Source organism: Emydura macquarii, unplaced genomic scaffold (assembly GCF_026122565.2).
Source record: "Emydura macquarii macquarii isolate MOO-44397 ecotype Brisbane River unplaced genomic scaffold, CSIRO-AGI_Emac_v2 contig_6, whole genome shotgun sequence".
NCBI classification, from domain to species: Eukaryota; Metazoa; Chordata; order Testudines; family Chelidae; genus Emydura; species Emydura macquarii.
In genome coordinates this window covers 1,178,762-1,294,211 of record NW_027130143.1, presented here as the reverse complement: position 1 = coordinate 1,294,211, position 115,450 = coordinate 1,178,762, and the positions used below count along the sequence as shown (strand labels likewise).

Here is a 115,450-nt window from a genome sequence, read left to right as displayed (position 1 = left end):
ATTTAGAAAAGCTGGACATGCACAAATCCATGTGGCTGGATGCAATGCATCCGAGGGTGCTGAGGGTGTTGGCTGATGTGATTGCAGAGCCATTGGCCATTATCTCTGAAAACTCGTGGCAACTGTGGGAGGTCCTGGACAACTGGAAAAAGGCAAATATAGTGCCCATCTTTAAAAAAGGGAAGGAGGATCTGGGGAACTACAGACCGGTCAGCCACACCTCAATCTCTGGAAAAAACATGGAGCAGGTCCTCAAGAAGCACTTGAAGGAGAGGAAAGTGATTGGGAACAGTCAGCATGGATTCATCAAGGGCAAGCCATGCCTGACCAACCTGACTGCCTTCTATGATGAGATGACTGGCTCTGTGGATGTGGGGAAAGCGGTGGATGTGATATAGCTTGACTTTAGCAAAGCTTTTGTTACCATCTCCCACAGTATTCTTATCAGCAAATTACAGAAGTATGGGTTGGATGAATGGATTATAAAGTGGATAGAAAGCTGGCTAGATCATTGGGCTCAACAGGTAGTGATCAATGGTTCGATGTTTAGTTGGCAGCCAGTATCAAGCTGAGTGCCCCAGAGGATGGTCCTGGGCCGGTTTTGTTCAACATCTTCATTAATGATCTGGAAGATGGGATGGACAGCACCCTGAGCAAGTTTGAGGATGGCACTAAACTGGGGAGAGTGGTAGATACGCTGGAGGGTTGGGATAGGATACAGAGTGACCTAGACAAATTTAAGGATTGGAGGGGTGGGTGACCTAGACAAATTTGAGGATTGGGGTGGTGGGTAGCATGGCATGGTGGGGTCATCACAGCCTGAAATATTTTCAAAGGGGGTTCCAGCAAAAAAAGCTTGAAGACCCCTGACCTAGTCTGTTATCAGTGGTAGAAGAAGAAGACAGAACTAGGAGCAATGGTCTCAAGTTGCAGTGGGGGAGGTCTGGGCTGGATATTAGGAAAACCTTTTTTACTAGGAGGGTGGTGAAGCACTGGAATGGGTTAACTAAAGAGGTTGTGGAATCTCCATCCTTAGACTTTTTAAGGCCTGGCTTGACAAAGCCCTGGCTGGGATGATTTAGTTGGGGTTGGTCCCGCTGTGAGCATGAGATTGGACTAGATGACCTCCTGAGATCCCTTCCAACCCTAATCTTCTATGATTCTATGACTTGATTACATTCAGGATGAGCAAACAGAGGACCACCCCAACCAGTTGGTCCCTAGCATGTGGTGTGTCAAAAGTGCTAATTTCCCAAAATTAAGGAAAATGATAAAGCTGATTATAAAACTCCCCTGTCCTGGCCCCACCCCTTCCCCCTGCCCCTCTCCCACATGATGTGGGCCCAGCGCCCTGGCCAGGGCACAACCAAAAATTATACGACCCTGGTGCCTATGGCTCTATGCACTGATTGTCATTTATCCTTACGTTGTTGTCCTTCGGGATTGAAGATGATACTGACAACGGTTTTGTATCTTGTGAGTGTGGCCAAAAAGGCCAATGGATGAGTGGCAGTCCTTTCCGCACAGAATGCATACATAGATCAATATTGAGGAGGGAAGTAGTCTGTGCTCACTGAATTTGCTGCTGTTTACGACGCAGCCTTTGTACCTCAAGGTCCATATGGCGATTAATGTAGAACTGAGTAATCCCATTGTTGACTGCTGCTCATCAAAGCGATCTGTTGCTGATGACTCCCAGCAGTCGACATCGAAGTTGCATTACTTCAAGTTGTGCTTCAGTGTGAGCTTGAAGTGGGTTTTTTTGTGGCCACCTTGCATGTGGTTACCCACTTTCAGTTAACCCTACAGCAACTGCTTGGGCAGTCTGGTGTCACCTATCCTCAACACTATTATCCCAGCACAACTGTGGTGTGATGAGCAACGGGTCAATCCCTGCTCAGTGGCTATGTTCCAGAATCTCGTTATTGGCAGCTTTATCCTGCCATTTGATGTGCAGTCTGGCATGCACAGAGCAACTGGGCTCACAGCCCTAGGGTCGTGTCTTGGGGGGAAGCAACGTTAGGGCTCCCTGCATCCAGGGCACTTTCCCTACCTGGACTGCAGAGGGGGAGGGCAGAGAGCAGCAGCTCCTGGCGCTCACCTCGCAGCTCAGCCCAGGTGGGGAAGGTGACCTGGACACAGGAAGCCCTGGCGTTGCTCTTTGCTCCCCCCACCCACATAGCCGCCTTGGGGGACACAGAGGAAAGGGGTGTGTGAGCAGCATCTGTGCACCGCGGCCCCCTCCCCCATAATTCTCTGCCGGGAGGAAGCAGGAAGGCTGGCCAGGCTCGGGGCTCACTGCTCGTGACCCCCACATAACCACGTCACGACCCCCGGGTTTAGGAACCAATGAGACTTTTACCTCAGCGTTTGAAGCTTAGTCCCACGCCGCAGCGCGACGGACTTGTAATCTGTTATTGGGCGGATCGCGAATCCCTCTGGTGATTGGTGATTTCATGAGCTGTGTGGCTGTAACCCTAGCAACGCCTCGAACGCCTCATGCTGATTGGCAGGTGGCTACGTCCATCGCTCTGTGTGGGTCCTAGGGAGGCGGGAGGCGAGGCGAGGCGAGGCTAGCCGAGCCGGAAGTAGCCGCGGTGTGTTCCGGTGCTGATGTGGCTGGGGGTGGCGCTTGGAGTTGGCAGCCGAGGCGGGGCTCGGTGAACGCGGTGGGAACCGTGGTCCCGGCGCAGGTAATTGGGGGCTGGGCGGGCGGGGCTGTGACTAGAGAGTGCGACCCCCGGTCAGCCCCACACGGACGCTAGTGAGAGGAGCCTGCTGCGGCCCCCCGCATCCCGGCCGAGGGGGTGCTCCGGGCCTCCGCTACCGTCTCTTCCAAACAGAAGCCATTTCCCCAAGCCCTCTGGGTCGCTGCTGACATAATGACCGTTGTTCCCTTCCCTCCTCTCGTGCTCCGGGTCCCTGAGCGTCCGCGGGGAGCTGCTGCTGCTTCTCGCTTCAAGGGAGGGGAAAACCTGGAGGCGCGTAAAAAGTAGGTGGACAGGAGGAGCCGCGGGCTCACTGCTAGCTAGGAGAATGAGCAGGACAGGGACAGGGACAGGAACTGACCGGCTGCTGGGGGAAGGGAACTGAGCCGCAGGGAATGGTGTTTGGAAGGAGTCTGGCGTAGGCCATGGCAAGTGAACAGGAAAAGCGAAAGTAAGTGGTTTTGCTTTTATTGGGGAAAAAAGCTAATCTGAGCACCACTTCTAATCACACATTTTCCTACTGTCACTTGCCTGTAGATATAGACAATGTCTGTAGATGTTATACAATCATGACTGGGAAGGGAAGTGTTAAGTTAAAAGTAACATGTTAAATTCCGGTATGTGCTATGAAAAAGTCTGAGAACCTTTGACCTCAGTTTAGAGACAGCCTTTCCTAACAGCCAAATTGCATTTTGAAATTACTGTAATTCCAGTATAGTAGAATTTAATCTAAATAAACTCTCTCTCTGCCCTGTTGTTCAATTGCAGCCTGAAGTGGTCTGATTAGAAGCAATTCAGACAATTTAGTTCCAGAGAGAGAATGTTTTTCTGTCTCTTATGAGCCTTCACCATTTGCTGCACCCATACCAACCCCGGACATAGGGATCAGCTTTGCCCTTACCATTTCCAAGAATGTTAACAACCCCTCCAAAAAGTGCATGCTGCCTTCCTCTGATTTCCACTGGTCTAATGACAGAAATGTTGAACCCAGACAAAAGATGTGAGGTGATGCTGCTAAGAAGAGGAAAGTAGTTTGAAGAACTCTTCTCCTCAACAACCCAATCTGCTCTGCATATTGTTAAATCAATTGTTAGCCTGAAAATCCTCCTGGATTCCTATACAGTGTCCTATACAGTGACATTGGCACAAAATGCCCACTTCTGTGTGTGACTGGCAGAAGATAGATGCCGATGCTATCAGACTTAGACCTGGTCACAGTAATAGTTCCCTCATACTCCATATATATGTTCAGAAAGGGAGGAGAATTACATCTGCCTCTTGTCTTCAGGAAAAAGAGAAATATCATTGTCACTTAATTGTGGGTTACATCAGCAGTTACAGAGATGGGAAGATGTATATAATACAAACTTGGATGAGCGATGTATCAGTCTATTGTTACACTAAGACCATGCCCTGATAGGCAGTAGATTTGGGCTTTGCTGGAGCAGCAAAGGACATATATTTCAGAGTAGAGGGTCTCTACAGAAAACATCCTGTCACCAGCCCCAGATAGTCAGAGCAAGGCTCCATGAGCAAAACCAACCCAGATCAGTTGTCATAGGTGTGTATGAAGAAGAGGCATCTCTTGGGTAACCAGGGCCCAAATAATATAGAAATATATATATATTGGCATTCTATGGTTTTCTATAGACCAGGGGTAGCCAAACTTACTGACCGCCTGAGACTCTTCCCTTCCCACTGGGCAGAATCCTCTAGCCCCACCACCCTGCTGCAGGGCAGAATCTCCATGTTCCTCACCCCAGTCTGGTAGGTAGAGAATGGGAGGGGAGGGGCCACCCCATATAGACTGACATTAATCACAGAAATTGCCTAGTTGGCAGCTGGTAACAAAGTGGAGTGCCCCAGGGGTCGGTCCTGAGGCTGGTTTTGTTCAACATCTTCATTAATGATTTGGAGGATGGAGTGGATTGCATTCTCAGCAAGTTTGCAGGTGACATTAAGCTGGGGGAGTGGTAGGATATGCTGGAGGGTAGTGATAGGATACAGAGTGACCTAGGTATAGTGGAGGATTGGGCCAAAAGAAATCTGATGAGGTTCAACAAGGACAAGTGCAGAGTCCTGCACTTAGGACGGAAGAATCCCATGCACTGCTACAGCCTGGGGACTGACTGGCTAGGCAGCAGCTCTGCAGAAAAGGACCTGGGAGTTACAGTGGACAAGAAGTTGGATATGAGTTAACAGTGTGCCCTCATTGCCAAAGAGGCTAACGGCATATTGGGCTGCATTAATAGTAGCATTGTCAGCAGATCGGGGGAAGCGATTATTCCCCTCTGTTCGGCACTGGTGAGGCCTCATTTGGAGTACTGCATCCAGTTTTGGGCCCCCCACTACAAAAAGGATGTGGAGAAGTTGGAGAGAGTCCAGTGGAGGGCAACAAAAATGATTAGGGGGCTGGAGCACAAGACTTATGAGGAGAAGCTGAGGGAACTAGGCTTGTTTAGTCTGCAGAAGAGAAGAGTGAGGGGGGATTTGATACTACCTGAAAGGGGGTTTCAGAGAGGATGGAGCTAGGCTGTTCTCAGTAGCAGTAGATGACTGAACTAGGAGCAATGGTCTCAAGTTGCAGTGGGGAAGGTCTAGGATGGATAGTAGGAAAAACGTTTTCACTGGGTGGGTGGTGAAGTGCTGGAATGGGTTACCTAGGGAAGTGGTGGAATCTCCACCCTTAGAGGGTTTTAGGGTGCAACTTGACAAAGCCTGGCTGTGATGGTTTAATTGGGGTTGTTTCTGCTTTGAGTAGGGGGTTGGACTATATCATTGTTTCTCAATCTTTTTGATACCAGGGACTGGCTTCCTATACTGTGTCAGGGAGATCTCAGGAACCAGTACCAGTCCATGGACCAGTTGTTGAGAAACATTGGATCCTTTCCAGCCCTAATCTTCTATGATCCTGCCCTCATTTAAAAAGGTGCATCAAATGCAATGTCTGGGAGGGGGTGGGTGTATCTGAATTTCTTCCAGCTATCTGTTTATTAAGCAATGATAGTTAGTCACACAAAAGTAACTCAAAGAAAACTTACCCATCTCCTTAAGTTCTGAGTAACTTTCAATTTGAAAGTGTGTGAGTTCCTTTTCTGTCCATTCCCGCCTATTCAACAGATTAAATTAAAACACTGCACTCTATTCTACTCAAATACCAAAGGCATTCCATCACCTCAAGTATTTCCTTTCCTCTCAGATATGGTACCTAATGGGTTCCCCGCACCATCCTCCATGTTGCTCTCCAGTATCTCAGTTCTCTGCTCATTAAATCCTTTTAGAACTATAGACATTCTAAATGCAGGTTCATTCTATTTTTTTAAAAAGTTCTCATGAGATTTTTTTCTAGGTTTGTAGTTTCCAAGTAATCACAATCATGAAAAAGAATATCAATTTTCTCTGAAAGAGCTTTAATGGCAGATAGCTGCATTATCTGATAAAACTCATGTTTTGCCTAAAGCATTGCACTAGGAGCTCATGTTCAGCTGATTATTTATGAGGACCCCCAAATCTTTTTCAGAGTTACTGCTTCCAAGGGTAGAGTTCCTCATCCTATAAGTGTGGTCTACATTCCTTTTTCTTAAATGAATACATTTACTTTTGACTGCATTAAATTCATTGTTTGTTTGTACCCAGGTTACCAAGCAATCTGGACTGGTCTGTATCAGCAACCTATCCTCTTCATTATTTACCACTCCATCAATTTTTATGTCATCTGCAAATTTTATCAGTGATGATTTATGTTCTCTTCCACGTCACTGATCAAAACATTAAATAGCATAGGGCAGAGCTGTAGCTAAGCATTTTAGCGACTGGCACAAGCAAGCATATTTGCATGCCCTACCATTTTTTTGGTCACTTTTTCCGCCCCCAAGACTTTGTGCCCTGGACGGTTTCCCCACGTGCCCTGCCCCAGTTATAGCTCTGGCATAGCGCCAAGAACCCATCCTAACAGGACCCCACTAGAAACATACCCACTCATTAATGATTCTCTCTTTACATTTACGTTTAGAGACATGTCAGCCAGTTTGTAATCCATGTAATATGAGCCATGTTAATGTATGTAATGTATGTTTGTTTAATGTTTAGTTTCTTCGTAGAAGTATCATGCGGTATTGTGTCAGATATCTTACTGAAGTCTAAGTATATTATATCAACACTCTACCTTTATCAACCAAACTTGTAAGCTCTTAGGAAAAAAATCAAGTTTCACAGCATTTATTTTCCATAAGCCTGTGATGATTGGTGTTAATTATATGACCCTCCTTTAATTCTTTACTAATCGATTCTTATATTAGTGGTTCCATTATTTTGTCTGGGATCAATGTCTGGCTGACAGACCTGTAATCAGTTATCCAGGTCATCCTATTTACTACCCTCCTTAACTATTGGAGCAACTCTAGTTTTCTTCTGGTCTTCTGGAACTTCCCCAGTGTTCCAAGTTTTATTGAAAATCAAGATTAATGGTCGAGCAAGCGGCTTGGCCAGCTTTTTAAAAATTCTTGGATGCTAGTTATGTGGAACTGCTGATCTAAAAACGTCTAACTTTAGTAGCTGCTGTTTAACATCTTCCTGAGTTACTATTGGAATAGAAAGTGTGTCTTCATATGATATGATTACATATTTTCCCCCAAATACAGAGCAGAAATATATATTGAACACTTATGTCTTTTTTTGCATTATTATTGACAATGCTACCATTTTCATCTAGTAATGAACCAATACCATTGTTAGGATCATTAATAAAATGAATTGCTGCACTGAGTAGAATCTGCTGAGTGTTTGTCAGGAACAAACAATCCAGTGGAAGGAGTGTTAATTTGATGAACAATATTTGGAGTGAAGAGAAATGTTTGGTGAAGAACAAAGGATCACTATCAAGGAAGTTCATTTGCTCAAGGTGATTGTTCTCATTTGTTCAGTGTTACATAAAAAGTCACTCAAACACTAAAGATAAAATTTTCAGAAGCTCCCAGGTCCCATTGGATTCGGGGACCTAAGTAAAGTTTTCAAAAGTGCTTATGTTAAAGTCCTCCTGTCCAAGCCATATGCCTTTATCGCTGACTAAGAAGCTGGCAGTATTGACACCATAAGAATTTTTTTTAAATGTACTTTATCTTTTGTATATTTCAACCTTCTAAAAATGTCACCATAAGTATCCTTTTGTTGTTTTGAAAATATGGTCACTTTACTCAGTAGGTATTTCCAGAACTGCATGTCAGACCTTTTGAAACAGTAATAATGTGACAATAAGAAGACACCATGTGAGTTGGTCCTTTACTTCACCTCTAAATTAACAGAAGACTTTACATGATAGGAGTGTTTCCTTTTTGCAGTGGTCATCTGTTTCTGTGGCCCAGTTATCTACTTTTGGAAGTATGAATCTAAATTAATTGTTGACATAAATGTTGACATTGATTTGCTTATACCAGTGGAGAATTTGGCTCATGATTTTAATGGAAAAATTCTTCTATCATCCTAGCTACTGCCTCTTGGGGAGGTGAGGGAACCCTTCCCATTGCTGTAGTGAGTGTCTACACTGAAGCACTACAGTGGTGCAGCTGCAGCGCTGTCACTGTAACATTTTAATTGTAGATATAGCCTCAGTTTAGACACACATTGGTAGTTTAGTTAAATATTCATTCATACCGGTTAAGGCACTAGACTGGGGCTCTGGAAATCTAAATTCAGTTCCTGGCTCTGCTGCAGACTCCCTATGTGACTTTGGGCAAGGCACTTTATCCCGGTGTCTCAGTTCTTCATATGTAACATGGGAATAACAGGTGCTTCCTTTGTCCCACCATTTATCTATTTTTGCCTTTTTAGATTGCAAGCTATTTGGGGGCAATGACTGTCTTTTGCTATGTATTTGCATAGCACTTAGTGCCACAGGGCTCTGATCTTTTTTGGGACATCCAGGAACATGTTTTTTATTTGTTACTGAAAAAGATCAAGAGTAAGTGATCATTGTGAATATTATTGACTAATTTGTAAGTGTCACAGAAGTACTGAGATTTCAGGAAGAATTTAAATGCATTTTAAAAGTGAAATTGCAAGACTTGCCAAGACCTGAGTTTAGTCAAATGTCTTTGTTTGTAGTACTCAAATATATGCCCTGCTATAATGTTTCTACTGTTACAATAGATGCCACCATGGATGCCTAATGCAGCAGGTCTCAACCTTTTCCATATTGTAACCACCACTTTTCTAAATTGTAACCTCCCATTTAGCAGTATGGGAAGAGCAAGGGGTGTGACCCTATAATGCCTGTTTGCAACCCCTAGTCATGGCTTAGTGGCCAGGGCTCAATAGGTGACCTGTGGGCCAAATGTGGTCCACCAAGGCTTCCTGTGTGACCCATCAACTCGCCTTAAAAATGTTTATAATTAAACAGTGATGCAGTGCCTATCATTTGCCTATAAGTTCCTTAGTAAGTCACTTACTGGCAATGTTTAATTTGTAATGAAAGAGGTGCCAGGGCTCAGCCTTAGCAAGCCCTAGCACAAATTAAGCACTGGTTGGGTGGCCAAGAGCAGCGGATGCTGGCCAGGCACCCAGATCTGAAGCAGCACCTTCAGAGCTGGGTGGCTGGAGAGTGGCATCTGCTGGCTGGAAGACAGAGGTGGCAGGACTGTGAACTGCAAAGCCTAGAGGTGCTGGGACTCAGCCCCAGCACAAATTAAGCATTGTTTACTGGATCATAAGTTCTAGTGATAGCATTGGCTATGATTCAGCTAGAACATGGACCTTTTTTTCATTAGTAATGGAAATGAAGCCAAAAATGAATGAGAGTAGGAGTAAACACTGCAAAGTCAACAGCGAAAACTGAGCTTTTAACCCAAACTAGACAGAGGAATTTCTTTTTATTATGCCACCTCATTTAAATGCAAAACCTTTGTGTTTATTTAATATGGCAAACCACTGTATCGGTCTGTAAGGTCATCAATGTGAGGCTCCACTTTGAATCAAAGCACAGTAACTTTAACGCAGCCTATCTTTCTGACACTGTTGCAAGACATGACAAAATTGAAAATCTGAAGTCTTCATATCGCACTTAAAATGTCATTTCTCACAACATCAGCGACTGTACTGGAAAAAACAACAGCTACTTCCCTTTGGATCATGGGGGTTACTAGCTAAAAAGAAAAAGCCTCTCCTGGATGCCGAGCTTGTGAAGGAGTGCACGTAGGACATGCTGAAGGAGCTTTTTGCCAGAGATAAAAACAAAAACAACATGAACTGTGTGAAGCAAGTTCCCGTGTCTGATTCCACGGCAGTGTGCAGATTGAATGACATTTATAATTTATGAAGGTTGTTTGTCAGCACTGCTTTAAATAATTTAAATAATACCAATTTAAATAATACCAACTACATGTCTCTTTCAGTGGACGAAAAAAGCAATTTAAGTAACACCGCCTAGCTATTGCTGTTTGTTAGGTTTTATGATGGTGAAATTTTCAAGGAAGAATTTTTGTGCTTCATACCATTAGAAACCTACAGCACAGGAGAGATCATTTTTGAAAAAGTAAAAGGCTTTTTTGAAAAAAAATGGTTTAGGTCTGCAGAAAGTAAACTTGCTTGTTACAGATGGAGGTCCCTTCATGAAAGGAAAAGTGAAGGGCTTTGCTTCATGTTTGGCAGCAATACACTCTTCATTAAATATATTTCACTTTATCATTCATCAGACTATCCTGTGTGGTAAGCTGTCTGGGGAATTGAAAAAACAATGGGTATTGTGATGAGATTAGTGACATACATACGCTCAACTTCTAGCTTGCAACTTGGTCTTTTTTTTAAGCTCTCTCACAAGACATTTCCACCAAATAGAGTGTCCTGTTGCAGTACAATAACGTTTGTTGGTTAAGTGGGGGCACATATTAGAGGTGTTGTGTGCTTCAAAAAGAAATAATAGAATTTCTTTCAAACTACAAGACCAACAAGGCTTGCGAGTTCCTGGAATTTATGAATGATGTCCTCTCTCTGTCATGGGTAGCTTTTCTGGTGATATTATTGGTCACTTGAATTCCCTCAATTTGCTGCTGATTTGAAATCTTTCAGACAGACTTAACAGGAAAGGTGTTGCACTTTACCACATTGCATGCAGTTGCTACAGATGAAACTTCGATGAAAACAATGCAAGAATTCCTAAACAATCTGATCGAAAATTTCAAAATGCAATTTGAGAATTTTACAATTCCAAAATCTTTGCCTTTTGTTGTTTTTGATCTGTTTGTTGTCTCTGCTGATGAACCTTGTCCTTCTGAATCAAAGAACATTCTTCATTCAATCGATGAAGGTGTCTTTTATTAGAAATTGTAAGACTCCAGAGCTCAGGTATCTTGAAGGCAAAATTCAGAGAAGTGGGACTTTGTGATTTCTGGATTCATTATACTGACCAATTTCAGAATAGCCAGCATCTAGCCATCTATCTTTAATGATCTTCAGATCAACATACCTCTGTGAATTTGGGTTTTCTGCCATGAACATTATAAAAAACCAACACCACAATTGCCTGACAGATGAGAATTTGTGATGTTACCCTCTGCAATGTGGACGGGTATATCGCTGTGTCACACCAATCCCCCCACTCCTGGGGCTGTCTTGCACTTGCCCTGCTGGGTGAACCCCCACTCCTGGATCAGCCCATGCACATCACCCTGCAAACAAGCGGTCCCTGACCCAGTGAACGAGTGCTTCTGGGCGAGCCACTCATGGGATTATGGAATGGTGTAACAACCCCCCTCCCCCAGGTCAATATTCCCAGTCCCAGATGCAACTATAGGAACTGCCATTTTACAGAGTTCAGTGCTGCCCACTGGACTCTGCAAACTCATTGATTAGTCAATTTAACAAGGAAATTGATATGCAACAGTTCTGTCCGTCTAAATGAAGTCACTACACACACCCAGACCACAAACAAGTTTATTAAGTACAGAAATATTTTAAGTGATTATAAACCAGAATAACATGTCAGATCTGATCAGGAAGAAATAAAAGCAAATCACATTCTAAACTAAGCTTAACACTTTCAGTGGCCTTAGATGTCTTTCAGTGTCTCTTCAGTGGCCTTAAAGTCTTAGATGGTTCTTACTACAGGCTGGTGGGTCATCAGACCCCCCTCCCCCCATGGGAAGTCTTGATGTAGTCTTGTAGATGGATTGCAAGAGAGAGCTTGAGAAGCCAAAATATTTCCCATTTTAACATGTTCCTGCGTCCGTCTCTAGGACCTGTTCTCTCCTCCCCCAACTCCCGTTTGCCCCCACTTCAGGGGCAGATAACAGAAGTATCCAGGCATGGTTTTTTCCATGTCCTGAGTCGATGAGCATCCCCTTATCAGATAATTAGGCTAGTTCATTGTTCCTGTATGCAGGCCTCAGTGAGGTGTGAACTCTCACTCTGCTTTGTAAAAATACGAGAGTTCTGTAGCACTTTAAAGACTAACAAATTTAATTTCAGCAGGCATAAGCTTTTGTGAGCTTCAGCTCACTTCCTCAGATGCAGTTGGTAGAAATGATACAGCAAATAGGTAATATATATAGTAGGCAACATATACATATCCAAAGGCATAGATAACAATGGGGTAGGTGGATAAAAGCCAGGTACTTGAGGCCTAATTACAACAATTGAGTAGGAGGTGAGAATGGGTGTTCAGACCAAATGACTTCTTGTAATGAGAGCCATTCCAAATCCCTGTTTAAACCCAGTTTGAATGTGTCAAGTTTGCAGATAATTTCTAACTCAACCGTTTCTCTTTCAAGTCTGTTTTTGAAGTTTTTTTGGAGAAGTACAGCAACTTTCAGGTCAGCGGACCTGAATGCTACCTATTTGCTGTATCATTTCTACCATTATTTCTGCTGAAATTAAATTTGTTAGTCTTTAAAGTGCTACAGAATTCTCGTTGTTTTTGCTGTGTACAGACTAACACGGCTACCCCTCTGGAACTCTGCTTTGTGTTTGCCTGGATCTATTCAAGCCATGTGAGAGACACATTTGGAAATATTACATAGCAGAGCTTCATAACCACACATGTAACATTGCAAGAAGTATACTATCATAACAATAATGTTCAGCATGTCATGAGCATTTCAAAAACACCTTACATGACATACTTTGCATTAAACTATACACAGTTGCACTATAAGGGTGAACGTGAATGATACACAATCACACCATAAGGGTGTACATGGGGTACATCAGTGTTTCCTAACCCATGGCCCAGTCTTTCAGAGTGGCCTGTGGCTCCCCTCCCACTGGCTGCAGAAAGGAGCCTCTGCCTAAGTACCCAGGTGGAGCATGTTACTGGTGCAGGCTCCTTGATGCAGTCAAGAGGACGGGAGATCAGCACACCCCTCCCCTGGCTTGAGCAGAGAGCATGGCAAAGCGCTCCACCTGGGTCCCTAGGCACTGGGTCCCTGCTGGAGCCAGAGGGAGGGGAGCACTGATCTTCAATCCCCCTGGCTGCAGAAGGGAGCTGTTGCTTAGGGACCCAAGTGGAACACCCAGTTTCCCTGCTGGAGCCAGATGGAGGGGAGCACTGATCTTCAATCCCCCTGGCTGCAGAAGGGAGCTGTTGCTTAGGGACCCAAGTGGAACACCCAATTTCCCTGCTGCAGCCGGCTGGACGGGAGATCAGCACTCCCTTCCCCCAGTTCCAGCAGAGACCAAAGCGCTCTGCCTGGGTCCCTAGGTGCTGGGTTCCTGCTGGAGCCAGAGGGAGGAGAGCACTGATCTTCAATCCCTCTGGCTGCAGAAGGGAGTCACTGCCTAGGGACCCAGGTGGAGTGCACGGTTTCAGCACGGTTGCTGCAGCCGGGGGACGGGAGATCCTCCTTGCTGAACTTCTTCCCTCTGGCTTCAGTGGGTGGGGTGAGGGCGGCTGCTACTGGTGGCCCTTCAGGATTGTAAAAATGATATTTGTGGCCCTCGAGCCAAAAAGATTGGGAACCACTGGGGTACATTGTGTTACAGCGCCTTCACCAGTGCATGTGCCTTGGCCTGACCTCCTACAAACCACTCTTCACAAAGCTTGCCAGAGATCATAGATGTCCCTTCTCTCATTAGACAGTGCCACTAACACAGGTAATAATGTTGATGTATAGACTTTGTTAAGATAAAAACACTAATACTTTTGTTACAATTAAGGTCTTTATTTATTGGCAGTTGAAGTGTGTATGTTTTGGTTTTTTAAAATTTTGCCAGCCGTCTGTGCCAATAGCCCATCTCTAGTCATAATTGGCCTGTGAGTAGATCTAATTGGGTATCGATGGCCGAGGGCGCTGTAGGGGAGGCACTGCACTGTTCTAAGTGTCTTGTTTCTATGATAGCAGAGGGAAAGGCAGAACCCTGAATTTGGGTCTTGTCAGGTAAGTAGAGTAGAAATTAAATTGATTTTAAGTTCCTTTGGTGTAAAATGTACTACTTCTTCTACCAGCACAGTGCAGGCTGATTCTGATTGCATTCTCTTGTTACTACCATAATACGAATAGTGACGCTCCTGTAATTAGTGAATGACTTCAGACCTTACAGACACAAAACTGCAACCTTTCGGTCATGTGACCCTTAATGTGCAGAGTTAATGCTGGAACCAAAATTTTCTCTGGTAGTTATCACAGAGATCAAAGTACAAGGAAAATTGTTATGCTTCAGGGCAGCCTTAAGGACAGCTGAGATATGGGGGGGGGGGGGGGGGGGGGGGGGGGGGAATAACTGATTACAGCGAGTATACTCTTAATATAAAACACACTTAATGCATATAAACCTTCTTGCAAGTGGACTTCTGTGACAATGTGCTTCACCAACAGTTTTATTTTCTGTAATACTTCGTAAGAGAAACTGTCTTAGGACCTGCTTCCTTGCTGCAGGTTGCCTCCCTCTGCTACTTGGTTCCACAGCATTTCATTCTGTTAACCATCTGGTAGGCAGTCTAAGAACCCCTACCATACAGTGACAAAAGCCAGGAGATGTTCCAAAAATGCAGAAGAAATCAGGCCAAGTGTGCAGGAAAGAGAATGACTTCCTATGCCCAATGCAAATGAGTGTCTGACTAGAACAGTCCCAGAGTCTGCAAGGGATTGATTAATTTACTCTCCCTCTGGGCTGGATAAACTAATTTCCCTTTTTTCTTTCAGGGCTTTTGAGTGTTGATACCCAGCTACTGAATGAACCAATATATATATTGAAGGAGTCTAGGGACCTGCATATGGCCACCAGGTCTTCTGTGAGGACCTCCCTAATTCTGAACTAAGTAGAATTGAGCTGCATAGTGCATTGAAGAAGTGAGTATGTGGCATGCTTTAGGTGGCCCCTTCCCAGTTGATGGTCTTTTTTTTCCTGTGACCAAAGTATGATACACATGATGTTTTTTCCTATTCAAAGGCAGGTGGTTGCAAGGTATGGATATTAGATAGGCTTTAAGAATGATGCAGCACTGTCATTTCCCCACATTGAGAATTGGGATACTAAGCAGTTCCAATTGGAGGTGTCAGTGTAAAGATCAGAGCACTGAGGTAATGTGTTCTCAACAACCACAGTCACTAAATGTGTATGCTCTGTATTAGTACCAGATGGAGGTTTTTTCAGGGAATATGGTTTCATTCCTGTAGGTCACAAGCCTGGAAGTCATGAATGTGTGGATCACTGTAGCCAGTTTCTGGCAATTGGAGCTTGTTCTGCATTTTTATACTAGATTAAAGAGTTCTCTGCTATCAGAAATGTTCTCCCTGAGCAGATACTTACTCGAGGCTATACTCAAATCACCTCTTCACCTTCTTTTGGATAAACTAAAAAGACTGAAGCCTCTTTTACACTTAAAACTTAGGTCTACCTAGCTGTGTTGCTCAAGGCTGTGAAAAATATAACTGTAGACACACTTCAGTCAACAGAACAACTTTTCCATTGACCTCGCTAATGCCCTTTCAGGGGTGTAGATTTTCTACAGTGATGGAGAAACCTGTTGTGTTACAGTAGCAAGTATCTATACTATAGAGCTACAGTGGCACAGCTGCAGTGCTGCAGCTGTAGCACTTGTTGTATGGACATATCTTGTGCTTATTTAGTCTCTCCCTGTAAGTCAGGTTTTTCACATATTGAATCATTCTTGTAGCTTATTCTTTGTCACTTATACATTGGAAAGAATACTGTGACCAGTCCGTGCCTAGGGTAGCCACCTGAAAATGCCAAGGGCAGGGCAGGCTATAAAAGGAGAGCAGATTCACCCAGCACTGGTGGGTGACACTGAAGTCAGGCTTCCCCAACAGCCACAAACAGTGCTTCTGATTCACCACACTGATTATCAAGAAGCCAAAATAAAAACATACTCAGCCCCCTTTACTGCATTTCCATCTCTGGCTCCCAATCAGCCACTAGGTCCAGTAAAGAGACCAGTTATTTAAACTCTATGCTCTTTACCACAAAGGTTTCTCCTGACCCCAAAGGGTCAGCCACCGCACCAAATCAATATAAGTTTGGATCATACCCAAAATATCACGCTGCCAGCCAATCCTTTAGTAACTAATACTAAAGGTTTATTATAAAAAGAAAGACACAAACTATGAGAAATGCTTTAATCCTTAAACAATCAGATACATACAAATCATTTGAAAGTCTCTATATATCCGTTTTCTAGTAGAACTCTGGAGTTTGCAGGCTTGTATTAGTTCCTCTGGTATACATCCAGTACCTGGATGGGTCTCAGTCCTTTGTTTCACAGCTTCAGTTCAGTTGTAGATGAGTTGATCCAGAGGTAGGCTGGAGACTAAAGACAAAATGGATGTCGTGCAGCTGCCTTTTATGTCCTTTGGCCTTGGCCATGCTGCTTGTGGAATTTTACAGGAATAAGATGGAGTCCAGGGTCACATGAGTGACTGGTGACTCATCAGGTATATCCCTGGCATCTCTCCCCCTGGGCCCATTGTACCTGTGAATTTCCTTAATGGGCCATTAAACAGTCTAGTGCTGCAGCCATCCTGTCTAGGGTGTCGCCCAGACACAGCACGATATGAAATACAGATATATCAAACATAGCCATAACTTCCATTACACATATAACACACAAACATAAACATTATCATTTTACTTAGCACATTATAGCCTTTCTAACAGTACCTGACATGGCATATCTCATATGAATTATTATGATTTTGACATACTGATGTTAAATAATATAATAAATGCCCTCACCCCCCAATCCAGCCAGTGTGACACCCCTAACGCAAGATTGGTGTACAAGGGAATAATCAGAGCTCCTGAATACACCTCAAGGGCCCCCCTAATCCAGCCAGCATCACATATACCTCCCTACTTCTACTCTGTATTCCCCTATTTGTATAGCCAAGATCTGAATTACCCCCCTTAGCTAGAGTATAACTTATTTACTTCTTGGGTTTTACTTTGCCTTCTGCTTTGTCAGTACAGAAGAAATATTCCTTTTTGCATGGTACTGGAGATCAGCAGGGAGATGCACTTGCTTTCCCTTGCTGTTTTGCCTCTTACCTAAAGTTGTCTTTCTTTTTATGTTGCTGTAGGCCTGAGATGCTGAGCCGCTTATCAGGGTTAGCAAACACTGTTCTGCAGGAGCTGTCGGGGGATGGAAGTGATGCAGAAGTTGGATCCACTGCCACTGTGAGTACACTCTCTTGTGCCAGAGCTGTCAGTGTTGCAGCTCAAAACTGGTTCAGGCTGTCAGAGGCATTAGAATGCTGTGAGTAACTGTCTCCTGATTCTTGTCACCTTGCACCTCACCCAACCTGTGCCCCCACCTCTGCTACTTCCTCTGCATTTATGGCATCTTCCCCTTCAGTCAGTGCTGCTGCAACGCAGAATTATGTGGTCTCTTCAGGCTATGAGATTGGTTTGAGAAGTCGGAAAGGAGCTAGAGTTGAAGTGACCGTTTCTGAGAGGGTTTTCAGAGGAAGATTTCCGTAAGAGGAATGGGAATACTGAACCACATGGGGACCTGCTATCGTGTTGCACTCTGGTTCTAGTGCCAGTGGATGGCATAGGGAGCAGTGGTATCTCTGCTGTGTAAAGTCTTTCAAGTTTGCTGATGTCCTTTTACAGAAGAGATGTTCCTTTTAATATTCTTCAAGAGTATCTGGGACATTCCTCCTGATTTCAGCTGGTCAGGTCTAGTTGATTAGAAGTTTGAGAATCTGTAGTTAGCCTGGGGTGTAACACACAAAAGCAGAGTTGAAGGTCTCCATCTGGGTACTATGTTGTGGTCTTGGATTTAGTTTTAGCGAGTTACTTGTTCAGAGTGTCTGTTTGACATTCTCTAGGTGCCTGTGTCAGATCCAGGAATGGAGAGCAAGGAGGAGATGCCCAAGGATATACTGGAGCACCTGGCCCACACAGAGCAGCTGGCTGTCCAGCTGAAGGAGTTGGTCCGAGAGAAGGATGCCCAGCTCCAGCAAAAAGAAGTTGAACTCAAGGTATGATTCCCTCCACTAGGAGCTTGGGAGGAAGGCTGAGGGCATGTCTACACTGCAATTTGACACATGCATTTAGCCTGTGCTAGCTGACTTGGACTCGTGGGCCTTGGGCTAAGGGGTTGTTTAATTGCAGTGTGGATGTTCGGGCTCTGTCTGGAGCCTGGGCTCTGGGACATTCCCACATTGCAGGGTCCTAGAGCCCAGGCTCCAGCCCAACCCCGAATGTCTATAGCCCCTTAGCCTGAGTCCCGCCAGCCGGAGTCAGCTGGCACAGGCCAGCCAAGGGTGTCTAATTGCAGTGTAGACACAGCCTGAGATGCCGATGCTGCTGTTTTTTGTGGAATCCAGTCTCTGGTTTCTTTGGAAGTCTTCTTTCTAATGTGAAGACACTAAGTCTGTTTGACATTCCCTAACGATGCAGGATAGCAGCTTCAAGGTGATTTATTTTCCCAGTGGATGGTGCTATGGAACCTTGATTAGTCTTTGAATCTTTTCTTCCACAGGAAGAGCGGGAGGCTGCAGATGCTAAGTTGAAGAAGCTGAAGCTGCAGGCCAAAGTCAAGCTGGCAGCTCTGAATAAACGCATTGAGGAACTGACAGAGCAGGGATCAGTGTTGACTGCAAAGAGCCTGCCAGAGGAGCAGCTGCATCACAGCAAGGTGGGAAAGATGTGGCTGTAGGAAAAGCTTTAGCATGTACTGAAAATGTGGTGTTACCCTACGTCTCTTAGCACCCAGTGAGCTGCTAGGTTGCAGTATTCTTGCTTATGGAGAATAATTGAGTTCCTGATGTCTCCTCATATTCATGATCCTCTTTTTAAATGCCCTTTTTTCTCTCTGGATAACCCACCCCTTGATGCACATAGCCTGCTATTAGAAACACTCCAGCAGGAATATGGGTACCCTGTGAAGCCAGAGTCTGGCCTGCTTCCCTGTGGTGTGCATACCCTCAGAGTATTCAGCTGCGATCTCTGCAAGTCACTTCCCTGCCTGCTTCTCTTTGCCTGCCTTATTCTATGTGAAATAACATTTTCTTCAGGCTAACAAACTGTGTCTTTCGTCTGAGCTATAGGTTTCCACCAAATAGGGACAGAGGAGACAAAGTTGACAGAGATGTAAGAACAAGGTCTACATCAGTTTAAATTTATTGCCTTTCAATTTCATTGATTAGAAATACCTTTTTACTAGCACATAGTTAACTTAAGGAACTCACTGCCATGAGATTGAGGCCAAATGTTTAGGATTATAGACATTTATGTGTACAAGAATCATAAAAGATTATAGCTGGAAGGGACCTCAGGAGATCATCTAGTCCAATACCCTGCTCACAGCAGGACTAACCCCAACTAAACCATCCCAGCCAGGGCTTTGTCAAGCCGCACCTTAAAAACCTCTAAGGATGGAGATTCCACCACCTCCCTAGGTAACCCATTCCAATGCTTCACCACCCACCTGGTGAAAAAGTTTTTCCTAATATCCAACCTAGACCTCCCCCACTGCAACTTGAGACCATTGCTCCTAGTTCTGTCATCTACTACCACTGAGAACAACCTAGTTCCATCCTCCCTAGAACTCCCTTTTAGATGGTTAAAGGCTGCTAGCAAATCCCCCCTCGTTCTTCTCTTTTGCACACTAAACAAGCCTAGTCCCCTAAGTCTCACCTCATAAGTTGTGCTCCAGCCCCCTAGTCATTTTTGTTGCCTTTTGCTGAACTCTTTCCACCGGGTCATTGATCACTACCTGTTGAGCCCGATGATCTAGCCAGCTTTTGATCTATCTTACAGTCCATTCATCCATCCCATACTTCTTTAGCTTGCTGATAAGAATACTGTGGGAGATGGTATCAAAAACTTTTCTAAAGTCAAGGTATATCACATCCCCCACTTTCCACACATCCACAGAGACAGTCGTGTCATCATAGCAAGCAATCAGGTTGGTTAGACATGACTTGCCCTTGGGGAATCCATGCTGACTGTTCCTGATCATCTTCCTCTCTTCCAAGTGCCTCAAAATGGATTCCTTGAGGACCTGCTCCATGATTTTTCTGAGGATTGAAATAGAACTGACTGGTCTGTAGTTCCCTGGATCCTCCTCCTTCTCTTTTTTTGAAGATGGGCACTATATTTACCTTTTTCCAATCATCTGGGACTTCCCCCAGTTGCTACGAGTTTTCAAAGATAATGGCCAATGGCTCTGCAATCTGCAACTCCCTCAGCACCCTCGGATGCATTGCATCTGGCCCCATGACTTGTGCATGTCCAGCCTTTCTAAATAGTCCTGAACCTGTTCTTTCAGCACTGAGAGCTGCTTACCTCCTTCCCATTCTGTGCTGCCAGTGTAGTAGTCTGGGAGCTGACTTTGTCTGTGAAGACAGAAGGGAAAAAAAGCATTGAGTTCTTCAGCCTTTTCCACATCATCTGTCACTAGGTTGCCTCTCCCATTCTGTAAGGGGCCCACCCTTTCCCTGACCACCTTCTTGTTACTAATATACCTGGAGAAATCCTTCCTGTTTCCCTTCACGACCCTTGCTAGATGCAACTCCAATTGAGGTTTGGCCTTCCTGATTTCACTCCTGCATGTTCGAGCGGTATTTTTATACTCCTTGCTAGTAATCTGTCCAAGCTTCCACTTCTTGTAAGCTTCCTTTCGGTGTTTAAACTCACCGAAGATGTCTTTGTTAAGCCAAGCTGGTCGCTTGCCATATTTGCTATTCTTTCTGCACATAGGGATGTTGATATTGAACACTTCTGCCTTATTACTGATCATTCTACCATTTCCGTCTAATAATGGACCAATACCATTGTCAGGATTCTTTTTGTTCCTAAAGTATTTTAAAACCCTCTTTTATTGTCCTTAACTCTGCTGGACATAGATTTTTCCCCCTCTTTGATTCCTTTGGCTTCCATTATCAATTTTCTACAATTCTTAACTTCTGGTTTATATTCATTACTATTAACTTCCCCTTTCTTCCATTGGTTATATATTTTTTTGTAGTTGTCCTCATTTCTGTACTAAACCAACTCATTTTTTTTAACCAGTACAGCCTTCTTCCTTGATTGTGACTTTTTTGAGCATCTAGTAAGATGTACTTAAATTATTTTCAGTTACCATTCACATTTTTCTGATTTAAATTCTTTCTCTCAGCTGGTTTGGCTCATAATTGTTTTCTGCTCTTTGAGATTGGCCCTATTAAAGCACCAAGTGTATAAATATTACTGGTATGGACTTTATTCTACTTACACATTATAAATGTGATCAAATCATGATAATTTGTACCTAAGCTACCGTTAATTTTTAGTTCTGTGATAAGTTCTTCTTTATCTGTGAAGAAAAAGTTTAATAAAGAATCCCCCCATGTTGGCTGCAGCACTTCTTGAATTAGGAAATTGTCATCTATACATTTTAGAAATTCCAAGGCAGTTTTAATACTGGCAGCATGTGACCTCCAGCATGTGTCACTGAAACTGAATTCTCCCTTGATCACCCAGCTTTTTTTTTTTTTACACATTATGAGTAGGAGCACGAGGAGGCTGTCATCCTGTTTCCTAGTGTGATTTGGTGATCTGTAGCAGACACCAACAAATACCCCATCTTAAGATTTATCTGTTTAGGACATTGATCCACAAACATTCAAGATCACTTTCTTCTGAGTTATCAGTGACTCTCAGTCCTTCCTAAATAGGTTTTATACCCATTGATTTTTAACATTCCAGTCATGCAAATAACCCCGCCAAGTTTCAAGTAATACCAACAAGATTGAATTTATGCTCATAAATGTGCAATTCCAATTCCTTTGTTTGTTACTCCAGTGCTAGGAACCTGGTATAGGCAATTCAATAATTTCTTCTCTTCATATCTTCCTTGATTAAATTTGTTCTCAGCATCTTGATGTTGTACTAACTGAGTACTCATATCTTGCCTCATTTTACCATCCCTTTGTACTATTAGTTAACCCCCCTGTGACATTCCTGTTTTCAATCTGGACTGGTGTATTGCTGTGTCACCCCAATCCCTAACTTCTGGAGCCCATTTTACCCTGTCCCGCTGTGTGAATCCCCACTTCTGGATCAGCCTACACACAGCCTATGGCAAGCAAGCTGCTCTCAACTAAGTGAGTGAGTGCTTCTGGCCAGCCACTCTTGGGATCATGCACTGGTATGACTCCAGCCATCACCACTGATCCCAGATGCAACCCTAGGATCTGCCGTCTTAAAATGTTCAGTACTGCACACTGCAAGCTCATTGGTTCGTCAGTTTATCAAAGAAAATGATATGCACCAGCCTTGTCACTTCAAATGGAGTCTTAACACCTTAATCCACATGCACTGCTTTAGATAAAACAAACACATTTATTAAGTACAGAAAGATTTTAAGTGGTTATAAGTCAGAGGAAAGCAGGTCAGATTTGATCAAAAGTAAATAAAAGGCAAATCGCATTCTAAACTAAGCTTAACACTTTCAGCAACTTCACAGTCCTAGATGATTCTCACCACAGGCTGGCTGGTCTGTCTCCATCCTAGCTCTCTCCTGGGTCAGCATTTCAGTTGCTTGCTAGTGTTTGTAGATAGATGTGGAAGAGAGAGAGATTGCAAAATGTCTCCCCTTTTTAACGTGTTCCTTCGCACCCTTCTGGGGCCTCGCTTCCCTTTTCAGGGTCAGGTGACAAACAGCGTCCGTGCCTGGTTCCCTCTATGCTCTGAGTCACTGTGGTTCTTTGTGGATTCATTTGTCCATGTCTGGGCAGCCCTTTGTTCCTTGAGTGCTGAGCAGGTTGTGCTATACGAGTCCTAATGAGATGCGAACCACCCTTCAGTTCTGTAGAGTTTTGCCTAGATCTGTCTCAAGCCATGAGATACACAGTTGGGAATATTACATAGTGAAACTTCATAACCATACACATGACACTGCAATAAACATATTACTATAATAATGTTCAGAATGCCCTGAGCATTCCAAAAACATCTTACATGACATACTTTGCATTAAACAATACATAATTACACTATAAGGATGAACATAATTGATACACAATCACACCATAAAGGTGTACATGGGGATGCAGTGTGTCCCTCCTGACTATTCTGGCCAACTTGTCTGTTGACGTGGAAGCCATCCAAACTATACAGCCCCGCTCCCCCATAGAAGGTGGACCAATGTTCCACAAAACCAAAGCTCTATACCACTTATCTACCCAGTGGTTCACTTTCAGAGTTTTCTGCTTTCTGTCTTCCTTCGCTCATGGAACAGGAAGGATCTAAGAGAAGATCACTTGGACATTCTTCATCATGCTTCTGAGTTCCCTAGAGTCATCCGTTATGTGTGGGTTATAGAATCATAGAATATTAGAGTTGGAAGGGACCTCAGGAGGTCATCTAGTCCAACCCCCTGCTCAAAGCAGGACTAACTTCAGCTATATCATCCCAACCAGGGCTTTGTCAAGCCGCAGCTTAAAAACCTCTAAGGATGGAGATTCCACCACCTCCCTAGGTAACCCATTCCAGTGCTTCACCACCCTCCTAGTAAAAAACTTTTTCCTAATGTCCAACCTAGACCTCCCTCCCTGCAACTTGAGACCGTTGCTCCTTGTTCTGTCATCTGCCACCACCGAGAACAGCCTAGCCCCATCCTCCCTAGAACCCCCTTTCAGGTAGTTAAAGGCCGCTATCAAATCCCCCTCACTCTTCTCTTTTGCAGACTAAACAAGCCCAGTTCCCTCAGCCTCTCCTCATAAGTCCTGTGCTCCAGCCCCCTAATCATTTTTGTTGCCCTCCACTGGACTCTCTCCAACTTGTCCACATCCTTTTTGTATTGGGGGGCCCAAAACTGGACACAATATTCTAAATGCGGCCTCACCAATGCCGAATAGAGGGGAATAATCACTTCCCGTGACCTGCTAGCAATGCCCCTCCTAATGCAGCCCAATATGCCATTGGCCTTCTTGCCAACCAGGGCACACTGCTGACTCATATCCAGCTTTTTATCCACCGTTACCCCCAGGTCCTTTTCTGCAGAGCTGCTGCCCAGCTCGTCGGTCCCCAGTCTATAGCTGTGCATGGGATTCTTTCTTCCTAAGTGGAGGACTCTGCACTTTTCTTTGTTGAACCTCATTAGATTTCTTTTGGCCCAATCCTCCAGTTTGTTTAGGTCACTCTGTATCCTATCCCTACCTTGCAGGGTATCTACCACTCCCCCCAGCTTAGTGTCCTCCGCAAACTTGCTGAGGGTGCAATCTACCCCATCCTCCAGATCATTAATAAAGATGTTGAACAAAACCGGCCCCAGGACCGACCCCTGGGGAACTCCGCTTGTGACCGGTTGCCAGCTAGACATGGAGCCATTGATCACTACTCATTGAGCCCTATGCTCTAGCCAGTTCACTATCCATTTTATAGTCCTTTCATCCAACCCATACTTCTTTAACTTGCTGATAAGAATACTGTGAGAAACCGTATCAAAAGCTTTGCTAAAGTCAAGGTATATCACATCCACCGCCTTCCCTACATCCACAGAGCCACTCAGGTTGGTCAGGCATGACTTTCCCTTGGTGAATCCGTGTTGACTGTTCCTGATCACCTTCCTCTCTTCCAAGTGCCTTAAAATGGATTCCTTAAGGACCTGCTCCATGATCTTTCCAGGGATTGAGGTGAGGCTGACCGGTCTGTAGTTCCCCGGATCCTCTTTCCTCCCTTTCTTGAAGATGGGCACTATATTTGCTTTTTTCCAGTCCTCAGGGACCTCCCCTTGTTGCCATGAGCTTTCAAAGATAATAGCCAATGGCTCTGAAATCACCTCAGCCAACTCCCTCAGCACCCTCGGGTGCATTGCATCCGGCCCCATGGACTTGTGAATGTCCAATCCTTCTAAATAGTCTTGAACCTGTTCCTTCAGCACTGCGGGATGTTCGCCTCCTTCCCATTCTGTGCCACCCAGTACAGCAGTCTGGGAGCTGATCTTGTCTGTGAAGACAGAGGCAAAAAAGGCATTGAGTACCTCAGCTTTCTCCACATCCTCCGTCACTAGGTCGCCTCCCTCTTTCTGCAATGCAGTGTCATTCATGCTGCTATGAACCATCACTAGTAGATCTTTGCCTGTTGACTTCAGAAGCCTATCCAATCTTAGTGATATCTCGTGTCTTGGCTCCAGGAAAGCAGCATGCTATCCTGTTCGCCTGTCCTTTGTAGAATGCTCTTTTGAGTCTTCTGTGTATTGAATCGCCTATAAGGATCATCTGTCTTCCTTGGATAGTTGGAGATCTTTGTGGGCAAAGCTGATTTTCTTACAGGTTGAGCCAAGCTGCCATCCACGTGTGTGTCCTGTACATCTCTCCTTTCTCTTGGACCTGCTATTCAGATTTTTCAAGGGTAATGGAATGGCCACTCCAAAGAGCAGAGAAAAGTGGATAATTACTTGTGTGGTCATTAATGAATAACCATAGTTTTGCAGATCAGCCAGCCAGTTAAAAGGTAAGAAATTAGATAACTGAGACATAAGTATACAGTCAGGGGTCAGTAGGATGAGTGTGTAGGGACAAAATCAGGAAAGCCAAGGCAAAGAATGAGTTACAGCTTGCAAAGAATGTTAGAAACAACAAGAAGGGATTCTTTAAATATGTCAGACCAAAAAAAAAAAAAAAAAAAAAAAAAACACCAAGGACAGTGTAGGTCCGCAGCTCAATGGAGAAGGTGAGCTGGTAACGAAAGATGATAGGAAGGCAGAGCCGCTCAATAGCTACTTTGCTTCAGTCTTCTCACCAAAAATAACATTGGATTGGATGACTAGCAAAGTTACCACAGACAATAAAGGGGAAGGAATGCAGATTGGGATAAGTAAAGAAAATTTCAGAGATCTGACCGATATGAGTGAATTCAAATCAGCGGAGCTGGATGCAATGAACCTGAGAGTATTGAAGGAATTATTGAAGAAATCTCTGTGCCATGGGCAATAATAGAAATCTTGGCATCATTGTGGATAGTTCTCTGAAAACATCCACTCAGTGTGAAGAGGAAGTCAAAAAAATAACAGAATGTTGGGAATCATTAGAAAAGAGAGAGAGAAGAAGACAGAAAATATCATATTGCCTCTTTATAAATCCATAGTGCGCCCACATCTTGAATACTGAATGCAGATCTGGTTGCCCCATCTCTAAAAAGATATATTGGAATTGTAAAAGGTACAAAATTGGGCAACTACAATGATTAGGGGTTTGGAACATCTTCCATCTGAGGAGAGATTAATAAGTCTGGGACTTTTCAGCTTGGAAATGAGACGAATGGGGGATATGATAGAGGTCTATAAAATCATGACTGGTGTGGAGAAAGTAAATAAGGAAGTGTTATTTACTCCTTTTCATAACACAAGAACTAGGAGGTCACCAAATGAACGTAATAGGCAGTAGGTTTAAAACGAACAAAAGGAAGTATTTCTTCACACAACACACAGTCAACCTGTGAAACTGTTTGCCAGAGGATGTTGTGAAGGCCAAGACTATAATGATGTTCAAAAAAAGAGCTACACAGTTTTATGGAGGATAGGTCCATCAGGATGGACAGGGTTGCAAAATCCTGCTCTGAAGTGTCCTGAGCCCCTGTTTGCCAGAAGCTCGGAATGGTTGACAGGGGTTGGTTCACTTGATGATTACCTGTTCTGTTCATTCCCTTTAAAGCACCTGGCATTGGCCACTGTCGGAAGACAGGATACTTGGCCAGATGGATCATTGGTCTGACCCAGTATGGCTGTTCTTATTTTCTTATGTAATAGAGAGCATACTGATCAAATCTGCAGATGACATTAGCTAGAAACATAAAGGGTAACAAGAAAACATTCTACAAATACATGAGAAGCAAGAGAGAGACCAAGGACAGGGTAGGCCCATTAATCAATGTAAGGGGAGGGGAACAATAATAGAAATGTGGAAATGGCAGAAGTGCTAAGTGACTTTTTTGCTTCAGTTTTCACCAAAATGTTTAGTAGCAATTGGATATCTAACTTAATGAATGCCAGTGAAAATGAGGTAGGATCAGAGGCTAAAACAGGAAAAAAGAACAAGTTAAAAATTACTTAAACAAATTAGATGTCTTCAAGTAACCAGGGCCTGATGATATACGTTTTAGAATACTCAAGGAGTTAACTGAGGAGGTATCTGAGCCATAAGTGATTATCTTCAAAAAGTCATGGAAGACTGGAGAGATTCCAGAGGATTGAAAATGGGCAAATATAGTGCCAATCTATACAAAGGGAAATAAGGACAACCTGGGATATTACAGACCAGTCATCTTAACTTCAGTACCTGGGAAGATAATGGAGAAAATAATTTAAGAAATCAATTTGCAGACACTTAGAAGATTCTTCTTTTTTGTCATCCTTCCGTCTCGAAATACCATGTGTATGTGCCCCTGAGAGGTAGAAAATTTACTACTTCTTCAAGTGTTTGCTCTTGTCTATTCCCAAGTAGGTGTGTGTGCACCACATGCACTGGCGCCAGAAATTTTTCCCCTAGTGGTACCTGTAGGGCCAGCTCTAGGGCCCTCTGCAGTGGCGTGCATATGCGCCCATATATAGGGAATTGCCAGCCCTCCTCCCTCTCAGTTCCTTCTTACCTCCTGTGACGGTGCTGGAACATCTCTTGCTCTCGCAAGCCTTCCAAACCTAGTATTTTTGTTTTCCTTCTCTATACGTGTATATAGTTGCGTATTAGTATTAGTTTTTAGTTAGTTGTAAGATAGCAACCCAGGGACAGGGCATGCCCCGGTCTCCGGATTTTAAATCCTTTGTGTAGGAAGCCTATGCTGAAGAGCAACCCACACCAGAGTTGTCTGAAGTGTTTGGGGGAGACTCACATTTGTGAGACGTGTGTGACGTTGGCCTCCAGGGGAGCCCTGCTAAGATAGCTTAAACAGGGCAAATTGCAAAGAATGGGGCAGGCAAAGCCCTAAATAATGGTGATTTTTCTTCCATAAGATACACCAAGCCAGCAACAAACAGCTTCTGATGACCTCACTGGTCATTCAGTAGACAAAAACACAGTTTCCTTAAAGCTATCCAGCCCTTTGGCTAGCACCCAGAGAGCCAAGTCAAATAAGATGAGGATTACTGAAAATCCTTATCCATCATATGTAAAAAAGTTCTACCAATCCCAAAGGATTGGACACATTACCAAACAGGTCAATGAATAGTCCAGATCTTACCCAAATACATGCTTAAAGCCAATGCTTATTAACTAAACTAACATTTATTTTAAAAAAAGGGAAGAGTAATGATTTAAAAGGTCAGTATATATACATAGATGAAAATAAATCTATTCTGTCAGTTTCAAAGTAGAGATAACTGAGTTGCAAAGTTCTTAAATTGCCAAGTCTCTGAAATTACCCAAACAGTTTGGGGGTCATCAGTCCTTGTTTAGAGCTTCTTTGTTAGAAATCCAGTCCAGAGAAATAAAGACTAAATAGTGCATGTACCGAGTTGGTTCTGATTCTCCCATGAGAATTAGCAGGGTGATTGAGATCCCAGCACCAGCCTGCAATCTTGCGATCCAAACTTTCCCTGACAAGCTTGAACAGATTTGAGATGAGAAGGATCAGTCCACTAGATTCTTTTATAGATCCTTGTGGGCTGACCGATATCTTCTTGACAGCAGGTACCTCCTTGAACAATTAATAGTTGACTACTTGTGGTTTTCAAATATCATCTCATATGTTCTGTGCACAGGGTAACTAGTTACATTAGCACAAGGTAGTTGGTAATTGGCCATTTACAACCATTCACGGGTATTTACTACTTAAACTTCAAAGAGAAATAAGAACAATAGTGTTGTTACATTCAAGTTCCATCTAAATGTTCATGTTTCTTTCAAACTCTTAATTAATATAACAGTGATAGATAGGAAAGCAGTTTCTCTACATTACCCACCTCTAACAAGATATATGTCAGCAATATCAAATAACTACCAACAATGCTCTTGCATATCAAAGCTCTAGTCTGCTTGTAAGGAATGACCCTCACTACCATTGTATCTTCCTATCATATGTCTCTAAAGGTCAAATCTGGGCCATGCAATTTGTAAAGCTGCTTGGCTTTTTCGGACCTAGCATCATGTAAGATTTGCAAAAGCTTTCGCCTGCGGACTAAAAAGGACTGTGAAATTCGGCTGAAGGCTATTCTGATGGAATTGGCACTCAGATCGACATTTGGGTCATTTGAACTTGGCACAGAGCGCCACTCAGGCACCGTCTTCCTCATGGTACTGATCGACATCCCTGGTGCCAGAGAAGAGGCTGTAGAAGACACACACGAGCGGGGGCGTTTGCCTGTGAAAAAAAGAAGGGTGTGGGAGACCAGGTGAAACCCTTGTTGGGCTGCCAATCTACACAAATTCCAAGGGGCCTGCTAGTCCTTACAGAAAATCTAAGGACAAGAGCTGGTCCTGGGATATCTGATGCGCAGACTCTCTGTACCGGTTCCCGGTGCTGGAATGCCGGCATGCGCATTACAGTGCCAAGGGACAGTTGGAGTTGGCACCATCATGGTCTCTGGACAGTGGTTCCTTGTTCTTGGACACTGAGAAGATGGGTCCAGGAGATGGGGCAATCCTCAAACCTGGAAACCGGCTTCCCTGTGATGCCACAGATGGGGGAATGGCCTCAGGGACAGTGGCCCAGACTGGCAATACTGGAAACTGTGAGGGCCTCCCCCAGGAGTCCCGCAGGCCTACTCAGTGACAGGTACCTTGGTACCAAGATGCTCAGTGCCCCAGAGTATGGCACTGCACTTAGATGTGGAGTCAAACCAAAAAAGGTCACCCACCTCAAGCCCAGGCAGTAGCGGGTCCGTCCTCCTTGGTCGTGCTGGACGATTTCAGATCCCATCAGGAGCTGCTTAAAACAGTAGTGTCCAATCTGGGCCTCAAAATAGAAGAGCTCAATGAGCCTGCAGATGAGTTCTTTGGGATCCTGACGATGGCAGCTCCATCTAGGGTGGCCCTTTCAGTACATGAAGGGATGGTGAAACTTGCCAAAGCACTGTGGCAAACTCCAGCCTCCTCGCTCCCTACATCAAAGCGGGGGGAGAGGAAATACTATGTGCTGGCGAAGGGGTTTGAATATCTTTACACCCACCTCTCCCCAGGATTGTTGGTAGTCACAACTGCCAACGAGAGGGACAGGCAGGCCAAGTGGGTTCCATGCCAAATAATGAGGCCAAAAAACTGGACTTATTCAAATGCAAGATTTATTCTACTGCTAGCCTGCAACTGTGTGTGTCTAACCAGCAAGCATTGTTGGGTAGATACCATTTTAGTATCTGGCAGTCACTGGATAAATTTGCAGACTTCCTAACATAGACATCTGGGCAAGACTTTGAGGCCATCCTGGAGGAAGGGAGGACAGTAGGTTAGGGAATCCCTGCAAGCAGCCTCAGACGCTGCAGATTCTATGGCCAGGACCATGGGTTCTGCAGTGTCAATGAGAAGGGCATCAGGGCTGCAGTCGGTGGGCCTTTCATCGGAGGTCCAACAATCCATCCAGGACCTCCGCTTTGATAGCATGGTCCTGTTTGCAGAGCAGATGGACTCTAGGCTGCATGGGATGAAAGATTTGAGGGCGACTGTGTTCCCTTGGCCTGTACCCCCTGTCATTGGCCAGGAGACATTTCAGGCCCCAACAGGTGCAGAGATTTGGGGTGTAACCCCATGGAGAGCCCTACAGGAAAGGGAATAAGGGTTACAAGAGGCGCCAGGGCCACTCATCCACGACCCCCAGCCAGGCCTGAGTCGACATCACCAAGGTGGCAAACAGACCTTTTGAAGGTGCACCCAAGGGCGATTTATCAGTTATTACCCGGGATTCAACTTGCCTATTATTTTCTTCTCACCTAACTCCTTTCCTCTTGGCCTGGGCTACCATAAAGTCAGATCACTGGGTGCTCAATACAGTAGCTGCTGGATACACCCTTCAGTTTTCCTCGCTCCCACCCGCCTTCCCTGTTCCTCTTCAGGGACCTGTCTCATGAGCAACTTCTCATCCAGGAGGTACACGTCCACTTAAAAGTAGGTGCGGTGGAAGAGGTCCCTCAAGAACTAAAGGGAAGAGGTTTTTACTCCAGTTTTAGCCACCATTATTCCCTCACTGGATCTATGCAACTGGTACACCGCCCTCGATTTAAAAGATGCCTATTTTCAGATTTCTACCCAGGATGCAGGAGATTCCTGAGGTTCATGGTGGGAGCACACCATTATCAGTTCATGATGTTCCCCTTCGGTCTTTCAACCGCACCGCATGTGTTCATCAAATTCATGGCGGTGGTTGCGGCCCACCTCAGATGCAGAGGCGTCCAGGTCTTCCTTTACCTGGACAATTGGATCATCAGGGGCTGGTTAAAGATGCAAGTCCAGGACAGCATCTCAATTGTCTGATCCACCTGCCAAGCACTGGGCCTGCTAATAAACTAGCAGAAGTCAACACTCGTTCTAATTTAAAGGATAGAGTTCTTTGGAGCAGTTCGGGACTCTACCCAGGCCAGAACATTCCTACTGGAAGAAAGGTTCCTAACAATGATGGAGCTTATAGCCCAAATATCAGATCACCCTCTCACTAGGGTGAGGGTATGTCTCAACCTCCTAGGTCACATGTCAGCCTGTACTTAAGTGGTGCGGCATCCCATACTACACCTGACACCTCTTCAAATGTGGCTGGCGTCTGTGTATTCCCCGGCCAGGTATCACCTGGACTTGATATTCGTGGTCCTCCACGGATACTTACCTCCCTGTCATGGTGGACAAGACCACAGCAGGTGCTCACAGGGGTACCTTTTGAGGCCCTGCAACCAAAGTTATCGCTGGTTTTGAATGCCTTGGATCTAGGATGGGGAGCTTACCTTGGCTGCCTCAAGACCTAGGGCATCTGGATGACAGAAGAGCTAGCATTACATAGCAATGTCAGAGAGCTCAGGGCCAATCCCTGTGACCTGCTGTACTCCAAGTACACCCTTAGGGTGTGATTTGTGTATCATTCATGCTCACCCGTATAGTGTAACTGTGTATTGTTTAATGCAAAGCATGTCCTGTAAGGTGTTTTTGGAATGTTCATTACACATGGAACATTATTGTTATGATAGTATGCTTCTTGCAATGTCACATGCATAGTTATGAAGCTCTGCTATGTAATATTCCCAAATGTGTGTGTCTCATAGCTTGAATAGATCCAGGCAAACACAAAGCAGAGTGAGAGTTCATGCCTGGCTGAGGCTTGCATACAGGAACAATGGACTGGCCTGAGCATCTGATAAGATGATGTACATTTGCCTCACGTGGAGGAAGGCATGCCAGACATTGCCAGTCACCTAACCCCAGAGGGTGGCAGGGGAATCAGTTAAAATGAGAGGCATTTTGGTGTCTGGAGCTCTCTTGCAATTCACCTACAAGACAGCATCAAGACAAACTGTCCACAGGGGAGGAGGCTGGTTGGGGGCCTACTAACCAGTCTGTGGTAAGAACCAACTAAGAATTTAAGACTACTAGAAGTGTTAAGCTTAATTTAGAATGCAATTTGCTTTTATTTCTTCTTGATCAAATCTGATTTATATTATTTGGTTTATAATCACTTAAAATCTTTCTGTACTTAATAAACTTATTTCTTTGTTTTATCTAAAGCAGTGCTTGTGGTTTGGGTATATGTAGAGACTTCGTTTAAAGTGACTGAGCTGGTGCATATCAATTTCATTGATAAATTGACTAACCAATGATCTTGCAGAGTCCAGTGGGCAGCAGTGAACTCTGTAAGATAGCAGTTCCTAGGGCTGCATCTGGGACTGTGGATGTTGGCTGGGCATCACACCATTGCATAATCCCTTGAATGACTGGCCAGCAGCCCTCATTCACTAAGGTAAGAGCCACTTGCTTGCAGGAGGCTGTGAGTGAGCTGACCCAGGAGTGGGTAGTTCACACAGCGGGGCAAGTTCAAGATGGGCTCCAGGAGTGAGGGTTTGGGATGACACAGCGATATACCAGTCCAGATTGCAGAGGGGAACATCATACCCTATTCCTGCCCCAGGTGGTTCAGGTACTCATGGACAACACGGCCTCAATGTACTATATCAACAGGTGTGGGGGAGGCCCATTCCCCGGCCGTGTCAGGAGGCCTTACATCTATGGGACTTTGGTGTGAGTCACAATATTCACTTGGAAACGGTGTGTCTCCTGGGGGTCAGAAACATGTTAGCAGACAGCCTCAGCAGATCGTTTTGCACTCACCACAAGTGGTTCCTACACCCAGAAGTGACCAGTCATATCTTCCAGAGGTGGGGCAATCCCCAAGTGGATCTCTTTGCTACCGGGGAGAACAGGAAATGCAAGCTATTCTGCTCCTGACAGGGGCTTGATGGTAGCTCACTGACTGATGCCTTCCTTCTACCTTGGTTGGGAGATCTCATGTATGCCTTCCTACCAATACCACTGATCCACAAGGTCCTCATCAAGGTGAAAAGAGACTGTGTGTGGGTCATCCTGGTGGCCCCTGCAAGGCTGCGACAACATTGGTTTGAGATGTTGTTTGAACTATCAGTGACCTACCCATGGACACTCCCATCATGACCAGATCTTCTCTCCCAGGATCATGGTCATCGGCTTCACCCTGACCTGGCTTCCCTGCATCTGACTCTGCATGGATGCTCCATGGCTAAGCCAAAAAGAATGAAGCTGCTCAGCCCAAGTCCGGTAGATTCTACTAGAGAGTAGAAAACCAAAATGTCTTACCTGGTCAAGTGGAAACACTTTACCTGCTGGGCGGTGGATCATGGTACCCCTCCGATGGAGACTCCCGTTCAGATTGTTAGACTACTTGCTCTGTTTGAAGCATGAAGGGTTGGCCTTCTCATCAATCAAGGTGCACTTAGCATCCATATCAGTTTTGCACCCACCTGTTAAAGGTATAATGACCTTTTTGCATGAGACGACAGCCAGATTCCTCAAGGGCCTGGAAAGGCTCTTCCCACTAATACAAGACCCGACTCCCCAGTGGGATCTAAATCTGGTCCTCTCCAAACTCACTGGGCTTCCATTTGAGCCCTTGGCTTCATATTCCCTCATGCACCTGTCCTGGAAGGTGGCATTCATAGTGACTGTTGTGTCAGTGAGGTGGGTCTTGGAAATTAAGGCATTGACCTTGGAGCCTCTCTGTAATGATCTTCTATAACGGGTGGGGAACCTTTTTTCTGGCAAGGGCCTGATGGTGGTATGCGGAAGACGGCTGAGTGTCTGCCGCCGAATTCCCCCGCACCGCCGCCAAACCGTGCTGCCGCCGAATTCCCCCCCGCCGCCGAAAAGGGGCAAACGGCGGCAGGGTTTCGGCGGTGGGCACTGCCCCGCCGCCGCCGTGAATCCATGCCGCCGCCGAATTCCCCCTGCCGCCGCACTGCCGCCGAATCCTCCCCGCCGCATTGCCGCTGAATTCCCACCCGGCCCGTGGGCCGGACCAAATGATTTTGCGGGCCTTATACGGCCCGCGGGCCAGATGTTCCCCACCCCTGTTCTATAAGGACAAGGTTCAGTTACATCCGCATCTGGCATTCCTGCCGAAGGTGATTTCCCTCTTCCATGTTAACCAGGACATCTTTCTACCAGTCTTCTTTCCAACATCTTACAACTCCAGTGAAGAGAGACGTCTGCACATCTTGATGTCAGGAGAGCACTAGCTTTCTACATTGAGAGAACGAAACTTTTCCATCATTCTATGTAGCTTTTCATTGTGATCTCCGCACAGATGAAAGGGTTTCCAGTATCATCTCGGCGAATCTCAGCATGGATCACAGCCTGTATTCGAGCTCCAACATCCTGGACGGCCAACTCAACAAGGGCCCAGGTGACCTCAGCAGCGTTCCAGGCACATGTCCCTATACAGGATATCTGCAGAGCCACTACCTCGTCATCAGTTCATACCTTCGTGTCCCACTATGCCATAATGCAGCAAGCTCGGGACGACGCTGGCTTCGGCAGAGCAGTGCTACAAACGTCACATCCATGAACTCCTGTCTGCAACTGGGGATGCTGCTGGTGAGTCACCTAATTGGGAATGGACATGAGCAAGCACTTGAAGAAAGAACAATTACTTACATCGTAACTATTGTTCTTTGAGATGTTGCTCGTGTCCATTCCAAACCCACCCTCCTTCCCCTCAGTCAGAGTTCCAGCAAGAAGGAACTGGGAGGGACGAGGGCTGGCAGCACCCTATATATGGGTGCATACGCATGCCGCTGCAGAGGGCAATAGAGCTGGCCCTACAGCTACCACTAGGGGAAAAATTTTATCACCGATGCATGTAGCACACCAAACCCCTAATTGAGAATGGACATGAGCAACATGTCTTGAAGAACAACAATTACGAGGTAAGTAACCATTCTTTAGTTGGTTTTCTGTCAGCCATGGCTGTTGCTTGAAGAGACCCACTCGAGAGACCATATCTACCACATTTGTCACATTTAAAATTGGTGTTTCAACCCTTGGGGCTCTACCTTCTTCAAGCTCTTTTCTCCTCTGCTAAACTGGATAGCTTTCTCTCATAGCTTTGGAGACCTTTATTGAGCTCTTTTTTCCAAAGGCTGTGGTCTTGAGAGTGATCATCACAGTTACCCATACCCATATCCATGTCCATTTCTTTGAGGTCTTGTTTGTACACATCCTTGAAACACATTTTGAGCGCTCTTTAGATCTTTTCCCAGATGCCAATTTGCCATAAAGGATGTCCTTTGAGATGCACCCATCATTCATTCAGCACACATGCCCAAGCCAGCGAAGGCATCTCTGTTTAAGGAGTGTTTGCATGCTGGGTATCCTGGCCCGCTTGAGCACCTCAGTGTTGGTGACTCTATCCCTCCAGGAGATTCAAAAAATTCGACAAAGACAATGCATATAAAAGCTGTTGAGCCTTTTTTCCTGATGAGATTGTGATGTTCCCCTCTGCAATCTGGACTGGTATATTGCTGTCACCCCAATCCCCCCACTCTTGGGGCCCGTCTTGCACTTGCCCTGATATGTGAACCCCCGTCTCCTTGGTCAGCCCACACACAGCCACCTGCAAGCAAGTGGTCCCTGACTTAGTGAATGAGTGCTTCTGGCCAGCCACTCATGGGATTATGTGTGACCCCCACCCAGCCACTATCCCGTCTCAAATGCAATACTAGGAAGTGCCGCCTTGGTTTTAGATCTAAGTCTTGCATGATTGAACAGCTTTTCATGAGCTCTTGTGTACAAGTAGATTCCCTCAATTGAGGAACTGAAAGCTTGTTTCAGTAGCAAGGAGAAGAAGGTCCCAAACAAAGTTAGGGCAAGTACACAGCCTTGCTTGATCCTGCTATGAATCTGGAAAGCCTTGGAGATCGAGCTGTCATATTGGACTGTGCCATACGTGTTTTATATGGAAGGACTGAATCATGCTTAAGAGCCTGGGGGGACATCCAGTCTTTTCTAGAAACACAAATAATCCACTTCTACTGACAAGATCAAAAGCCTTTGTGAGATTGATAAAGGCTATATAAAGGGGCTTTTTTTGTTCTTTGCATTTCTCTTGTAGTTGTCTCAATGAGAAGATCATGTCGATAGTAGACCTTTTGTCTCTGAAGTTGCAATGTGATTCATGATAAATTTTGTCTGCCAGGATCTGACGTCTATTCAGGATAACTCATGCAAAGGCTTTTCTCATGATGCTAAGAAGGGAAATGCCACTGTAATTATTACAGTCGCTCTTATTGCCCTTGTTTTTATAGAGAGTGATGGTGATGGCATCTCTCATTTCTTGTAGTACTTTGCCTTCTTTCAATCACAGACAGAGCAACTCATAAAGGAGTTACAGTAGGATAGGTGATAAGGTGATAAGTAACAGTCCTCATGGATTTGTCAAGAACAAATCATGTCAAACCAACCTAATAGCTTTCTTTGTCAGGGTAACAAGCCTTATGACCTTCTCATAAACAAACTAAGGAAATACAACCTAGATCATAGAATCATAGTATATTAGAGTTGCAAGGGACCTCAGGAGATCATCTAGTCCAACTCCTTGCTCAGAGCAGGACTAATGTCAGCTAAATCATTCTAGCCAGGGCTTTGTCAAGCTACAGCTTAAAAATCTCTAAAGATGGTGATTCCACCACCTCCCTAACTTTTTCTAATGTCCAGCCTAGATATCCCCCACTGCAACCATTGCACCATTGCACCTTGTTCTGTCATCTACTGCCATTGAGAACAGCCTAGCTCCATCCTCCCAGGTAGTTAAAGGCTGCTATCAAATCCCCCTCATTCTTCTCTTTTGCAGATTAAACAAGCCTACTTCCCTCAGCCTCTCTTCATAAGTCTTGTGCTCCAGTCCCTTAATCACTTTTGTTGCCCTCCGCTGGACTCTCTCCAACTTCTCCACATCCTTTTTGTGGTGGAGGGCCAAAAACTGGACACAATACTACGAATGCAGCCTCCCCAATGCTGAATAGAGGGGAATAATCACTTCCCTCGATCTGCTGGCAATGCTTCTACTAATGCAGCCCAATATGCTATTAACCTTCTTGGCACCCAGGCCACACTGTTGACTCATATCCAGCGTCTTATCCAATGTAACCCCCAGATCCTTTTCTGCAGAACAACTGCCTAGCTCGTCGGTCCCCAGTCTGTAGCTGTGCATGGGATTCTTCCGTCCTAAGTGGACAACTCTGCACTTGTCCTTGTTGAACCTCATCAGACTTCTTTTGGGCCAATCCTCCAATTTATCCAGGTCCCCCTATATCCTATCTCTACCTTCCAGGATATCTACCACTCCCCCTTAGTGTCATCTGCAAACTTGCTGAGGGTGCAATCTACCCTATCCTCCAGATAATTAATGAAGATGGGTTACCAAGGGAGGTGGTGGAATCTCCATCTTTGGAGGTCTTTAAGCTGTGGCTTGACAAAACCCTTGGCTGGGATTATTTAGCTGAGGTTAGTCCTGCTTTGAGCAGAGGGTTGGACTAGATGACCACCTGTGGTCCCTTCCAACTCTATGATTCTATGTTGAACAAAACTGGCCCCAAGACCGACCCCTGAGTCACTCCGCTTGTGACCGGCTGCCTGCTAGACATGGAGCCAATGATCACTACCTGTTGAGCCCTATGCTCTAACCAGTTCTCTACCCATTTTATAGTCCATTCATCCAACCCATACTTCTTTAACTTGCTGATAAGAATACTGTGGGAGACCCTATCAAAAGCTTTGCTAAAGTCAAGATATATCACATCCACCGCTTTCCCCACATCCACAGAGCCAGTCACCTTCATAGAAGACAATCAGGTTGGTCAGGCATGACTTGCCCTTGGTGAATCCATGTTGACTGTTCCTGATCAGCTTCCTCTCTTCCAAGTGCCTTAAAATGGGTTCCTGGAGGACCTGCTCCATGATTTTTCCAGGGATTGAGGTGAGGCTGACTGGTCTGTAGTTCTCTGGATCTTCTTTCTTCCTTTCTTGAAAATGGGCACTATATTTGCCTTTTTCCAATCATCAGGGACCTCCCCCAGTTGCGACGAACTATCAAAGATAATAGCCAATACTCTGAAATCACATCAGCTAACTCCCTCAGCACCCTAGGATGCATTGCATCTGGCCCCATGTACTTGTGTATGTCCAGTCTTTCTAAATAGTCCTGGACCTGTTCCTTCAGCACTGAGGGATGTTCACCTCCTTCCCATTCTGTGCTGCCCAGTACAGTAGTCTGGGAGCTGACCTTATCTGTGAAGACAGAGGCAAAAAAGGCATTGAGTACCTCAGCTTTCTCCACATCCTCTGTCACTAGGTTGCCTCCCCCATTCTGTAAGGGGCCCACACTTTCCGTAGTCTTCCTCTTGTTGGTAACTTACTGTAGAAACCCTTCTTGTTCCCTTTCACATCCCTTGCTAGCTGCAATTCCAATTGTGCTTTGGCCTTCCTGATTTCATTCCTGCATGTTTGAGCAGTATTTTTATAATCCTCCCTAGTCATCTGGCCAAGCTTGTGCTTCTTGTAAGCTTCTTTTTTGCGTTTGAGCTCACCGAAGACATCTTTGTTAAGCCAAGCTGGACACCTACCATATTTGCTATTCTTTATGCATATCGGGATGGTTTGATCCTGCACCCTCAATAAGGTTTCTTTAAAATACAGCCAGTTCTCTTGGATTTCTTTCCCCCTCATATTAGCCTCCTAGGGGATCCTGCCCATGAGCTCCCTGAGGGAGTCAAAGTCTGCTTTTCTGAAGTCCATGGTTCATTTCCTGCTGTTCTCCTTTCTTCCTTTTGTCAGGATTCTGAATCGACCATTTCATGGTTACTGCTGCCTAGGTTGCCACCCACTTCTACTTCCCTATGAAATCTTCCCTGTTTGTGAGCAGCAGGTCAAGAGGAGCATGCCCCCTAGTTGGTTGCTCCAGCACTTGCACCATGGAGCTACAATAAGGTGGATGCATAACTGATAGGAAAATTGTTCCCAGCAGGGCTTAAAATCAGCCGAAGCCTACCGGAGCAGAGCTTTGATGAAATATTTTCAAACTGGGGACCCAGTGCCTGCAACGGGGCTGAAGCCTCAAACACCAGTGCCCGCTCCCACTGCAGGGCTCAAGCCCTGAGCTCTTAAAGGGGGGAGGGTGGAGTTCTGAGAAAAAACCTTAGAAAATTTAAGCCCTGGTTCCCACAGAGTAGTTATTAGTGGTTCACAGTCAAGTTTGAAGGGCATATCAATTGAGGTGCCACAGGGATCAGTTCTGGGTCCGATTCTGTTCAATATCTTCATCAATGATTTAGATAATGGCGTAGAGTACATTATAAAGTTTGTGGACAATACCAAGCTGACAGGGATTTCAAGCGCTTTGGAGCGTAGAGTTACAATTCAAAATTATCTAGACAAACTGGAGAAATGGTCTGAAGTAAATATAGTGACATTCAATAATGACCAATGCAAAGTACTCCACTTAGGAAGGAACAATCAGTTGCACACATACAAAATGGGAAAAGCCTAATCCTTCCTAGGCAATGTGGAAAGGGATCTGGGGGAGGGGGAAGGTCATAGTGGATCACATGCTAAATATGAGTCAATAGTGAAACGTTATCGCAAAAAAAGCAAACATCATTCTGGGATGTATTGTAAGCAAGACACAAGAAGTAGTTCTTATGCTGTACTCTGCACTGATTAGGCCTCAACTGGAGTTTTGTGGAGAAATTAGAGAAAGTCGAAAGAGGATCAACAAAAATTATTAAAGGTCTAGAAAACACAACCTATGAGGGAAGATTGAAAGAACTTGTACTCTTTAGTATGGTGGTCTGAGGGGTTATATACTTGAGTTTTCAAGTATATAAAAGGTTGTTACATGGAGGAGGGAGAAAAATTGTTCTTGTTAACGTCTGAGGATAGGACAAGATTCAATGGGCTTAAATTGCAGCAAGGGTGGTTTAGGTTGGACATTAGGGAAAAACTTCCTAACTGTCAAGGTAGTTTAGCACTGGAATAAATTGCTTAGGGAGGTTGCGGAATCTCCATCACTGGAAATTGTTTAGAATAGTTAGACACCTGTCAGCGATGGTCTAGATACTTGGTCCTGCCTTCAGTGCTTGGGACTGGACTTGAAGACCTCTCAAGGTCCCTTCCAGTCTTGCAATTCTATGACACAAAGCTAAACCAACACTTTGGAGAGCAGAGCTAAAATTCAGATGGATTTTGATAAATTGGAGAACTGGGCTATAGACAACAAAATATAATTCAACAAACACAAATGTAAGGTGTTACACTTAGGGAAGAAAAACCAAATCCAAAAATACAGAATGGGAGATAACTGACTTGGCAGCAGTACTGCTGAGAAGGATCTGGGAGTTCCGGTGGATCACAGCCTCAGTATGAGTCAACAGTGTGATGCTGTTGCAAAAAACACAAATTTAATTTTAGGTTGCATTAACAGAGACATAACATGCAAGTCATGGGAGGTGATAGTATTGCTCTAATCAATGCTGGTTAGGCCTCAGCTGGAGAACTATGTCCATTTTTGATCACCAATGTAGAGAAACTGGAAAGGATCCAGAGGTGAGTGACAAAGATGATCAATGGGATGGAATGGAAGCCATATGAGCAAAGGATGAAGGAACTGGGTATGTTTAGTTTGGAAAAAAGGAAATTAAGGGGTGGGGGCACATGATAGATGTCTTCAAATACTTGAAAGGCTGGCATAAAAAGATGGAGAAAATTGATCTCTTTTTTCCCACAGAGAGCAGGACAAGGGGCAATGGGTTTGAACTACGGCATAGCAGATTTAGATTAAATCTCAGGAAAGCCTTCCTGACTGTAAGAACAGAAGGATAAGTGAACAGACTGCCTCGGGAAGCTGTTGAAGCTTCTTTACTGGAGGTTTTCAAAAGGAGGCTAGATAGCTATCTGTCTCGGATGGTTTAGACACAGCAAATCCTGCATCTTGGTAAGGGGTTAGACTAGGTGACCCTCGTGGTCCCTTCTAACTCGGATTTTAATAACAGCACAGCATGCACCACTCTAATTGGCTGAGACTGTCTAATATAATTAATATCTTTCTGATTTCTCCTGTTCACCTGCAGCTTCAGAGTAATCAGAGGACTAATGAGGAGCAGAGAAAGGAGGCAGAAACACTCAAACAGAAACTCCAGGAGCAGGAGGAGATCGTCAGGAACCTGAGGGAGCAGCTGGCTGCAACTAGAGAGAGCCTGACAGATACTCAGGCCAAGCAAGCAGCCCAGGTATGGAGATGGGTTTCTAGCTATCAATATATTTACTGTCTGCTGGTAACAATCTGTGACTTTTTAGTGAAAAGGGAGTAAGAAATGGCAAGGTAAAGTGAGAGGACTATTGTTCCAACTAGGGGAGTGAGCACTGCGATGTTATGTTAGATTTTTTTATGTAGTACCTTTCAATACCAATATTTACAATATTAACTAGACTTGCAGACTTTTGATTTTGATGGCTAAAATGATGGGTTGCGACATTCAGCACAAGTCCAACAACAGAAACTATGTTTATGTAATTGCCTGGAAATTGTAGCTTTCCAGATTCTGGATATATGTAAAATGTAATTTGCACTTTTTGCACTTCCAGAATCTGAAATGTCAGTAAATATGTAGGTGTAAGTGAAATAAATTTTCTGAGTTGACATGACTATCACAGAGACTTGCATTGCTAAGGACATTTTGGCTTCTGGTTCAAATCCATTCTCACACATAACACACCAGAGAAAGGAGGATGAAAAACTCTGGATAGTCTGTGCACCTGTCACCGCCAGAATGGGTTTCAGTTCTTTGTACTGTCCTTGGAATGTCTACCTTGTTTCTCAGCACAAGAAATGTCACTTGGCTAACTATGTACTATGGCTTACAGCTGTGCTCCCTGCATGAGGTGATTCGTGAGAAGGATGCTCTCCTAGAAGAACAGGTTCACCAGCACCAAGCTGAACTGCACCAGGTAGCGGCCCGATCAGATCTGGAAGCCGAGATGCAGCAGGTGTGTTTGATGGATTTTGACAGTCCCCTGCTTTTCATAGAACATGAAAGGGGAAAATTACATGAGTTCAATGGGCGTTGCCACCCAGGGATGTCTGCAGACAAACACAGGATTTCTGAGGGAGTTGAGAGAAAGGATGGTTCAGTGGTTAGGATGCTATCCTGAAACTTGGGAGACCTGGGTTCAGTTCCCTGCTCTGCCACAGTCTTCCTGTGTGACTATGGAGTAGATCACTAGTGTCTCTGTGCCTCAGTTCCCTGTCTGTAGAAATAGGGAAATACTATTATTCCCATCTCACAGGGGTGTTGGCAGGATAAATACACAGACAATTATGAGGTGCTCAGATACTGAAGTAGTCGGAGCCATATTAGTACCTAAGATACACAGGAGAATCCCATCCCATCCATACCCCAATTCTGTGTAACAGCCCTCTTGTGCTTTGGGATGCTACTGTCCTCTCAGCTTCTGATGTAGATGATGCAGCACTGTGTGTGTCTCACATAGAACCTGAGGACACTACAGAGAAAGCTGGAGGAACAGGAAGTGGCCCTGCTAGGACGAACTCAGGTGGTGGAACTGCTGCAGCAAGAGTTACATGGTGCAGAAGAACAGAACAAGGTACCTCCTCACTCTCTCAGCGTACTACAGCCATGCTCTGTTCTCTTGTGTTCCTTTACCGTTAACAGGTGCAATTGTCTTGCCAAAAGCCTAGCAGCTGTCATAGCTCCTAATACAGGGGCTATGTGCCTGGCATGAGAGAAGCTGGGAATTCCTTGAGCTCAGAGTTCAAAGCTGCCAGTGCCTGGAGAGTGTGCATTTTGTCTTTGGCACTGCACTGGGGGTGTGGCAACTCTTAGTGCCTTAATTAGCAGTCTTTTCTGACCTGATCATGGTGGTGCAGCTCTGTAACTGAGTTGAACCCTGTTACCTCAGGTATTGGGCCACCTAGCTCATTTTTATGCTTGCTGTAGAATCCTCAAAATGTCCAGTTGCAGGCAAAAGCATCCTTTACTCTAACATTGTCTGTGGGTTGTCTCTCCTCCAGTGTCACCAACTCACTAAGACTTTATACTCCGAGGTCCCAGTATTTTGTGCAATACCAATTCTTGTTATGAATATGCTGGAGTTTTATGACTTTTTAAAAAAATAGTTTTTAGGAACTCTGCAGGATTTGGCCACTTCTAGCTTCCGCTGCTGGCCTTGGGAAGCTTACAGGAGCCCTAGTAGTGGGCTAGAGTCTGACCTTATTCACCTTAAAGCTTTGGGAGAATAGAAGGAAACTGACTTATAGGTGAGCTGCCTAAAACTCAAGCATGTAAGTGCCTACTTGACTCAGTAATGAGCCATTTTCTTTCTACTTAAAGTTTTAAGAAAGCGAATAGGATCATTGCCAACCTATTCTAGTGACTCTTGCAACTAGAGTGTGAATGGCGTTTAAACAGCATAGGATTTGCAGTCTCTTTATTGTGTAGTTTAGGGAACAAAATTAAAATAACCCAAAAAGAAAAAATTGCTTTTTGTGCCATTATGCTTCTCTTTTAAAGAGGCCTTAAAGGGTTATTTTTTGTATAGTTTTTACATTAGAAATTCAGTTCTCCTTTATCATGTTTTTTCCTGAAGCACTGGTAGGATAACGACATTGCAGGCAAGTGAAACTTCATGGAGAGAGAGAGAGAGAGAGAGAGTGATTTGTTTGCCTCCACCAGTTCTCAGTCCCCATCCTTCCATTCGTCCAAGTAATTCTAGGCTTAAAGTGTGTGGAATACTCTAGCTCCCCCTGGGGAAGAATTGTTCACAAGAATTGCAGGGGGGCCTGAGCTCTCTGAGCAGTACATTGGCCCTGCTGTCTGAGGGTAGGTTGTGCCTCCCCGTGTTTCCCCTAGTGGCAGCCCCATACCTATGAAATGCCTACCTCTTACTCCAAAGGAATTGGCATTTGTGATACAAAGGTCATTGGAATGCCCGTCATGCTAGTCCGGTGCTTGGAAGTCAGGGCAAGCAACAAATGCCTTGGATCTTTGTTTTTTGGGGAGTTTCCATCTGGTTTTTTGCTATGGCTGGGGATTAATTGCACGTATATCTTTAGAGAACAGCAATTCTAAGCAAGCAGTTATCTAACCTTTCTATTTAAACAGGTTATATGTTCTGTGCTGGGGTATCCTAAAAGGAGAATGTGTTGGATGTTAATTCCACCTTACAGTTTCTCCTTTTCTTCACTTGAGTTCAGAGTTCTGATGTCTCCCAGCAGAGTTTTGATTTTCCCTTAGGAGTCACAAGACAGTGTTTCTTTCTGCAGAGGTTTAGAATCCCCACCACGTAGTGTTCCTTTCCTCTCTCTTCTTGTCACTTGGCTAGTTTGAAATTGCTTCTTGCTTCAGTTGTGTACTTACTATGGACCTATTTTTGCCCAGTACCTTAGGGTCTGAATCAGGAATCAATTTGTTTTCCCTTTTGGTTGAGTCCCTCCCCATCTCCTTTCCTAGACTCTTTTGGAGCAGTGTCAGAGGATGGAGGCAGAGCTGAGCTCCTTAAAGAACTTGTTGGATGCAGAGAGAGAGGCGTCTCGAAGCCTCATGGAGAATATGGAGCTGGAATTGGCTGAGAGGAAGCTGTCCTTCCATCGCTTACAGGAGGAGGTTCAATATCTCTCGGAGCAGTTGGAACAGGCAGGAAGAACTCGGGCTGAACTGGAATCTGAGTGTAGAGTTCAGGAGCAGAAATACAAGCTGGAAGTAGAAGAGCAAAAGCTGCAAGTTGCTTACTTGCAGATGGCTGAGCAAGAGCTGCGATCTAGCCATGATGCCCTCATAGCTCAGAATGATCAGCTGCTGCGGGATATTGATCAGCTGCTGGTGCAATCTACCGAAAACTCTTCTACTATACAACACCTGCAAGGTCAGCATGTGTAGCAATTGGGTCTAATCAGCACCTCAGAAACCTCTCTGTCTGGTTCCAATTTGGCTCTTTTTTCATGGCAATTCTCTAACAAAGAGGAAGTAATATCTTAGATGACAAGAGGTCATGGGAATCCTGAGTCTCATTACAGCCTTTCAGAGCTGTAGTTCTTTTTAAACCTTACTGATGTTTGCATAAAAATTTGGTAAAAATTATTTAAAGGGTATCCTAAATTTAGCAATCCCCCCTTTCTCTGAAAATATTTAACTGACTGTTGTTGCAACTGACAATTAAGGCTATTATAACAAATATCAGAGAAAAAAAATCTCTCTCTCCTTTCCAGAGTTTTTATTTTGTGTACTCAGTTTTATTGTTTTTCTCGAACAATCAGTTTCTCTCTTTTGAAATCTGGGAAAATGTAATGCTAAAACAACAAACATTGGCAGTGAAACTGAGGAAGAAGGATAATGCTTAAAACTACTTTTGATTCATTTTTTTAAATTGACTAGATTTCACACTGATGGCATCCCAAGAAAAACCTGTTATACAATGAGAGACTAGAGAAGCTCAATCGGTGTAGGTTATCCAAGAAGAAGTTAAGAGGTGACATGAGCATGGTACCTACATTAGAAGAAGACTGATAGTGGAGGGTTTTTAAATCTATATAGAAGGGCAGAACAAGATCCCATGGCTGTAAATTGAAGCTAGGCAAATTCAGACTAGAAATAAATAACATATTTTAATAGTGAAATTAATGAACAGCTGGTACAGTTTACCTAGGAATGTGCATCATTTGAAGTAATTTTAAATCCAGATTAGATATCTTTTAGAAATAGATATGCTTTAATCCAACTGGCAATCATGGGCTTGATGCAGGAATTGCTTGATGAAAAAATATGGTTTTGTTATGCAGGAGTTCAGACTAGATGATCATAATGGTCACTTCTGTCCACGGCAATGAACGTGTGAAATATCTAGGTAGATAGTACAGGCTTATTCTTGTAGCTCCTCTGCAATCTTCCTTGACAATATGTCTAAATCCTCTAAAGAGAAATGTTCCATCTCCTTGTCTGTTCAGTCCTAGGCCTCTCTGTTGAGATGGCGTTCTCTGACCCTTTGGTTGGCAAACTATTGTGGTATTTTCTGTGAAGTGCTCTCATATCTAGATTAATTTATTTCACATAAAACCATCAGGTGACGTGGACTTCCTGTAGCTATCGTTTGGGGCCACAGTAGAATCATAGAATATTAGGGTTCGAAGGGGCCTCAGGAGGTCATCTAGTGCAACTCCCTGCTCAAAGCAAGACCAACCCCAACTAAAACATCTCATCCAGGGCTTTGTCAAGCTGAGATATCTAAGGATGGAGATTCCACCACCTCCCTAAGTAATCCATTCCAATGCTTCACTACCCTCCTAGTGAAAAAGGTTTTCCTAATATCCAACCTAGACCTCCCCCCCTACAACCTGAAACCATTGGTCTCGTTCTATCATCTCCCACTACTAAAAACAGCCTAACTTCAAGTAGTTGAAGGCTGCTATCAAATCCCGTCCCCGTCATTCTTCTCTTCTGCAGACTAAACAAACCTAGTTCCCTCAGCGTCTCCTCATGAGTTATGTGCTCCAGCCCCCTAAAAATTTTTGTTGCCCTCCGCTGGACTCTCTCCGATTTGTCCACATCCTTCCTGTATTGGGGGGCCCAAAACTGGACACAATACTCTAAATGTGGCCTCACCAATGCCAAATAGAGGGGAGTCATCACTTTCCTCACTCTGCTGGCAATGCTCATACTAATGCAGCCCGATATGCTGTTAGCCTTCTTGGCAATAAGTGTATGCTGTTGACTCATATCCAGCATCTTGTCCACTGTAACCCCTAGGTCCTTTTCGGCAGGACTGCTACCTAGCCAGTCAGTCCCCAGTCTGTAGCAGTGCATGGGATTCTACTGTCCTAAGTGCAGGACGCTGCACTTGTCCTTGTTGAACCTCATCAGATTTCTTTTGGCCTAATCCTCCAGTTTGTCTAGAAGCAGTGACTGTGAGGTGAAAGGTTCCATATTTCAATGTGCATACATCTAAGGTAGATCTATTCAGATACAGAAGCAGAGATGTGTGTACTTATGCTTAACTTTTTCTTTTAGATGAGCTCACACACAAATCACCTGAGGAGTTCATCCATCGCCAGACTGAGCTAAAATTACTAAAGTCTGAGCCAGTGATGCAGGGGTCTCAATCGCAGGAGCAAGAACAATCTCTAAAGGTAATTGTATCTTAAAATGCTCTCAAATCCTAAGAATCAAAAAGAGTGCAATATACAGAAACACTTTCTCTTGACCAAATTGGTTGAGGAGGTTAATAATAGGTCTCTTTTGAGATCTTCTCCAGTCTGGGCAGACGTTTTATGAAACTGTCTGCAAAGAGAATTAACTCTTATAGGTCAATTGGGGGAATTTAGAAGTTGCGCTTTCAACAAATCTGTTAGCAACTGAAATAACAAGGCCTAATACCTGTGGGAAAACTGTTGGTAACTTTCTGTCTTTCTGCTCTCCAGCCAGTCTCTGAGCAGGATGAAATACCTCCGCAGAAAAATGTGGTGGAGCAGGAGGATGAGACGGGGACTTTACTCCTACCCAGTGCAGCCTTGGAGGGGCTGAAGGCTGAAAATGGTATAATTACACTTCCTTTTGCCTGTTTTCAGCTAATAAACACACCCATGATTACTAGATTTATCAGCACTCCCTGCTGAGGGTTTCAGAACTGCTTTCTAATCCTTTCCAGAAATTAAAATTGGAATTTAATTCTGAGTGGCAGAGGAACAATTTAAATCCCAGTCTGTGAACAAAGAGTGAAAAAAATTCCCAAACTAGTGGGCCAGCCAGCTGGAATGATTAAAGCACAGGCCTGTGCATTGTAGGCCTGCCTATGTGGTTTTATCTTTGTGATTGCAAGTAGTGATTGGAGAAGGCCAGTCATGGGTAAGGAAAAGTTAAAAAAAAAAATACTGGAATAAACTAGGTAATGGCTCCCAGATGGAGAGGAGATTTTCACAGATGTCACTGGAGGAGTGCAGAGCACATACCCATCTGGAGGAATCAGATGGATCTTGCTTTAAGCTAAATGAATATCTGAGAGTGAGAGCAACATTTAATTTAAGGGGTACGTATATCCAACCAACATTTTCTACCATATATTCTGTTGTAGGATGTAGGAAAATTCCTGATGTAGGCCAAGGCTGTAGATCTGGCATTCCTCTGGTGAGGGTACAGTTGGCAATGGAGTAGTAATTGGTGGAGGGGCTGCGGTTGTGATCGGGCATGTTTCCTCCCATATTTGTAAGTGATATATGCATTTTTGGATATTTGGAGATATGATCCAAGTTCCAGTATATGTACCCTTATCTTTTAACTGAATGTTTTTTATATAGATGGAGGTGCTCCATCTAGCCTCTAAATTAATAAAGGTAACTCTATTTAGCCACCCTTCATATGTTTTAACAACTCCTCTGATATAACTGATTACTGTTTAACTTCCTTTAAACCAATCAATCCAAACCTCCGTTTTTTCTTTAGGGTATGAATGAATGTTACATTGAAGGGCCAAATTTTCTCCTACTAGTGTCGTTATGTGGTATTCCATTATTTGTTGTGTGGTAGACAAAACTCGAGGTTTGTCCAGCACATGTTCTTGTTCCCAAACTGCTCTAGTCTTTTTCCTAACCAGTGTCTCATTCTTGTGTATGCTACTGGAATTGATGCTAGAAGAAACAGCAAGAACAACAACTTGATCACAGTTGTTAATCTCCTTCACTTTCCAACAGTATGCATTTTCCCCCTCTGTGTTTTTGGTTAGTGTCAATGTCTTTTCAATCTTTTGCTGGTTCTTATCAACTTTCTCCACAATGACGTGTTCAGCCTGGCTTTTTCCTGCAATAGTTCATCTCCATGTCATCTTTATAAGAAATGGTGCAACTCTGATGGTATGTCCTGTTTGTTGCCGTCCTTCTGTTTGGCATACCAGTTTTATGACATTTCCATCCAGATGACTTTGCCTTCCTGCAGACAGGGTATTAGAGGGGGTTCGTTGGAAGTCTCTGTCCAAAGATTCCTTACCACAAGGTATGTCTGGTTCAAATTCTTGGTGTCTGACAACCTGATCGCCTCGTGGGTCAAAACTGCTGCAAGCAATAGTCCTCGTATCCAGATCAAATTCATAACCTGGGTTCATCACCTGTAAAACCAAAATACAAACAATCGCTTCTCCCTTTTATGTTTTTTGGTTTTTTTTTTAAATCCTTAGAATATAGTGATACTTTTCTGTTTTTATTCCTGTCTGCGTCTTTTTCCACCCTTTGCCTCTTCCTGCTTATAGTCTCCGTCCAGTATAGCCAAAATCATTGCATCAGTTAAGGGTCAGGTAATCCGAAATTGGGGGAATCAGCAAGTGGGGAAACACTAGGCTTTTAAATGTATCCATCCGATTCTTGGCCCAGTAACCCAGACTGGTTCCGTCCCTGCTTCCTCCAGTTTCCATACCGAAGTATTTTTATCATTCCACCAAATGGTGATTTTACTTCCTACTCCCCACTCAAATTGTCCCTGTGCGCCTAACTGTCTGACCAATTAACGCTTGCAGATTTCAAACCTTTGTGCCCAAGCCACGTGGATCAATGTCAGGGGTGCGGATGTAGTACAGATATCTAGAATCAACGAACCTCCATCCTTTAATTGGAATGTGAGCAACGAGGTCATTGTATTAATATATTTTTTTTTACATATATATCCTTAAGTTGCAATTCTGTAAGAAAAATCACAAAACCCGTACCATTTAGCCTTCGTATTGCTTCAGTTGCATGGCATGTTTCCACTGAGATTGATCTTTCATTTCTACCAAATATAGTGAGGGTCCCAATTTGCCTGTGATAGGACAGAGGGTAATGGTAAAAATCAAACAGCAAACAAAGAGAAAATTTCCTAAACAGGAATGGCATGGCCCCTGGCCAATTTGCCACTGTGTAGGGTCACTAGCCTCACCAAAGGCCTGATCCATTTTTTTTTGTTCTACAGCCTGTTGTGCTGCGGCAGCCCCTTGGCCTGTTCCTAGCCAATACTTAAGACCATTCATCCAAGTGGTCGTTGCCAGTTCTTGTATGGTTTCCCATTCTGGAGGATACATTAGATTTTCCCAACCAGGCATTGGTCTCCCAAACAGTATTTCATAAGAACTGAATTTTGTCATGCAATTTGGGCGACTCCGGATTCTCATAAGTACCCATGGGAGTATCACATCCCAATTTGTTCCCAATTCATTACACACTTTAGATAACTCAACTTTCAGAGATTTATTCATTCTGTCTACTTGTCCCCCGCTTGAGGGTAGTAGGGGATGTGTAATGGCAATGGAATTCCTGCCCAAGTTCCCATTTCTTCATGCATCTTTCCAATAAAGGCGGGTCCGTTATCAGAATCTATACTATGTAGCAGACCCCATCTCGGGAATATTTCAGTCACAAATGTTTTTGCAGCGATGCGACTGTCCTCCCTTCTGGTGGGGAATGCCTGCACCCATTTGCTAAACCTATCCACAATTACAAACAGAAATAGATTATTTTTGGACGTGATTGGTAGCGGTCCTACAAAATCTACCTGTAATCATTGGAACGGTCCCTTTAAACTCTCATGCATTAGTTCACCCCTTCTCTTTCTTTGAGCAGGGTCCTGTCTGGCACAGGTTAAGCATTGATGGATATGAATATCCAGATCCTCTCTCATTCCGGACTACCAACCTATCTTTTTAAGCCTTTCTAGTGCTTCTTCTAATTTTGGGGTGTCCCCCCACAGCAGAGCCATGTATCCACCCTAAAAGGAGATGTTTTATCTGTTGTGGTATTGCTAAGACCCATTCTTTATCTGGTTTAGCTACAATTAAACCCTTTTCCTTTTTGAGAGAGACCCCTTGCCAAGTTTAAGGGCATTCTACAATTCATTGCTGAATTAACTCATCTTTTCCCTGTATCTCCTGTAACATTTGCAATTTTTCTTTTTTAGCTTGTTCTTGTTTCATTTGTGCCCGGGTAATTACTGCCACGGGCAGAGTCTCCCACAGTGTACCACTCATTGCTGCCTCCCTTGCCAGTCTCTTGGTTTGTGCATTTCCCCATTACAATGGTTCTTGCTTTCTGTGCACCTTTATTTTAACCATTTTGATTCTTTTAAATTTTGTTGCCAATTCCTCCATTTGTTGCCAAAGAACTTTGTGTTTTGATATCAGATTCATCTGTACCCACAAAATGGATGGTGACCCCCCATGGTAAATAAATAGTAGTCCCTTTATAAACATAATCTGAATCAGTACCAATGACAATTTCAGATTGTTCATTTTCCATTCTTTTCAACACTCCTGTAACTGCTGATACCTCTGCTGCTCGGGTTTCCTCCCTTTCCTAATTTGTACTGGAAAGAATCAATGATCTGCATATCCCTGGTGAGACATATTTCTGTAAATCCTGTGACTCATGTACCTTCATCATAATAGGAACTTCCATCTACAAACCAAATTGTTTTTCCAATTACCTGTTCTATCTGGGTTGCCTTAAAAATGGGGGTGCGCTTTTGAGTCTGTTTGGGGTTCACAGCTGTGCTCCTGACTCGTTAAGGTCAGTCCCCATTAAGATATTTCTGGTTCTTTCAGGGTAACCAATTGAACATTCTCTGTCATGAGAGTGAAGACCCATTGAATAGCTTTGTCTACCCTCACATTGCCTTTAGATAAATTCTTTTGACTTAGTAATTTTCCTAGGGCATGGTGGCTTTTAACAATCACCTTACTTGCCCTGATAATCGCTTGTGCTTTTTGCAGGGTCCAGTAAGCAGCAAGAGCTGTTTGTTCACACGCGCCTAGCTTGCTTTCTGGAGCTGTCAGAGCACAGCTGTAATATGCCCCACTCCAGTGTCTTGTGTGATCATGCTCACAATACAGAAATTTTTAACATTAGGGTACAGCACAAAGGGGAATTCATTATTAGGGGCAGCTAGGGTAGGAGACTCCATTAACCCCTTTTTAAACTTTCCCAAGCATTTGTCGCTTCCTCAGTCCAGGTCCAGTGGGGTCTTTTAAGTAGCTCATACAAAGGTCCTGCTTTTTCTGCATAGCCTACCATAAGATCTCTGCAAAACTTGGTAAGTCCCAGAAAAGATTGCAAAGATTTAATGTCTGCTGGCATGGGTAAATTAGTAATGCATTTAATTCTCTCGGCATCTACTGATCGTCCTCCCGCACTGAGCCTAATTCCAAGATACTGCACCTCTCTCTCGGTTTGATCTGGGATTTAGAGGGGTTAAGTTTCAAGCTGTATGCTTGGCAGCAGAACAGCAATTGCTTAACTAGTTTCTCATGCTCCTCCTCAGTTTCACTGACAATCAAAATATCATCCACATAGTGCAGTATCTTCCCTGTTTGTAACAGCCCTTCCTTTTCTAGCATTTCTTGCACTTCAGTGTGGAATATCGTGGATGAATCACAATATCCCATAGGTAAAACAGTCCAGCAATACTGCATCCCTTGGAACACAAAAGCTGTTCCATACTGAGATTCTGAACTTAATGGCAAGCTCCAAAAGCCATTTGCAATATCAAATACAGAGAATCATTTCATTTCTGGAGACACCACTTCCAATAACTTTGGATAAACAGCTACCACAGGGGCTCCTCATTTAGCTGTTTTATTTAACCCTCTGTAGTCAATAGTTAATCTTCATGTTCTGTCTGGCTTTTTTACTGGCCAAATTGGTGCCACGTTAGGCGTTGAATACCTTCAGATTAATTGTCGTTTTTCCAGTTCTTCTATCACTTGCTTAAGTGATTCTTTAGCTTCCTGCAGTATCGAGTACTGTTTAATGTAAGGGGGAATTTCTCCCTCCAACTTAACTTCCATTTTTACTTTTCCAGCATTCAGGGAATCTCTAACCCATACATTTTGCAGTTCTGGCCACCAGCTCTCCCAGCCTACGGGTGCCGATGGTGGATCCTTTGGTTTTATTGATTTGACAATTTGTGTGTCTAACCCCATAGGGACAAGGCTAATATTCTCTCTCCCTTTTGCTACAGTGCGGGTTTGTCAAATACACGTTTGGGAAGTCTATAATTATTCCAAATTGACCAATTATATTTGCTCCAATTAAATTTTCATTTTCTTTAATTGCACATTTTTCCTGAATTGGATGTGCTGCAAAGTGAAGGGGTACTATTTTAACCTCATAATTTTGAGATTTTTCCCAAGATTCCCTGTACGCATGTTGATTCTAAGACTGGATATTCTTGGTACATTTCTTTTACTATGGTAATACCTGCCCCTGTATCTAATAAAAAGTTTACAAGCCTGTCCTCAACTCGGATGTTTAAGTGGAGGCATCCCCAGATGTCTAAAGTCATGGATTGCTGAAAAATACATTTTGAGTCTTGGGGTGGGCTGCCCTATGCCCTGTATTCTATGTCCGTGGGCTCATTTAATCCAGAAACAAACGCTACCGGTGTTTCCTGCTTCTTTTCCTTCTTTCTCTGACTGTTCTCATGACTAATTTTCATACCTGTAGCTGTGCCTGCAGTTTGTCAATCTTATCTCTTAGCTCTCTGTTCTCCTGCACTAATTGTCCTGCGGGTTTCTATTCTCCTTCTCTCATTTCTCTATTTTTATCTACTCCATGACCTCGACCGCAGGGAGAATATCCTGGTCCTTCTGTCTTCCACTGTCCTAACTGAGTTCGTAGTTCACTTACTGGGGTTCCCTCATACTGTCTAACGGTTGTTTCCATTTTTCCTAACAATTCAGGCATGGGCATTTGTGCACCCTCATCTGCACACCACGCTTTCATCCATTCTGCTACTCCTGCTGGTAGTGCCTGTAAAATTATCTCTTTTAAGCTTGCCTGTTCTAATGTGTCTTCAGTTAACTCATAATAAACCCGTATTCTTTCTGTTAGCTGCACAGGGGCTTCTCCTGGCCATCTGGCGATTGCCCGAAGTGTTGCCATTTGGGAGGGCAATTTAAAATGCTTCTGTACCACTCGTTTAATCATCTGTTCAATGTCATCATCAAATCCCACTGCGTGAGTTTAAGGAACCCAGAAGAGTTTTAAATAGCAGTGGTTCCTCCTTTTAAATGTATTCCTATAGCTTGTACTAGCTGAAAACATTTATTTAACCATCCCATAAAATCATTAACATTCTCTGTTGGCGGGGATCCAATGGCTCCCACCAAGGCACTTAAATTTTCATTGCCCCGGTACGTGGTGGTAATCCACTTGGTCTGGGTCGACCCTCTACTATATCCTGTCCTCTGGTAGCTATTATATCTTGAGGTCCCATACTCACTCTTCTTCCTCTACCAAAATTTCCAGTTACCCAGCCTCTGAGTTGAGCTACCGCCCCCTCTAATTTGATAGTAGACTGCTGTACCAGTCTGTACAGTCTTTGAAGCAGAGTCGGTTTTGATACCAGATGTTCTTCTTTATTTGGGTCCTCCCTGTCAGGGCTGGCAAAGTCACCTATCTCTCCAGCTCTAAGAGGAATGGATGTAGGCTTTGGTGTAGATGTCACCAGAACCTGGCTTTCAGCGTAAGGTGGTGGTTGTGGTGCAGTGGCCCCTGCATACGGTTCCCTTGGTGGCAACTGGTCTGGGTCATTCCATATTTCTCCATCCCGGTCGTCCCAGGTTGCTTCCTTTAATTTTGCTAAGACCACTTTTTTCCATGTCTGTCCCCACATGCCCGGTGCTATAAAAGTACCCAAATTCTGCTGTTGTCCTCCAAGATTTATTATGGGTAACGGTACTTCATTTTGTAAATTTTTACAGCTGTTTCTAGATGTTGATTTTCCTGTTTTAATTGCTCAAGCATATCATGTATTTGAACTACTTGTTGCCCTGCCAGCAGAGCCTGGTTTTTCCAATGTTCGGTCACCTGAGTTATCTGTTCTAACTCTTTCATTGTATTTGTTGCTAGCTCTGATACCTTAATAGCATGCTGCCTTAACCATCTAAGCTCCATCACCATAATTTGGAGTACTGTACACTTTTTTACTCTTATTATTATCTTTCAGAGCAACACTCTCTGCCATTGCTCTACATAGTCCCGTCCAGGTTTCCCCACTCTGTTTCTTAAACTCATATGGACCATCTTTACTTGCTACCCAGTGTGTCCAAAATTAATCAGATTCCTTGGGTATTTGAAGGGAGGGTAAAAGGGGATTACCTAGCTCATGGTTTTCTGTCATGTTAGATCGCGATTCCTTCCAGAGGACAGCTCATTTACTTACCAGATCAGCGGTTGGGGTCACCAGTGTTGTCAGTTGTTAGTTGTCAGTGTAGGCTGCGTGAGTGTGTCCCCCGTGTAGGTGCTGTCCCAGCTCTGTGTAGGTAACCGAGACAGCACTCACGATCGAATGAATCGACATGACCACGGATTTGCTGAGCAACAAAGGCACCTGGGCCAGGTTTATTGCAGTTGAAGCACAATGAGAAGCGACGTATAGTAGTCTACCAGTACACTTCAAATATGAGTGCTCCATTACAATGGACTCGGCACAACTTAACAATGGGACTTTCCGTTATCCCCTAGGCCAGACAACATCATTCCCTCTGACATCTCCATCTTTAGAGGTTTTTAAGCTGCGGCTTGACAAAGCCCGGCTGGGATGATTTAGCTGAGGTTAGTCCTGCTTTGAGCAGGGGATTGGATTAGATGACCTCCTGGGGTCCCTTCCAACTGTAATATCCTATGATTCTATCCTCTTTTATACACTGTTACAGACAGTTTCGTTCTGCTCCTTTGACGTAGGTAGTTGCCACCCTCTTGATGTAGTCTGATATCACCCCTCACCTTGCATTGGATGGTTCAGGCAAAGCTACTCTATTTGTCATATTATAAGACATTTCTATCAATCCAAGTGTCATTTCAGAGGGTCAGATGGCCCTTGTTATCTCTTTGGTGTTAGGCTGTCTTGGTACCTTCTGCATCTGCTATATATTTTTAATAATGTTTTGGAAATGTGTGTTTTTAGTATCAGCTCTTTGCGCCAGTTTCTGTGAGATCGTAAGTTTGCAGCCTGACTCCTGTTAACATGGCTTTTTTCACTTTAGGCCTTATGCCTTAGCCTGTTCTGTTAAGTTTCAGGCCTCATGCTCTCACTTTCAACAGTAACAATTTTGATAATGTGGTAGTGCAGCTTTGAAGAGATGGGTGGCCTATGGCTTTCGGTGGGTGGGTTGGAGATGATCCTGGGAATATAGGTGTACATTTTAGGAAGAAATGGTGAGATGAAACAATAGATTGTATGGGAAAGGGCTTGTTACATCTTCCAGAGGCTGGTTCCTTCGGCTCCCCATCACTATGCAGTTTGTGGGGTACTCTTCTCTTGATATTCTGCTGTAGAAGTAATACCACTATTTCTGCCCTTCTATCCTTGCAGTATCCATGAACACCTACCTCTACCCTTCTCTTTGGGTTCAGATTATCTGCTCACAATCTCCTCAATTTCTGAGATTCCTGTCAGTGGTTTGTCAGGATATATGAGGTATCATTTTCAAAACTACTAAAATTTCATTTTCAAAAGTCACTTCTTAGCATGTGTGCAATTTGCCTCAGGTGGCACATGACCAGGATTCATCACCAAATTTGGTCTGCTTGTTGTGTCATTAGCTTCCCTGGCTTGGGCCAGGTACTGATGAGGAGTGCGACGTGAAGGCTAATCCATGCCCTCTGAAAGTCACTTGGGGCTTGTCCTCTACACAATGGATTAGTGCGCCCCAGCTGGGGTGTAAATTCCAGGGCACACCAGCATTTTGTGCACTCACTGTCCATTATTTACCCCTTCACATTACACAAGAACCATCGGTCACCCAATGAAATGAATAGTCAGCAGGTTTAAAACAAACATAAGGAAGTATTTGTTCACACAGTGCACAGTCAACCTGTGAAACTTGTTGCCAGGGGATGATGTGAAGGCCAAAAGTATAATTGGTTTAAAAGAAGAACTAGATAAATTCATAGAGGATGGGTCCATCAGTGGTTATTAGCCAAGATTGTCAGAAATGCAACCCCATGCTCTGGATGTCCCTAAACCTCTGCCAGAAGCTGGGAATGGACAACAGGATTTGATCGCTCAATAAATTGCCCTGTTCATTCCCTCTGAAACATCTGGAATGAGCCATTGTTGGAAGAAAGGATACTGGACTAGATGGACCATTGATCTGATTCCTGTATGGCCATTCTTATGTACTTGTGACCCTGAGGGCCCAGCTAAAAGTTTGATAGTACCTAAAAGTTCCTTTGTGTGCATTTATGAAGTCAGCGTTTCCAGGATTATGTCAGTGCAACTAAGAAACTTTTAGTGTAGGCAGCATGGTCCACATGGGCAGTTAGTGCATGACAGTCATGTGCACTAGAATTTACATCAAGCTGGAGTGTACTAATGACTGTGTAGCCAAACTCTTAGGCACTTTGAAAAATTTTACACTGATCTTAATTTAAATCAGCATGACAATGCATTGTGCCTGTTAGTTGTCTGTCCCTCTAGTGTCCGCATTGATACCATCAGTTATTCCTGTGATTCTCACATCCAAAACAATCACCAGATGTCTCTGTGCTTTTGACCCATACATAGGCTGTCATGTTCACCTTTCTCTCCCCACTCCTTGAGAAGACAAAGCCGTTTTCTGAGCACCAGTTGGTGATTTCTCCAGAAAAAACATACAAAACCCAGTTCATCTCAAAGTAAAACAATGTCTGGGTTGAGAACCAAGAGATGTAGATGCTAAAATGCCAAAGATTATGAAATGTCTGTTCATCTTCACTATGTAGACAAGTTACAAAATATGTAGCATTTTCTTGATCCGTTAGGTGGCAAAAAGGGTTTGGCTGTCCCTGTGAGAGTTCAGTGTGAGATGAATCCAGTGAAAATAAGTCATCAGTATGAAAAGTAGTCCAGTTGGTATAATATAAAGTTGTCTCAAATCACAAGAGCGTTCATCAGGGATTTCTCAAAATGCATGTTAGCTGTTGTTTAATCAAATATTTGTCCTTTGTTGTCAACTCTAAATGTAACAGACAAACAAAAAACAAATGAACAACCACTATCCCACTACATTCATGCAATATAAAGTTGTACGTTTGGAGCCAGGAAGTACAGAAATTAAAGTTCCCACAACAGAGTTTACCTGGTCCTATGGCTGGTTCTTTATCATATATATTTTATACCATAATAGAAAAACAGAAAAATAGGCTCATTTTTTGCAATGTGCCGAAGTTAGTGTTGCTGGAGGAAGAAAAAGCCTTGCATAAATTGTATCTTAACTGGCCTTTTATATTGCGAAAAGGCTGAGGCAACATCTTTAATAGAATATACTAAAATGAAAAACTACAGGACAGCAGCATGGAAATGAACAAATTACATGTCTAGCTCCTTTTATTCAGGCACAGCTCTAGGAAAATGTACTAGAGGATTCACTCTTAAAAATCAGTCACAATAAAAACTGGACAATAACTTCTGTTTCTGTTTAGGTTTTTGTAATGTGTCCATCACCATAGTATCTAGGTACCAGTTTACAGACGGTCACTGAGCCAAATGGAGGCTACTTTCTTCTAACATTCTCACTTTTAGATTAAGGCCCTTGCATTTTGAACCCTATTCCTATTTATTCTAATAAATTATTTAATTTAATAACCCTTCTAATAGTTTTTCATTTCACTTTATCAAAATGAAACGTGAAGAGTTCTGTTAGGATGATTGTGTTGTCTTTTTTTCCTCACAGCAAACATTATTAAAGCCTACAGCTCTACTGACTGCCCCTTACTTTCCCTCTCCAGGGCAATAATAGTTTTGTTATGAAAGGTGCCCAAAGTAGTGCTCTGTCCTGTTGACATGTCTCTGCCAGGGTAATCCTAACCTTTCTCTGAAGAGTGCTTGAACTAATGTTCTGTCCTGGGGTGACTCCATATCTCCTCCCCCACTTGCATATTGTGGACAGTCATGGACCCTGATCTCTGGAGAGTATGAGAGTGCTTCCCTCACTCAGGGAGAAGAGTATTTTCCCTGAAGGCTAATGACCACTTGTTTATGAACATTTCAGAGACCCTGTGCTCTCAACATACTCTCCTGGAGGCTCAGCATGATGGGATGAGAACGGAAGATTCAAAGCAGGTAATGACCAAGCAGCCAGACTGAACACAATCTAAAATAGGTTGAGGACATGCCCTTAAACTGCTTCCCATAAGCTGTTGAGGCTTCTTCTAACAATCCTCTTTGCTAGGTTATTATTAGGTGGATTAATGTGGAAAGACAGAAAAGGTCTCTAAATACAGCTTGTACTTGGCTGGAAAGTAAACCCCACCCTGTTTACTAGTTCTGTGGGATTTTTGAGACCCCTTCATCCACTGTCAAACCTCCCCAGTCCACACAACTGCTCTCTGTTCTGTCTTCCCCACATGTCCATTCTGCAGTGTCCTATGTCCCGTTGATATCCAGTTGATCTAAATCCTAGGGAGCAGAATTCTAAAGGTTTAAATTTGTGTTACAGAAGGAAAAGCAGTGATCCTTTATCAAGCAGGAGCAGGGAATTATTAGAATATTTTTGTCCCTGTCCTTTAGAGCTTGGAGTCTTTCCAAAGCACCATCCTCCATTCCAGTTAGCAGGGGCTGCAGTGATGATGGTGTAATTTCACCACTCCCCTCCGCCCCCGCCACCATCACCACCCAGCACACATCTCTGAGTGACTTGTGGCATGGGGGTCACAGTCTCTCAGCTATGAGGTTATTACTATCGTTTGTGTTTTAGAAGATAACTGTTCACATTTTGCCACTGTATAACCCTTTATTAGTCATTGATTTAAAAGCAAGGGGGAGAGTGTCCCATTTAGGGATGTACCAAAGCCACTTTATTGGGTTCTTATTACTACTTATAGTCACCTGGCAAGAATCTACACATTACATTGTGACTAGCCCTTAAAACTCTCAATATCAAATTTAAATTTTAAATAGCGTTCTGTTCTAATCGTTAAGCCCAACTGAGCTGTGTAATGTGAATCCTGTTTGACTTACACCAATTGTCATGCCATCTGAAATGGCTTACAGCTGTGAGTGCCAATTTCAGGTCAGACTGTCAAAAAATAGGGCAGATACCCAAACTGATGTTATAGTCTATAATTAGATTTCACTATTCCAGTAACAAATGTGCAGTCCTGGATCACTATATTAATTTTACCATGGAGTCACAAATAATCTTATTAGGCTCTCCAGTCTACCTTGCCACCCAGACAAACTGGACTTTGTGTAATTGTCCTTTATACCAAATATCACATTACATTAGGTTACTCCCAACCCCAAGGAGTCAGTCACTTACACCTGGTCAATGGATACTCTCGATCTCACACCAAAAACATTGGTAGCTGATTTCTTTAGTAAACTAACTAAAGGTTTATTAGCTAAGAAAAGAAATGAGTTATTAAGAAGTTAAAGCAGGTACAATTAATGGTCTCAAGTTGCAGTGGGGGAGGTCTAGGTTGGATATTAGAAAAACTTTTTCACTAGGAGAGTGGTGAAGCACTGGAATGGGTTACCTAGGGAGGTGGTGGAATATCCAACCTTAGAGGTTTTTAAGGTGTGGCTTGACAAAGCCCTGGCTGGGATGGTTTAGTTGGGGTTGGTCCTGCTTTGAGCAGGGGGCTGAATTAGATGAACTCCTGAGATCCCTTCCAGCGCTAATCTTCTATGATTAACAGGTGAGTCAAAGTTTGTAAATCCAAAATGATAGCAGAGATGTGGTGATCTGCTAGTTTTCCAAAAGTTCCTCAGGGTTGCTCAGGGTAATTCTGGGGATCACTGTCTGCTTGTTCAATACTCCACCCTGTTAGAATCCAAAACAGCTCAGAGATACAGGATCAATCCCTTGATCCATTCTTATAGCTGCTTTCTGTGGAAAGCAATCTGGCAAGTGTTTTCATCACAACATGGGCTCTTCTATGTTGATTAAATGCAAACAGAGTCTGTAAACTTCCATTGTCGAATACAACAACCCATGCTTTGAAGTTAGCAATCTTTTACATTTCCAACACTCCAATCTCGTGCAATGGATAAATGTAATCTAAACACAATGTGATGACCAGAAACAATTCTTCCTTAGATTTCATGAAGTGTACACATCCAGTAAATTTACATCTTAACACTAACATGCACTTCAATCTAAGATTATTTAATTATCAGGTATACATAATGTAATACAATAGTCAATGACAGGTTACAGGTAAGTGAAGATGACAACGTTTAACTTTTCTTTGATATTCACCCACAAATGAATTAGTCTATCTCTTTGATCTGAGATGTCCTGTCAGCATCACAGGGTGCTCTGCCTGCTGGGAAGGGCCGTCATCTGGTGTGCTCAAGGAAGATGGAAGACTAGGAAGTTGGAGTTGCTCTTTTTGGAGAGGAGAAGGAGGAATTTGGGGGGGGGGGTCATGTATAGGGTGAGAGTGGGGAGAGGGTTAGAATGTTGATATTTCTTGGTGCCCTAAGGGTTAACCTGATAGATCACTAAGATCTGCACTCAGGCTTTTATCTAGTATCTTATACAATATCTTTTATCTCTGTTAGGCAGCAGGTGTAGGTCTGAAAGTAGCAGGACTCAAAGTGGTCAGATTGTGTGCCAGGCAGGTAAGACAGCTGAGTCCAAGGATGATGGCTACAGCTCTCAACCAACCAACCAATTTTTGTTTTCCAATAGACAGACAGCACTGGAACTGATTCCAAATTATGGGACTTGCTGACTCAAGAGGGATCATCCTTCTCTGGATACTGCTCACATGGGCCTGGTGGTAAGGTCACAGAATCAGAGATGTTAGGGAGACCGCACAGCTGGGGAGAGTCTGAGGCTTCAAGGAAGGATCTGAAGTGATTCAGAGAGAGGGACTTTGAGGTCAGGTTCTGAAGCAATACAAAAAGAGAGGAAGGGTCTGATACTATATATGGGGAGGCAGAGAGAGTAAACCTGAAGTGGCACAGTGGGGGGGGGGGGGGGGAATTGTCTCTTAGATAGGAAGGAAAGAGAAGGGTTGATAGGGTCAGAGACTGATGTAGAATACAAGGGAGGTGGGAGGATAGGACACTGGGCTGGAAGTCAGGAGATATTCATTCTGTTCCTTGCTATGTCACTAATCTGCTGTGTGACTGTGGGCAAGTCACTTCCCCTCTCTGTGCCTCTGTTTCCCCTCCTTTGTCCATCTTGTCTAGTTTTATTTGTATCTAAGAATCTATGTCAAAAATGTTACTTAGGTTGCAAAGTCAAGCTCTTGAAATTTAGGAAATCCCAGATTTAAATTTTCCTTAAATCTGTTCAGTTGTGTGTCCTGCACTGAATGAAGCAGGTGTCCTGTGGAAAAAATACCATATGATCGTGTAATTAAAGACTGTATCATAATGCATATGCACAAGGGGGAAGAATTAAAGTGTATGGGAAACCATAAATCTGGCATTGCCTAACATTTGAGAGCGTGACTTGCAACCTCAGTGTTCTTTAAACATAATTTTTTGTTTTTAATTTCCTAGGCTTTTTTAAAGCAAAAGGTCAAAACAAATTTTATGTGCTACTGTAACAACCCTAGCCACCTGCTTACCTTCCCATCACATATCATTCAGTGGAGTCTGAACCCTGAACGTTCAGCACTGCAGGTCAGACTGCTACCGCTTGAACTTCAGGACTGTTAGCTGGCAGCAAGAGAAGGCTGTTATTCCAGAGTGGGGATTGATTTGCTGGATCCTGGTGGGGGAGTCCAGCCTTGTTCCCCTTCTCTTCAATCTTTCTCCAACTCACTCCATCCACATGAGTGAAGGAAGCTCTTGCACCATGTGGTGCCCCAATCGAGGGGATAGGCTGCTGGGTCTGGGGTGAGGGGAGTCTCCCTAGGGCACCACTGTGTCTCTCTTTTCTCTCCTTACTTCCTGAAGATTTGGGGAAGCTCCAGCCTCATGTGTCTGGATCTCTTTCCTTCTGCTCACTGGCTTGCTGTGGATCTGGGCTTGCTGCTGGTGACACATGTATTTTGTCATTAGGTCATTCAGCAACACTAGGGAATAATGAACCACAATCTCCTCAGCCATCTGAAGACACCATGGCTCTAACCCAGGTATGACCATAGGTTCCATCACAAAGTTAGACAAGTCCCTGGTCTAGATAATGTCCAGTCTAGTCTGAAAAGGCTCAAAGAATAGAGCTTCCATGATCACATGACCTGATTGTGCTATTACGGTGCTGAGCAAGGCACTGTGTATTTAGCTCTCTTTAATCATTCCTTGTTAATCAGTCCCTTCCTCCAGCCTGACAGAGTGGCACAGCCATTGCCACACCAGAGCAGTAAAGTTATGGGAATTTAAAGCATAAATGCGAGGGGGGGGGAGGACAAGTGACCTCCTTCACCCTTTGCCCATTGCCCCTCTATGTCCAGAAGAGAGTGAGACCACAAGAAATGAATTAGATGAATAAGCGCAAACACCTTGGGCCAGGTGTCCTATCTAGCTCTCTGATCCTGGCATCAGAAACAGAATAAGGTACAGGCCTCTTGTTTTGAGTCCTGTAAAACAGGGTTTTGGTCCTTTGAGCCTGTCTGGTTTACAGCCCAGCAACAGAAGTGGCAGAGCCTAAAATGATTATGGATTTGATGGTATGGGTGAACAAGACCTCCCTCCCACAGGAGTCTGGTTACATCTCTGGTCTGAAGTTCCTGTAATGCTGAGCTTACCCTTCTTCCCACATCCAATCCCAATGTGGCAATTCCTTGATGCCTGCACTGAAGATGTGAGACTGGATGTTGTCACCTTTTCCCTGGACTGGCAGGGAAAGAATTAACCCTTCTAGCCTTGGAATGGCAGCATCTGCTTGTAATCCTTGTTAAAGATAACTAGGAAGGGTCATGCAACTGGTCAAATGATCAAGGCAGGAAATAAAAAGTCAGTTCTGTCACGTACTAGGGATAAACCAAAAACCAGGAAAGACCTGGTGTAGGTCTCTCTGCAGAAACTTGGTCTGAAGTGGGACCAGGAGAGCTCCCTACCCAGATGGAACTGGGACAGGAGCCCAGGAAAGTACTGGTGGAAGGAGGCGTAGTGGAAGACCTGGAAGAGGCACAGGTAGAGAACGATACTTCAGAGTCTCTCTTTTACAGGGATCTAGAGAAACCAAGGGCATCTGAGAACTAGCAGGTGAGTCTGTGACAGGGAGCTGAAAGCTGGTCCCTGAAGCTCTGACACGGATAATTGGGAAGGATATAATAGCACCTGAAAAGGACTGCTGTAAGGGTCTTCAAATACCTTTGTTCCAATAAACAGCCCAAGAAAGGGGAACTTTAGCTACAACATGTGCAGTGTGTACACTTTATGGTACCCGCAGAGTGGGAAAATGAGGCACAGGAATCCAGATTCAGGGTCAGAGTAAGTCAATCTTCACAGGGTTCAAGAGAATTGTGGTTTATTTGAGACTAATTCTTTTTTCTCATTCTAGACCAGTATAGATGAAATCTCCAGAAGCAGCAGTAGACAGTCTGCTGAGGAAAGTGGTCCAGCTGGCATTCTGGAATATCTTGCTGCAGAGAAACATAAAGAGTTGTCAGTCTTGCTGCTTGAATTGAAGGAAGCTCAAGAGGAGATAGCATTTCTGAAGGGGCAGTTGCTGAACCCAGAAAGCCAAATACCTGCAATGAACTGGGCAGAGGAAGAAACAAACCTTATGGAAAGAAGATTCCAGCCAAGATTCCTCCAGGGAGAAGGACAAAAGACCTCACCTATCCAGAGTGAATTGAGCAGCTGCTTGCTGACAGTGGAGAAAATGCAGAAAACCACTGGACTTCAGGAAGAGATAAGCAGCCTCCCAGCAGTACCCCTGGAGCACATCACCCACAGTGGAGGGGGAATGGAGGCAGTGCAAGAGCTTAGAGTACAGCTCTCTGCAGCAGCTCCAGAGCTTGGCCTTTCTCAGCCTCAGGAGCTGACAAGGTTGCAAATACAAATTATGGAGCTGCAAACAAGCATGCAGAAATCAGATGACTTGTATAAGAAAGACTTAGGAGAGAAAGGGGCAGAAATAAATAGGCTAACCCACCTGGTCGAGGAATGCAGAAAAAATGCAGAGAACTCTAACAGTGCATTGCATGCTTTGAGTGAAGAGAGAGATCAGCTCCTGTCTCAGATAAAGGAGCTATGTACCATTACAGAACTAAAGGAGCAAGTGAGGCAGCTTGAGGGAAATCTAATGGATTCAGAAAAGCAGAGGCTATCTGACTATGAAAGCAGAGCTATACAGCACAGTCTACTGAAAGAACAAATCCAGAGCCTGAAAAATGAATCTAAATCCAAAGAGATAAAAATTGAAGCTTTGCAAAAGGACCTGGATGAGGCACAGCTTCAGCTTTCTGAACAGGATGCTCTAGCAAAAAGCCTGAGAAGCGAGCTCCAGAAGACGGAGTGTGAAGTGCTTGATCTGCAAGAACATCTGAGGAAGAGCACAGTCCAGACAGAGGAGCTTACCCAAAGCATTGCCTCGAAGGAGCTTGACACAGCGAGGCTAGGACAGCTTCTTGCTGAACGGACTAGGGATATTGAGAACCTCCAGGAAGCTTTACTGGAAAGGGATCAGCAGATGACAGAAATCAGCATTACCATGTCTGATAAAATGGTCCAGCTGAATGAAGAGAAATTTTCTCTGAGGAGTGAGCTAAAGAGCCTTAAAGAGCAGATGAGTCTATTATTGAAAACTGAGCAGATAAGAGACCAGCCTATGGGACAAGCAGGGGAAGCGGAAGACTTGTGTCCGAAATGCGAGAGGTCTGAGCAGCAGAGTGAGATGGCAGCAATGTGTAAGGAGAAAGAGGAGCTAGGAAGTGAACTGGAGCTTCTGAAAAAAGAAAATGAGCAAGTGAAGCGGAAGCTGCAGGCAGCTCTCATCAACAGGAAGGAACTTCTGAAGAAGGTCAACAAACTAGAGAATGAGCTGGTGCAAGTGAGAGGGAGGCCTGGGGCAGAAGCTCAAGAAGCTGAAGTGGAAGAAGCTACAGTAAGTAGACTAAATGCAGAGGAAGACATGAATCCTGAAAGCCAAACCAGGGAGATGTCTCTGATGCAGTTGCTTTCTGAAAGGGAATCTGAGCTACAGAGTATCCGGAAGGATTTGCTGGAGAAGGAAGCAGTTGAAGTGCAGTTGCAAGCTCTGATTGAGGAGATGAAGGAAAGTTTGCAGGATAAGTCTAACCTCATTGATTCAAAGAAGGCTGAAATCATGAAAAGCCAATCAGCCATCCAGAAACTTCCTACAGCCAATAAAAGCTTAGAATGTTCTGATCCAGCTGCTTCTAAAGAGGATGAGGTGAGCAGTGAAGCTGCTGCAGTGTTTGAAGAACACCATAGGTCTGCCCTGAACGAGAGAATCTCAGCCCTGGAACAAGAAAGGGAGCAACTCCAAAAGAAGCTCCAGGAGGCACTGACTTCCCGCAAGGACACTATAAAGAAGGCTCAAGAAAAAGATCGACACCACAGAGAACAGCTGAAACAGCAGAAAGATGATTACAATCTCCTACAAGAGCAGTTTGGTAAGCAAATCAAAGAGAAGGAAAGCATCCAAGATCAGCTCAGGCAACTCCAAGCACAGAGAGAGTGTACAGAGAGCTATTCTCTGCCAGGCATCCATTTCCAAAGGTCAGCTGAATCTGTACTCGATGTAACACAGCAGCCTGCAGGAAATGTACAGCATTCTGACTGGAGCCAAGACTGGATTGAGTCTTCGTTTATAGAACTAGAAAATACTGAGACAAATAACCTCTTACACGTGACTGATGTTTCTATGGAAGAGTTTAAGTCAGAGCTCAAGAATCTGCAGACCACGAAAGATGAACTGGAATTCAAAGTCAGTCATTTGGAAAGTGATCTTGCTTGCAAATCAGAAACAGTCATTCAGCTACAAGAGCACGTAGCACAATTGCTCTCAGAGGTGGACGGTTTGAAGAGCTCCTGTCATGAGGCGGAAGCCAGTGCAGCAAGTCTTCAGGCAGAACTGGAAAAAAGTCAAGCAGAGATTTCCAGACAGGACAATCTGAAGGCACTTAAACAAGAAGTAGAAGAGCTAAAAAATCTCATGAGCAAAAAGGATGAAGAAACCGAACTTTTAAACTTGCAGCTAAGGGAGAAAAGCAAAGCGCTTACTAATGTAGAGAGAGAGTTCCTGGAAAAAGAAGACTTGATCAAGACTCTGCACAGTCAACTGGAAACACAAACTAGTATGCATGAGGAACGCAGCAAACAGCTGAAAGCTGAGCCTCTTGAAGTCCAGCAGAGACCAGATGAGGGGGCTGAAGAAGCCAAATATAAGAACCAAATGCAGAGAAAGCTGCAGGCTGCACTCATCTCTAGAAAAGAGGCACTTAAAGAGAGCAAGACTCTAAAAGAGGAGCTGGCTACTGCCAAAATGACTATAGAAAATCTCTCTCTCAGGTTGGCAGATATGGAGAGCCAGATTTGTGATAGGGATAGGCAAAAAGATGCATTATCAGAAAAGTTAGTACGTGTCACAGAAGAAAGAGAGAAACTCATTGCAGAAATTGACAAAACTTTAATGGAAAATCAGAACCTTGATAGCTCTTGTGAAAGCCTGAAGCTGGCTCTAGAAGGAATCACTCAAGAGAAAGAGAAGCTAGAGAAGGAGATTGAATCCTTGAAATGTTCGCAGGCTGCTGAGAGTTCTGAGTGGCAAGGGAAATATACGGAGCTGCAGAAAGAATACGAAACCCTCTTGCAATCCTATGAAAATGTAAGTAATGAGGCTGAGCGAATTCATCGTGTTCTGGAAACTATCAGACAGGAAAAGCAAGACATTTTCAACAAGTTGAAAAGTGCTGAGGCTAAGAAAAGAGAAGTAGATAAGCAGCTGCAGGAGGCTGAGCAGGAGATGGAGGGAATGAAAGAAAAAATGAGGAAGTTTGCAAAATCCAAGCAACAAAAGATCCTGGAACTGGAGGAGGAAAATGAACGGCTGAGAGCAGAGGTGCACCCTACAGATGGTGACCTAAACCAGGATGGAGATAAGACTTTCTTAACAAACACTAATCTTAGGGAGGCACTAGAGAACTCTAGGAGGGATTGCCAATCTCTTTCCATTCAACTTGAGGCGTTAATGGCTGAAAAGGGTTCTCTTAATCAAGAAGTTCAAATCTTAAAGCACCAATTACAGTGCACAGAATCCAAGCTGGAGGAAAACGTAGATGCAGCAGCCAAGCATGGTGTCCAAAGAACTATAGTGGAAGAAGCAAATCAAGCTATTCCCACAGCAGCATTACCTTTAGAACATACTGACAATCAAGTGGATTTAGGCACCTGCACAGAGTCTCCAGAGTCCATTAGAGCAGGCATTATAACTGAGGCAGAAGAGAAATTAAATGAAGGTAGCAGCTCACATGATGAAATTAATACTTACTTACAGCAAATAGCTCAGCTCACAGAGCGAATCACAGAACTGGAGGAGAACAGAATGGATGCAGAAGAACAAATAGGCAGCATCTGCAGAAATGTTGAAACTTTAGGAGAAGAGAAGAAGGCCTTAGAGAGCCAAGTGGCAGCAAAAGTCCATGAATGGAATACCCTTCAGGAAACAGTAGCCAAGATGGAACTAACGAACAGTCAAATCGAGGAACAGCTTGTCAGAATGACAAAGCTGAAGGAAACGCTGGAGGCAGAGAAGGATGACTTGGAGGAAAGGCTCATGAATCAGCTAGCAGAACTTAACGGAAGTATTGGAAACTATCAACAAGACATGACTGACCTCCAAACCAAAAATGACCAACTGAAATCTGAGCTCCAGAGCTTGCAGAGAATGATAAATGAGCTGGAGGAGGAGAAGCGGCAGCTGGTGAGAGAGAGAACAGAGGCGGAGGCAGAGGCACAGAAGGAATATGCAGAAAAACTAAAATGTGCTCGGAAGGGAGATGGCAGCAGAACTCATGCAAAGGAGCTTCAGGAGCTGCTGAAACAGAAACAGCAGGAGGTGAAGCAGTTGCAGAAGGACTGTATTAGAAGCCAGGAGAAGATCAGTAGTCTAGAGAGAACTGTTAAAGCTCTGGAGTTTGTTCAAAGTGAGTCTCAAAAGGAACTGGCAGCAGCCAAAGATAACTTAGCCAAAGCATGTGAAGACACCAAGAAAGCACAAGAAGAGCTGGCTTCCTGCAGAATATTACTGGATGATACTCAGAGCGAAACAGCAAGGGTTCTAGCAGAGAGTCTCAAAGTGAAAGAGGAGCTGCAGGCAAACAAAGAGCATGTTAAAATTCAAATGAAGAGAAAGGATGAAGATTTTGAGAGAAGACTGGAACAAGAAAAAGGCAAGCACTCAAAGGAGATAAATAACATGGAGGAAAAGTTGGCATCTTTGCAGAGAGAGAGAGATTATATGGAAGGGACTGTGAGAGACATCCAAGACTCCTTGCACAGAAGGGACCAAGAAACTAAGCAGCTACAAGGCAGCCTGAACAAAACCCTGGCACAGCTTGCAGCATTCACACGGAGCATGACTTCCCTCCAGGATGACAGGGATCGAGTGATAGATGAGTCCAAAAAGTGGGAGAAGAAGTTCATTGAGGCTATTCAAAAGAAGGAAGAGGAGATCCATGATAGGGAGGAGACCTGCACTGTTCTAAAGGATCAGATGAGGCAGATGTCTATGCATATAGAGGAGCTGCAGATTCACGTGTCCAGGTAAAGAGAAGATGAAGGTGGGTGGGGGTTATTTTGGTGTTTCCTCCCATCTCTCATTTCTCAGTTATCAGCAGGTACTCCTTTTTAAACCAGAATGTAATTTATATTCATCTTACCAGACAGTAGTCATATGGAAGCATCTGTAGTCTTTCTCTACTAATATGAAACTTAAAATTAGTTCTACAATATAAAATTATTATATTTAGAGGTTACTAAGGTAGCAAGTGAATGATGCCTTCAATGGGGGACACAACAATTCCAATTTGATCCAAAATTTAGGGGTTTTTTTGGTGAGGGGATTGCAGAATCAAAGGCCAATAGAAATGTACCATGATGTAAAAAATTCCAATAGAAAATTGTTTAGAAACAAATGAACCTTCCCCTGTAGCATTTGCAACCCAAACACTGTAGCAGGGAGAACTTGAAAGAGAAATGCACAACAAACAAAATGACTGTATCTTAAATGACATTCCATTGGCTAAGATGAGAAGCAGAAAGTAAAAACACCTGGTCTAAAATGAGAAGAGTACGCGAGAGTTTTAATGGTCTGCATTTTAATAATTTATCGTTTGTTAGTAACATAGATAAAGTTTTATTTTATTGGACAGGATTTTTAAATTGACAGTGTTCTCTTTACAGGCAATAGCACAACTAGGTGAATACAAACTTTTTAAATTTTAGATGGGAATAAGCAAATCAGGTGGATTTTTCTAGCTCATTTTGAAAGGTAAAATGAATTCTAAAACTTTGTTAAATGATCGTAATTAATATTAGAGTGAAACAAGCCTGGGCTTTAGAGGTCAGATAACCTGAAGACATGAGCCCAAATATTGTGTGCTCATGTTAGAAAATATTGATAATTTATAAAGGAATACAATTGTTGATTTCCCCTTCTGTATTGTCAATCCCAAATTCACCAGCAGACATGTTCACATTTTGGTATTCCCAACATTAGTATTGACAAGGAACTAGGGTGCAGGAGTTAGAACCTGAGTGTCTGTAAGAGACCAGGAAAAAATTGAGCATGAAAACAAAAACAGTTGGCAGGGAGAGAAGAAAATAAAAGACCACTTTATTCTTGGCAGCTGATCACTGACAGGGCTCAGTGTTGCTGTTCTGTGGCTGAAGTAGAGACTGGCCAGGTGTGCAAGTGACAAAGAACATCTAAAACAGTTATGTCTAAGCATCACCTAGATGCTAAGGCGATAATATCTACATTTAGTGACTAGTCATTGACAAAAAAGTTTGTTAACCCAGAGTTAAGCTTGCCCGGAGGTACTTGTGCTTTTCCAGAACACTGAGTTTAGCAAAACTTGAAAGCTTTGAAAACCAGGAAATAAAGAGTTAAAGTACATGCCAACAGTACCTTAATTCTGCTCTCCTGAAGCTGGCAATAGCCACTGGGAATTACCTGCATGCACTCCAGCTGCATTTACTGTGTTAGGTGTAGCTGTACAGAATGATGGAGGCATTAGTTGGAACACCTTGGTAGAGGTATGTCACGGATCCCCAGGATCTGTGCTATGCCCCAGTTTTTCAGCAGTCCTTGGGAGGTACCCTTTCAGTTTGCCAGACCCCCAAGGGGTCCTGGTCTTCCACAAGGGTAGGCCAAATGGTATGAATGACTCTGAGAATGAGCCTCCGACTCGAGCACTTCTGTTTCACCCCATGAGCTCTGGTGAGTGAGTTAAAACTGAACTGGATTTCTGTTCAGAGACTTTTCCTCTTTTTTTAGGGATCAGTGCATCTCAGCAAGTATTTACAGTGCACTAGGCAGCCTTTCAAACCAGAGTAGGGTTTATTAGTCAACTGGAACATGGTATCAGGAATTCCTTAGGTTAGCAGGGAGAAGCAAAGGTTAAGACATAGTCCATACCAGGTCAATGCCGGGGCTCCCTTGAAGCAAGCTGCTGTAGAAAGGAAACCAATATGGTGCCTGTCTCCATTTTAGGATTTATCTACAATTAATCTGCTACAGCGGCACAGCTGCACAATTGTAGCACTTTAAGTGTGGACACTACCTATGAGGACTGGAGGGATTCTCCTGTCATCATAGTAAATCATCTCCCTTCAACCTAGCTGCCGCCCCTCAGAAAGCGTTCTTCCATCAACCTAGTACTGTCTACATGGGGACTTAGGTTAGCTTAACTATGTTGCGCGGGGTGTGGATTTTTCTCACCCCTCAACGCCAAAGCTGGGTTGACTTAACTTTTTAGTGTAAACCAGGTCTCAGACCCAGTCTACACTGGGAAATTAAATTGGCATGAAAAATCACCCCTGAGAGATGTAGCTATGCTGACCTAACCCCGCCACATACAGTGCTGGGTCAACAGAAGAATTCTTCCATCCACCTAGCTACTGCCTCCTCAGGAGGTAGATTACCTATGCCAAGGGGAACCCCTCCCGTCAACATTTTTAAGTGTACACACATGCCCTAAGTGCATAGCAATACCAAGCACAAAGGAAACTGAGGCACATAATGGAATCATAAAAATATTACCAAAATTCCTACATTAATCATAAGGTATGATTGTGATATGAGGAGATCTGGGGATTAGTTTGAAGAGCATCACAGAGCAGTGATTGTAATATGAGGCAATCTGGGTCTCAGCCTCCCCTCCCATGTGTGTGATTAAAGAAAAGAACTGCATGTATACCTTGAGGGGTCCAGCATGCATTATTTCAGCACTGAGTTGTGTAGGTTGTGTCAGTAATAGGTGCTGTGTACCTTAACCTTTCATTTCCTGGATTTTAGATGTTTTAATTTGCATTACCTTTGGAGTCTCCACCCCTGGATCTTAGCTCACATGATTAATAGACTCCATGTCTAGAAAAGGACCATTGTGATCATCTAGTTTGACTTGTATTACACAGGCCATAGAACTTCCCCAACATAATTCCTAGAACATATTATTATTAGTAGTATTATTATTCCTAGAAAAACATCCAATCCTGATTTAAAAATTGTCGGTGATGGAGAATCCATCACACGGGGGTGAAGGAGAGGGGCTCAGACACCTGCAAATAGACTTGGCCCCTCAGATCCCAGCTCACACGGAGGAGCAGGGAGAGGGACTCGGATCCTTGCAGAGGAGTATGGCTCCTCCAGATCTCGCAAAAGGGGAGAATTTGGGATTGACAGTGTCTCCTCTCCAAACCCTCAACATCCACTGCCACCCACTACCATGTCATCCCTCACATAGTACAACCCCTCCTGTCCGCTCCCCTCCCACATCACCCATTTCCATTTATCCCCCTCCTCATAATATCCCTGTTCCTCGCTGCAGACTCAAACCACTATTCCCACCTGCTCCTCCACCCATAATCACCTATCTCCTAGTAAGTATTTGCATATGGGGAAATTCTAGAATATTGGAAGAAAGCTGAAGTTGTGCCAATGTTTAAGAAGGGTGAACGGATGACTTGGGTAATTATAGGCCTGTCAGTCTGGCATGTATCTTGGGCAAGATAATGGAGCAGCTGTTATGGGACTTGATTAATAAAGACTTAAAGGAGGGCAATATAATTAGTGGAGATCAAAATGGGTTTATGAAAAATAGATTCTGTGAAAGTAACTTGATATCTTTTTGTTTATGAGATTACAAGCTTTGTTGATGCAATATGCTTAGGAGATATGACATGGTACTGCACGATGTTTAAAAAACTGGAAAGATATAAAATCAACATAGCACACATTAAATGGATGACATGATGGGTAACTAATCGGTCTCAATAAGTAATTGTAAGGAAGGCATCATCATTGAACGGATATGTTTCTAGTGGGGTCCTGCAGTGAATGGTTCTTGGCCCTATGCTATATATCCATGACCTAGAAGAAAACATAATTAATTACGCAGTTAAAATTTACCACTTATTTCCCATCTGAATTTGTCTAGCTTCAACTTCCAGCCTTTGGATCATGTTACACCTTTCTCTGCTAGATTGAAGAGCCCATTATTAAATATTTGTTACCCAGGTAGATACTGACAGACTGTGATCAAGTCACCCCTTCACCTTCTCTTTGTTAAACTAAGTAGAGGGAGCTCTTTGAGCCTGTCACTACAAGGCACGTAATCCCTTCATCATTCTCATGGCTCCTCTCTGAATCCTCTCCAATTTATGATAGCTCTGAGATGTATGAACTGCTCCATTCATGTCAGTGGCTGTTACATGCCCACCCCCTCCCCCCATTTCACAGCCAGAGGGCCTGCGATACATGTCAAATATGCCTGTTCTCAGCTCCACTCCTAGTCTCAGCAGTGTTTTTGGTGCATGTTTTCAGTGTGCCTGTTCTCTGCTCCCTTGCCAGAGGTGCAGGGTTTCCCCAGATCCTGGCTCACATGACAAGAAGAGGGGCTCAGAGCCTCTCCTAGAGGGACAAAATTCCCTCCCTCCTCCTCCTCCCTCCCCTCCCCCCCCCCCCCCCGGCCACCTCAAGATCCTGGTGCATGCACACACAGCAGGGGAGAATATGGAGCTGACAGGCATCCCATCTTTATTCTTCCTCTGCACTCCTGTCACTCACCCCCATGTCTCCCTCCCCAGTGTCTCTCCCCAACCCTCTCCCTTTCCCATCTATCCTCTCCCATTTGTGGGTGATAGGGGAGAGGGATGCTTCCATGAGGTGCACCAGATTACATCATGTATTCCTATGAGAGACACCGGATTTCAAGGAAATCCAAATAATTGTGTAGATTTTAGAGCAGTTAGTCCAACTTTAAACAGAAAGCTGGTCTAAACCTTAACCCTAGAGATCTTGCAGTCCACTATAAGGGATACAAATTTTGATATTGGGAGACTATTAGACACAAATCTATAAAGTATACTGTCTGTTTTTCAGGTTGGAACACAACAAACAAGATTGGGAATCTGAGTCCCAGAGGGCAATTCAGCAGCATCAAAAGATGTCTGACATGCTGCAAGAGGAAAACAAAGGGCTTGTGTCTCAGTTAGAAGAATATCAGAGACTATATAGAAATTCTCAGAATGAACTACAGAAGCTGGATGCAGAAATCAAGTGCCTTAGAGATCAGCTTGCTGATTTGCATAATTCTTTCACTAAGGGTGAGGCAGCAAGAGAAGAAATGGAGAGCATAGTCAGGCAACAAGAGGCCAGTATCCAGAACTGTAAATTCAACTGTGAGCAGCTTGAAGCTGACCTGCAGGCCTCCAAGGACCTGACAAATATGTTGCACGAAGAAATTGGTGCCAAAGATCAGAAGATTCTCAGTCTACTGTCTGCCAAGGAGGAGGCGGTCATGACTGTTGTGTCTGAGTTACAACAGCAACACAGTGAAGAGGTTAAAAAGATGGAGGACAGGCTGGACAAGAAGGAAGAAGAGAAAGTGACCTTGGAAAATGAGAGACAAAAAGCACTGGACAACCTTAATCATCTCATGGAAACGATTAAGATAACCAGAGAAGAAAGTAAGCAGCAGAAGGCACAGCTGGCTTCCTTCACAAAATGCATGAATTCTCTGCAGGATGACAGAGATCGCGTGCTGAGAGACTATAAACAGCTGGAAGAACGTCACCTTGTTGTAATCCTGGAAAAAGACCAGTTGATTCAAGAGGCTGCTGCTGAGAACAATGAGCTCAAAGAGGAGATTCGATGCTTCCATAGTCGGATGGATGACCTCAACTCTGAAAATGCCAAACTTGATGCAGAGCTGGTGCGGTATAGGGAGGACCTGAACCAGGTGATTTCAATAAAGGACTCCCAGCAAAAGCAACTCCTCAAAACACAGATTCAGCGAATCCAAGTGCTGGAAAAGGAAAAGGCTATCATCGAAGGGCACCTGAAGGAATCTGAGCATGCTGTGGAAGATCTCAGGCAGTGTGTGGAAGCCCTGAAAGAGGACAAACGAAACATGTCCAAAGAGATTGAGAACATGACAGCCTCTTTCTCTCAAAGTCAGAGCGAGATGACAGCATTACGTGAAGGAAGTCCCATCATGGAGCTTGAGACACAATTAAAAGGCCGCAAGGAGGAGGTGCAAGAGCTGAGCAATAAGCTTTCTCTCACCCAGAAGAGGGTAGCAGAACTTGAGGAGGAACTGGTCCATGTCCAAAGGAGTGCAGCCAACAAGGTGGGAGAGGCAGAGGGCAAATTTAAGAATGAACTAAAGCACCTACATCATGATGCAGGGGTAATGCGAAATGAAACGGAAACAGCAGAAGAGAGGGTAGCAGAGCTGGCAAGAGACCTGATGGAAATGGAACAGAAACTTCTTACGGTCACAGAGGAAAACAAAGATCTGAGAGCCCAAATTCAGTCTTTTGGGAAGTCCATGAGCTCTCTCCAGGATAGCTGGGACCAAACCAACGAAGAGCTTCAGGTGCTGGGAAAGAAATACTCTGCAGACTTAGAGGAGCAGCAGTGTCTAGTACTGAGCCTTCGGAAGGACATGGCTCAATTACAGGAAGAGCAGAGCTCCACTGCCAGAGAGAGAGAGAGACTGATGTCTGAATTGACTGCCCTGAAGAACACTGTTGATGAAAAAGGCCTGTTATCTCAGCTTGAGGAACTTAACCGGCAGCTCAGAGTCAAAGATGAAGACCTTCTCCACTTGTCTTTGGAACTAGAAGAGTCCTCCAGCCAGGTAAAGTCCTTCTCTAGGGCCATGGCAAGCCTGCAGGATGAGAGAGACCGTCTGTTGAGTGAATTGGACAAAACTCATAAGGTGGAGGAAGTGAAGCAGCAGACAACAATGAAAACTTCCACCAGCTCTGCTGAACTGCAGAGCCTGAAAAAGGCACTGTCCTCCCTACAAGATGACAGAGAGAGACTGGTAAGTTCTCATTTTCCCTCTTCATTATCTTTTATGCCTCTAGGAAAGCTGGTGGTAAAATTCTTAATGTTTCAGTAGGGCCTCTCTTTAAACTCTTCCTTAAAACCCATGAGATCTAGACCTGATATTTGAAATGTAAAAACATACAGCAGCTTTTTATATACACAGTCCCAATGGTTGTGACTCCATTGTTAACTTTAAGATAATTTCCATAATAGGCCTGATTTTCAAACATAGACTTGTAAAAATTAGAGGTGGGAAAATCCTGTCAACTTTCCCAGCCCATATCCTGTGGGACCAGTTCAGCACATATTAGTCTTTGATCCAGTCTAATTTTGGAAGTTCCAAGTAATGCCCCTTTCTTCTTCGAGTGCTTGCTGATGTCTATTCCAATGTAGGTGTCTGCTCAGCCTGAGCATCATCGCTAAAAAGTTCTTCCCTCAGCGGTATCCTTTGGGCCAGCTCTGGTGCCCCCTGGAGTCGTGCTGTCATAGCGATGGTAAAAAAGGCCCTGCTGACTCACCACGCCTTCAGTTTCTTCTTACCCATGACAGTTGCTGGAACTTCAGATCGTCCTTGCGTTTTCCTGCAAGCACATCTCTTGGTGGACTTTGTTTCTATTATTGTACATAATTATTTGTAGTGGTTAAACTTCAGTTATTTAATTACTAAGTTAACTAGTTAGCAGACCCCGCTTAGCAGGGTTAGCCCTTCCTTGGCACCAGGGCATGCCTCAGTTCCCAGAGTTTAAACCATGTGCGTTGTGCCCTAAGCCGATGCCTGTTGGTGACCCCCATTCCAGCTGGCTCCAGTGTCTGGGGGTGACACATGTGCAAGAGCATTGCAGGATCTGCAAAGGGTTCAGGCCCCATACTAAGGAGGAGAGGGACACCAGACTCAAATTCCTCCTCATGGAGGCAGCATTACATAGAATCATACAATCGTAGAGTTGGAAGGGACCTCAGGAGGTCATCCAGTCCAACCCGCTGCTCAAAGCAGGACTAACCTCAGCTAAATCATCCCAGCCAGAACTTTGTCAAGCTGCAGCTTTAAAACCTCTAAGGATGGAGATTCCACCACCTCCCTAGGTAACCCATTCCAGTGCTTCACCGCCCTCCTAGTGAAAAACTTTTTCCTAATATCCCTTCTTGGAGCCAAACCATGCAGACTCAGCACTGAATACTTCGGCTTCAGTGAGAAGTGCCCAGGCCACTGCTACTTGATGGCCAAGATGAGCCAGGGTATTCTGCTGTTGGCCTAACCACTAGCACAATGGCAGATGTCAGTACAGTGGCCGTTTCGGAAACCCTGGCCTTTTCTGCCAGTTCAGGGGCCACAGTCCAAGAGGGCCTACTTAGATGTATCGGAGCCTAGTGCTCTCCCACCACCTCCCTTAGAACAGGGACCAGGTCTCGGTACTGCGGCTGGTGCCAAATTTCAAGACCTGCCACCGTGAGACTCATCCGGTGCATAGGTTGAGAAACAATGCCTTTTGCCTGTGCAGGCAGCTTCTTCCTCCTCTCCCAGTGAGGTGGTGGTAGCTCAAGAGCTCCTCAAGAGGGTAGCTCAAATCCTGGGGATCCAGGTGGAGGAGATCTCAGAATCCTCCCAAGCCCTGGTGGACATTCTAGCAGCATCAGGCCTATCATGAATAGCTTTGCCCTTGAATGAGGCCATTTTGGACCTCATCAAAGCCTTATGGCAGACCCCTGCGTCCCTGCAACCAACAGCAGAGGATGGAGAAAAAGTACTTTGTTCCATCCAAGGGTATGAATTCCTCTACACCCGTCCTCCACCAGGTTTGTTGGTGGTTTCAGCGGCCAATGAGTGGGAGCAGTAAAGACAACAAGAGCCAACTCCCAAGTCCAAAGATGCCAAAAAAATAGACCTTTTTGGCAGGAAAGTCTACTTAACTGGTGGCCTCCTGCTCAGGATCGTGAAACAGCAAGCACTCCTGAGCCCTTACGATTTTAATTCCTGGAACGCAATGGCAAAATTTAAGGAACTATTATAGTAGAAAGTGAGAACCTAAGACACAAAGCCTAGTATGATGGGCCTGAGGCCTGAGCCAAGGCAGTAGCTAAGCTCTGTTATTATGAAGCAAAGATAGTAGAAATCACAAGAACAGAGCTGGTATTGCAGAAATACAGTTTCCTAAAGAAATGCTAGGCACAGCACATGCAAACACATGCCAGAGCATCTTGATACCAGGAATGATACAAGCTCATTCCTCAAAGATAACAAGGGCATACTTGCCCCCGCCAAGGTCAAGATAACAACATAATAGAGATGTTTTGATCAAACCCTTCTGTACAAAGTAAAGGATAGTATTTTGCCATGTCAGAAAGGCAATATGAAACTTGTTTGTATCAGTGTATAAATGAAGATCTCAAAGAGAGTGTATTTGGTTGGCTGAGTAAGAAATGGAAATCTCGCTGTTTACTGAGCCAGTCCATTGTCATGGGCATACATGTATTAAGTGTACTTGTAGTATGTACAGGGCACTTTTTACAATGCTTTGTCGGCAATAAACCTGGCCTGGTGCGTCCGTTACTAAAACGGATCTCTGGTCTTATTGGGTAATCCAGTCGTGGTTTGCTGTATCAACTATTTGTACAGAGTTGGGACAGCACACGCACACTAAAAAAAACACACGCAGCCAACATCTAACAACATTGGTGACCCTGACTGCTGATCTGGTGAGTAAACAAGCTGTCCTCTATAAAAATGGCGATCTAACATGGCAAAAAACCACAAGCTAAAAAACTCACTTGTCTCCTCCCTGCAAATCTCCAGAAAATTTAATAAGGTATGACATTGCTGGGTTGCCAGCAAATAACTTCATATAAATACATAGCACTGTGTAACACGCTGTAATAATGCCCATCTCAGTATTTTAAAAACACTCAGCCTACTACTACTAATAATACCAGGTAGTAACTATAATTGCCCTAATAAAAGTATGTTGCTATCTGCAGTACCAAAGTAAAAGGGCGAAACTACAACACCAAATTAAAAAGGAATTGTAATGCTTAAATACAAGGTGGTGTCACATGTACACACACATACTACACATATATACACCATATCCCTATTATCTACCTATATATCTATATAACTATTGCCACAGGAATCCAGGGGTCAATTCTCGGCCCTAGTTAAGGAGGGAAAATTGGTGGCAAGGGCGTCCGTGCAGCCTTGGACACAGTGGATTCTGCAGCCCAATCCATGGCTTCGGCTGTGGATTTAAGGAGAAGCTTGTGGCTTCAGTCCTTGGGGTTACCCTATGAGGTGCAGCAGACATTGCAGGACCTTCCCTTTGAGGGCACATTTGATCATTAGAATGTAAAATAGAGGATTCAGTGTATCCTTAACTAAATCCATAATACAGCCTAGTACAGCACAGATGTCTCAGTACGACTTTTAACTTACCACAGTGCCTTTCTTGACAGTCTCCCAAAGTATTTTGGAGACTAATACAAGGGTTCCAAAACCTTCATCCATGTTTTGTCAATTTTGCTGCTAGGTTTTGTATACGCATCCTTGAAATTTTGCATCTGCCTGTGTACCTCCTTCTTGGATAGTCTTAGATATATGGTGATGGATGTGGTATGTATACCTGAATAGAGTAGAATAGAATTAGACAGAAGTTATCACAAGAGCCTTTAAAGCTTCTGTTCCTTAGTTTTGCTTCCAGATCTTTATAGCACGAGGATACAAAGAGTTCTCTAAAAGAGCTGGTGTCTCTGCCTATTGGACACTGATCCAGATGCCTTCCCTCACACTTATCGTATGTCTGGGATGAGAATCCTGTGAATATATAAATGAATACTCTAGACTAGGGTTCTCAACTTTCTCATAATGTGAGCCACATCTTCAAAGATTGTCTCTCATGAACCCGCTCCTATTCCCATTCACATAACATCCCTATAGCAATAACAGCAAGTAACAGTAGAAAAACACTTAAATGTATTTTAGCAGAAAACAAGGAAGAGTCAGTATCGTTATACATCTTTATATATAATATACACACTTGTGAAGTTGTAGCCAGTAATATAGATACTTGGTGCTTTTAAAGAGCCAGTTTCACAAAGCTGAAAACAATTATGTGCCAAATCAGCTGGGATGAATAATTTAAACAGAAAAATTTGATTATAGGAATTGTTTAAGAGCACTTCACTAGATACACAAAAAGCTACAATTGAGAAAGAAGGCCACACTGGTTAAAAGACCAGACTGACTTAGAAGGGAGGTGGAGGCAGCTATAAAAAACTGACACACACACACACACACACACACACACACACACACACACACACACACACACACACACACACACACACACACACACACACACACACACACACACACACACACACACACACACACACACACACGTAAGAAAGGGAAAGTTGAAGCTAGAAATTGTAAAAAGTTGATGAAGAAAGTGTATAGTATTGGGGCCTACCTTATAGTGCTCTATCTGTCTGGACCCAGACTTGTACCACCTGAGCCCTGGGGAAATTCTGCCTAGAGCCCTCACAGAACCCAGGGAAGGATGTTTTCAGCCAGATTAATTGCTTATACGTTTTATTTCAAGTCGTCTTAACGAAAATAGGAGTGAAGCTTCACAGCCTCTCTTCAGAGTCTGCACATGTTAAGTCCCTTTCCCCAAGTCTGTCCCTCACCCCACGAGTTCATCAACCCAGCAATTCTTGGTTCTTACCTCAGAGCAGTTTTGATAACAGCACTTTCCCCAGTCTCCCTTCTGTCCATTGGTTTCTAGGAGCCGCTCCTCCCAGCAGTTGCTCCAGGCACTGGCAGGTATTGCAGCCCCCTTTCATTTCATGCTCCTCCTTTTATGAGGATCAGCCAATTAAGTTTGCAGGTCTTTCCCCAGGTACAGTGGGTGAGGCTAATTAGCTAGCCAGCCAGCCACCCAGCTGCAGACCTCTGACCCCAGAGAAATGGTATCCCTTATACCTTCACAGGAAGCAAAAGAACACAAGAGATCTATTGCTAGTGGACTTTAGGATGGTAAGAAGGATTTTTTTTTTTAAAGTTTATTAAGAACAAAAAGAATCCTAACAGTGATATTGGTCCATTACTGGATGGAAATGATAGAATTGTCAGTAATAATGCAGAAAAAACACAAGCATCCAATAAATATTTCTATTCTGTATTTGGGGAAAAAAGGAGATGTAGTTCTGTCTTATGATGATAGTGATGAAACACTTACCATTCCACTAATATGGTGTGGGTCTACTGCTCGGTGGAGAAGGTGAGCTGATTAATGGAAGATGATAGGAAGGCAGAGCTGTTCAGTGCAAACTTTGCTTCAAGTCTTCTCACAAAAAATAACATCTGACCAGACAACTAGCGAAGTTATCATAGACAATAAAGGGGAAGGGATGCCGATTGGGATAAGTAAAGAACACATCAGAGATCTTCTGACCAATTTGAATGAATTCAAATCAGCGGGGCAGGATGCTATTCACCTAAGGGTACTGAAGGAACTAGCTGAAGAAATCTCTGAGCCACTGGCAATAATATTTACAAACTCATGGATGACAGGAGAGGTCCCAGAAGACTGGAGAAGGGCTAACATAGTGCCCATCTTTAAAAGAGGGGGAAAAGGAGCTGGGGAACTCTAGACCAGTCAACCTGATCTCAATACCTGGGAAGCTACTAGAGCAATGTATTAAACATTCTATACAGAATGGGGGGAAACTGACTTAGCAGCAGAACTGCTGAGAAGGATTTAGGAGTTCTGGTGGATCACAACATGATTCATCAATGCAACATTGATGCAAAAAAAGTAAATGCAATTTTAGGTTGCATTAATAGAGGCATAGTGTGCAAGTCATAGGAGATGGTAGCATTACTCTACTTGGCGCTAGTTAGGCCTCAGCTGGAGTACTGTGTCCACTTTTGATCACCAATGTATAGAAAAGATGTAGGAAAACTGGAAAGGATCCAGAGGTGAGCAACAAAGATGATAAAAGAAATGGAATGCAAGCCATATGAGTAAAGGCCGAAGGAACTGGATATGTTTAGTTTGGAAAAGTGGTGATTAATGGGGGATGTGATAGTGATCTTCAAATACTTGAAAGGCTGCCATAAAAAAGATGGATAAAAGTTGTTCTCTTTTTCCCACAGAGGGCAGGACAAGAGGCAATGGGTTCAAACTACAGCATAGAAGATTTAGATTCAATTTCAGGAATAACTTCCTCACTAAGAATAGTAGGAGAATGGCACAGACTGCCTAGGGAGGTTGTGGAAGCTCTTTCACTCGAGGTTTTCAAAAGGAGGCTAGTTAGCCATTTGTCTGGATGATTTAAACCCAACAAATCCTGCATCCTGGCAGGGGGTTAGGCAAGATGACCCTATATTTTTTTCTTTCTAACCCTATGATTCTATTAATATCTCAGGAGGATGTTAAACAGCGGCTTCTAAAGTGAGACATTTTTAAATCAGCAGTCCAGATAACTTGTATCCAGGAGTTGTAATAGAGCTAGCCGAGGATCTCACTGAACCACTAATGTTAATATTCACTGCCTCTTGGAACGGTGGGGAAGTTCCAGAAGATTGGAGGAAAGCTAATGTTGTGCCAATGTTTAACGCAGGTAGATGGGATGACCTGGGTCATTATAGGCCTGTCAACTGTATATCGATCCTTTTAAAAAAAAAAAACAAAAAAAACTATTAATACAGGACTCAATTAGTAAAGAATTGATGGAGGGTAATATAACTAATGCAAATCAACATGGGTTTATGAAAAATAAAGCCTGTCAAATTAACCTGGTATCTTTTTGGTTACATGTTTGGTTGATAAAAGTAATAGTGTTTAATAGACCTTTGTAAGGAATTTGGCTTGGTACTGTGTGACATTTTGTTTCAAAAACTAGAACGATATAAAATGAACCTGTCATACATTAAATGGATTAAACGCTAGCTAACTGATAGCTCTTGAAATGTAACTGTAAACGGGAACAAATCACTGAATGGGTGCTTTTCTGGTGGGGTCCCACAGAAATCAGTTTTTGGCTCTGTACCGTTTAACATTTTTTATCAGTGACCTGGAAGAAAACAAAATAATTAACAATGAAGTTTGCAGATAACATAAAGATTGGGGGAGTGGTAACTAATGAAGAGGACAAGTCATTGATTCAGAGTGATCCGGATTTGTTGCGAAGCTGGATGCAAGCAAACAATATGCATTTTAATACTACAAAATGTAATGTGTATATCTAGGAACAAAGAATGTAGGCCACAAGAACAGGATGGGGGATTTCATCCTGGGATGCAGTGACTCTGAAAAAGACTTGGGGGTTGTGGTAGATAATCAGCTGAACACGAGCTCCCGGTGCAACTCGGTACCAAAAGGACTTATTATAGAAATGTAGCGCAGGAAAGGACTTCAAGAGGTCATAGAGTCCATTCCCTTGCACTCAGGCAGGACTAAGTATACCTTGGCCATCCCTGACAGATTTGTCTAACCTGTTCTTAAAAAACTCCGATGATAGGATTCCACAGCTTCCCTAGGTAACCTGTTTCAGTGCTTACCTATCCTTGTATTTAGAAAGTATTTCCTAATGTCTAACATACTGCCCCCTTCACTGTCAAGATAACACTATAATAAATAGAGATATTTTGATCAAACCATTCTGTACAAAGTAAAGGGTGGTATCTTGCTACATTAAAGGGTGGCAACTACACATGTCAGAAAAGCAATATGAAACTTGTTTGTATCAGTGTATAAAAGACAGTCTCAAAGGGAGTATCTTTATCTGACCAAGTGAGGAACGGAAAGTCCTGCCATTTACTGAGGCAGTCCATTGTCACAAGCATACATATATTAAGTGTACTTGTAGTACATATAGGGCGCTTTTTACCGTGCTTCATTGGCAATAAACCTGTTTAGTTACTGAAACAGCTCTCTGGTCTTATTGGGTAATCAAATCATGATTTGCTATATTGACTGTCTGCGCAGAGCTTGGACAGCCTACACAGTGGGAGAACACACACACAGCCAACAACTGACAACAGAAATAAGGTGTAATTTTTTAATGTTGAGGGTATTTAACTATTGGAATAACTTACTAAGGGTTGTGTTGGATTCTTTGTCTCTCACAATTTTTAAATCAAGATTGGATGTTTTTTTAAAATATGGGCTCTATTCAAACAGGAATTAATTAAGGGAAGTTCTCTGTTGTGTTGTATAGGAGGCCAGGCTAAATTATCACAGTGGTCTCTTCTGGCTTTAGAATTTGTGAATGTTGGTTTATAACTAACCAGCAACCTTTGGGTTGCCAGCAAGTGTTGGCCACAGGTGGGCCAGGAAAAAAGTTTGGGACTCACTGCTTTGATCTTATGCTGGAAGGCCAGTTCACCAGCCCTGTTGCTGCTGTTTTGAGTAGCTTTTAGCAGGACTTGTCTAAGAAGTGATAACTAACTCCATATCCCTGCCTGCCTGCTGGATGTGACCACCTTCTCCAGATGTTATAGTGAAGAGCACCTTAGTAATTCTTGTAAATAATTAAAATAAACCTTGCCTGCCTGTTCAGCAGCAGTCACAGGATTTGTCATTCTACTGTTTTCCTTTGAGTACAGTTGACAGAACTGAAGAATCTGCAGCAGCAATACCTGCAAATTGGCATGGAAACAGCTGAGATCTCTCACTTAAAGGCTCAATTGCAGGAGTATCAGCAAAAGGTTGATAAACAGCATTGTCTCCAAGAACAACTGAGGCAGGAGAGCATTTCCTGCCAACAGGAGCTCCACCAGCTCAGGTGAGAACAATCCTTCTGCATACTGGTCCATGGGGGCAAATCATCTCCTTTATGCCAGATATGGGGGATTCCATTGGGAATAGAGCAGATGGCTGGAGGATGAGATCAGGTGGCTACACCAGGAGGTATTGGTTATATGAAACTGCCATTCTGGAATAAGCCAGTGGCCCTTCTAATTTCGTTTCTTGCCTCCTGCGGTGGTTAGTATTACATGTTGGAGAGGAATGTATAACTGCCCTCATCCAATATTACACCTAATTTGTGCAGTACTGGAACATGGGAGCAAATTTCTCCCTACCCCCACCAGGTGACCAGCTTCCTCTCTGGGGCATGATAGCCCCTTAGATTGTTAACCTAATTTGTGTTATTGCAGAAGCCATTCTTATTCATATGAATGTCTAATTCTTTATTTTGTTAGTCTGATACCCAACTCATGCTGCTGTCACCCTTAAGAAATGCAGTCCATAAATATTAATACAGCAGTCTGTCCTGCCCCACAGAGCTAAAATTAACAAGCCAGAGAGAAGACTAAATGATTTACCTCTCATCCCTGCCTTGCAGACTGACACAAGTCATTATTATGACACTCTAGTCCAAACTATCTGAAGACTAAGGAAAATATATTCTCCAGGGGTACTGTAAGTGTGATGCAATAAACATGCTGCATCCCCCCAAGCCAACTACAAAATAGCTTTCTGAACCCTGCTCTGTTTAAGTTAACTGTGTGAGTTAGATATCTCTGTCTCTTGAGTGGCAGTGTCTTGTTGCAAAGAAACTCTCTCCTGGCACAGGGTTAACTGTTGGGAGTAATAAGACTGTTCCCCGACTCAGGCCTGTGCTGGGCTTCCTGAGTATTGCAGGTGACTACCCAGGACATAATGTAGGAACTGCCCTTATAATCTCTACGATGTGTTGCTTTACAGACAGGAGAAGGCCACATGGGAGATGCAGGACAAGAGGGCAAAAGAGCAGTACCTGATGGCCTTGGCGGACAAAGACCAGCAGCTAAGCCACTTGCAAAGGATTGTGCGAGATTGTGTGAATTTACCCCTGACCAAGTCACAGGTCATAGAGGAGCAATACCAAAGGCAGGTAAGCAAGGATGGAGTTCACTTGATGTTATAGAGGAATGGGAGGCTTGAAATTCAGTCAGGGAGGAGCCAGAATGGGAGGAGGCACAGCATCTGAGAGTGGGTGTGTCAGATACGTTACAAAGTGGAAAGCGCAAGTTTTTCTTTGAGTGTCTTCTGTATGTTTCCATTCATGGGATGCACCAACAATATAGTGGGGATAGGTGAAAACCTCTAGAAAGTCGTGCTTCTTGGAGCTTCCTTGCATCCCCTTTCTCCTCCCCTGCGGCTCTGAATGCTCAGTTAGAATAGAAAAGGGGCCAGGGTGGGCCGTATGTATCATTTACTTACAATTGCAATAGCGACCAGATATGGAACCTCACTCGGGTCGTTTGACCTGGGTTTTTGGAACTTTGTTCCCAGGGCTTTTTTATTCTTAAAGTCTTTTGTTTGTTTCGTCAGTTCTAGTTCATTTACTCAAAATTCTGATTTCTAGGTGCGTTTTGGAGCCTGTGTGGCTCTTTGTGCTCTGGCGTCAGTCCTTGGATCTGCTATAGCGGATCAGACCTCCAAGAGACTGGGGGATCAAAGGTTACACCTCTTGTCCCCATGGAAGGGCACTTGCCTGCTGCATGTGCAGGATCTTTACATCATGGGCTAGGAAAGTGCTCCAAAACTAGCTGCAGGCAATGTTCCTGCAAGAGGGTCGTGCAGCCAAAAAGCCCAGAACAGACTCTCTGAGCATGGAGCATTCCAGGAGACTTGCTTCAGGCACTGGTCCCCTGCAGGAAAGGCAAAAGGACCAGACTTGATTCATAAAGCAGTGGCCTCCTTAGCTGGAGCTGAGCCTAAGGATCCATCTGGCTCAGTTCCAAAGAAGCCAGATCCAGGAAAGAAAAGGGTGTCCAGCAACTCTTGGTGGAACCAAACCCAAGCTACTGGCTCTGAAAGGATCTCCAATCCTCAGATCAAATCAAAAGCAAATCAAGCAAAGGAGTCAGCTTTCAAAGATGGAGCCCAGTCCTTTGAAAATTAGAATAAGGGATTCACATATCCCAGACCTGTTTGGAACTGAGGCCTCTGGCCCTGATTACTAAGAGCCCAAAAAGGCTCTGGAAAAAACTGTGGCTACCAGAGGTCCTTTGGATCTGCATCCCTGTGACCCAGGGATCTCTTGATGCCAACTAACAGAAGGCATATGCGGAGCATAGGAGTTTACAGGGATCCCCCCGTTGCTGATGTTTACATAATAGTTAGCCAAAGGGTAGCATGTAAGATCTCTATTAAGAGCCTGTAACCTGCTGGTCATCATAATCATTGCAGAATGTACATAAGGATATTATTTTAAAAGTTATGTATCTATACTAAAACCTCTGTTCTTAAGGTGTATAAGTTAAGACAGGTCATTAGAAGGTGATTAAACAGGTTCTGTTCAGGCAAGAAGGGTAGGAGACCCTTATCTCCCTGGCTGACCATTGTGTATGAGTCTATTTGCACATGGAGCCACCAGCTAATCAAGATTGCGAAGTCAACAGGAGATCACAAAATCTACGGGAAGGAATGAAGAGCAGGAGGGTGTTCCATTTATGACTAAGATCAAAGAATTAGTGTGGTATATCAGAAGAATGCAAGAAAACACACAATATACTTTCACCTAGGGGACTGGCATGCAGCATACTTGTCTTATGAATAGAGGTTCATGGCCTACCTAGCTGTTAAATGCTGTGAGAAAGACATTGGATAAGCTAACCTTTATGAGACAGGAAAAGTGTTTTCGTGATAACTGGGCCTACAAATTACACTAATTGTGAACTCAATTCTCTTGCATTGCGGGAAGGCTGGAACCCCAGTGTCTTGCAGCAAAGGTGAGTCTGGCACCATGAAGCGAAGGAAGTTCCTGGCTGCCGCATATGTCTCATACAGTGAGCTCAACTGTATGTTAAAGTTCATAAAATATCATATAATCTGTGTTAACAAATGTTGATAGGAAAAGGCACAAAAAGGAGACTGAAAAACTGAATTAGTCTAAACAAAAAGGCCTGCTGCTATAACTCAAGGACTGTGTTAAGATCATGCTTGGTAAACAAAAACCTAATGTGGGTCCGGAAATCAGTGAACCAAAATTGATGTGTTGGAAATTAGGCCTAGTTGATGAACAAAATAACAAGAGAATAGGCTATTGTACCCATTACTTCCTTTTTGGATCCTTAAAGAAATTAGAGAAGAACAAATAGAGGCTATTAGAGTGAGTTTTGCTGTTTTCTGGGACTCCAGACTTTCTTCATCCTAATCCTAAAGGATATCCTGACCAGATTGGGTCAACCAGAACCTCATTCCAACTGTTTAATGTTGGACAGTGACTGGGTTATGTCAACACCTTTTAGCCCATATATTCCATCTAAATTAATACAACAGTGTCTTGTTAATTAAGTCTAAGCTCTAAAAGACATTATGATTTTGTTTCCAGTATTCCTACCTACTTGCTATTACTTCAAGCTCTGTTCTTGGTAAATACTTATACTTTTTTTTTACTGTAAACAAATCTAAGTACTGTAAACTAAGTGGAGCGGTGATCCTGAGGTGTATCTGGTAAATTGAGCTGTATTATTTCTTTGGGAATAGTGTATCTGTGAATACTGAGAGTGTCCAGTGGACCTGGGGCTGGGCACTGCAGGTGGACACTTGGCGGCTCGGGGTTTGGAGTGCGCCTATTGCTAACCTGCAGAAAGACAGCAAAGCCTGCATAGGCTGAGAGGGGAATGCTTGCATTGCCCATGGCTGGTTGAGTCATAGATTCTAAGGCATGTATGAACCATTATGACCGTCTAGTCTGATCTCCTGTATAGCGCACAGGCCAGAGATCATCACCAAAATAATTCCTAAAGTGTATCTTTTAGAAAAACATCCAATCTTGATAGAAAAACTGTCGGTGATGGAGAATCCATGACAATCTGTGGTAAACTGTTCCAATGGTTAATACCAGTCTGAATTTGCTTCAACTTACAGCCATTGGATCATGTTATACATTTCTCTGCTAGGCTGAAAAGCCCATTATTAAATATTTGTTCCCCATGTAAGTACTTATAGACTGTAATCAAGTCACCTCTTCATCTTCTCTTTGCTAAGCTAAATAGATTGAGCTCCTTGAGTCTATCAGTATAAAGCATGTTTTCTAATACTTTTATCATTCTTGTGGCAATTCTCTGAACCCTCTCTAATTCATAAACATCCTTCTTGAACTATGAACATCAGAGCTGGACATATTCTAGCAGTGGACACACCCGTGCCAAATACAGAAGTAAAATATCCTCTCTCCATCTACATGAGATTCCATAAGAATGGCCATACTGGGTCAGACCAATGGTCCATCTAGCCCAGTATTCTGTCTTCCGACAGTGGCCAATGCCCGTTGCTTCAGAGGAAATGAACAGAACAGGAAATCAAGTGATCCATACCGTCACCCATTCTCAGCTTCTGACAAACAGCAATCCCTGCCCATCTGGCTAATAGCCAGTGATGGACCTATCCTCCATGAACTTATCTAGTTCTTTTTCAAACCCCATTATAGTCTTCACCTTCACACCATCCTCTGGCAGGAGTTACACAGGTTGACTGTGCATTGTGTGAAGAAATACTTCCTTTTGTTCATTTTAAACTTGCTCACTGTTAAGTTCATTTGGTGATCCCCTAGTTGTTATGTTATGACAAGGAGTAAATAACTTTCCTTATTTACTTTCTCCACATCAATTATCATTTTATAGGTCTCTGTCATTATTCCCCTTAGTTGTCTCTTTTCCAAGCTGAAATACTCAGTTTTATTAATCTCTCCTCACATGAAAGCTGTTTTCTGTCTTATCTATCCCTTTCCTAATGATTCCCAACATTGTTAGCTTTTTTGACTAATACTGCATGTTGAGTGGATGTTTTCAGAGAACTATCCACAATGACTCCAAGATTACTTTCTTGAGTGATAACTAATTTAAACCCCATCATTTTATATATATAGTTGGGATTATGTTTTCATATGTGCATTACTTTGAATTTATCAACATTGAATTTCATCTGCCATTTTGTTGCCCAGTCACCCAGTTTTGTGAGATCCCTTTCTAACTCTTCGCAGTCTGCTTTGGACTTAACTATCTTGAGTAGCTTTGTATCATCTGCAAATTTTGCCACCTCACTGTTTACCCCTTTTTCCAGATCATTTATGACTATGTTGAACAGTACTGGTCCCAGTAGAGATCCCTGGGGGACACCACTATTTACCTCTCTCCATTCTGAGAACTAATAATTTATTCCTCCCCTTCATTTCCTATCTTTTAACCAGTTACTGATCCAGGAGAGGACCTTCACTCTTATCTCATGACAACTTATTTTGCTTAAGAACCTTTCATGAGGGACATTGTGCTTTCTGAAAATCTAAGCACCCTATATCCACTGGATCACCCTTGTCCATATGCTTGTTGACCCTCTCAAAGAATTCTAGTAGATTGGTGAGGCATGATTTCCCTTTACAAAAATCATGTTGACTGTCCCCCAACAAATCATATTCATCCATGTGTCTGATAATTCTGTTCTTTACTATAATTTCAGCCAATTTGCCTGGTACTGAAGTTAGGCTTACTGGCCTATAATTGGCCAGTATTGCCTCTGGAGTCTTTTTTTAAAAATTGGCTTCACATTAGCTAGCCTCCAGTCATGTGGTACAGAAACTGGTTTAAATGATAGGTTACATACCACACTTAATAGTTCTGAATTTCACATTTGATTTCCTTCATAACTCTTCGGGGAATACCATCTGGTCCTGGTGACTTATTACTTTTTAATGTATCAGTTTGTTCCAAAACAGTCTCTAATGCCACCTCAGTCTGGGACAGTTCCTCAGATTTGTCACTTAAAAAGAATGGCTCCGGTTTGGGAATCTTCCTCACAGCCTCAGCCATGAAGACTGAAGCAAAGAATTAATTTAGTTTCTCCACAATAACCTTCTCTTCCTTCAGTGCTCCTTTAGCATCTCGATCATCAAGGGCCTCACTGATTGTTTAGCAGGCTTCCTGATTGTGATGTACTTAAAAAAAATTTTACTATTCCTTGTTGAGTCTATGACTAGCTGTTCTTCAAATTCTGTTTTGGCCTTCCTAATGCTATTTTTACACTTGACTTTCCAGAGTTTATGCGCCTTTCTATTTTCCTCAATAGGATGTAACTTCCACTTTTTAGAGGATGCCTTTTTGCCACTAACTGCTTCTTTTAGTTTGTTTTTAGCTACGGCTGCACTTTTTTGGTCCTCTTATTATGTTTTTTTTTTAATTTGGGGTAAATATTTAAATTGAGCCTCTATTATGGTGTCTTTAAAAAGTTTCCATGCAGCTTGCAGAAATTTCACTTTTGGCACTCTACCTTTTATTCTTCTTCGAGAAGAATTGTCCCTGTGGGTGCTCCACTCTAGGTGTCAGCATGTCTCTGCATCCTTGATCGGAGATTTTTACAGCAGTAGTCATCTGGGCTGCATGTGCACAGCTCCCACTTCACAGCGCTGTTGGTATCTTTGTGCATGCGCTACCCGACCCCCTCAGTTCCTTCTCAACCGTCTTCGGTCCGAGACAGAGCCCTCAGCAGTTCCTGACTTAATTTGTCCTACGATGTATAACTTTTAGAGAGAGTTTAGTTTAGTTACTAATTACCTTAGTCTAGTCAATAGTTAACCCTATCTATCTTCCCAATTAAAAAAGAAAAAGTTTTTTTACATTTCTTTCCCCTCCTCACCTACTCCCCATTTTTTAAGAGAAAATAGTTTACTGGTAACCAAAGAAATTACACCATACCTGGTTCACCAGGCTTTAAAAGGTGTATGTTATGCAGAGATGCCATCCCAGCGTCGGATGGTCACTCTCTCAATGTGTCTGCTGCCTGAGCAAAGGGCACGTACCTCAGAAATGTGTGCATTGTGTCGTAGGCTCAGGGCCCTCTTAAATAAAGACTTGAGTGCATAGTTCTTTGAGGCAGTTTATTATGAGCAGCTCGGAGAAGTGTCGGTCACCCTAAGGCTCCCGAGGACTTCTGCCTTACAGACTCACATCACTAAGTTTTATACAGTATTCAGACAAAGAGAACAAAGAAAAAGATGACGTATTGCAGTACATTTCCATTAGCTCAACCTTTTCTACACTAAGATATACTAAGAAATTCCTCCATATTGCTAATTGAACAAGGCCTCTGATTACCATAACAACTATCTTTTGAAGCTAGCTAGCAATGTCCCGTTATCTACTGACAGCTGCAAAACCTGCAACATCTGCAAAATATACCTGTTTCAAGGCTGAGAAAGCTACAAAAAATCCAAGATGGAGTTTTTAGCATACAAGATGGAGTCTTAAAAGCTTAATACAAAATAGAATATATAACTAGGTATAAAAGTGGAATACAAAAAATAAAGTATATAAAACTGTTCCTTCCACAATTGTAAGAATCTTAAAGCCAGAGCCACAAAAGATAAGTTTCAATCATAGATCCCTATCTTGATAGAAAAGTCTCTGAGACCCTCCTCTGACCCGAGGCCAGAGAACCGCTCTTCAGAAAAATCAGAAAAAATTCAAGAAAAAGAGCCTTAACCTCACTAAGGAGGGAGACAGCAAAGAAGAGTATCTGCCCATGAGGGTAACAACATCCCCAAGACTCAATACCTATGAGGCGCCAGGTTCCTCAGGTACCACTTGGGCCGTGGCATCGAAGGACTAACAATGTCCCGTTTGGAGTTAAGAGGTAAAAACAAGCCGACCTCCTCCAACATGGCACCAACAAAGGTCAAAGATCACTGGCCCAATGGTCAAGTGTCACAACCTCAGTGCCAACAGAGGCCACAGCGCCGACTACAGCACAGTCCTTGCCAGCATCAATGATGATCATGGCACCAAAAAATGTCTTGGCACTGATTATGGCACCAAAAACAATGCCAGCGTTGACAACTGACAAGGTGCCAACAGTGGTACTGAAGCTGAATATGGCAGTGACCCAAATCACGGCACCAACATCAGCACCATCTCAAAAGAGGAAAGGAGAAACAGCGCCATTGTCAGTAGACTAAGACAGCATTATCATCTCCACAGTCACCGGTGCCCAAGATGGACTATTCCCCAGTGCAATTTGCACATGAAGAGGCACTTTCCCCAATACCATTTTTGAGTGGAGAGGACAGCGAGGCAAAGGAAGCTGAATTTTCATCCCAGCATTCCTCCCCTTCCAGACCAATTTCAGGCTCCGAGATATACACCTCGTAAGGGAAGCAAGACATATCCATGGTATGGTCTACCGTGGTGCAGACCACCCCTGCCTTATCCCATGCAATGCCACAACTCGGAACGTGATCAAACTACTCGAGAGCTTATATTAGACCACTCAGCCTCCATAAACACAGACCTAGATCCTCTACACACTCTTTCCATCTGTGTCTGAACTGACTCCTGAAACTGTGCAGGAGATGGAGGAAAGCCTTGACCAAAAAACATCATCTCCTCATCCTCACCAGATGAGGCAATAATTCCTCCTCCACCCACAGCTGCCGACGACTTCAAACATTTCCACAAACTATTTAAAAGAGTGGCGGAAAACCTGGAAATCCCTCTCGAGGAGGTCACGGAATCCTTCCATAAACTGCTAAGGATCCTCCGTTCTATAGTTTCATCGAAGACTGTGTTACCCATGAACGACACACTTATGGAGCCAGCTAACAACATCTGGCAAACACCGGCTACCATCCCACCCACCTGTAAAAGGATGGATAGAAAATATTGTGTCCCCGCCAAAGGGATGGAATTTTTATGTACTTATCGCCCCCCACACCCCGAACTCCCTTCACTGATGCTGCAAACCAGAGGGGCAAACAAACCAATGCCTCACAATAAAGACTGGAAAAGATTAGACTTACTAGGCAGAAAAGTATACTCATCGTCAATGCTACAATTAAGAGTAGCCAACTATGCAGCTTTATTGTCCAACTATGACCATACTGTATATGACAAAATTTTGGAATTTATTAATGACATCTCGAATAACAAAAGGGAACAATTTAGATCATAAATGAGGTCCAGTTCATTGCAAGAACGGCTCTATAGGCTTCCATAAATGTAACCGATTCTTTGGCCAGAATGACAGCCACAGCGATTCATGCACAGAGCATCGTGGCTCCAGTCTGCTGGCCTGCCTAGAGCACTACATGCAAAAATAGAAGATTTTCCATTTGACAAAGTTAAGCTTTTTGCAGAAAAAAGTGACAAAGTAATTCACAAGATGAAGGAGTCATGAGCGACCTCTGCAAGAGTGCGTAGATGTTCTCAGACAATGAGGCTGAGTCCCTTTCATTGAGGTGGGATTGGCACCCTAGTAGACATCAGAGGCTGGAGGTGGCTCACCCCCTTGCGATGTCATGGGCTTCTCGGGCAGGTGCCCTCGCAGTGGCCGTTCTGGACTCCATGGATGTTCCACCAGGCCCAAGGGTCCCAGCTGGGCAGGTCACACTCCCTCATCTCATCAGAAGGACTGGCCAAGAGACCATCTCACTTGTCTGCAAGCATTCTGCACGGCACGAGGAGTGTTCCGTTGCCGGCACCATGTGGGATTTTCCCTGTGATCCTGGCTCTGAGGAGGAAGAGGTGGCACTGCGTGACCCTTCTGGTGCCGTTTGACAGGATATGATAAGTTTTAGGGTATGCCACCAGTTTACCTTTGAAAACTCGTGGCGATTGGGGGAGGTCCCGGATGATTGGAAAGAGGCAAATCTAGTGCCCATCTTCAAAAAAGGGAAGGAGGAGGATCCAGGGAAGTACAGACTGCTCAGCCTCACCTCAGTCCACAGAAAAATCATGGAGCAGGCCCTCAAGGAATCTATTTTGAGGTACTTGGAAAAGAGCAGGATAATCAGGAACAGTCGTCATGGATTCACCAAGGGCAAGTCATGATTGGCCAACCTGACTGCCTTCTGTGATGAGATAACTTGATGTGACATACCTTGACTTTAGCAAAGCTTTTGATAGTCTCCCACAGTATTCTTATCAGCAAGTTAAAGGAGTATGGGTTGGATGAATAGACTGTGGCAAACTGCTGGCTCTGCTCCAGTGGGTCTCGTGCTTTTTCTTTTGTAGTGGTCAGGGCACCACCTGTTACCCTGTCCACAAGTGTGGGGTCCCTCCAATAAGGTCCTGGGGGGGAGGGAGGGGGAAGAGACCCGGGCCCACCCTCTACTCTGTGTCCCAGCCCAGGGGCCCTATGAATAGCAGCTGTGTGTTGCTAACAGTGTCCAAGTCTGCAGTTCTTTCCCCTGGGCTACTTCCTTCTCTGCCCCTTCAGCTCCTTGTTCCCTGTCCCCTCTCTGCCTGGGCAGAGCCTCTTCTCTTAGGCCTCAGTGCCTGAGGAGTGTCTCCACTCTGCTTGTGCTAGTCTTCTCCCTCCTGGTCCCAGTAACTTTCTCAGGGTTCTTCTCTGCTACTGCACAGCGCTTCTCCGACTCTGCCTCCAGGTTGCTCTCTGCCTGTCTGGAGCAGGGGTTTTTATCAGGCTCCTGGGCCTTGATTGGCCTCAGCTGCTCCTAATTGCCCTGTAATAACCCCGGCTTAGTCCACAGGGAACAGGACCCTGAGCATTCTAGGGCTTATATACCTCCCTTCTACCACTCTCTGGCTGCCCTCTGACCTTGATTTATCACAACTATAAGATGGATAGATAGCTGACCAGATCATCAGGCTCAACGGGTAGTGATCAATGACTCGATGTCTAGTTGCAGCCGTTAAGTGGAGTGCCCCACAGGTTGGTGTTGGGGCTGGTTTTCAACATCTTCATTTATGATCGGGAGGATGGAGTGGATTGCATCCTCAGCAAATTTGCAGATGTCATTAAGTTGCGGGGGAGTAGTAGATACCCTGGAGAATAGGGATAGGATAGAGAGTGACAAATTGCAGAATCCTGCACGTAGGATGGAAGAATCCCATGCACTGCTACAGACTAGGGACCGACTGGTTAGGCAGCAGTTCTGCAGAAAAGGACCTGGGATTTACAGTGGATAAGAAGCTGGATATGAATCAACAGTGTGCCTTTATTGCCAAGAAGGCTAATAACATACTTCATTAGTAGGAGTATTGTCAGCAAATCAAGGAAAATGATCATTTCCCTCTATTTGGCACTGATGAGGCCACATTTGGAGTACTGTGTCCGGGTATGGGTCCATCACTACAGAAAGAATGTGGACAAATTGGATAGAGTCCAGCAGAGGATAACAAAAATGATTAGGGGGCTGGAGTACATGACTTATGAGGAGATGCTGAGCGAACTAGGCTTGTTTAGTCTGCAGAAGAGAAGAATGAGGGGGGATTTGATAGTAGCCTTTAACTACTGATTGGTGACTGGCTCTGTGGATGTAGGGAAGGCGGTGGATGTGATATACCTTGACTTTAGCAAAGCTTTTGATACTGTCTCTCACATTATTCTTATCAGCAAGTTAAAGAAGTATGGGTTGGTTGAATGGACTGTAAAATGGATAGAGAACTGGCTAGAACATAGGGCTTAACGAGTAGTGATCAGTGGCTCCATGTCTAGCTGGCAACCGGTCACAAGCGGAGTGCCCCAGGGGTCGGTCCTGGGGCCAGTTTTGTTCAACATCTTCATTAATGATCTGGAGGATGGGGTAGATTGCACCCTCAGCAAGTTTGCGGATGACACTAAGCTGGGGGGAGTGGTAGATACCCTGGAAGGTAGGGATAGGATACAGAAGGACCTAAACAAACTGGAGGATTGGGCCAAAAGAAATCTGATGAGGTTCAACAAGGACAAGTGCAGAGTCCTCCACTTAGGAAGGAAGAATCCCATGCACAGCTATGGACTGGGGACCGACAAGCTAGGCAGCAGTTCTGCAGAAAAGGACCTGGGGGTAACAGTGGATAAAAAGCTGGATATGAGTCATCAGTGTGCCCTGGTTGCCAAGAAGGCTAATAGCATGTTGGGCTGCATTAGGAGGGGCATTGCCAGCAGGACGCGGGAAGTGATTATTCCCCTCTATTCGGCATTGGTGAGGCGGCATTTAGAATATTGTGTCCAGTTTTGGGCCCCCCACTACAAAAAGGATATGGACAAGTTGGAGAGAGTCCAGCGGAGGGCAACAGAAATGATTAGGGGGCTGAAGCACAGGACTTATGAGCAGAGGCTAAGGGAACTGGGCTTGTTTAGTCTTCAAAAGAGAAGAATGAGGGGGGATTTGATAGCAGCCTTTAACTACCTGAAAGGGGGTTCCAGGGAGGATGGAGCTAGGCTGTTCTCGGTGGTGGCAGATGACAGAACTAGGAGCAGTGATCTTAAGTTGCAATGGGGGAGGTCTAGGTTGGATATTAAGAAAAACCTTTTCAGTGGGAGGGTGGTGAAGCACTGGAATGAATTACGTAGGAAGGTGCTGGAATCTCCATCCTTAGAGGTTTTTAAGGTGCGGCTTGACAGAGTCCTGGCTGGGATGATTTAGTTGGGATTGGTCCTGCTTTGAGAAGGGGATTGGACTAGATGACTTCCTGAGTTCCCTTCTATCCCTAATATTCTATGACTTGGAGTAGTGAGAATTATCCCCATTTAGCAGATGGGGACATTAGGGCAGAGGTCTGGCTTGACCAAGGTCACAGATGATGTCCGTGCCAAACTCGAATGAGAGCTCAGGAATTTCTGATTCATCGGCCCCTGCTCGATAGCAATGTAAATGCTCAGTGCTGGTCTCAAGCAAACACTCAAGTATCAACAAAAAAAATGCTTTTTTGTGAAGGTGTAGCAGAACGGGAAGAGCTACATTTGGGGATAATGTTTTGAGGAACTCTCTTAGGATAGCACACTGCCTACTAAGGACATGCTCTGCTGCTGATTTCATACTTTAAACTGAAGTTGAGTACTTAGTGAGCTAGACAAAGCCACTGTCCCAAAGACTTTACAATCTGTAGCCCCAAGTGGGACAAAACAACTGGCTGGAGCGTGTACATGGGTGGGGTTGCTGCATGGATCATGTGACGGAAAGGGAGGCAGAGTGCCAAATTCTTTGTTGTCTAAGCTGAAGAGGCATTGGGGCAAGGATGCCTTTGCTGATGCTCGTGCACATTCCAATCCATGCATTGGTGCCTTTTGAGCCATTGCCACTGCAAGTCTCTAAAGAGGTTATTGGGCAAACAGGAAAGGGCGAGAATCCCATGTGTAAGCCAGCTGAACTTCCACTAATTGTTCTGCTCTTCAGCTGTCCTTTGTGTTGCAGCCATTTACTCTCACCCTTTCGGCATGGACAAGCAAGGTTCCAGACATAGGATGAATGGAGGGTTTTGTGACTGGTACACCAGATAGGTGTGCAGTTAAAGGGAGAATGGGATTCAATAGAGAGATCTCAGCAGTAGGTACTTTCATCACTTTTTTTCTTGGCAGATTTCTCCAGAGACCCCTAACTCCAGTGAGACTTTGGGAGGGGACCTGTCCAGTCTAGAAGCCGAGACAGATCACCTCCGGGCCCAACTGCATGACAGTCTGAAAGAGCTGCACCAAAAGGAGCTGAGAATTCAGCAATTAAACATCAAGGTACAGCAAGTCACCTCTGTCTGTTTATGGAACTGGGGGCAGGGTAGAGAACAGACCTCCTATAGGGCTTAGTGGAAAGGAGCAAACCTCTGCCTGCTTAAGGGACTTATGCAGGAATGTAGTTTCCACAGCAGTCCCTAGGGTTTGTGGAGAGCAAATGTCTGTGCCAGAGCCCAGAGACCCCCCACCCAGAGAACTAATGAGATTCAGAGTGAATATCAGGCAAAACTGTTGAGCTGCAGAACAGCCTTTCTAGGGAAGAACTGGGGGCTCCATCACGCCTTGACAGGGCAATGGGTTCAGCCATGGAATCACCCCCCAGGGGGAGTTCCGGGGTCCCATCAGTCACCAACAGTGGGACAGATCTGGCTGGGAATTGTCTCCTGGGGGTCGCCATTTCTCCTTGACAGAGAAAGGATCCAGCTGGGAATCATCCCACCAAAAGAAGGACTTGGGGCTCCATCGCTCCCTGACATGAGGAAAGATCCAGCTAGAAATTGTCCGTCTTCCCCCTCCTGCCGCCCCAGGGGAACGGCGATTGCTTCCTGATAGGGGGAGGGATCCACTTGGGAATTGTCCTCCAGGGAAGTGCTTGGGCCCAGTTGTTCCATGGCACCAGGGTGGATCCACCTGGGAATCGTTCCCAGAGGACGGGCTGGGGTCCTGTCGTTCCCTGATAGGGAGATGGATCCAGTTCATGAACAGTCTCCTGTGTGGGGGAGCCCCCACAGTGAGTACACTTTAAATTGGTCAAAACACTAATAATTGTACAACTAGGGAAAATCCTGCACTAGCCTTTGGGAGATGGACTGGATGGAACCAAATCAATCTCTTACGTCTCTGACTTCTCCATTAATCAGGGCTGTATTCAGGCATAAGCACTTTGGGCCTGTGTCTAGGGCCCCAACTCCTGAAGTCATGTGATTACATCAGATTAGGAGTTTTCATTGTTTTAAAAAAAGTAAGTTCCTTGCCCTCATGGATATGAAGAAAAACTTGAAAATGTGGCCCGAGTGTAACCAACACAAGGAGACTGCCTGAGTTTGCAGACCGCCTGAGATAATAGCTCAGAAAGAAGTGACAGTCTGGCTGCGGGATAGGTATTGAAGGAAGGCAATGGGCCCTTGATGCTATTCTTGCCTCCCTGGGAGGGAGGGTGGGACCCTTGCTGCTCCCACAGGGTGAAGGATTCCAGTTGCCATTCCTGGACAGGAGCAAGTGTCCTAACACTGCTGCCCCTGAGCTCTCTGGGATGGGAGGAGGGCCCCCTGCCATTCCAGGTGGGGCACAGGGCTATATTGTGGGACTGGACCCATGGAGGACCCTATGTCATAGTGTGCCTAAGACTCCAGATTGCTTTAATCCTGCCCTGATGGATTGTAACACAGTTCCTGCCAACTGCTAAGAAATATATCCAGCATAGCTTCTCCTCTGCTTGGAGTCCATAAGTTTTCGGTCATCTTTCTTTACGTGAAGAAACAAGCAATGACGTACAACTTGATGAAGAGCCTGGTGGTGAAATCTTTGTATCTCATTGTTCTTCACTGTAAATAAAATATCCTTAAAGAAAATTATCAGAATTGCAAAGTCAAGCACTCAAAAGTTAGAAAATGGTAGAATTATGGTGGCCTGTGCAGCCTTAATCCTGGTTCCTTGTTCCTGTGCATTTTAGTACAGCTCCCTGTGTTAGTCACTATATACCTTTCAGCTTCTGCAGCAAATTATCCAACAGACAACAGCCCCATTCACGACACAACAGTTCCTTATTCACCATCCATCCCAAGCACTGAATGATCCAGGAATCCTGGACACATTAATATCTCAGACACACAAAATTCTGCTCACTGAATTTCTCCAGAAACTTTACTTGGCAAATTCAGTATTAAGCCTGGAGCTGGGAATTTCATATTCTACCTATTTAACACCACCTAACCCCCCTCAGCAGCTAAATGGGTCCCATTCAGTATGATCTGTGCTAGTGTGGTACCAATAAAGCAGCAGTCATAGCCATTCTCTTAGGGCTAAGCCTATTCTTCAGGGGGCATCTTTATAAAACAACCATCCTGATTACGTGAAATCTAGTTTCAGTGAAATAAATTGCATAGCTTTTATCTTGACTTGTGGCCCCCTTATCACTTGCCTCACTGCTGAATTCGACTTCTTTTGTTTTTTTCAATCTCCCCAGTCCTCCCTCCCGTGCCACTTAGTCTGACCCATCCTCTCCCCAGCAGAAAGGCCTTCCCCAGGCCAGTTCCCTTCTGCTGCTGGTCCTTCCTCTCAAATGCCTCATTGAGAGCCAAGAGCGGGGAGGTGGATTATATAAGGAAGACAGGCCACAAGGCAGTCAGTTTCTAGCAATTTAGGTCAGGACTTTATTCCAGACAAGTCCTGCTTATGTTCTGCAGCCCTACAGGTTGTAAAAACCCATGTCGTTCCCATATAAACTAATATGAAAGTCCTAAGCCCAAAAATTTAGCAAGATTCAGAAAGGGATTTTTACATTTACATTGATAACAAGAATATATAACATTATATGAGTTGTTGCTAACACAAATTTTAGAAGGGCTATTAAGCCTCCTGCTTCAGGGCTAAAGCCAAACTCTAACCATTGAAGATTAGGATGAGACCTAATCTAGGGGCAGATTATTCCTCATCTGCTATTGTGAGGCTCTTGCACCTTCCTCTGAAGCATCAGGTACTGGCCATTATCAGAGATGGATCCTGGACTACATGAATCTTGGGTTTGAACCAGTCTGGCAAACCCAATCTTCCTAATAAAACTCATTTGCTGTAGATGCCAAGGGGAGCAGCTTCTCTCTCAGAAGGACTTTTTTAGCATCTTTGCTCTGTCTGCTCCCCAGCTCTCTCAGATCTTCGAGGAGAAAAATGCCCTCTCTATCCAGCTGCGGGGCAGCAGCCAGAATCTCCGTGAGAGCCACCAGCACCACCGCGAGGTCCTGAACCGCTGCATAGCCCTTGAGAGGCAGCTGCAGGAGCTGCAGTCCCCAAACAAGGACATGGTAAGGGACAGAGTAATGATGGGGAAGGTAGTCTTCCTCTTGACAGCCTACATGGATTGAAGGGTTATTCTCACTGCAGACTTTGTTTGTTGTGTGACATGGCACCCAGTCTGAACTCTTACGAGACTTAATCTCACTCACCCATTGCTTCACTGATTCCCCTGCCCAGCACTTGATGCCTTGCTACACATTTACTCTGTTTCAGAGGTCACTCATGACAGATGCTGCTCCAGGAGCCCCCCAGGAAAAGAACGAACCTCCAAGAGAGTGTTACACTCCAGAACTGCAGGAATTACAGTTGAGGTGAGAACAGAGGGAAGGGATAGAAATCCAGATACAGGACCTTGTCTGATGCCAATAGATATTGGGGCAGGGAAGAGTCTTAGTCCTGCTGTGGGACGTAGGACCTTCTGGAATCTCTGAGGTGCACTCAGTTGTTATGACTCACTATTTCTTTAGATGAAAGCACAGACACTGACTTCAGCATGTAGCAATTGCTGCTGCCCAGTGCAGATCAGCTTAGCACCCCATTCACTTCACTGGCTGATCAGTAAATATTGGGTTATGTTTATGGTCCTGGCCTCAATCTACAAGGCTCTCAGTGAGCTGGATCAGGGCTGCCTCTGGAACTGAGACCTATTATGATGACTGTGCTCCTTGGGAATAATGGAACTAACAGTGTGAGTGGGTGATGGGCCCATGGCTATGGAACTCCTTTTCTGAAGTGATCACAAAACCTTTGTGGCTCAGTGCAAGACCCACCTCTTAATCTCAGCATTCCCACGGTAAGTAAATAAACCCCACCTCTTTGTGGACGCAAGGGAGAGAATCTGTCCATATACTAGAGCAGTGAATACAATATAAGCAGAGAGGGCCCCATAGTGGCACAGTTTGGGTGTTTCACTGTCCTATTTTCTGTCAGGTTGTCAGAGGCCCAACACCTGCACAGCAGCACAAAGCAGGACCTGAGACATTTGGAAGAGCAACTGCAGGAGGAACGAGACCAGCGTCTTGCTGCAGAGGAGGCTTTCTCAGCAGCACAGGATCAGATCAGGAGGTGGAGTGTTTCCAGTCAAGCAAGCTGATTGTTGCCTTAGTGCATCACCAAGTTTCTAGCTGTCTGTCCATCTCTGCTTTTTATAGAATGCTAATCACTGCAAAATCCGGGCACCACATTGGAAAGGCTGAAAGTTGGTCATGATTTTTCTTTAAAATCCCAGTTTTAAAGGAAGCCTCATATTTATTCCCTGTCATCTCTGAGCAAGGAATCCCTGTCTGAAGTCTATGGCAGTGCTTCCACTTGTGGGTAGGGAATCTCCATTAGTCTGCCCTGGCCACCAGAGGTTTTGAGCCTTATCTGTGTTATGGCAGTGCCCAGATTCCCTGCTCAGGATCAGGCCCCATTGTGCTGGATGCTGCACAGACACTCAGGCAGACATGGCTCCTGCCCCAATGAGTTCCATGTAATTTGAAATAAGACTCAAACAATGGGAAGTTAGAGCAGGGCTGGTACTGAGGTCATGCCCTTACATAGGGAGCTGGTATGAAATTTGGATTCCTGGTGGTACCAAATTTTTACAAATGCAATCTCAAGTGATGCCATAATCAGGCCTTCATTGACTGGCTGATTCCTTGTAGGCATCATGGCCTATTGTTTGTAATTGTGTGTCCAGAGCACTGGTCGGGGCATTGAAATCAATTCATCATAGAAGTGTAGGACTAGAAGGGACCGCAAGCGGTCATCTAGTCCAGTTCCCTGCACTCAAGGCAGGAAGGACAACATAATAACGAGACCTATCCTGACAAATGTTTGTCTAACCTGTTCTTTAAAACCTCCAATAACAGAGATTCCACAACCTCCCTAGGCAATTTGTTCCAGCGCTTAACTACCCTGACAGTTGGGAAGTGGTTTCCTAATGTCCAACCTAAACCTCCCTTTTTGCAGTTTTAGCCCATTGCTTCTTGTCCTATCCTCAGAAGTTAAGGGGAACAATTTTTCTTCCTCCTCCTTGTAGTAACCTATTATGTATTTGAAAACTGTTATCATGTCCCCCTCTGTCTTCTCTTCTCCAAACTAAACAAACCCAATTTTTTCAATCTTCCCTCATAGGTCATGTTTAATCATTTTTGTTTGCTCTTCTCTGGACTTTCTCCAATGTGTCCACATCTTCTGTGAAATGTGGTGCCCAGAACTGGACACAATACTTCAGGTGAAGCCTAATCATATAGGCCTTAAACACCAGTCTCTTGAACCATATCCAGAAGTGGCTAGGAAGCCAGCGCATGAGCTGGAGTCATGCATGGATTGTGGCTAGCACTGCCCAGCAGGCCAGCAGCCATGTTCTGCAATGGCTGTGGCTTCTAGGTGGTCCATGTGAGCAGCCTGCTGCAGTGTGTGTTCTAACAATTAATTATTTTTCTCTTCTGCAGGTTGGAATCAAGTGAATGGACATCTGCTCTTGGTCCCAGCATTGATGTGTCGCCCACCCATGAACACTCCTTGCTGATTGATCCCATGGACAGTACCTTTAGCAAGGTAAGAGTACTAGTGAATTGGCTGTGTCCAGGGAACTAGCTTCATAATGTAGGTCATGTGAGCACTTGCTGCTGTAGAGGAATGTGGTCAGAACATGGGGAAACCTGTTGATTCTGAGCACTGAATGTCGTTCATAGCCGCTAGAACCTGCCACTCCGATTGCATGGCTCAAGACGCCTCCACAGCCTGCATTATTCAGGAACTGCAGCTACACACATGGCTCTTGGAATCATGACCTTGGGAACTGGTTGGGATCCTGGAGGCCAAGGTTGCATCGGGGGTTACTCCTCCATTGCAGGGCCTTGTAATATTTGCCCAAAGTTCTACATAAAAGAAAGCAGCAGCTGATTGTGCAGAGAGGGCTTATGAACTCAGTAAAATGTGCCTGTCCTTAGCCTCATTCTCAGTGGTGGCAGATGACAGAACAAGGAGCAACTGTCTCAAGTTGCAGTGGGGGAGGTCTAGGTTGGATGTTAGGGAAAAAGTTTTTCACTAGGAGGGTGGTGAAGCACTGGAATGGGTTACCTAGGGAGGTGGTGGAATCTCCATCTTTAGAGGTTTTTAAGCTGAGGCTTGACAAAACCCTCGCTGGGATTATTTAGCTGAGGTTAGTCCTGCTTTGAGCAGGGGGTTGGACTAGATGACCTCCTGAGGTCCCTTCCAATTCTATGATTCTGTGTACAAAATGCAATAATTAGACTCTTCCTCCTCCCCCACCACTGCAGGCAGAAACCTGAGAGAAGGGATGGATCTTACTCTGTGCCCAGAAGGTCAAAACTCTCAGACAGTCACAGTCAAGGATCCCTCAATAAGAATAACCATGGAGGTTCAGCATGAGTGAGGGCAATGTTATAGACTAATAGAATCCTTGGACAGGAGGGACCTTGAGAGGTCATCTATTCCGGTGCCCTGCATTCATAGCTTTTTTTTTTTTTAACTCATGGGGTTCAAAAAAGAACTAAATAAGTTCATGACAGATAGGTCATCAATGGCTATTAGCCAGGATAGGCAGTGATTGCTTTTTCCAGAGGCTGGGAATGGACAACGGGATGGATCACTTGATGATTACCTGTTCTGTTCATTCCCTCTGAAGCACCTGGCATTGGCCACTGTCGGCAGACAGGATACTGGGCTAGATGGTCTGACCCATTGGTCTGACCCATTATGGCCGTTCTTATTGTTTCACTCTTGCTTTGCAGTTTTCCCTTTAAGTTCTCCTCTGTACAATCCCTGTCCTGGTGGGTTGGTGGAGCTAGGGCAGTGCTTGTGAGATGGGAGAGGAGGTGGATTAGCTGGGATAGGAATCCTTCAGAGTTCTGTGTTCGTGGTATTGGGGGGGACCCTGTAGTTAAATGGGGAATTGGCTCTACAGGTCCATAGCCAATGGGGCCCTGAAGCTGGAATCACATGGGTGGAAGCCTGAGAACACTGGTTAGACTATTGCATCCTCCTGGATGAGCTCTGTGTCTGTGGCTTGTTGGAATGGTCTCCCATTCCCTGTGGGGCTTTGGGTGCTGGTGGCTGGGCTCAGCCCTTACTGGCACTAACTGGTTTCTCCTTTACTCTTCCCCCCAGACTCGGAGCACCTCTGGTTTGCGGCGTCTGCTGCGCTCGCTCTTCTGTTCCCGGACCCGCCTACCACTGCTGGTGACCGTGTATCTGCTAATGCTTCACATCCTGCTCTTCCTGTGCTTTACAGGCCACTTGTGAGCAGGGCCAACAATCTCTCCCTGAGCGTCAGCCCTTTTCCCATTCCTCTGCCCCTTGCTCCAGCCATCTCTTTGGGCCACCTGTCACCAGTGTACCTCACCAGCTGCCCACTCTCACCTAGCTAGCTCTGTGGGGCAATTGAGCCAGAAGTCGCCAGTGCACACCCTGAGCTGCTTGCTCTGACCCAACCGGGTGGCTGATGTTGCTGAAGCTCGGGGTCTATTTCCAGAAGACAGCCTCTTCCCCCGCTCATTTCCTCGCCGCCACACCAGGTGTTACCAGGTCATCTTGAGCTGCACCTTTTCTGAACCAGGCTCCTCAGGCTGGGAATGAGTGAGGGCAGTGATGTTATGTGCAGCTTCCACCTGCAAAGGGGCTCCACTCTAGCTGCTAATCTGTGATGGGGGTTACAGAAAAAATGCTGTCATGTGGCTGCTGCTCCCCAGTGCCTTCAGCAGATTAGCTGGCACCACTGCACCTTGTCATCCTTACACTCAAGTTGTTGCCAATGGCTGTACCAGCCTAGAAGGTGCCTTGGCCACCTTTCCCTCATTAGTCCGTGTGTCACTGTCTGTGAGGTGACTCACCCTGCCCAGCTACACTGTTCCTTCACTTTCAGATTGCACCATCGTGTTGCAGAGATTGCACCAGGCTGTAAGCAAGGGAGGGAAGCTCCCGCCCCTCCCCCCCATCCACCGTCCCCCAGCTCTTAAACTCACCCACTTGGGCCCTTCTAGTGATAAAAGCAAGACAATGAAATTATGGAGTTTATGGGATTCTACATAAAACCAATCAGAATCTGTTTTATAACTTTTTCAATGGGAACAAATTTTTGGTTTTCAGCTCAGTAGAGTCCTCTGCAGGAGAAGGGCAGCCACTGCAGCATGTGGACGTGCTGAACCTTCCAGCTAAGGACTTTTGCAGGTATTTGCTGTTGTGTCTCCTGCAGAAGAAGGGCAGTAATTTAATTTTTAAAGGGAAGAGGGGACCTGACATTTTATCTCTAATTTAATCATTGCACTAATTAAAAGCTTGTTCAGCTCTTGCTGAGGACGGGAGGGGAGAAGAAAGCCCTGCTCCTGCACCCTGGACCAAGTTCACTGTTCCCTTTTCAAAAGATAACCTGGACAGTTTGTGCTACAGGGTATAGCTCAAGGAGTCTGAGTGCGGACTCAGGTTCTGAAGTCCACATGGACTGCAAGAACCCCACAGACAAACCCCTCGTTGCTGTGAGGGGAAGACTCCTGCGGCCTCTGCCCCACCCCACGTCATGAGACTTCTTTCTGGAGAAGCCTGTGACTGCTGTTGCTGGGGTGGCTGCACGTACCCTATGTCATACATTCTAAGTGCTGTTGGACATGTTCCGATTCGTGTAGGTGGCAGAGTTCAGAGCTCTCCACAGAGCACCTGAACATGTTCCATACAGATAATGATTCAACAGTGTCCCTAGAAATGAGGATTCTGAACCCAGCGGTGACTGCCCCAGTTGAGAAAGGAGGTTGGAACCCATCAGATAAGCTCTCACTTAGTGCTGCCATCTGTGGTGGGTACTTTGTGAGGTAGGCCTCTGCCTTCCTGGTTTTCAGATGCCTCACACACACAATTTAATGGGGGAAAGCTACTTCTCCTGATGCTGTTGTTAATCTAGGTCTCCAGGGCTACTGAACTGAGCCTGTGAAGAGCCAGGAACTGATTCCTTTGCTGTCCCTAAAGCAGCTGGGCCTCTGGCTAGGTCTAGAACACTGAAGCCATATACCTGTGCTCCCCCATGAGTATTTATAGAGAGCGTGCCCTGCGGGATTCCCCCCTTGATTCTGTGAAATCTAGTGACCAAACCCCTCACCTACAGCTTCTTGGGGAGCATGCTCCTGTGTACAATAAAGATTATTTTTCAGAGTGAAGCTGTGAGTGGTGTTTTGATGTGTGTAGCAATGGGAACTGACTTCTGAGTCTCCACAGCTGCCAGGCCATGAGTATGACCTACTATGGGGGACAATTCAAGACAGTGGCCACACTCAGTATGCTTTATCCCTGGTGTGATGGGAACGCCCTCCCTGTTTCCTCATACTGGTGAGTGTCCCATGGAGATTGCACTAACCTCCTTGACGCCTCCCTCAGATGCACAAATCCTACAGTGGCTGTGGGGGACAGAAGTTATGATTTTGAGAACTGTTCTGATGGAATTTAGCACCTGCCTATTGCCTTTACTAGTGTGTTTGACTATCTTGCTATCTGAGTTTAGGCAGAATTGTGCAGCGCCATGGAAGTCATTGGTGTTAGCAACAAAGCAGACTGTAACTATATGTAGTTTCCATGGAAGGGACTGGTCAGACACAGATGGAAGGTGGCCGTAGAATGGATGTAACTTGCAAAGTCAGGTACTCGCACTGATTCAGCAAAGCAAACGCCATCTACACTCCAAGGGGGCAACAAAAGCAAAGAGTATATAGTGCAGAACATCCCGTTCTCCCATTGTATCTTATGTGGGGGTATAAGCAGGTGCTGTTACTCGAGTGGCTTTGCATATTCCCACTTATGGCTATTGTGCCACCTTGTGGTGCCTGGCAGTGGAGCCCTCTTCTAGCAGTATCAGTTAGATGCTCTCACATCCTACCCGCCGGTGTTCCTACGCACCAAGGGCAGGACTGTTAAGGGAGTGGAGTGTGCTCCCCACTTCATTTGCTTCCATCCGCATGTCAGGATGGATGTAAATCCTCTGGTTCCCCAAAGCTGAGAGTCTTTTAAGTTAGCTAATACCAGCTTTCAGTTAGTAGCAGTTAAGGTACATCCTCTGTTCTAGGAAATGGTGGAATTAAGGAAGCTAAGGAAACTGGAATTTAAGAGGTGTGCTTCATGTCCAGGCATTTTCCTGGTATCAGATGTTCTCTCTTCGAGTGATTGCTCATATCCATTCCATTATAGGTGTGCGCGCACTCCGTGCACAGATTCCCGGAACTTTTTTCCCTTAGCAGCCCTGCAGGGTCGGCTCAGGCGCCCCCTGGAGTGCCGCGCTCATGGTGCAGTATATAGGACGCTGCCGACCCCGCAGGCCCTCAGTTCCTTCTTTCCTCCTGTGACGGTTGCTGGAACGTCTGCTTGCATATCGCAAGTAGCCTCCCTTAGCGTTTAGTACTTTCTTTGTTTGTTGATTGTGATATTTACAACTCTTTAGCAGTTAGTAGATAGTAAGCAAGCGCCCTTCGGGGCTACATTAGAGCCATGCCTGGCTCCACTGGCTTCAAAGCCTGCACCATGTGTGCTAAAGTTTTTCCCGTGAGTGATCCTCACGACCGCTGCCTCCGATGCCTCGGAGAGCGGCACAGACGAGAAAAGTGCAAAATCTGCAGAGCCTTCAAGCCACGCACCCAAAAAGAGCGGGATGCCAGGCTGAAGGCTATCCTGATGGAGTCCACACTCCGGCCGGACTCCGAGCCATCAAGATCACCGGTGGCACCGAGTGTCTCCTTGGTGCGGAGCGCCCCAACGGCACCAGCATCGAAGCCAGCAGTGCCGAAGAAGAAGAAGAGGCCTGAGGCCGTGCATATGGACTCCTCCCTGTGACCGGAGATCTCCCCCCAGACGGTCAAGGAGGGTCGAGCAGGCAGGCTCCCCTCCTAGCTCCGACTCTGAGTCGTCGAGTGCCTCGACACCGCGGCACCGAGGGCGGTCAAGAGGCAAACGTGCAAGGCAGCGCTGATCCACTTCTGCCTCGTGCGGGGATCACAGCTCCGGTTCCTATGCTCCGCACCGATCCCCAACTCCAGTGCGTAGCCTGGAACGGTCACCGTCTCCGACGCGGGAGAAGGTCACTGCACCGCCTGCCCCGGCTCTGCCTGCCCCAGCACCGCCTGCTCCGGCACCAGCTCCACCTGCCTCGGCACCGACCGTCTCGGTACCGCAGAGTAGACTACGCTCTCGCTCCGTCTCGAGGAGTCATAGGCGGCACCGCTCCCACTCCCGAGGTGGGAAACGTCACCGGAAAAGGTCGAGGTGCAGGGAGAGTTCTACATCCCACTCCTCCAGCAGCTCGTTCCCTCGATGACATCGGAGACGTCGGCACCGGCGCTCCTCATCGTCATCTAGGGGCTGTTCAGCAACCCGGGGCCGCAAATGATGGTCTAGCGGCTCCGGATCTCAGGCACGCCAGCCTCTGCAAGCACCGATGCAGGCAACGGCGTGACCCCAAGGTCCCTGGCAGTGGCCGTACTGGGGGCCGTGGAGTACCCAGATGGGCCAGGGCACTGCGTCCATCCACTCTTCAATGGCCCAGCCGGCACCCCTGCCTCCGGCACAACCGGACCAGGGTCACCCCTCTGATGAAGGTTCCGACCCCGAGGAAGGTCCCTCCACGGGGCCCCTCCCGCAGTCGTCGTCCTCCTCCCCAGATGAGGCGGCGGCTAGGGACCGTAAGGGGCCCCTCTTTGACTTCAGGGCCTACCAGGACCTGCTAAAGCGGGTAGCGGACAATCTCGGCATGGACCTCAAAGCGATGTCCGAGGAGGAAGACCCTCTCTTTGGGTCATCTGGCTTCGCAGGGCCATTGCGTGTTGCCCTCCCGGTGCACGAGAGGATTATGAAACTCACCAAGGCCCTCTGGCAGACTCCCTCTTCCGTGGCTCCTACCTCCAAAGCCGCGGAGAGAAAATATTATGTCCGCAAGGAGGGGTTTGATTTCTTGTATACCTACCCTGCCCCAGGTACACTGGTCGTTGACGCTGTCAACCAGTGCGACCGACAGGGTGGCCAGGGCAGCACCCCAAAAGATGACAGTAAGAAGCTGGACCTTTTTGGCCGTAAGGTTTACTCTACTGCAGCTACGTGTCGCCAACCACCAGGCGCTCCTGGGGAGGTACAACCTCAACTTGTGGCTGCCACTAGATCAGGCCGCGGACTTTGCCACTGTGACCCAGAAAGGAGCGGCAGTGGCGAACGCGGCATTACAATCAGCCAGCGATGCGGCAGATGCCGCCAGCAGGGTGATGGCTTCGGCCATCGTCATGCGCCGCTGCTCCTGGCTGCAATCTTCAGGATTATCCCAGGAGGTCCAGCAAGCAATACAGGACCTTCCGTTTGAAGGGGAAGGGCTCTTCTCTCAAAAGACAGATGAGAAGCTCCATGCCCTAAAAGATTCCTGGGCCACCCTTAGGTCCCTAGGGCTCTACATCCCCCAGGCCGCGAGACGTCAATCTCGGTCTCAGACCCAGAGGCAACCACCACCGCCTCCCAGGCCAGGCCCCAGACCTGCTCAACCAAGGAGGGGTCGGGATCGCTTCAGGGCGCCCAATCGCCATGACCGCAAGGGGTCTTCGGCGGGGCCCCAGCAAGGCCCAAGCAAGGGCAACAATGGGAATAAACGGTTTTGACGGTGCACACGAGGGTGGCACTCCTTCATTGCCCCTGGATCTCTCCCGACCCTTTACCCACAGACTTCGGCCCTATTATGCCGAATGGGAATCCATCACCTCGGACCATTGGGTCCTCAGCGTAGTCCTCAGGGGCTATGCCCTTCAGTTTACAGCCGTCCCCCCGGATTCTCCCCCGCTTCAGTCCCTCTTCAGGGACCTCGCTCACGAGCAGCTGCTTGTACAGGAGGTCAACTCTCTCCTCTCGCTCGGAGCGGTAGAAGAAGTTCCTCCACAGGAACAGGGGAGGGGATTTTATTCACGATACTTCCTAATCCCCAAGGCCAAGGGGGTTCTGAGGCCCATATTGGATCTCCGTCGTCTGAACAGGTTCATCAGACGCATCAGGTTTCACATGGTTTCCCTAGCCTCCATCATTCCCATCCTAGATCCAGGAGACTGGTTTGCTGCCCTCAACCTCAAAGATGCGTACTTCCATATCTCTATCCTCCCCAGTCACAGAAGGTTCCTCAGGTTCGTGGTAGCGGGCTCCCACTACCAATTCTTGTCCCTGCCATTTGGCCTTTCGTCGGCCCCCAGGGTTTTTACGAAGTGTATGGCCATGGTAATGGCTTATCTCCGCCGCAACGGGGTCCAGATCTTTCCATACCTGAACGACTGGCTGATCCGGGGCAGGTCCAGAACTCACGTGAGGAAAAGCCTAACACTTACCTGCACGACATGCACCAGACTAGGGCTGCTCATCAACGAGCAGAAGTCCACGCTCACCCCAGTGCAGCGCATAGATTTCATAGGGGCCACCCTAGATGCTACCCAGGCCAGAGCCTTTTTCCCACGGCCTCGGTTCAAGATCATGGCCGCCATAATTACCGAGTTGCACAGGTCCCCCACGACGACAGCCAGGCATTGCCTACAGCTGTTGGGACACATGGCGGCGTGTACATATGTAGTGAGGCTGGCTCACCTCAAACTCAGGCCTCTTCAAGGATGGTTGGCCTCAGTGTATGCACCAACCAGACATTAATTGAACAGGGTGGTCACAGTTCCCACCCAGGTACTGTCCTCCCTAGACTGGTGGAGGAACCCGAGGGAGGTTCTGAAGGGCGTCCCCTTCAGGGACTTGGCTCCCGCAGTGACTCTCATAACAGATGCCTCAGATGTGGGATGGGGGGCCCACATCAGTCAAGACTTGAGCACCCAGGGGCTCTGGTCACTGGACGAATGAGCCCTCCACATCAATGTCAGGGAGCTGAGGGCAGTCCGCCTGGCCTGCAAGGTCTTCCTCAGGTTCCTGAAGGGCAAGATGATTCTTGTCCTCACGGACAATACTGCGGCCATGTTTTATATGAACAGGCAAGGGGGAGCGCACTCCTCGGCCTTATGCTAGGAGTCTACGCGACTATGGGATTTCGCAGTGAGGCACGACTTCCATGTCTCTGCCTCTCACCTCCCCGGGGTCAGGAACGACGAGGCGGACTGCCTCAGCAGGTCATTCTTACCCCGCCACGATTGGTCACTACATCTGGAGGTGGTGTCTTCAATCTTCCGAAAGTGGGGGGTTCCCCAACTGGACCTGTTCACGTCGTCCTGGAACAGGAAGTGCCCAAAGTTGTGCTCGCTCCAAGGTCGCGAGCCAGGCTCCCTCTCCGACGTGTTCCTCCTAGACTGGATGGGGTCCCTCCTGTATGCGTTTTCCCCCATTCCGCTCCTGCCCAAAGTCCTTTTGAGAATAAAGAGGGACAGAGCGGACATGAAACTGATTGCACCAGTCTGGCCGCGGCAGCACTGGTACAGTATGCTGCTCGACCTGTCCATCGACACGCCGATTCCGCTCCCGAGGCGCTACGACCTGCTCTCCCAGGACCAGGGTCGCCTGCTGCACCTGGACCTGGACTCCCTCCACCTGACGGCATGGAGACTCTGTGATTGACTGAGGGAGAGAGAGCCTGCTCCTTGCAGGTCCAGCAGGTTCTGCTCGGCAGCAGGAAACCTTCCACTCAGATGGTGTACAGGGCCAAGTGGAAGTGTTTTACCTATTGGGCGGAATCCCAGGGTATCCCGCCGAGCAGTTTGCCCATACAGGCGATTTTGGAATACCTGCTCCATCTAAAGCTCCAGGGTCTCACACTGGCCTCCCTGAAGGTGCACCTGGCGGCTATTTTGGCCTTCCACCAGCCTATGGAAGGACGATCCCTGTTCTCTCACCCTATGTCAGTTAGGTTCCTCAAGGGGGTGGAGAGGCTGTACCCGCAGGTCCGTGACCCGGTGCCTCCCTGGGATTTGAACCTGGTCCTCACTATGTTGACAGGACCCCCTTCGAGCCCATGGCTACATGCCCACTGCTCGTCCTCTCTTGGAAGGTAGCCTTCCTGGTGGCCATTACATCGGCTAGGAGGGTTTCCAAGATAAAAGCTTTGACCTCGGAGCCCCCCCACACGGTCTTCTACAGAGATAAGGTCCAACTGAGACCCCACCCGGCCTGCCTGCCTAAGGTGGTGTCTGTTTCATTATAACCAGGATATCTTCCGCCCCGTGTTTTTTCCTAAACCACACGGTTCGGAGGAGGAGTGGAGATGGCACTCCCTGGATGTCAGACGAGCCCTGGCCTACTACATCGAGTGGACCAGGCCGTTCCGGAAGTCAACACAGCTGTTCATGGCAGTGGCGGACCGGATGAAAGGCTCACCTGTCTCTACCCAGTGCATCTCTACCTGGATCACCAACTGTATCAGGACCTTCTACGAGCGGGCGAAGGTGCCGCTTCCAGGAGCTATGACAGCGCACTCAACCAGAGCCCAGGCCTCATCTGCGGCCTTCCTGGGAAGAGTGCCTTTGCAGGACATCTGCAGAGCAGCAACCTGGTCGTTGGTCCACACCTTCACATCCCACTACGCCATCGTACAACAGGCAAGAGAGGACGCGGGCTTCAGCAGAGCTGTGCTGGCAAGGGTAGCTCAACGCTGACTCCTACCCACCTCCAAGGTATGGCTATTTAATCACCTATAATGGAATGGATATGAGCAATCACTCAAAGAGAGAAAACAGGGTTACTTACCAGTAACTGTTGTTCTTCGAGATGTGTTGCTCATATCCATTCCACACCCACCCTCCGTTCCCCACTGTCGGAGTCGGCAGAAAGAAGGAACTGAGGGCCCGTGGGGTCGGCAGCGCCTCATATACCACGGCATGAGTGTGGGGCTCCAGGGTGCGCCTGAGCCGACCCTGCAGGGCTGCTAAGGGAAAAAAGTTCCGGGAATCTGTGCACGGAGCACGCACACACCTATAATGGAATGCATATGAGCAACACATCTCGAAGA

At 45.0% G+C, this 115,450-nt stretch overlaps 1 protein-coding gene across 3 annotated transcripts; it reads left to right on the top strand.

Moving 5' to 3' along the window:
• The first annotated feature begins 2,594 nt into the window (after positions 1-2,594).
• GOLGB1 (golgin B1) lies at positions 2,595-108,671 on the top strand. Of its 3 annotated transcripts, XM_067560561.1 has the most exons (25): positions 2,595-2,693; positions 5,513-5,637; positions 14,837-14,983; positions 17,231-17,327; positions 17,984-18,136; positions 18,640-18,795; positions 41,701-41,859; positions 42,494-42,616; positions 43,121-43,234; positions 45,100-45,511; positions 47,650-47,768; positions 48,060-48,174; positions 59,627-59,697; positions 62,273-62,363; positions 63,598-63,671; positions 65,042-70,272; positions 75,113-77,063; positions 85,677-85,855; positions 86,779-86,947; positions 99,355-99,504; positions 102,366-102,524; positions 102,730-102,827; positions 103,447-103,581; positions 104,955-105,060; positions 106,636-108,671. In XM_067560561.1, the coding sequence occupies exons 4-25, from the start codon at positions 17,238-17,240 to the stop codon at positions 106,768-106,770; spliced, it is 9,990 nt and encodes a 3,329-aa protein (XP_067416662.1). In that variant the 5' UTR covers positions 2,595-2,693; positions 5,513-5,637; positions 14,837-14,983; positions 17,231-17,237; the 3' UTR covers positions 106,771-108,671. The 3 variants fall into 3 exon arrangements, with proteins under 3 accessions (XP_067416662.1, XP_067415879.1, XP_067417437.1); XM_067559778.1 differs by lacking the exon at positions 5,513-5,637 and having other exon boundaries at positions 2,617-2,693; XM_067561336.1 differs by lacking the exons at positions 2,595-2,693; positions 5,513-5,637; positions 14,837-14,983; ... (7 more) ...; positions 47,650-47,768; positions 48,060-48,174 and adding an exon at positions 56,783-57,072.
• The last annotated feature ends 6,779 nt before the right edge of the window (positions 108,672-115,450 follow it).

Bases quoted from the DNA above. Each gene is read 5' to 3' on its own strand.
- GOLGB1 (XM_067560561.1), top strand. From the start codon at position 17,238: ATGCTGAGCCGCTTATCAGGGTTAGCAAACACTGTTCTGCAGGAGCTG. The intron at 18,137-18,639 runs GTATGATTCCCT...TTTCTTCCACAG, and splicing joins AAAAAGAAGTTGAACTCAAG to GAAGAGCGGGAGGCTGCAGA. The intron at 41,860-42,493 runs GTATGGAGATGG...TATGGCTTACAG, and splicing joins AGGCCAAGCAAGCAGCCCAG to CTGTGCTCCCTGCATGAGGT.